General features: G+C 40.7%; 2 protein-coding genes and 2 pseudogenes across 2 annotated transcripts; 3 read left to right on the top strand and 1 right to left on the bottom strand.

Annotated features, from left to right (window-relative positions):
• The first annotated feature begins 26,833 nt into the window (after positions 1-26,833).
• On the top strand, positions 26,834-32,686 carry LOC101336967 (ETS domain-containing protein Elk-4 pseudogene; annotated as a pseudogene).
• A 1,620-nt stretch (positions 32,687-34,306) lies between these two features.
• Positions 34,307-46,136, top strand: LOC101335821 (uncharacterized). The gene is made up of 4 exons (XM_019930788.3): positions 34,307-34,458; positions 41,800-41,926; positions 42,132-42,192; positions 42,873-46,136. The coding sequence occupies exons 1-4, from the start codon at positions 34,456-34,458 to the stop codon at positions 44,347-44,349; spliced, it is 1,668 nt and encodes a 555-aa protein (XP_019786347.1). The 5' UTR covers positions 34,307-34,455; the 3' UTR covers positions 44,350-46,136.
• On the top strand, positions 42,132-114,666 carry LOC101336394 (uncharacterized). The gene is given in 11 exon segments (XM_073801965.1): positions 42,132-42,192; positions 67,137-67,190; positions 77,173-77,299; positions 77,676-77,736; positions 78,123-79,311; positions 90,507-90,643; positions 101,182-101,359; positions 111,927-112,053; positions 112,255-112,315; positions 112,700-114,004; positions 114,006-114,666. Coding segments are annotated over 10 exon segments (3,360 nt in total). The 5' UTR covers positions 42,132-42,192; positions 67,137-67,187; the 3' UTR covers positions 114,178-114,666.
• LOC101336679 (ETS domain-containing protein Elk-4 pseudogene) lies at positions 60,056-61,551 on the bottom strand (annotated as a pseudogene).
• Positions 114,667-119,824: the final 5,158 nt, after the last annotated feature.

Consider the following 119,824-nt stretch of genomic DNA (forward strand, 5'->3'; position numbering starts at 1 on the left):
ATTCTCCACGAAGGCATGACAATCATTCATGTGTACATGCATCACAACAGATGGGCAAAATATATGAGGCCAAAACTGATAGAATGCAAGAAAGTAAGTGAATCCACTACTAGTTGTAGACTTCAACACCTCCTTACCATGAATTATCAATTGCAGCAGGCAGAAAATTAGGAAGGACAGAACTGAAATCAATAACACCATGGAACAACTGGATTTAATTGTAATCCATGGAAATCATTCTTCTCAAGTTCATAAGGAACATTCACCAAGACAGAACACATTCTGGGACATAAAACATACTTTAACAAATTTGAAAGGACAACAGTCATTCAAAATATGCTCTCACACCACACAGGCACTAGCCTAGAAATCAGTAACATGAAGATAGTCAGAAACTCCCCAAAATACGTGAAGATTCAACAATACGCTTCTAAATAATACGTGGGATCAAAAAAGAAGTCCCAAGAGAAAAGATTATTTTGAAGTAAATGAAAATACAACTAATCAAGGGTTGTGGGATGCAGCAAAACAATGCTTAGAGGGAAATTTATGCCACTGAACAAATACACTAGAAAAAAAAGAAAAATCTATAATCAACAATGTACCTTCAGAAGGAAAAGAACAATTTAAACCCAAAGTAAGCAGAATAAAAGAAATAATAAAAGTTGGGGGAAAAATCAGTGGAGTATATTAAAAGAAAAAAAGCTGGTTCTTTGACAAGATCAATGAAACTGATAAACATCTTGTGATCATAACTAAGAAAAAGAGAGAAATTACAACACAAGACCATCAGGGGTGACCAGAAGGTATGGGAGGTGGGTGCTGAAGCCTCTTCACTATAGTGAAGGAGTCTCTGAGGACACTACCAGGTGTGCCTGTTGTATGGCAACAGTCTTGAGCCTTCTATGGTAGGGCTGTCTATTCAAGGTGGCCCAATTTCCAAGTAACCGCATAAATGGGCTCCGGTAAATTTATAAACAAGGGATATGTTGCCTCCCAAACATCACAAGAATCTAGACAATGTTGTGAGTGCTGAGACGGACTATTGGTATTTCTTCATGGTGCCAGGAAGGGGTGGGCTTCTGTTTATTAATTTTTTTTAATGTATTCATTAAAGGTATCCAGGCCTCATATGTTTGGAGCAATGCCCATCCACTTTTTACGAGCCCACCTTTTTCAATACTGTATGTCCTGAATATCAAATGAACTTCCTCAGAAGAGATGTCATTAATGTCGTATCTCTGCTCGTGGCACAAGGTGGATGCAGTTCAGATCCTGCCTGCAGAGACTGTGTGTTTTCACAGTGGTGTTGAGGTTCCCTGACGGTAACCAGTTAAAGGTGTATCATGTCCTTTCAGAGGTGAAGGCCAAGTGCAGCTGAGAGGCTGTTGAAACAGGAACTGAACAGAACAGACGTAGCCAAATCTGTGAGAGTAGAATGTTGAGCAGAATGTTTAGCAGTTGCTGAGTAGATGGAGTCAGTAATTTCCATAATGTTGGGGACTAGGAATAAGGGGTTTCTGTGATGGGACAACAGCCTCAAGGTTGTAGCATCCACTGTGAGGTGTTTTTCACTCTTTCCAGGTTTAATAACAGGTCAAATTAGGCTGTTCAAGGCAGAAGCCCTGGGGATAATCACTTCTTCCCAAAATAACAGGTTTCTTAAAGTTTTCAATCCTCATAGGCCCTGTTTAACTTATACTGGATCATATAACTAATTTAACTAAGGGGTAAGGACCATGGAGTCTCATTTTGTGAAGCCAATTTGGAAGTGGCAAGAACTTAATTTAACTTAATTTTAATTTATGATTTATTGGTTCAGAGCTTTCCTGCTCACTATGGGACATTTTGTGACAATGGGTGCTATGATCGTAAGGAGAGGCAAAGAGTTCTGATGGTTACAGTGAAGTATACCAATCTGCCCTCTATATTATATTCCGTACTTCCTCTAAGATCATGCAGTACACCTTGCTTAAATCTACTGAGATTCTGGGGATAACTAACTTGAGATCTCTCACTCAATAATTGTAGGAAGGTTTGTGAATTACGGCATTATAGGAGACTGTAACATTAATTCAAAACCTATGTTCTGAAGCGGTTCAAAAAGCAAGGACTTTTTGTCGAAAGCTTTCTCTGCATCTATTGAGATGATGAGATGATCATATGGTTTTTCTCCTTCAATTTGTTAATATGGTGTATCACGTTGATTGATTTGCATATATTGAAGAATCCTTGCATTTCTGGAATAAACCCCAATTGACCATGGTGTATGATCCTTTTAATGTGCTGTTGGATTCTGTTTGCTAGTATTTGTTGAGGATTTTTGCATCTATGTTCATCAGTGATATTGGCCTGTAGTTTTCTTTCTTTGTGACATCCTTGTCTGGTTTTGGTATCAAGGTGATGGTGGCCTCGTAGAATGAGTTTGGGAGTGTTCTTCCCTCTGCTATATTTTGGAAGAGTTTGAGAAGGATAGGTGTTAGCTCTTCTCTAAATGTTTGATAGAATTCACCTGTGAAGCCATCTGGTCCTGGACTTTTGTTTGTTGGAAGATTTTTAATCACAGTTTCAATTTCAGTGCTTGTGATTGGTCTGTTCATACTTTCTATTTCTTCCTGATTCAGTCCTGGTACGTTGTGCATTTCTAAGAATTTGTCCATTTCTTCCAGGTTGTCCATTTTATTGGCATAGAGTTGCTTGTAGTAATCTCTCATGATCTTTTGTATTTCTGCAGTGTCAGTTGTTACTTCTCCTTTTTCATTTCTAATTCTATTGATTTGAGTCTTCTCCCTTTTTTTCTTGATGAGTCTGGCTAATGGTTTATCAATTTTGTTTATCTTCTCAAAGAACCAGCTTTTAGTTTTATTGATCTTTGCTATCATTTCCTTCATTTCTTTTCCATTTATTTCTGATCTGATTTTTATGATTTCCTTCTGTCTGCTAACTTTGGGGTTTTTTTGTTCTTCTTTCTCTAATTGCTTTAGGTGCAAGGTTAGGTTGTTTATTCAAGATGTTTCCTGTTTCTTAAGGTAGGATTGTATTGCTATAAACTTCCCTCTTAGAACTGCTTTTGCTGCATCCCATAGGTTTTGGGTCGTCGTGTCTCCATTGTCATTTGTTTCTAGGTATTTTTTTATTTCCTCTTTGATTTCTTCAGTGATCACTTTGTTATTATGTAGTGTATTGTTTAGCCTCCATGTGTTTGTATTTTTTACAGATCTTTTCCTGTAATTGATATCTAGTCTCATAGCATTGTGGTCAAAAAAGATACTTGATACAAATTCAATTTTCTTAAATTTACCAAGGCTTGATTTGTGACCCACGATATGATCTATCCTGGAGAATGTTCCACGAGCACTTGAGAAAAATGTGTATCCTGTTGTTTTTGGATGGAATGTGCTATAAATATCAATTAAGTCCATCTTGTTTAATGTACCATTTAAAGCTTGTGTTTCCTTTTTATTTTCATTTTGGATGATCTGTCCATTGGTGAAAGTGGGGTGTTAAAGTCCCCTACTATGAATGTGTTACTGTCGATTTCCCCTTTTATGGCTGTTAGTATTTGCCTTATGTATTGAGGTGCTCCTATAGCTACAGTAATCAAGACAGTATGGTACTGGCACAAAAACAGAAAGACAGATCAATGGAACAGGATAGAAAGCCCAGAGATAAACCCATGCACATATGGTCACCTTATCTTTGATAAAGGAGGCAGCAATGTACAGTGGAGAAAGGACAGCCTCTTCAATAACTGGTGCTGGGAAAACTGGACAGGTATATGTAAAAGTATGAGATTAGATCACTCCCTAACACCATACACAAAAATAATCTCAAAATGGATTAAAGACCTAAACGTAAGGCCAGAAACTATCAAACTCTTAGAGGAAAACATAGGCAGAACACTCTATGACATAAATCACAGCAAGATCCTTTTTGACCCACCTCCTAGAGAAATGGAAATAAAAACAAAAATAAACAAATGGGACCTAATGAAACTTAAAAGGTTTTGCACAGCAACAGAAACCATAAACAAGACCAAAAGACAACCCTCAGAACGGGAGAAAATGTTTGCAAATGAAGCAACTGACAAAGGATTAATCTCCAAAATTTATAAGCAGCTCATGCAGCTCAATAACAAAAAAACAAACAACCCAATCCAAAAATGGGCTGAAGACCTAAATAGACATTTCTCCAAAGAAGATATACAGACTGCCAACAAACACATGAAAGAATGCTCAAGATCATTAATCATTAGAGAAATGCAACTCAAAACTACAATGAGATATCATCTCACACCAGTCAGAATGGCAATCATCAAAAAATCTAGAAATAATAAATGCTGGAGAGGGTGTGGAGAAAAGGGAACACTCTTGCACCGCTGGTGGGAATGTGAATTGGTTCAGCCACTATGGAGAACAGTATGGATGTTCCTTAAAAAACTACAAATAGAACTACCATATGACCCAACAATCCCACTACTGGGCATATACCCTGAGAAAACCATAATTCAAAAAGAGTCATGTTCATTGCAGCTCTATTTACAATAGCCCGAGATGGAAACAACCTAAGTGTCCATCATCGGATGAATGGATAAAGAAGATGTGGCACAAATATACAATGGAATATTACTCGCCATAAAAATAAATGAAATTGAGCTATTTGTAATGAGGTGGATGGACCTAGAGTCTGTCATACAGAGTGAAGTAAGTCAGAAAGAGAAAGACAAATACCGTATGCTAACACATATATATGGAATTTAAGAAAAAAAAATGTCATGAAGAACCTAGGGGTAAAACAGGAATAAAGACACAGACCTACTAGAGAATGGACTTGAGGATATGGGGAGGGGGAAAGGTAAGCTGGGACAAAGCGAGAGAGTGGCATGGACATATATACACTACCAAACGTAAAATAGATAGCTAGTGGGAAGCAGCCGCATAGCACAGGGAGAGCAGCTCACTGCTTTGTGACCGCCTGGAGGGGTGGGATAGAGAGGGTGGGAGGGAGGGAGATGCAAGAGGGAAGAGATATGGGAATATATGTATATGTATAACTGATTCACTTTGTTATAAAGCAGAAACTAACACACCATTGTAAAGCAATTATACTCAAATAAAGATGTAAAATAAAATAAACTACACTTTCTCATAATTCAAAAAAAAAGCAAGGACTGCCCTTTTTATCTTTTTGGTTATGTAAATTTTTTTAGTATATTTTGGATTTCCAACTGGAAAGTTGTGAGCCTTTTTTCTATACATTTTTCCTTTTGTTCCTTCTTTCCCGTCCTTCCCTATATTATATTTTAAGTCCCAGGATATACTTCGGAAACAAGGGTGTCCTGTCTACCCTGGCACTCATAAAATTTTTCCCCCAGGGGTGCACACTAGTGCCATCCGGATCAGAGGTCTCCTCCACGACTACCGGGTATTTTATAGAGTTTTTAGTTTAAGTTTGAACTAATCCCTTTGCCGTACCACAGTGAGGCTATGGGTGTTGTCCCCTGTAACTCAGAGGGTCAGGATCTTCGTTGCAGTAGAGGCAGGGGCAGCAGCAGCAGAGGTGAGCCCTCATATTAGGAGAGTGGACTCAGCTCACCACCTACTGGCTGCCTTTCCCAGTCTCCTTCTCTCTCTGAAATACCTGATCTTTAAGGAGTGGCCATCTCATGGGCTCACCTCATTCACAGGGTATACAATCAGCCTTTTACTCCCCAAAGACAAGGCAATCCCAGCCTCAGTTACAATTTTACTTAATGACACTGATAGGTTTCAGCCAACACATCGACTGAGGACCACTTTAACAAAGGAGCCTTTCTCATACTCCTGCTCAGAGAGGACAACGAATTACCAAAACTTCCAACTCGGTGTCCTCTGTATATAGAACCCAGGGTTGGTGGGGTCAGCAATGCCACACAGGGCAGCTCAGCGCAGAGAAGGAGCTCCTCAGCAAAGAGCAGCTCACAGGGCAGGAGTCTCCAGGCTTTCTTATCAGCCTGTCCAGGTAAGAACTAGGGGAAGAGGGAGGGGTGAGCTTAACTTTCAGTAGTCAAACATCATATATGTGGACCCCCAACAGCTCATTATAAGAACAAATCCAGAAAGCATTAGCACTGGTTTGTTCTTATACAAAGAAACACTAAGAAAATGATCAAGAAGTAATCAAAACTGGTTATTTCAGGGTGGCTGGAATAAGAGCAGAGAAGTAGAACAGGATATGTAAGTTAGTTTCCTATCTCAGGAATTTTTTTAAAAAATCAACCTTTCCATGCATTAGTTACTGAAAATAAGAAGAGAAATTTACATACACTGCCTTTTCCTATGATTAATCATTATTTTAAATTAGCTTTTGATTTTTAAAATTTAAACTTTTCTACATAAGAAACTACTTCAAAATTTAATCCTTTAAACACTAGCAGATATAAAACTGCAGACCATGAAAAATTTACAAATCCCTTTCCAACTAAAAAAACGGGATTTCTATCAACAGCCCTAACGTACAATGCTTCAACTTACAATTTTTCGACTTTCAACAGATACACTTACAACCATCCTGTGCCCATACAACCGTTCTATTTTTCACATTCAGTACAGTACTCAATAAAGTACATCAGACAGTCAACACTTTATTATAAAATAGGCCTCGTGTTAGATGATTCTACCCAAATGGAGGCTAATGTAAGTGTTCTGAGCATGCTTAAGGCAGACTAGGCTAAGCTATGATGTTCAGTAAGCAAGGTGTATTAAATGCATTTTCAACTATCAATATTTTAAATTTACGATGGGATTATTGGGATGTAAGCCCATCATAAATTGAGTAAGATCTGTAATAGTTCCTCCCTCCACTATATTTAACATAAAATATTTTATAGTATGAGTAGCATATTATAATACATTAGGGGTTTCAATTAAGCCCTGAAATGTACTAGAAATTTCAAAGATTTCCATAGGCTTTGAGGTGTTTTCCTCATATCAATGAAAAAAGAAATTCAACTGCTTTTTCCTCGCATGCGTTAAAATAGGAATTCATTTGCCTTAGGAATAGTATAGCCTCTTAAAAGTCAAAGTTCTCTAGAGACATGGACAAACACTGACCTAAAAAATGAAAGAAGCAGGGCTTCCCTGGTGGCACAGTGGTTGAGAGTCCGCCTGCCGATGCAGGGGACACGGGTTCGTGCCCCGGTCTGGGAAGATCCCACATGCCGCAGAGCGGCTAGGCCCGTGAGCCATGGCCACTGAGCCTGTGCGTCCGGAGCCTGTGCCCCGCAATGGGAGAGGCCACAACAGTGAGAGGCCCGTGTACCGCAAAAAAAAAAAAAAAAAAAAATGAAAGAAGCACCTGAGAACTTAAAAACACCCATATCTCACATCTTGAGGGTCTCCTGCCTAAATGGAACCAAAATTCTACCTGGTTCCACAATTTTCTTATCTTACACTGTATGTGTCAACCAACTTACATAGTATAACCCCGAATGCCAATGAGAACCAGAATCAACACAGATATGCAGCATGCTTCGCTACAATTCAGAAAACAAAAACACCACCATGTTCACAAAGTTGAACGTAATCGCAACTTGGGTTCTAAACACTCCTGGTTGAGATGTAACCCCCTACAGTGTGTCAGCCTCTGGTGAAGGAGGGTAGGGACACCTGAGCAGCCACAAGAAAGAACACTGGGAGCTCCATATGTCCTCCCCCCTGTAAGCATGGACGCTCTCCTTCCTCCAGGCTTCTACTCTCACAAGTGAGGAAACTCTCAGCCTGATTCTGTTTAAGGGTCTGACCCAAATGAACTCCCAAATTCATCAACCCTTTGTCCATGAGACAGAACACCTGACCTTCAGACTTTCTCGATGTGCACCAATTACATTCTGAATGCAAAACGTCAGCATAAGGCCTAAAAATGTCTAGACCTAAGGAACCACAACTACAAACTCAGAAATACCATCACGACACACCTCCCACCCCCGTGTGCACATGCATCCCCAGTGTTCCAGGGGCTTTTCTCAGTATAAAGGACTCCTTCTGTGGTGGGTGTGACCAGGAAGAACACCAGCAGAAGGTGGCTCTCCAGGAAGAATCCAACAGGTCTTTAAGTATTTCCCTTTGCAGACAAAATGGGAGCCATAGCTTGGGCCAGGCCGCTGCTCCACTCTGCAGTTGCTGTGGAACAACCGTTGATACTTTAGTTTTTTTTTTTTTTTTTGGTACGCGGGCCTCTCACTGCTGTGGCCCCCCCCCCGTTGCAGAGCACAGGCTCCGGACGCGCAAGCTCAGCAGCCGCTCCGCGGCATGTGGGATCTTCCTGGACTGGGGCACGAACCCGTGTCCCCTGCATCGGCAGGCGGACTCTCAACCACTGTGCCACCAGGGAAGCCCCCGTTGATACTTTAAATGACACAAAGCCAGTGTGTGAACAATCCCAAAAGTCACTCAAACCCAGCATTTACATAGAAAGGAGGGAAGAAAACTGTAAGGCACTTTGACGAGTTCAAATAGAAAACCCCAAATATCTATTCAGGGGTCAGGTAATTATTATTTCCAGGGAAAGAAACTGGTTTGTAAACAACTGATCATACTGGAACACTTCTACTCTGCAATTCTAAGCCCTGGAAATTTACTTGAAGACACCCAAAAGTAAAGAATAGACCTCAGGAACTGCCTATACATGCTCAGGGGAATAAAGAGTGAAAGAATCCTATACAAATGGAACGTGTAATACTGGAACATATTATTTTCTTCTAAAATTCACCTCTTTCTTGCCTGTTTAGAACTATTTTATACTCTCTTTGAAGTTCTATTGATTAAATACATTTTACCTCTATTGAAAAACTGAGACTTAAATAAGTGAAAAAAATCTTTCTGAGGTGACAAACCCAGAGAGGGGCTGTTCTGACAAAACACCCAGGAAAATTTCCAAAGAAGAACCTCCACCCAAAGCACTTCCCATAGGATGTGTGTGTGCAGGACAGATTAGGGGGAGAGGCAAGAGGATTTGATGCAACCTAGTTCTAAGTGGTTATTCTCGGCTTTCCTCTCACAAAAACAGCCACAGGCAAATATAAATCTTTTAAAAACAGCATTCCATGGCTCTGGAGAAAAAAGATAAAATATTGGATCTGTGTGACTTGCAGCCGGAAGACAAACAGTTAGCTGATTATAATGTGAATTAGAGAGGGGAAGTTGGCTCTGGGAAGGAGATGAGGGATCTGAACATTTAGGGATTTATTATCAGTCCTAGGAAGAGCTACGGCGGGGGGACGGGAGCATGGATTTGAGACTCCGCTTCCCAAGTATGTGGAAAACTCAGGAGAAAACAGGTGACCCCTGGGAGAAAGGGACCGGGAACACCGCAGACTACAGCTCCTCCCACGCACGAACCCCAGAGACCGAGGCCTGATTGTCACTAATGACCCTCCCCGTGGTTACCGCACAGTCTGGGGAGACGCGGGGACGTAGGCACAGCGCTGCCCAGCGAAGCTCTGGGGTCGGGCGCCGAGCTAAATAACGGGACAGGACGCCCGGCGTCCGGCTGCCGTCCCAGCGTCCACGCTGCGGGCGGGAGGGGACTGAGGACCGAGCCCCGCCACAGCCGGTTCCCACAAGACGCTCCGCCCCGACTCCACACTCAGGGGCAGCACACTCACCATTTCTAGGTTTCCTGGGTCTCCCTGAGTCCTTCCTACGGCTCCCACGACCAGTGCAGGTCACAGCGCAACACAGACCACGGCCCGCTCACCAGGAACCGTGAACCACAGGCTATACCCGATCTTCGGCAAGGCCGGCGCCAGTAGGGACGTCCACTCCGGTGCGGTACGTCGCCCCCACCCACCTGCTCCAGCGGCGCCCCTGATTGGATAGCTCGGAGGGCCACGCCCCTCAGCTTGAGCTACAACAGGAGGGAGGATGCGCTGCTCACCCGAACCACCTTCTGCCAGTGAGTGGGAAACTGACCCAGCCACGATCGTTTGCATGGAGAAAAAACTTTCTCCTGGCCTGGGGCTGCCGCTACAGTTTTTTTCTCCCAGCTCTTCGTGAACATGTGGTCACAATTTACAGGGAATTCTTGAGTTTTCGTGAAACAAGCACACAGCATGAGGGTGGGCCAGGCCACACTGGAACAAGAGGGTCTTCTGTCTCTAGGGATCAAGGGCTTGGCATAGGGCTGTCAGGCCACTCAGGGAACTGCAACCCTTGTTCAGAAACACAAGACACTAAATGTGACCTCACCACTGATAATAAAGAACCCGGCTGCATTTGATCTTTGATCCTTGCAAGGATTGAGCCTTCCACCCATCCCTTTCCCACCCCCACTTATTTGGCACTTAAGTGAAAGAAACCCAGGACACTTGGGTCTGTGGGAAGTTTGAACCCAACAACCCCAGCCTGGGCACAAGGACTCAGTCTAACCACAGGGTGTGAGATGTACTCATTAAACTATTAGGTCATGAAATAAAATTTCATATTCTAAGGCAAGTCAAGGAAAATTTAAACATAAAAAATTTTCTCTGCCCTTTGGCCTCCTCCTCCCCCTCTACTGTGCATTGTGTATCAGCATTATGCATCAACCAAACCTCCCCACGGGCAGAAATACCTGCTCAAGCATAAAGAGCAACATTCTCCCAGTATCAAGAAGATAACTCCTTAGGAGATAGCCTTCCTGCTTAATCTTGTAAGGGGCCACGAATACCCATGACCCACTATTCATACTTCCTTTGTACATGCAGCCCTGGATTGTGTAAACTGTCAGTAATACATCATTTAATGTGCAGCCCTCTGCCTCAAAATCTTATATAACTGTGCTTCGACATCTAGTGGGCAGAATAGTTCTTGGAGCTTTCTGAGGGTATATTTCCAGGTTATAATCCTCAATTTGGCTCGAATAAAATTTTCCATTTCTTTCTTAGATCGACTAATTAATTTTTTTGTCAACACAGGTTTCATTAAATTCACATTTTACATTGGAAGGAAATTTATTTTAGATCAGATTTTGCCAGTGTTTCTCGAGAACTTCAAAATGTAACTGACTATAATGTCCCTAAGGCAACTGATTCCGATTTTCACTGATAGAAGAAAAATAGTCTTTATCTAAACAGGAAAGTATCTGGAAATCTGCGCCCCGCCCCCACCAGCTTTACTGAGGTATGACTAATAAAACTGCCTGTATTTAAAGATTACAATGTGATGATTTAATATACGGTATCCCGGGGCTTCCCTGGTGGCGCAGTGGTTGGGAGTCCGCCTGCCGATGCGGGGGACACGGGTTCGTGCCCCGGTCCGGGAGGATCCCACATGCCGCGGAGCGGCTGGGCCCGTGAGCCATGGCCGCTGGGCCTGCGCGTCCGGAGCCTGGGCTCCGCGGCGGGAGAGGCCACTACAGTGAGAGGCCTGCGTACCGCAAAACAAACAAACAAACAAACAAAACAAAAAAAATATACGGTATCCTACATTGTATACTTGAAATCAGCCAAGGCAGTGGATTAAGTAATCTCACCACCCACACAAAAAGTAACCATGTGGGGTGATGGATGTGTTCATCAATCTGGAAACTCTTATATGCCTACAAGATTGAATTGCATAACTCTTAATGTATTTAATTTATATGAACACCTTTATTGAGACAATGTAGATACCATACAATGCATCACATTAAAGAGTACAATTCAAAGGCTTTCAGTATATTCCCAGATATATACAATCATTCCCACAGTTGATCTTTGAAGATATTCATCATCTCAAAAAGAAATTCCTCTTCACTTTTTCACTCCCAATATCCCATCTTCCTCCTCCAATATCCAGCCTTAGGAAACCTTAATCTACTATTTGTCTCTATAGATTTCCTTATTCAGGGCTCTCAAATGAATGGAATTATGTAATATATGGTTTCTGTGATTGACTTCATTCATTCGGCATAGCTTTTTCAAGGTACACTGGCATTGATCAATATTTCATTAATTTTTATGGCCAAATAATATTCCACTAGATGGATAAAATGTTTTGTTTACCCTTTCATCTGTTAATAGACATTCAGATTATTTCCACTTTTTGGCTACTATGAGTAACATTGCTATAAATTTCATGTACAAATTTTGTTTGACCACGTTTTCATTTTTCATAGGCATATAGCTGGGAAAGGAACTGGGGGGTCATATGATAATTATAGATTTAATTTTTGAGAAACTGCCTGACTGTTGATCAAATGGCTGCACCATTTGTGAATAAAATATTTCAAGTGTTGATAGAAAAAAAGGATCTAACTAGAATTCGTTGTTGAGCAAAATTATCCTTCAAAGGTAAGGGGGAAATAAAGACTTTGAGACAGGGCTTCCCTAGTGGCGCAGTGGTTGGTAATCCGCCTGCCAAAGCAGGGGTCCACCTACCAAAACAAGGGATGAAGTTTCGAGACCTGGTCCGGGAGGATCCCACATGCCGTGGAGCAACTGAGCCCGTGAGCCACAACTGCTGAGCCTGTGCTATGGAGGCCGCGAGCCACAACTACTGAGGCCCGTGCGCCTGGAGCCCGTGCTCTGCAACAGGAGAAGCCACCACAATGAAAAGTCCGTGCGCCGCAACGAGGAGTGGCGCCCGCTCACCGCAACTAGAGAAAGCCTGCGCACAGCAACGAAGACCCAACGCAGCCTAAAATAAATAAATTTATTTTAAAAAAGAATTTATAAAGACTTTGAGACAACATATTAGGGAATTTGTCACCAGTACGCCTGCTTTGCAAGAAATGTTAAAGGAAATTCTTCAAAAGGAAGGAAAGTGATAAAGGGAGAGCTTTTGAGAAAAAAATAAATGAAGGGAAAATATCACTTTAAAAAGTTCTTAATTAATCTGATAGATAACAATTATTGAAAATAATACCAGAAACAATTTATTTGGTAATTATAGCTTATGGATAAGCAAAATGAATGACAGCAATGTTGAAAGGGACAGGAAGAGAGGAACTGGGAATATGAGGAATTTATACAACCAGTGAAGTGGTTTAGTGATACTTGAAGGTCGACTTGGGTTAACTGTAAATGTATACTACAATTCAAGAGCCACCAGTAATAAAGTAAGTGAAGTATAATTGATATGCTAGGAGAAGAAAAAATAGAATCAAATAAAATGCTCAAAGCCAGAGAAGACAGAAAAAAGGCAGAAGACAAAAGGGAAAAAAAAAGAACAAGGGCAACAACTGGAAACCACAAAAATTATTGTAGATATTAATGCAACTGTATCAATAATCACTTTAAAATTCAATGGTCTAAATACAACAATCAAAAGACAGATACTGTCAGAATGGATAAAAAAACAACACCCAATTATGTATTGTCTGTAACAAACTGACATTAACATTAAAGACAGATGGAGTAAGACTAAGATATGTAAAGATGTATCATGTTAACAAAAGAAATAGTTGAGGGGACTTCCTTGGCAGTCCAGTGGTTAAGACTCTGATCCAGTGGTTAAGACTCCATGATTCCAATGTAGGGGGAGCAGGTTCAATCCCCGGTTGGGGAATTAAGATCCCACATGCTGCGCGGTATGGACAAAACATTAAAAAAAATTTTTTTTTAATAGTTGAAATATCTAATTTCAGATAAAGCACAGGGATAAAATGGGGCATTACATAATGATAAAGGGGTCAAGTCTCTAAGGAGACACAGCAATCCTTGTGCTTATGCACACAATAAAGTGGCAAAATACACCAGGGAAAAATGGATAGAACTGCAAGGAGAAATAGATGACTCCACTATTATTACTGGAGACTTCAACACTCCATTAATAATTATGAGAACCAGCAGCAACTGGATTTAACTGAAAACTGTGAAATAACTCCATCAAGCAACAGCAGAATATATATTCTTCTCAAGTGCATATGGAAAATTCATGAAGATAAAACACATTGTATAACATAAAACACACCTTAACAAATCTGAAAGAAGAGAAATCATATAAAATATGCTTTCAGACCACAAAGGCATTAATCTAGAAATCAATAACAGAAAGATATTGGGAACTCCTCAAATACTTGGAGATTAAACAACACACTTCTAAATAACTCATGGATCAAAGGAGACTCAAGAGCAATTAAAAATTATTTTGAATTAAACAAAAATGAAAGTACAATTGATTAAAATTGTGGGATCTAGCAAAAAAGTGCTTAAAGGAAATTTATAGCATTGAAGGCATACACTTGAAAAAAGAGATCTGTGTAATAAGTGATCTAAACCTCAACCTTACACAACTAGAAAAAGATAAGCAAATTAAACGAAAATTAAGCACGAGAAGATAAATAATAAAAGTTGGAGAAGAAATCAATGAAATTATGGGAAGCCAATGGAGAAAACCCAACAAAACCAAAAGCTGGCTCTTTGAGAATATTAATAAAATTAAGATACGTGTACACAAGCTGAGGAAAAAAAGAGGGAAAAAAGAAATTATTAGTATCAGGAACAAAAAGGGAGAAAATAAAACTGTAAAAGCGTTTGACAAAATACATGACAGCGAACAACAAATAGAAGGGAAGTTCCTCTTCCTGAGAAACACCATCTACAAGAAATCTGTGGTTAACATGATACTTATGGTGAGAAACCAGATGCTTTCCTGGTAAGATCAAGAAGGCAATGGACGGCCCCTCTCTCACCAGTCCTAGTCAACACTGTACCAGAAGTCTAAGCTAATCCAATGAAAGAAAATACAACGAAAGGAAATAAAAGGTATACAGAATGGGAAGTAGGAAATAAAACTGTCTTTTGTCACATATGACATGATTATGGAGAAAAACTCAAAGAATCAACAATAACAAAGAAAACCTCTTGAACTAAAATAAGAGAGTAGATTAAGGTTGAAGGATAAATGGTTATACAAAAGTCTACGCCTTCCTATAGATCATAAATGGTTAATATACAAAAGTCAGTGCTTTCCTATCGTTCCAAACAAATATAGTCAATTGATCTTTGACGAAGAGTCAAAAGCAATATAATGGGAAAAAACAGTCTTTTCAACACATAGTGCCAGGGAAACTAGATAGCCACCTGCCAAAAACAAAAACAACATCAAAAAATCCCTACCATGTAATCAATCAATGTACCTAGACACAAATCATAAACCTTCCATAGGAATTAACTGAAAATGGATTATAGATCTTACGTAAAATGCAAAACTACAAAACTCCTAGAAGATAACACTGGAGAAAATCTAGGTGATCTTGGCTTTGGTGATACATTTTTAGAAACAACACCAAAAGCAAGATCAATGAAAGAAAAAAATAGTAAGTTTGACTTCACTAAAATGAAAACTTGTTCTGTGAAATGCAGTGTTAGGAGATTAAAAACACAAGCTGAAGTCTGGGAGAAAATCTTTGTAAAACACTTCTCTTGTAAAGGACTGGTATTCAACATGTCCATTTATAAGAACTCTTATAAATCAATATATCAAACAATTAAAAATGGACAAAATATCGGAACACATACCTCACCAAAGAAGATATATGAATGGTAAATAAGCATAAGAAAAGATGCTCAACATCATATGTCAACAGGAGTTGCAAATAAAAGAAGAATGAGATACTACTAGACACTATTATGGCTCAAATCAAAACATCAAGAACAAACACCAAATGATGGAGAAGATGTGCAGCAACATGAACCCTCACTCACTGCTGGTGGTAATGTGAAATGATATGCCTACTTTGGCAGTTTCTTAAAACTAAACCTATTCTTACCAGGTTCCTCCTAGCAAGCAGGTTCCTTCCCATTTCCCCAAATGAGTTGAAACTTTCGTTCATAAAAAAACCTACATACAAATTTTTATAAGAGCTTTATTCATGATTGCCAAGACATACAGGTAACCAAGATATCCTCCAATAAATAACAGAAAAAATAACCATGGGAACATCCATTCGATTAAATATTATTAAATATTTTTAATATTAAGATATTAATATTTAATATTATTAAAGGATATGAGGTGGAACTTCGCTGGTGCTCCAGTGGTTAAGACTCTGTGCTTCCACTGAAAGGGGTGCGGGTTTGATCCCTGGTCCGGGATCCCACATGCCACACGGTGCAGCAACAACAACAAAAAAAACAACCTCATGAAAGTGATAAGATATAAACTTAGTATTAAAAATAAAATAAAGATTATTTTTAAAAAAGGATATGAGGTATCAGGCTAAAAAGATATGGAGAAACCTTAAAATAAGACTGCTAAGTGATTGTATAGTTCTGGAAAGGCCAAAACTATGAGAAAGTGAAAGATCTTTGGTTGCCAGTGATTTTGGGGTGGGAGGGAGGAATAAAGAGGTGGAGCACAAGAGATTTTTAGAGCAGTAAAAGTACATGATACAGAAACGATAGACACATGTCATTTCACGATGTCAAAGCCCAGAGATTGTATAACACAGAATCAAAGCAATCTTACATGTAGACTTTAATGCATCAATATTGGTTCATCGAATGTAACAAATACACCACAGTAATACAAAATATTAAAAATAGGACAAACTACGTGAAGGCACAGGGGTTATGTGGGAACTCCTTACTTTCTGATCAAGTTTTCTGTTAACCAAAAACTGCTGTAAATAAAAGTTTGTTAGGAAAAAAAAAGATAAAGACAGATACATTAACATTCATCTCAGATGACTGATAACTGAAAAGGGCCATCTTTCATTCAACTGATTTGAATTTATTTCAATGAGCCATTATGATGCTCTTATGAGGCCTGGACCCTGAGACTTGGAAGAGAGGTTAAAACTACATTGAATGCTGTGTTCCACAGCCCAGGCCTGGATATTCTGAGAAGTGAAATGAGTGCCTTGGTTACTATCAGTAGTGCCTGGGACTCTGACGTGGATAAGAGTGTCCTGGCGAGGCCTTAGTATATATACAGACAAGTGTTACCTTGATTTATATTGTGCCTGTTAGGCAAGAGATTCCCAGAATTCTTTTACCACAAACTCTTAGACAACCATCCAGGGGTCTATAAACACATGCTGATGAAGCCAGTTGCTGGTCAGTGCTAAGATGACAGCCTGATGTTTCGTCAGTTGTGCACCCTTGAGTCCCATCCTTCATCACAATGTCCCAAATAAGGGATGAAAAGCAGCAACTCTGCCTGAGCTGGATCATGTATGAATGTGGTGATGCTGTCTCTAATGCCTAAAACTCCCACTGCTTTTCACTCAGAGAATCCTAAGGAGCTCCCCAAGGAGCCTAGGGGTCTGGGAAGGGGGTGACCTTCTTCAGAAAGGGACTGAAGAGAGGGTAGGCCACCCCTCCTGCAGGTAGGTTATGGCAAGGGGCCCAGGTTTAGCTGTATCTTGCCTGAAGGGGGTCTCCATAGCTGAGCTGAGCTCTTGGGGTGCTGTTCACAGGTCCCAAATCACAATGGGAATCTGGGTGAAGGGTCACATGCTCAGGGCTATCTGTGTTTAGCACAGCTCTGTCAGAAGGGATAACTGCAGCTCGAATGGCATATAGCGTGGAGCCTAGGGCAGTTACTGATGGCAACTCCAGGGGCAGGAGACGAGGTCACTGAAGCCTCTACTGTGAATCAGTGTCTGATGGCGCTAAGGGAAGTAAGTGCCTGTCATCTGGCAGTTTGACCTGAGTTCAGAGCCTTTTTGTTTTTTTTTTGTAGAGGGAATATTCAAGGTGGGCCGATGTACAAGTAATAGTATAAATGGGCTCAAGTAAAATTCATAAACAAGGAATAACATGCCTCCAGAACACCAGAAGAATCTAGACAAGGTTGTGGGTCCAGAGAGGGACAACAGTTATTTCTTCACTGTGTCAGGGAGAGCGGGCCCCAGGTTACCAAATAATTTTTTTTTTTTTTTTTTGCGGTACGCGGGCCTCTCACTGCTGCCGCCTCCCCCGCCGCGGAGCCCAGGCTCCAGACGTGCAGGCCCAGCGGCCATGGCCCACGGGCGCAGCCGCTCCGCGGCACGCGGGATTCTCCCGTACCGGGGCACGAACCCGTGTCCCCTGCATCGGCAGGCGGACTCCCAACCACTGCGCCACCAGGGAAGCCCTTTGTCAGTATTTTTATGTTCTGATGTCCTCAGAAAAGGATGTCATTGGTGTAATGTCACACCTGTGCTTCTGGAGCAAGGTGGCTACAGTTCAGATCCTGCCTGCAGAGACTGTGTGTGTTCACAGTGGTGTTGAGGTTCCCTGAGGGTAACCAGGTAAAGGTGTATCATATCCTTTCAGAGGTGAAGGCAACTGCACCAGGTGAAGGTGTATCATATCCTTTCAGAAGTGAAGGCAACTGCAGCTGAGAGGCTGTTCAAATAGAGAACAGAACAGACCTAGCCAAATCTGGGAGAGCAGGATACTTACATTGCTGAATGGGTAGAGCCAGTAATTTCCATAATCCTGGGGACAGGGAGTAGGGTTTTTTTGTGTGTAACCACAGCCTCACAGTTACAGTAATCCAGTGTGAAGTGTCATTCATTCTTTCCAGATTTAAGAACAGGTTAAGGGAATTCCCTGGAAGTCCAATGGTTAGAACTCAGCGCTTTCCCCTGCCAGGGCCCAGGTTTGATCCCTGGTCAGGGAACTAAGATCCCACAAGCTAAAAAAAAAAAAAAAAGAACAGGTTAAATGAGGCTGTTAAAAGAAGAAGCAGAAGGAATAATCACTTCTTCATTAAAAGGTGTTACACAATGGTTTTCAATCCTTCAAGGCCCAATATAAGGTTTAATTTATAGTGGGACAGACTAAGTAATTTAACTGGGAGGTAAGGCCTGTGGTGTTCCATTTTCCCTATATAATTTGAAAGTGTCAAAGACTAAATTAAAATTTCATTTATAACTCAATGGTTCAGACCTTCCTCTGCTCAGTGTGGGATATCTTAAGACAATGGGTGCTATGACCAAGAGGAATTTAGTCCTCATGGTCAAGGTGAAACATATCCATTTGTCCTCTCTATGATAGTTAACTCCCCTAAAATTATCCAGGATACCCTGCTTAAATTTTGTGGGATTCCCAGGTATCCCACATTTGAGCCCTAGTATTGATTATTTGCATGAAGGTTTGTGAATGAGTGCATTACAATAAAAGGTAAAATTAATTCAGAACCTGTGATGTAGAGGCCCAAAAGCAGAATAGTGTCCTTTCATATCTTTTTTCTTTAAAAAAAAATTTTTTTTATTTGTCTTTCCTTTCAATCTTTTTGTTATGTAAATTCTTTTAGGATATTTTGAATTTCCAATTGGGTCAAAGTGTAGACATTTGTTTCCGTATTCGTCTTCCTTTGTTCTCTTCCTCCTATCTTTCCAGGGTTTTTTTGGTCACTGGATATACTACCGGGGAGGTGGTATGCTCTCTACCCTGGTATTTGTAAATTTTTTCATCTAGAGAGCCACAAAAAAGTGCCAATCCCCCATGACAACTGTTCCCTTGTAAATGTTAAAAACAAGATAACACACTCAAAATGAGATCACTTATACTAAGCAGCATGTCACCAAACCAAGTTAATTATAGTTTCAGCTGTCCCCAAAATGGAATCTTAAACCATCAATCAGGAATTACCCGTTCAGCACTAGTTAAGTAATCTGCCACAGAGACCGCTACTATCCCCTAAAGGAATAGTATTGATACCTTGCCAGACTAATCCACTTTTCCATAGTATTAAAGTTCTTTGTCCCCACTCCCTTCTGCCTACCTGAGCCTTCCATTTTGTGCAGCTCTTCGAAGTTCCTTTCTGCTAGATGAGATGCTGACTGATGCATGAATCACTGAATAAAGCCAATAAGATATTTTTAATTTATCAATTGAATTTTGTTTAGTATAAAGCTTAAGGATTGCTTAAGCTTTGCTGTGCCACAGTGAGGCCATGGTTGTTGTCCCCCATAAACCTGATGGTGGGGATCTTTGTTACCACAGAGGCAGCAGCAGCAGAGGTACTAAAGCGTCCTGGGAAGTCCTCTGGTATTAGGAGTGTGGATTCAGCCCACCATCTAAATGGCTGCCTTTCCCCCATGTTTTCTTTCTTTCTTTCTTTTTTTAAATAGTTGTTCTTTCAGAGCAATTATCCAATGTGCTCATCTCTTGCACAGGGTATAGTTTCCCTCTCTCATCAATGATATGATGGGTTAGGGCCAACCTATTCTCTGTCACAAATTCACTCTAACACACTGATAATTCGGGCAAAGAAACTGATTTAGGATTAACTTAAGGATGACTAAATCCCATACTCCTGCTCCCAGATGCCTAGGAATTCTCGACTGTCAATTCTGGTCCACTTAACCTAGAACTGAGGCTTGGTATGGTCAATAATGCAACACAGGGCAGTGCAGCTCACAACTCGAGCTCCCCAGCAAGAAGCAGCCCACAATACCAGCCCCCATCAAGCAGCAGAGCAGGTTAGAGAGTCAGAGCAGGAGAAGACAGACCCACGGGTGGTGGTCATGTCTGGACATGCTGCTGCTCACTGCACCAACTGTATGGTCACCTGCAGAGGGGTGGTTCGCATGTTGAGTGATGCCAGTGTGGCATAAATACACACACACACACACACACACACACACACACACACGGAGGGTAGGAAAAGGCTTATGAATCACAGAATTGAAGTTTCAGGTGAGGGCAGGGCAGGTCTCTGAAGCAGCACAGGGTGGGGTTCGGGGGGGTGTTGGGGAATGAGGCTTAAGCTGAGAGCAGTCAAATATCAAAAAGTGTGGGCTCATTACAAGTACAAAGATGGGTAAGAAAAATATGCATTCGCAAATGCTTCTTTTTAGATAAAGAAACACAGGATACTCAAGAAATGATCACCACTAGTTTTTTCGGGGTGGCTGAAGCAACAAAACTGGAGGAAAACAAAATGTTCAGACACTGAGTCTAATTTAGACCTTCTTATCTTATAGAATTTTGCTAACTGTTGCACGATTATTTAAAATAAGCGGAGTAATTTATATAAACCATATTTGTCTATTCAATAGACTTTATTTTTAATTAACTTGCTTTTGCTTTTTAAAACAATTTTTAATTCATTTAATTTTTACTTTTCTATAAGGACACCATTCTAAGATTTAATCCTTTAAACACTAACTCTTATAAAAGTTTTAACCATAAAAAAGAGAAAAATTTCAAATCTCTTTCTAACTAAGAAGCACTATAAACTACAAACTCTATAAACATTATAAACCATAAGAAGCTTTATAGTTTCTCCTTATATCTTACTCTGGGGGATTATTATTATGCATTATTATTATGAGTAATATAATGCACTAAGGATTGAGACAGGCTGGGACCTGGGACCCTTTGCTGCAGTGCTTGCATCTGCACAAACCTCTAGCAACAAAATACAAACTGTAAGGGACAAGCAACAAAATACAGAGAAACTTAAGGAACTAACATAAATGCATGTATGTGAAGTTGGGGCAAATTCTGAACAATAAGATACAAAAAGACCAAAACCCACACAGTACCACCAAAGGAGAAGGCAGACCACCTAAGCCACCCATCCAGAACGACCCCATATAAGGTACCAGCTGCCCACTCCCCCAACCCCCAGGGAGCGAGCAAGGGAGTCTGTTACTTGTTTTTGCTCCCTCCTGCTACAGCAGAGGCCCCAATAAAGCCTTGCCTGGATTTCCTGTCTGGCCTCTTATCAATTTCTATTGGTTAAGGAGGCTAAGAACCCTGGTTGGTAACAGGATTTGGGACTAATCCATAAAATGTATTAGACCTCTCAAAGATTTATATAAGTTTTAAGTAGTTTTTCTCATAGCAATTAAAATAAAAATAAAATTCTGTTTGGTTCCAGAATTTCTTGCCTTACCTCCATTGTATCTCTCAGTCAGCCTACATTTTCAAAGCCCAACGAAGAAAAATCTCATACATTCACAGGAAATAATATCACAAATTACCAAAGGAAAACAAAGTTAAGAGCTGCAATATTCAATATATAAAGGTATACAAGGAAAGAAATGCAAATGTTTGAATCAGGTGTTTCCCTATAGTTCAGAAGAAAACCCAGATTCCCAAGCTTGCAGTCCAGTCTCTGCCTGCTGGAATACAACCCCTAGAGTCAATCCCTGGTGATGGAGGATGGGGGGACACCTGACCAACCACAGGAAAGAACCCTGGGAGCTCTGCACACCCTCTTCTCAGGGCATAATGAAAATACTCCCTCTCTAAGGCTTCAGTTCTCACAAGTGAGAAAACTCTTGGCTGGATTCAATTTAATGTTGTGATTCAAATGAACTCCCCACCTCATAAACCCTTTGTCTAGAAGACAGAACTCCTGACCTTCACAGACTTTCTCAATGTACTCAGATTACTAAATGCACCTACACTGTGGATGCAAAGCTCAAGCCTACCTCTACAGCCACAGTTAGAACCTCAGAAAGGGCATCACCTCCCCATCCCCCTACCCACTATCCCATGCTCATCCCCAGCTTTCCAGGTCTCTGTAGCTTCTCTCGGTAGAAAAGTTCCTTCTGTGCTGAGTGTGAGCAGGTAGGACACGTGCAGAGGGGGGCTCCCCAGGAAGAAACTGGGCCTTCAAGTACTTCCCTTTGCAGGCTCAAGGGGGCCTTAGCTTAGAGAAACTGACCTTGGGCTTCTCTTCGCACATAGTTGATCTGGACCACCACTGATACTTTAAATACAGAAACCCAGGGTTTGAACAATACAGAAAAATCATTCAATCCAGTGTTTATGTGTAAAGCATGGAAGGAAATTTTTAGGCAATTTTCTAGTTCAAAAACACCCCACAAATATCTATTCCTTTCAGAAAGTAAATGTCAGTTAATAATTATTTCTATGATAAGAAGTTGTTTGGAAACATTGTATGATTTCACTTATATGTGGGATGTAAAAAACAAAACAAACAAAACAGAAACAGATCCATGGATACAGAGAGCAAACTAGTGGTTGCCAGAGGGGAAGGGGGTGGGAAATGAGTGAAGTAGGTGAGGGAGATGAAGAGGTACAAACTTACAGTTATAAAATAAATAAGTCACGGGAATGTAATGTACAGCAGAGGGAATATAGTCGATAATGCTAGAATGACTCTATATGATGACAGATGGTAATTAGACTTACCCTAATCATTTTGTAATGTATAAAAGTATCAAATCTCGGGGCTTTCCTGGTGGCGCAGTGGTTGAGAGTCCACCTGCCGATGCAGGGGACACGGGTTCGTGCCCCGCTCCGGGAAGATCCCACATGCCGCGGAGCGGCTAGGCCCGTGAGCCATGGCTGCTGAGCCTGCGCGTCCGGAGCCTGTGCTCCGCAACGGGAGAGGCCACAACAGTGAGAGGCCCGCGTACCGCAAAAAAGAAAAAAAAAAAGCATCAAATCTCTATGTTGTAAACCTGAAACCAATATAACATTGTAAGTCAATTATACTTCAATTAGAAAAAGAAAAAGGTGAAAAAAAGAAATTGTTCGGAAAACAATCACATTGAACACACTTCTAGGTGTTGCAAGCCTAAGCCCTGATACTGTAATTTGAAATCACCCAAAAGAAATGGGCAGAATTCAGAATGTTCCTACACTGCTAAAGGGGGGGGGGGGGGGGGGGGGAAGAAACAAAGGTGTAAACAAATGGAATGTAATAATAAAATATTTATTTTTTCTTATCTTCACGACTCTCTTGCTTCTTTGGAAATATTTTATATTTTCTATCAAGATCTATGATTAAATGTTTAAATGTTTACTTCAAAACAGAGTTTAAAAAGTGAATAAGGGGCAAACTCACGCAGGGGCAGTTCTGACCTGGAACAGTGAGGAAAGGACAGATCACCCAGGAAAGTCACCAAAGAGGAAACTCGACCCAAAGGATTCCCATAGAATGTCTGTGCCCAGGGAGATTCTGGGGACATAGACACTAGGCTTTTAAGCAACATAGTTCCAGGTGGTTAATCTCTGATTTCCTCTCATGTAAAAACATCCACAGGCAAAAAATATATCTTTAAAAAGAACCATCCACGGCTCTGTGGAGGAATGATAAACAATACTGCGTACTTCAAAATGCACCACGGAGGACAAATATTGGTAATGAAGCTATGAACTGAAGAGGGGAAGATGGCGTTTGGGAACGTGGGGAAAGATCTGGAAATTTAGGCATTTACTGCCTGCTCTGGGAAGAGCTGGGGTGCAAGAACAGGGTCGTGGATTTGTGACCCTGTTCCTCAAACATTCGGAAAAGTGAGGGGAAGAAGAGTCCCCACCCCCGCCAGGGAGAAAGGAGGGACTAAGGACCCCACAGATCACAGCTCCACCTATGCATGAAGCCCTGACACCGAGTCCCCGGTTGTCCAGTGATCACCCTCCCTGTGGACACCACACAGTCTGGAGTAGACACGGTCGCAGCAGTGAGCGGAGAGGCCGCCCTGGGTCCCGACTGCCGGCCGCGCCCCGGGTGGACTCTGGTCTGCAGACTCCGGAGTTGACCGTGGGGAGGCCCGGGTCCCACCACGGCCAGTTCCAACTGGTCCTTCCGCCCCCGTCTTCCAACACCCGTCTTCCCAACTCACCATTTCCCAGTTTCTCTGGTTCTGCGCTGTCCACCTCACGACTCTCGTGGCAAGTGCAGGTCACAGCAACAGAGGCTGCCGCTGAGCCACTTGAGGACTTTAAGGGCAGAAATCACGCACCCAGGTCGAGGCCCGACTGAAGAGCAACAGAGCACGCAGACCACTCGCCCTACGTAGTCATTGGAGCGTCGCCCACACGTCTGTAACCAGTGACTCCCCTGATTGGACAGTTTGCAAGGCCCCGCCCTCCCGTGCCTGAGTGACAGCAAGCAGGAGGTCAGGTCTCAGAGCGGAGCTGGTACTGGCCGTGGGCGGGAACTGTCCCCTCCACAGACACTGCATTGAACCATGAGGCCAAGAGGCCCTCACGGAACTGTGCCACTTCTTCACAAACACGGACACTTACAAGTGATCTCCCCATATGTAATAATGAGTCTGGCTCCATTTTGAGCTTTGATCATTTCCTGTGGGACCTCAGGGGCACTTGGTACTGGTGGGAGGATGAACCCCACAGTCTAGACCAGGCCCCTGGGCCTCTCAGATGCTAGGTAACATCATAGTGAACGGCGAAGAGACCTCTTCCAGAACTGTGGCATCTAGAAAGGGACTGAGGGGGAGGGTGCCCCCTCCTGCAGGTACGCTATGCCAGAGGGCTCAGGTTGCACTCTGCCATCATGTCTCAAATCTCAGTAGACATGCTGAGCTCATGGGGGGCTGTTTCCAGGACCCAAGCCACAACGAGCAGCTGCGTGGAGGGTCAGATGGTCACGTCCTAGGACAGCTTATATTTCCAGGAGAGCCTAGTACCTGGTGGAAATTACAGCTTCAATGGCATAAAGTGTGAGCTAAGACGGGGCAGTTTCTTGAATAGAAACAAAATTGGTAAACAAGGAATGTGTTGCCTTCAAACATCATAACAACCTAGGAGATGCTGTGGGTGCTGAGAAGGACGATCTTTCTTCATGGTGTCAGGGAGGGAATTTACCAAATAATTTTTAGAAACTTAACCATGGTGTCAGGGCCTCACAGTATGTGTAAGCTAATGGCCCATCCACTTTTCATGAGTTCCCTTTTTCAATATCTGTATGTCCCGAATGAATGTTAAATAAACTTCCTCAAAGAGATGTCATTAATGTAATGTTATACCTCTGCTCATGGAGCCTGGTGGAGGCAGGTCAGACTATACCTGCAGAGACTGTGTGCAGTAGCAATGGTACTGAGGTTACTGGAGGGTAACCAGTAAAGGTGTTCATGTCCCTTTAGAGGTGAAGGCTATCTGCAGCTGACAGGCTGTGGAAACAGGCACTGAACAGAAAAGACTTAGCCAACTCCATCCAATCCTATGACAGCAGGATATTTACCACTTGCTGATTGGATGGAGTTAGTACTTTCCATAATGTTGGAAACTAAAAAATAGGTGCGTATTTGATGTAACCACAGCCTCAAGTTTGCAGTGATCCATTGTGAGGTGTCATTCATTTTTCCAGGTTTAAGAATAGGTGAAATTGGCTGTTAAAAGGAGAAGTACCTTTACTTCTCCTTTTAAGAGGGGATAATCACCTCTTCACTAAATAACTTTTGTATAATGTTTTCCAATCCTTCAAGGCTCTGTTTAATTACCCTTGGGCCATGTTACATAATTTACTTGGAGGATAAGGTCTGTGGGGTCCCATTCTGTGAAGCCAATTTGGAAGTGGCAAAGATTTAATTTAATTTTAATTTTTGAATCATTGGTTCAGAGTTTTCCTGTATTTTAGGACAATGCTTGCTATGACCATGAGGAATTTAGGCAAGAGAAGAGCTGGCTGATAGTTAAGGTGAGACATGCCTATTTGTTTCCTATCTTATATTCAGTAATTCCCGTAAGATTACCGGGGGTACCTTCCTTAAATTTAGTAGGATCCCAATATGACTGTAATTTGAGAACTGATATTGATTAGTTGCATGAAGGTTTGTGAATTAGTGCATTACAGCAGATGGCAAAATTAATTCAGAACCTATGTTGTAGAGGCCCCAGAAACCAAACAGTACCCCTTTATCTCTTTTGTAGTATAAATTCTTTTAGTATATTTTGGATTTCCAATGGGTCAAATTGCAGGCCTTTCCTTTTTTTTTTTTTTTTTTTTGGATTCCCTCTCTCTTGTTTGTTTTTTGTGTCACTGGATATACCTTGGGGGAGGGGTGTCCTCTCTACCCTGGTATTTATATATTTTTCTCCTCTAGAGGGCCTCATATCAACACCACCGGGATTAGAAGCTTTCCCCATGACAACTGGTTGCTTTATAGAATTTAAGGACCCCAGGCTTAAGTCAGGTTTGAACTAATCCCTTTGCTGTTCCACAGGGGTGCCATGAGTGTTGTCCCCAATATAACTTGGACTGTCAGGATCTTAGCTGCAGTAGAGGCAGGGGCAGTAGCAACAGAAGAACTTGGTCCTGGTGAGAAGGGTCCTGGTGAGTCTCTGTATAAGGAGTATGGACTTGGCCTGCCATCTAATGGCTGCCGTTCCCCTCCCTTCTCTTTCTCATTTATTATTTTTTTAAATTTATTTATTTTATTTATTTTTGGCTGTGTTGGGTCTTCATTGCTGTGCACGGGCTTTCTCTAGCTGCAGCAAGCAGGGGCTACTCTTCGTTGCAGTGCGCAGGCTTCTCATTGCAGTGGTTTCTCTTGTTGTGGAGCATGGGCTCTAGGCGCTCGGGCTTCAGTAGTTGTGGCGCGCGGGCTCAGTAGTTGTGGCTCTCAGGCTCTAGAGCGCAGGCTCAGTAGTTGTGGTACACGGGCTTAGTTGCTCCGCGGCACGTGGGATCTTCCTAGACCAGAGCTCAAACCCGTGTCCCCTGCATTGGCAGGCAGATTCTTAGCCACTGCACCACCAGGGAAGCCCCTCTTTCTCATTTTAAATGACAGCTGTTTCGGGAACAAGGACCTGATGGGCTCACCTCTTGCACAGGGTATAGTCCCTCTCTCCCACCACCTCCAGGGTACGCTGGGACTAACCCAGCCTCTGTCACAGTTTCTCTCTAACACACAGATATACACTGGCACAGACATCAACCCAGGATTCCTTCAAGAGCCCCAACCCCATATTCCTGCTCCCAAAGGCTTAGGAATTCTTGAAACTTTCAACACTGGTCAGCTGATCATAGAACTGAGTCCTGGTGGGGTTAACAATGGAACAGGGCAGCACAGCTCACAGCACAAGCTCCCCAGCACCCAGCAGCCCACAGTGCCGGCCGCCATCAGACAGCAGAGCAGGTGAGCGAGTCACAGCAAGAGAAGACAGACAGACCCATGAGTGGTGGTCTTGTCTGAACGTGCTGCTTACAGCACCAACTGTTATGGTTATCTGCAGAGGTGTGGTTCCCATGTTGAGACTGATGCTGGTATATCATACACATACACACATACACACACACACACACACACACACACACACACACACACAGGGTAGGATGAAGCTTATGACACAATTGGAGTCTCAGAAGAGAGCAGGAACCGCCTCTCAAGCAGCTCTGAAATGGCTTCAGCAAGCAAGGAAAGGATCCTGGCCTGGGTTTTTATCATGGCTAGGGGGTGTTAAAGAAAAGATATTCAGTGACACTTGTCAAAGAGGGTAAAGCAAATTTTACCCAGAACCACTGTGACAGGTATAGAGACCACTGCAATGGGATTTCACAGGGGGTGAAAAATGAGTTTGGGCTCAACACTGAATACAGTATGGGCGAGTGGGAATTCATGGCCAGAGGTCAAGGTGGGGATGGAATATTAAAAGAAATAGTCAGGAGTTAGGGGGTTCTGACTAAACGGACCTAACAGGATTGTACTGAAGACAGGCCAGGGTGATCACACATCACTTGAGGGGTGATGAAAGTGGGGAAATGCGATCAGATATGGGGGGTAGGGGGATTCTGGTTCAACTGACAAAGCAGGGTTCTTACTAAAAATGGATTTACAAAGAACTACACAAATAGGCCTAGGAGGTTCAGGAGCCTGTTAATCAGGCTCAAACTTTAATAGTTTGAGCAAGGAAAAAATCTTTGAGGGGGGGCGAGGGCAGGGAAAGAGTTCTGCTTGTGCAGTTGGTATCTGAAGCCAGTGCCAGAGGAGGGAGCCCCAGGACTTTCTTAACAGCTTGTCCAGGTGGGGACACAAGGGGAAGAGGGAGAGACGGGTGGCGGGGGTGAGGGGGATTGGGGTGGTAAGCTGTCAGCAAACATCAACTCTGCAGATTCCAACTACTCATTACAAAGACAAAGGTGGGCAACAAATATATGCATTCCCAATTGCCTGTTCTTATATAAAAAAACACAGGAAGCTCAATAAATAATCAAGTGTATGTTCGGGGTGGCTGGAGTAACAGTGCTGAAGGAAACCAGGGTATGTTGGTGGTGAGTTACAATTTAGAAATAGAATTTCCTATCTTACAGAGTTACTTTGAAATAAACAGAAAAATTTATATATACAATGATTTACTATTTACTAATATTTCTCACCCTTTGTATATAAAAAACATTCAAAGATTTAATTCCTTTAAACACAATTACTAAAGTATAAACCATAAATTTTTCAAGAAAGGAAAAATTTCAAATCTCTGCTAACTAAAACAACAAGGTACATCCTGGCTTATCCTTCCACTCTATCTTTCATGGGGGTTATTTTCAGGAATAAGTAGAATATTATAATGCAGTAGAGGCTTGGCTTTAGCTCCTTAAACGTAGCAGGATTTTCAAAGATTTACATAAGCTTTGAATAGTTTTCCTCACATCAATTAAAAAAGGAAATCAATTGCTTTAGGCTTTTAAATTTCAATGTTCTCTAGGGACATGCATATACAAACATTGATCTGAAAATCAAACGTACCTGAAAACTTAAACATTCATCTCACATCTTGAGGTTCTCTTGCCTAAAAGGAACAAAAATTCTATTTAGTTCCACAATTTTCTTGCCTTGCTGACATCATTTCTCTCAATCAACCTAGATTTTTAAGCCCCCTCCCAAACCAAAAATGTTATTTCTCACAGGGGAATTAATTATATAGTATTAAGGGAAACTAGAGCCAAATGGCTGCACTATTCAATGGATAAAAGAATCCAAAGAAGGAAACACAAATATTGGAATCAGTACAGATAAGTAGCCAGCAACCCACAGGACAAAAGGAGCCACGTTCAGAAAGTTTAACACACGCTAGGCTCTCCTGGTTGAGACAGAACTGCTGGACCAGGTCAGTCCCTGGTGGAGGAGGGTAGGGGCCAGCTGAGCAGCCACAGGAATAAACTCTCTCCCTCCTCTCTCTGGGTAATAATGGAACCACTCCCTTTCTCAGAATTCCATTCCCACAGTGAGAAAACTCATCAGGACTCAGTTTAAGGCTGTGACTAAAATAAGCTCCCAAATGCATAAGCTCTAACCCAGGACACAGTACTTGGAGACACTGACCTCAGGCCTCTGCTCCCAGGCACACTGCTACTGACCACCACTGATTTTTTAAAAAATTTATTATTATTATTTATTTATTTATTTATTTTGCGGTACGCGGGCCTCTCACTGTTGTGGTCTCTCCTGCTGCGGAGCACAGGCTCCAGGCGCGCAGGCTCAGCAGCCATGGCTCACGGGCCCAGCCGCTCCGCGGCATGTGGGATCTTCCCGGACTGGGGCATGAACCCGTGTCCCCTGCATCAGCAGGCGGACTCTCAACCACTGCGCCACCAGGGAAGCCCCTGTTTTGTTTTTTTAAACTAGATTCTTTACATTTATCTGAATAGAAGATAGCCAATCTGGAAGTAGAAATAATTTTACATCTTCCTAACCAATCTTTAGGTGTTTTATTGCCTTTTCTTGTATAACGGTTTTGGCTAAAATCTCCAGTACGTTCTCAAGTAGAAGTGGCAAGACCAGATATCCTTGTTGTGTTCCTTATCTTAAGGTGAAAGCATCCAACCTTCCATCATTAAAAATATTAGCTTTAGGGACTTGCCTGGTGGCGCAGTGGTTAAGAATCTTCCTGCCAATGCAGGGGACACGGGTTCGAGCCCTGGTCTGGGAAGATCCCACATGCTGCAGAGTAACTAAGCCCATGTGCCACAACTACTGAGCCTGTGCTCTAGAGCCCGCACGCCACAACTACTGAAGTCCGCGCGCCTAACAACAAGAGAAGCCACAGCAACAAGAAGCCCGCAACCAAGAGTAGTCCCCACTGGCTTCAACTAGAGAAAACCCGTGCACATCAACGAAGACCCAATGCAGCCAAAAATAAATAAATTAAATAAATAAATTTAAAAAAAGAAAACATGCTCATTAGCACTATTGACAGAATAAGGTGTTTCCTATGCAATTAAGACTTATGTGAATATAAAGTAGAAGAGAATCGGAGAATATTCCCAAGCAGTAAAGTCTGAATAGTTTCCTGTTGGACACAAAAGGCCTTACAAAAAAATCTAAATCCCAATGGATTGTTCATATGGATCTTATAAAGACATCAGTGGAAAGCTACACCTCTATGAAAATGGAGTCAAATAAATCATTGGTGGATTTGAGAATACTCTTTTTTTTTTTTTTGGCGGTACGCAGGCCTCTCACTGCTGTGGCCTCTCCTGTTACGGAGCACGGGCTCCAGACACGCAGGCTCAGCGGCCATGGCTCACGGGCCCAGCCGCTCCGCGGCATGTGGGATCCTCCCAGACCGGGGCACGAACCTGTGTCCCCTGCATCGGCAGGCGGACTCTCAACCACGTGCCACCAGGTAAGCCCCTGAGAATACTCTTAATTAGGAAAGCAAAGAATCTGAAAAATAAGCTGGAAGATGGTGTCCTTGACTCCGATGTATCTGTCTCTATCTGTATGATGGCTCAGAAATCTGACTAACGCCTTCTTCACATCAGCTTTCCAAATCTCATGCAAAAGAGGCTATTGGTGAATTCTACCATGGAACCACAAAAGGGATGAATTCTGGAATACCTAGTTCCTGATTTAACCTTCAGGGAGGATATCTCCAACTCTACATTTTATGGTCCTATCACATCCCTCTTCTTAGATCAAAGTCTGCCTCAGTAAATGAAGATGTCACTATTGATCACTTGTATTTCCACCACATAATACACCTTAAACATTGTTTCAGGATCTGCTTTCTTGTGTAAGTAAATAGAAGGTAGCAATATAGAAAGTCCTGCTTTCCTTGATTATCAGTAAAGATTCACCATAAAGATAAAATATGGATATGGTTCATCTTCAGTTTTGTAACCATTACAAATTTTATATATATATATATATATATATATATATATATATATATATATATATATATATGATGTGGGCTTGAGTATTGACATTGTTAACTGAGATTGAGACTTCCAACTGATATGGCCTACAAATATTTGTGATGCTGCTTTTTTGTGTGTTTAATGTCATTTAAGAGGATGTTCATTTTCTTAAATAAATTAAAGTCTTATATCTGGCTCCACCACGGGGGTGTCAGTGGCTGCCTCACTGTCCTTGAGTTCTCAATGTTAGGAGGTGGCCGGTGGAGAGAAGCATGATGTTTGAGGCAGAGACCCTGAGGCAGCCTCGCAAGTGGCCTCCTTCATTGCTGTTAACAATGCCATCACCCTGTGGCAGTTCCTCCTTCAGCTCCTAAAGGAGCCTCAGAACGATCACATGATCTGCTGGACTTCTAATGACGGGGAGTTCAAGCATTTGCAGGCAGAAGAGGTGGCTCGTCTCTGAGGGATTCAAAAGAACAAGCCTAACATGAATTATGACAAACACAGCCGATCCCTCAGATACTATTATATGAAGAATATCATTGAAAACGTGAGGGGTCAGAAGTTTGTGTACAAGTTTGTCTCGCACCCAGAGATTTTGAATACGGTTCCTATGCCAGTGGGCAGGCTTGAGGGAGACTGAAGCTTTACACATCAGTGAAGTCAGCAGCGAGAGATCCATAGATGAGGAGAATGGAGGGAAAAAGAAGCCACCGCAGCCTGGTGCCAAGACCCCTAGCTGCAGTGACTACAGACACTCTGGCTTATATTCTTCACTTACCCTCAAATCTTTGAACTCCTCCAATAGGAAGCTTTTCAAATCTATAAAGGTTGAGAATCCAGCTGAGAAATTTGCAGAGAAAAAAAATCCCCTCTGTTATCAAATTTGTAACACCTTCCAAAAAACCACCAGCAGAAACTCTTGCTGCCGTCAATTCAACTGATCCAAGTATTTCTCCATCTTCCAAGGAAACTATCCAAGCGTTGGAGAGTTTATATTCCCCCAAACTGCCTTCCCTAGAAACACCAACTTCTGCATCCAGCACAACTGCTGCTTTTACCACCACATCTCCTATTTCGTCCGTTTGCCCTTTTCAGGAACCTCCTAGAACACCTTCACTACCGCTGAGTTCCAACCCAGACATGGACCCAGACATGGACGCAGACGTGGACGCAGACAGGGAATTAGTGGCTTCTCAGCCAATGGAAATTCCAGATAACTTGTCACCGGAGCCTCAAGACCAGGATTCAGCTTTGCCAGAAAAGGACAAAATAATTCATCAAGGTCCAAGAAACCCAAAGGGTTAGAGCTGGCACCAACCCTCATGATCACAAGTAGTGATCCAAGCCCACCGATAATATTAAGCCCATCTCTCCCTAGAGCTTTTCTTAGGCCAGCACTATTTTCACAGACACCCATCTTACTGTCTTGGAGTCCCTCGCTCTCCAGTATCTACTTTTGGAGTATTCTCAGCCCTGTTGCTCCCCTAAGTCCAGCCAGACTTCAAGGTGCTAAAACACTTTTCAAGTTTCCTTCTGTGCTGAACAGTCATGGTCTGTTCACTGTCTAGCCTGGATGGACCTTCCACCCCTGGCCCATTTTCCCCAGATCTACAGAAAAAATAACCTATGCACTTGTGGAATGAGAGAACCAAGGAATAAAGAAACAGACAGACATCGAACAAGAATACTTTTAAAGTGCGCAATTGATACTTCCACAATGATAATAGTCTATTGTGATTTCTGCCATTTCCCATTAAAATGCTTATTTAGGAGTCCCTCAAAAAAATAAAAAGATTCACTCTCTTCCTACATTTCAATTATACTATACAGTATAAGTGTATCAGATCATCATGTTGTCATCTTTAAATGCAGTTTTATTAGTCAGTTATCCCTCAGTACAGCTGCGGGTGGGGGGCAGGAAGAGTTTCCAGGTACACTCCAATGTTAAGTACAACTTACTGTTTTTCTTCTATCAGTGAAAATGGGAATACAATTGCCTTATATATATTATAGCTGTTGACATTTCAAAGTTTTATAGGCACACAGGGAACACTAATCTAAAATAAATTTCCTTCTAGTGTAAAATGTACAGCTGAGAAGTTAATGCACACACCTCACAGCTTGTGGTTTGACTGAGATTTGTCCTGGCACCCAGCTAGGACTGAGTGATTCAGACCTCCTACCAAAGCCAAGTGCTCTGGGATTCTTCAGCTTAAGTACCTAATGAGTGGGGATGGGGAGGGATGGGTGGAAGGCTCAGCGCTGTCAAGGCGCAGAGATGAAACTGGAGCCAGCCTCTTTATTACAAACGGTGAGTTCACATCTAAGTGTCTGCCTTTCTTAACAAGAAGCACGGTTCCATGCCAGGGAATCCCAGGCCAGGGAAAAGTTCTGTTACAAACTTTAAGTGCCAGGCGAGGACAGATTCAATCCCAGCGGCGCTAAGTGATTCAACTGAGTCAGGCTGCCTCCCGCAGGTTGTCACTCAGGCACGAGGGGGCGGGGTATTGGAAATCTGTCCAACCGGGAGGCTGCTGAGGCAGGTGGGTGGGGCGATGCTCTGCACTGGCGTGGACGTCATTTCTTTCTCCAATTGCGCCTAGAGCCGCTGGCTGTGTGCGGTTCACTACCCCTGGAGAGCCCTCCATGTCACGTATCTGCACGGGTCTTTGGAGTCGTTAGGAAGGACTCAGACTCAGGAAAGCTCGAAATGGTGAGTGTGGTGCCCCAGGCTGCGGCCGCCGCGGAGGGACTGGTCGAAATCGGCCGAAGCCGGCCATCTTTTTGACACGGCCTCCTAGCGCTCCACGCCGGAGTCTACGGATACGCGGGGCCTGCGGCGCCGCTCGTACCTCTGTCCCCTCCGGCTCGCAGCGTGGGGATTGGCCCGGCAGCCGGGACCCCAGGCGTCCTGTTCTGTCACTTCGTGCAGGAACTTCCGCCCCGGCGTCTCTCTGCGCGGCTCTGCGCCCGCAGCCCCTCTTCTCTCCCGGATTGTGCTGTGAACTCGGGCGCCGTCTTCAGGTGACAATCGTGACTCGTTCTCCAGGATTCGGTCCTGGGATTATCTGTTCCCTGACGGGTCCCAGCCCCTCCTAGCTGCCCAGGGGACACCCGTTTTCCTCTGAGTTTTCCAAATGTTTGGGAAGCAAAGTCTCAAATCAAAGGCCCCCGAGCAGAGTAGCTCTTTGTAGGGCTTGTAGTAAATCATTACATTTCCATGTTATTCCCCGTCTTCACAACGTCAGTTTCCCCTCTCCGATTCACATCGTCTGTCAACTGTTCATCTTCCGTGGTCCATTTCACACAAACCCAATATTTTAATTGTTTTTACTATTTGCGCAGAGTCGTGGATTGCATTGGGAAGGGGGGCGGTCGGTGTATGTTTTACAGGAGCGGGAAGCCAAGAATAACTACTTGGAAGTAGGTGTATGAAATTCTTTCTCCTCCCCGTTTTTTTTTCTGGGAAGAGACATCCTATGGGAAGTCCTTTTGTCGAGGTTTTTTATGAAACTTTTCTGGACGATCTGTGCTGTGACCACTGCCCGTCCCTGGGTTAGTCCCCTTCAAAAGATTTATTCACTTATTTAAGTTTTTCTTTTCAATAGTGTAAAATGTATTTAATTAATAGCGCTTGAAAGACCATGTAAAATATTTCCAAAGAGGTAAGAGAGTTGAATTTCAGAGGGAAAAAATTTTCAGTATTACATTCCAGTTGTTAAGAATTTTTGTTTCACTTTTTTAATTCCCTGAGTAAGGTGAGTTCTTTTGGAGTCTCCTTTACTGTTGGTTGATTTCAAATGAAATGTCAGGATTTAGACTTGGAGACAAAAAGTATTCAAGTGTGATTACTTACGTACTAATTAAACTTGCCTTGGAAATAATAAATGACTGACATATTTTTCCTGAAAGTAATAGATCACTTGGGGTTTTCTGGGTGAATTAATAAAAGTGGCTGAGAATTTTCTTCTCTCATTTCCACATACACACTGGGTTTGAGTGATTTTGCTGAATTGTCCAAACAGGGTTTCTGTATTTAAATGATCACTGGTGCTTACCGTATTTAAAGACTTGTTCTACTGTCACCACACTAATTTTAAGACATTTCCATCACTCCCAAAATGAACCTCATGTCCATTAGCAGTAACTCTCCCTTCTCATCCCGAGGCCTAGGAAATCACTAATCTATTTTCTGATTCTATATATTTGCCTTTCTGGGTATCTTACATAAAATATCAGTAGTGGTTGAGAGCGCCTGTAGTGGGGAGCAGAGCCTGAAGTCAGTATCTTCAAACTAAGGCCCCCTTTGAGCCTGCACAGGGAAGTGGATCTTCCTGGACATCCTCCTCCTGCCCAATCCTACCTGCTCACACCCACCAATGGTAGTCCTTATACTGTGAGAAGCTGCAGAGCCCTGAAATCTGGGGGTGCAAGTTCACAAGGGTGTAGGGATGTTGCCCTTTCAGGGTGGTACTTGTGATTTCCTTTAGCCTAGGCATTTTTTTTTTTTTTTTTTTTTTTTTGCGGTACTCGGGCCTCTCACTGTTGTGGCCTCTCTCGTTGCGGAGCACAGGCTCCGGATGCGCAGGCTTAGCGGCCATGGCTCACGGGCCCAGATGCTCTGCAGCATGTGGCATCTTCCTGGACCGGGGCATGAACCCGTGTCCCCTGCATCGGCAGGCGGACTCTCAACCACTGCGCCACCAGGAAAGCCCTAGCCTAGGCATTTTAAATGTTATATTTGAGTGGTCCCTCCATGATAATAGGTGCACTCAGAGTGTAATTTGTGCCCATTGAGAAGTCTGTGAGGATGAGGTGTTCTGTCTCGTGGACAAAGGGTTTATGAATATGGGAGTCCATTTGGATCAGAACCTTAACCTGAATCAGGCTTAGAGTTTCCTGACTTGTGATAATGGAAGCCTGGGGTAGGGAGAGCTTCCCTGCTTACAGGACTGGGGAGGGTTTGTGGAGCTCCCAGAGTTTATTCCTGTGGCTGCCCAGGTGTCCCTGCCCTCATTGAGGGACTGACCGTTTACAGGAGTTTTATCTCAACCGGGCTTATCTAGACTCTCAAGTCTGTAAAGATGTTCAACTTTCTGAATATGGGCTTCCGAATTGTACGGACACAGTCTGCTTGTATGTTTTGATTCCAATATTTGTGTTTCTTTTCTTGGATTCCTTTATCCATTCAAGATTACAGCCCTTTGATTCTATTTTCCATTAACACTTGGGCTTTTAAAATCTATGTTGATTAACAGATACCATCTAAGGCAAGAAAGTTGTGAGGTCAAGTAGAATTTTTGTTTCATTTAGACAAGAGAACCTCAAGACGTGAAATGGGTGCATTTAAGTTCTCAGGTGCTTTTCCATTTTTAGGTCAGTGTTTGTAAGTGCCTGTCCCTAGAGAACTTTAACAATTAAAAGTCCTCTAGTATTCCTAAAGCAAATGAATTTCTATTTTAATGGATGTGGGAGAAAAGAAGAAACAAATTCTATTTCAGTTGATATGAGGAAAACACCTCAAAGTTTATGTCAATCTTTCAAATTCCTAGTCCATTTAAGGCTTAATTGCAAACCTAAAATACAGTGTAATATGCCACTTATTTCTGAAAATATCTCCAACGTTTACTGTAATGGAGAGAAAACCTATAATACCCTGTGTGCCTTTAGTTAGAAAGGGAGTTTTCTTTTTTTTGTGGTTTACACTTTTATATCCATTACTGTTTAAAGGATCAAATCTTGCAGTGGTTTTCTATATAGAATGGTTAAAATTAAATTCCTAAGGGAAGAAATTAAGACTCCCTGCCCACATGTTGCCGCACTTCTCTGCTCTTAATGCCAGCCACCCTCAGATAACCAGTTTTGATTAAGCCTTCATCATCTTTTTAGTGTTTTTTTATATAAAACAATCCAGTGCAAATGCCTGTTTTTCTTAAAGTTTTTATTCTAGTAATGATTATTTGGGACCCACATATTTGTTGTTTCACTACTGAAAGTTAAGCCTCACCCCCTACCTTTCCCCTCGTACCTCTTACTTGGACAGGCTGATAAGAAAGTGTGGAGGCTCCTGCTCTGTGAGCTGCTGTTTGCTGGGGAGATTTTCCTGTGCCCTGTGCTGCCCTGTGTTGCACTGCTGACCCCACCAAGCCTGGGCTGTATACAGGGAGGATACTGAGTTGAAAGTTTCTGTCAGTTTTTTGTACTTTGGGAACAGGAATATGACAATGGGGCCCTCCTTCCTGTGGTCCTGGGTTGATGTCTGAGATGGAACCTATCTGTGTTTAGAGCGAAGGTGTGACTGAGGCTGGGTTTGCCCAGACATTAGTGTTGAGGGTAGGACTGGGGGAGTAGGAGGATGATTATACCCTGTGAATGAGGTGAGCCCAAAAGACAGTCACTACTTTCAAAAGAGCTGTTATTTCAGCGAAAGTGAAAGAGAAGAGACAGGGGAAGGCAGCCTGTAAGTGGTGAGATTCCAGAAGGCTCACCAAAACTTTTAAGTAACTCTGAGGCTGTTGCCCCTGCATCTGTTGCAACAAAGATCCTTAGCCTCTCGGTTACGGTCGACAACACTCACCGTCTCAGCTTGGCACAGCAAAGGGATTTGTTCAAACCCAACTTGAACTCGGGTTTCTTAAGCTCTGTAAAGCAATCAGTGTCATGAGGAGGCCTCTAGCCCTGCGAGCAGTGATGGGAGGCTCTCTGAGGAGGGCCTTAAGTTGGCCATAGGCTTCTGATGCAAGGCACTGTCCTAGGTCTCACATTAATATGCCATTAAAGCTGCAATTATCCCCCCATACTGGGATCTCTTACAAAGAGAGGACTCCACTCAGGTGCCTATTATGGCTTTGGTACTGGAAACAGCACCCCAGGAGCTCAGCTCGGCCACTGACACCTACTTGTGATACGATGGAGCCAAACCTTGGCCGTTGGGCTTATGCTCCCTTGGAGAGATGACATTTCTTTCTTCAGTCCTTTGAAAGATGCTGTGGTGCTGTTGGAGCCACCCTCTCCAACTCCTTGGTTCCCTGGGTAGCTGCCTGGGATTCACTGAATGCACAGCTCTGGGGAGTGAATAGACTAAAGATGACAGTACACCCTGGAACATGATGGAGCTCAGTGGAGAGTTGCTCCCCTTCATCCCTTAGTTGAGACAGCCTTGATGAAGGACCAAAACCAACTGTCGCCACACCTAACCAAACATCAAGCAGTCATCAGGATGAGTTGTAATGAGTCAGTGCTCTTTTTTTAAAATAGACTTCAGCTTTTTTTAGGTTTACTAGGAAGCTGATCAGAAATTACAGAGTTCCCAAATAACGCCTCGGCATCCACACAGTAGTCATTATTCTTTAAATCTTGTATGACTGGTCCATTTGTTACAATTACTGAACCAATACTGATGCATTAAAGTGGGCAGGTGACATTAGCGTTGACTTTTTGTGTTGCATAATGTATGGATTTTGCAAATGTAAAATAACATGTATTAATCATTTCTGCACATATAGTGTAATTTTACTTTCCTAAACTTCCTCTCTGCTTCAGAGATTGATTCATCTCTTCCTCTAATCCCGAAATCCTCCAGAACCAAAGATCATTTTCCTGTCTCATGCTTTTGTCTTTTCCAGAATGTCATATACTTGGAATCATGTAGTATATAGCTTTGTCAGATTGGATTCTTTCACTTAGCACTATACTTTTATGCTTCCTCCTTGTGTTTTCATAGTTCTACCTCATTTCTTTTCATCAGTGAACAGTATTTCATTGTATGGCTATACTGCTCATTATTTATTTGACTCTTGAAGGATATTTTGCTTACCTCTGACTTATGCCAGTTATGAATAAAGCCCCTACAGGTATTCGTGTATGGGTTTCATGTGAACCTAAGAGCTATAAGAGTTGAAGTCATTTGGACAGATAGCAAGGAGTGTGATTGCTGGATCTTACTCAGTATGTAGTATTTTGAAAGGAAGCTCCTGTCTTCCACTGTAGGGCTACCAAATTCCATTTCCCCCAGCAATGAATGAGGATTTTCTTCACCTTTTCACCAATATTTGTTGTTCTGAGTGTTTTGCATTTTAGCCATTAAATAAGTGTGTAGTGATATCTCATTGTTTCATTTGCAATTTCCCATTGACATTTGACGTTGAGCACATTTTCATATTTCCTGTTTCCCTTCTGTATGTCTTCTTTGGGAAGCTGTTTGTTAGATATTCGGCCAGTTTTTCATTGGTGGTTTGTCTTCTTACTTTGACAATAATACTTTAGGTATTTTGAATGCCAGTCATTTATCATGCATGTGTTTTGTAAGGATTTTCTCCTATTTTGTGATTTTCACTCTCTTTACACTTTCTCTTGAAAGAGGCATTTTTCATTTTAATGAAGTGAAATTATACTTTTTTTCCTTTTATAAATCTTGTGATTGTTGTTATATTTGATAATTTGTTACCAAACCCAAGGTGACCTAGATTTTGTTCTGTGATATTTTCCAAGAGTTTATTACTTTTGCATTTTACATTTTTCTCTCTAGCTTCTTACAGTGTATTCTCTTCGTTTTTTCCCTAGTTTGAATATGATATACTTTGATCTCCATTTCTGTGTTTTCATGTTTTCTGTTCACTGAGCTTCATGAACCTATAGGTATTGTCTATCATTAATTTTAGAAAACTCTTAGTTGTTACTTACATGTTCTATTTCTTTCTTTCTTTTCCTTTAGTTAATTTCATTATGTGTATCTTAAGTTTTGTGTTAAAGAAGGTCATGCCAGGCTTTATAAATATTGTGTTGTATCTTTTAGTTCTTTTTGGTCTTTTTGTTAGACTCTGGTGAAACAGATTCTTTTGGGTATAGGCGTTAAGAACTGAATATTTGGGTCATATTTTAAAAACATCTTTTCTTTTTTCCAGTTTTAGGACATTGGTCTGCCCTTTGAAGTCAGTGCTCTTATGTCTCTAGCAGGACTTGTTTATTTCAAGCTTTTAAATTCTCTTCTTGTGAGATTAAGAATCACAGCTTCTAAATTCATAAATCCCAAAACTAGATTTTCACCTGGCAGTAGCCAGTGTGGCTGCATGCCCAACACTTGTAGCTGAAATTGCAGAATGGAGACTTTATGTTGTGTTGGAGAAAACCACTGATGAAACCTATACATATTTTCTAATCATGGGAAAATTCACCATCACACTATTATGGACCTCAGTGAACCCCCTTGCAAACTGTAGCTCTTAAACTGTTCCTTAAGGACAGTAAGGCCCAGGGTATACTGTTAGGGTGTGATGAGAAGAGTTTTTCTGGCATGTAATTGCACTGTGTGTTCTAAAATTTGGCTGGAAGCAGCCCTGAGGCACATGAGTATAGGGATTTTGTGGTCTAATATAATATTGCTTCTTCCTCGTGAGTGAGCTCTAAGTTTCAAATTTTCTAGCTGCATCAAATTATATAGAGAGAGAAAGGAAAAATAGAGTCTTTGATAATTGTTACACAAGTAGAAGGCAATGGATCCCCAGAAGAATATATTCAGGCGTCTGCATCTGATTTCTTTAAAGGCCTGGAGGACTTTGGGAGAATGTGGCCAGCTGGGATTTGTTAAAAGTTCGATTTCTCCAGGCACCTGGACTCTGATGTTAGATGATGGGACTAGGAAAAAGCTTCCAGTTCTTGACAGTGTTTCTATTCATTGAAGCCTCATGAGTCTTGATCCTCTGCCTTATGAAATGCTGTAAATGGAGCATCATAGGAAGAAGATGAAAGAATTTTTTTCACAAGAAATTGATGTTCTTAAAATGATATTTGTTTTATTTGTACAGTATTTCTGTCATTTCCCTGCATTCTCTGGGCTCTGCCATTGTGATATAAGTGATAATGTGTAAATAATTTTCATTTCTTCATGATGCTGCTAAATTATTGAGGAAGTGTGGAGAGTAAGTTTCTCATGATCAAGTCATAGAATAACTTTGTAAATAACAGAATCGTACGTAAACTTCCTATAAATGAAGTGTGGATGTCTAGTTCTGTCAATCTCATGCGTCTTGGTGTACACATATTTTCGGTATTTTAGGACTCAGTGACCATAGAGGATGTGGCTGTGGACTTCACACTGGAGGAGTGGGCTTTATTGGGTCCTTCACAGAGGAAACTCTACAGAGATGTGATGCAGGAAACCTTAAGGAATCTGGCTGCAGTCGGTAAGAATGAAAAAATTCCCTAACTTTGTCAATTAGAGAAGAAGTATTTCTTACCTGTCAATATTGTTCCAAGATGTGGAACGTGGAAAGGGAAGACATTGGTAAAGAAACTAGAAATGGTCAGAGCTCATCCTGGACCTAGAATCTAATAATTTTTCTATAATTTATAGTACTTTGGGATCATTTTTCTGGGTCTGCATTTCAGGAGCAAAACGGGAATATCATGCCATTGAAGATCAGTACAAAAACCAGGGGAGAAAATTAAGGTGAGTCACACTTAAAATACAAAGCACTGTCTCGTGCGAATTGCAATAATATTATGAAAAATTTAAAAGAAGCAACATAATAAATAACCCCGCCTTCAAATTGAGATTTGTTTGTTTTTTTAAATTTATTTTTGGCTGTGTTGGATCTTCATTGCTATGTGCAGACTTTCTCTAGTTGCAGCGAATAGGGGCTGCTCTTGGTTGCTCTGCGCGGGCTTCTCACTGTGGTGGCTTCTCTTGTTGCAGAGCACGGGCTCTAGGCTCACGGGCTTCAGTAGTTGTGGAACCTGGGCTTAGTTGCTGCACGGCGTGTGGGATCTTCCCAGGCTAGCGCTTGAACCTGTGTCCCCTGCATTGGGAGGTGGATTCTTAACCACTGCACCACCAGGGAAGCCCCAAATTGAGTTATTCTTAGAAAATGTTTCCCAAAAATATTTTCTTAAATGGGATATAAATATTTAGTGTTTGCAAAATAGTTCACTTGCAGTCATTAACAATAAAACCTATACTTGAATATCACTTTTTAATAGAAAGTGTGAAGTCCCATTGAGAACATTCAGTATATTCAATTTCTAACAGTTCACACATGATAGAAAACCAGTTCCTATAATTCATAATAAATATAATAAATGTAAAATGATTAAAGAAGAAGTCATTAATAATATTCTCATTTATTACAGAACTTTTATGGTAGAGAGATTCTGTAAAAGTAAAGACATTAGTTTATGTGGAGAAAATTTCAACCTTATTCCAACTATCAATCTGAACAAGAAAACTCCTGGATTAAAACCATGTGAATGCAGTGCATGTGGAACAGTCTTCATGGATCATTCATCCCTTAATAGACACATGAGATGTCACATTGAACACAAAACACGAGGGTATCAAAAATATGGTGTAAAGCCATATAAATGTAAAGAATGTGGGAAAGCATTCATTTATCCTGGTTCTCTTCGAATGCATGAAAGGAGTCACACTGGAGAGAAACCCTATGAATGTAAGCAATGTGGAAAAGCATTTCCATATCAGAAATCCTTCCGAACACATAAAAGAATTCACAGTGGAGAGAAACCCTATGAATGCAAGCAATGTGGTAAAAGATTCAGTGCTCAAAAACGTTTCCAAATACATGAAAGTAATCACACTGGGAAAAAACCATATGAATGTAAGGAATGTGGGAAGGCCTTCACGTGGGAAACAAGCTTTCGACAACACATGGTAACACACACTGGAGATGGATTTTATAAATGTAAGAAATGTGAGAAAGCATTCATTTATCCCAGTTGTCTTCGAATGCATGAAAGGAGTCACAACGGAGAGAAACCCTATCAATGTAAACAATGTGGAAAAGCCTTTAAAAGTCCTGAAACTATTCAAATACATGAAAGAATTCACAGAGGAGAGAAACCCTATGAATGTAAGCAGTGTGGCAAAGCCTTTAATTATTTCAGTTCCTTCCAAATACACAAAAGAAATCACACAGGAGAGACACTGTATGTATGTAAAACATGTTCTAAAGTACTGAGTACTGCCAGTTCTCTTCGAAATCATGAAAGAATCCACACTGGAGAAAAGCCCTATAAGTGTAAAGAATGTGGAAAAGCCTTCACATGGCAAAAAACCTTTCGAAAACATATGATAACACACACTAGAGATGGACCTTATAAATGTAAAAAATGTGAGAGAGTATTCATTAATCCCAGTTCTCTTAAAATACATGAAAGGATTCACAGTGGAGAGAAACCGTATCAATGTAAACAATGTGGCAAAGCCTTTAGTTACTACTGTTCCTTACGAGTACACAGAAGAACTCACACTGGAGAGAAACCCTATGTATGTAAACAATGTGGAAAAGCCTTTAGTTGTAATGAAAGCCTTCAAACACATGAAAGAATTCACACAGGAGAGAAACCGTATCAATGTAAACACTGTGAGAAAGCCTACAGATACCACAGTTCTCTTCGAACCCATGAAAGGAGTCACACTGGAGAGAAACCTTATCAATGTAAACAATGTGGTAAATGTTTTAGTTCAAAAAAAGGTTTCAAAGTTCATGAAAGAACCCATACTGGAGAAAAACCCTATGAATGTAAAATATGTGGGAAAACCTTCCGTTCCACTTATGTTCAACTGCATGAAAGAATTCACACTGGATAGAAAACATATCAATGTCAGGAATGTGGGAAGGCCTTCATTTATCTCTCAATCATTTGAAGACACATGAGACTGCACACTGCATAGAAAACATATAAAGTGTGGAGAATGGGAAAGGCTTCTCTGATCTCAGTAGTTTAAAAGGATGAAAGGATTCCCTAGATAAAACTGCATTTGTAAACAGCCTGGGTAACAACTTCAGTTGGCCAACATCATGTATGAGAATTCCCATGAAGAAGAAGTATAAATGTAAATAACATGAAATAACTTAATGGAAAGTACTCCATGCCTAATGTTCCAGAAAACCTTCAATATGAAAGAGTTTTTTTTAAAGTTCTATAAATATGTTGTTTAGTAAGGATCTTTCTTCAAGTGTATCCTTGAACAGTAGATCTCTCCTAATTTTAGAAATGAATATTAATGTGAGGTAATTGTGTACATTGTCTTTCAACAATAGTACATAAGATTTAAAGGTAGTGATTTTTCCTTTAATCAGATAATGATTATTTTTCTTTCCATTTTAACCCTGTTGGATCCATGGGTGAACTTAAGTGTATTTCTTTTTTTTCCTTTTTTTTTTTTTTGGCTGTGCCATGCGTCATGTGGGATCTTAGTCCCTTTACCAGTGATCAAACCTGCACCCCCTGCAGTGGGAGCACAGAGTCTTAACCACTGGATTGCCAGGGAAGTCCGCAAGTGCATTTCTAATATGCAGTTAGTCTTAAATTTTTATAATGTTCTATTCATTCTCAGTTAATGAGCCATTGCAAAATGGCAGTTTGGTATTTGTTGGGTTATGCCTAGTAGCTTTGTGTGGCAGTTCCTGGATATTCATAATCTATTATATATAGTACCCTTTTCACTGAGAAAGATACTTTTTGGTGGTGGTGAGTATAGGAACCTTTTTTCATTTTCCATTATACTAAACACTTGGAATACATTTTATGTATGGGAAAGATGTCAAAAAGTATAGTTTCATGTAAATTATGCTTTGTATTTCCTTCTGACTGGTATTTGGTGAATAAACTATGAGACTTGTGATAATACAAAAAATCTATAGAGTTGGAGATATCTTGCCTGTGAGTAATATTAAGATCTAGACTTTCCATAATCCATCCCCTTTTTCGTTCCATATCAGCATTCACCAATAGCTCACCTGTGTGAGATTTAAAAGCAGGTACAAAGAAGATATTTTTCAGATACTGGAATCCCCACACTGGTAGAGAGGCAGATTCATAGGAGCTTCAATGACACCATCTTCCAGCTTATTTTCCAGACTCTGTCCTTATAGTCAAGAGTATTGTTAACACCACCAACAAATGTTTGATTTCCATTTTTATGGATATATAGTATCCCCTGCTGTCTTCATACCTTCCACATCAGAGATGCATCAGAGTTTGAATTTTTTCTGTAAGGCCTCTTGTGTCCACTGTCAAAGTATTCCAGTGTTTTATGGTTGGGAATATTCTCTGATTCCACTCTTCTCTGGATTATATCTTCATAATGTCTAATTTGTGTAGGAAACACTTTGTGCTGTTAATAGTGCTAGTGAGTATGTGTTCCTGACTCACCATAGCATTCACAATGGTGCCACCAAAAAGAATGACATGGGAGTTTGTTTCTCTGCTGCGTTGTACAGTGGCTTCCTTGACCCATTGTTTACATGTGAGAATAAGCACCTTCCGTCAGGAAGATGGTGGGTTTTTCCTGTTAATTGTAGCTGAATATAACCCCTCAATGTGTTTTTTATTTTATTTTATATAATTAAAACTGAATTTTTTTGTAAAACACTTTTTGTAGTCGTTTCAAATATTTTACCAATTCTTTTATGCTTTCGTTAGCTAACACATGTTGTTTTTCATTTCCTCAAAGAATATATTGAAGTACCCATTTTATAAATATTCAGAAAAACTTGCAGTTTTCTTCATTTGATCATTATACAATATGAGTCTGTGAATTTTTATCCTGTGAATAGAAGGTCAACTACTTTATCCTCAGGCCATTTCTTATTTTTAGTTACAGTTTTGTCCTGGATCTAATTTCTTACTCATCTGCAAAAGTTTAATCTTGGGTTTTTTTCAGTGCTGTCTTGCCAGTGACCACAAGATCATACCTCTAGTCAAATACTGGGGCAAAATGATTTCAATTAAGAATTATTACAGGCAGGCTTCCCTGGTGGGGCAGTGGTTAAGAATCCGCCTGCCAATTCAGGGAACATGGGTTCGAGCCCTGGCCTGGGAAGATCCAACATCCTGTGGAGCACCTAAGCCTGTGCACCACAACTACTAAGCCTGCGCCCTAGAGCCCATGAGCCACAACTACTGAGCCTACGCGCCTAGAGCCCTGCTCAGCAACAAGAGAAGCCCGCACACCACAATGAAGAGTAGCCCTGCTTGCTGCAACTAGAGAAAGACTGCATGCAGCAAGGAAGACCCAACGCAGCCAAAAATAAAAAAAAAAGAATCTGTACATATATAACTGAATCACTTTGCTGTACAGCAGAAATTAACACAATATTGTAAATCAACTATACAATAAAATTATAAAAGAGACTGATTACAAATCCTATAAGACTGTGGTGTGTAACAGTAATGGTGTTCAAAAGGACTTCTTATAGGAATTTTACTTGTGTTAGAGGATTTGATTGCTGTTCAAGGTAGCAAGAAGTATTGAATGCTTTTAGGCGGTTAACTTTATTTTATCATTGGTGATCATAAATCATTTTCTTGAAAGCAAGAACATTCTCGTGGAGCTAAACTTAATTGCTAAGAAACTTTATTCAATTATGTTAGAAGAGGGGGCTGTTGGTCATTTTTATGATTTTTTATTTTATCTTTTATCACTATTAGAGACAGGTTATAAAATACATAGATTCACTTCTTAGTATGCTAGGTAATATTTTTATAATCTCTTTTGTGACATAACCAAGGCCTATAAATTTAGGCAAATTGTGAGACAATAAAAAGCTAGCAAGAGAGAAAGATAGGACTGCTATGCCAGTGAACCCTTCTGAAGGACTATACTCTTTTCTTTAAACATTAATTTTATTGAACTACAGTTGATTTACAATGTTGTATTAACTTCTGTTGTACAGCAAAGTGATTCAGTTATATATACATATATATTTATTTATTTATATTTATATTTTTTTCAGTTTATTACAGTTTATAATAGGATGTTGAATACAGTACCCTGTGCTATAAAGTAAGACCTTGTTGTTTATCTGTTCTATGTATAATACTTTGCATCTGCTAATTCCAAACTCCCAGTTCATCCCTCCACCGTTTCCTCTCCCCCTTGGCAACCACAAGTCTATTCTCTATGTGTGTGAGTCTGTTTCTGTTCCATAGATAAGTTCATTTGTGTCATATTTTAGATTCCACATGTAAGTGATAGCATTTGGTATTTGTCTTTCTCTCCCTGACTTAACTTCACTTAGTGTGATAATCTCTAGGTTCATCCATGTTGTGCAAATGGCATTATTTCATTCTTTTTTATGGCCAAGTAGTAGTCCATTGTATATATTAACCACATCTTCTTTATCCATTCACCTGTCGATGGACGTTTAAGCTGATTCCATCTCTTGGCTATTGTGAATACTGCTGCTGTGAGCATAGGGATGGATGTATCTTTTTAATTTATTTATTTTTGGCTGCATTGGGTCTTTGTTGCTGCATGCAGGCTTTCTCTAGTTGTGGCGAGTGGGGGCTACTCTTCATGGTGATGCACAGGCTTCTCATCGCAGTGGCTTCTCTTGTTGCGGAGCACGGGCTCTAGGTGCACAGGCTTCAGTAGTTGTGGCACGTGGGCTCAGTAGTTGTGGCTCACGGGCTTAGTTGCTCTGCAGCATGTGGGATCTTCCCAGACCAGGGCTTGAACCCATGTCCCCTGCATTGGCAGGCGGATTCTTAACCACTGTGCCACCAGGGAATCCCCAGATGTATCTTTTAGAATCGTAGTTTTCTCCAGATATTAGCCTAGGAGTGAGATTGCAGGATCATATAATCTGCATGTTCTTTTTTTTTTAATATATTTATTTATTTGGTTGTGCCAGGTCTTAGTTGCGGCAGGCGGGCTCCTTAGTTGCGGCTCACAGACTCCTTAGTTGTGGCATGCATGTGGGATATATTTCCCTGACCAGGGATCGAACCTGGGCCCCCTGCATTGGGAGCATGGAGTCTTTATCCACTGCGCCATCAGGGAAGTCACTCATCTACATATTCTTAATTCAATACACCAGCTCTGGCTTCTCACTACAGGGGGAACAGGTTTTATTAAACTAATGCAAGCACTTGAGATTTCCCTGGTGGCACAGTGGTTGGGACTCTGCACTTCCAATTCAAGGGGCCTGAGTCCAATCCCTGGTCAGGGAACTAGATCCCACGTGCATGCTGCAACTAAGAGTTCGCATGCCACAACTAAGGATCCCATGAGCTGCAACTAAGGAGCCCGCCTGCCACAACTAAGAGCCAGCACAACCAAATAAATAAATATTGAAAAAATAAATAAAATAATGCAGGCACTCACTGAACAAATAAGCACATAACAATAAAAATCTCCAGAAGGAATGGGTCCAGTTCCCAAAGTTGCTACATTATATTTCCTAAACTATCTAGTTTATATCAAAAATATGAGACATGTAAACAAACAGGAAGGTAAACCATACAGTGAGAATAAAGAGCAATTGAAAAGTGACCCAACTCTTACAAGGAGACTGCAGTAAAATTGCCAGGTGATGTCTCAGCAGAAAACAGGGAAGCCAGAAGGCAGAGGGAAACATTCAAAGTGCGCTAGGAAAAAAGGCTGTCAACCAACAATCCTATATTCAAAACTACCTTCTGAAAAAGGTAGTTTTTGGCAAAATAAGGACTCTCTCAGATCAACAAAAAGTGAAAGAATATATTGATAGCCAATTGCCTCACGGGAATTACTGGAGTTCTTCAGGCTGATAGCAAGGGACTACAGAAGATAATTCATATCAACATAAAGAAACAAAAACACCTGTACAGGTAATTCTGTAACCAGAAAAGGCAGAATCAATACATATTTTCTCTTTTAGCAGATGTCAAAAGTACTGTGTAAAATCCTATGTATGTAATGTGTTACTAGGTCATTATATATAGCAGTGTAATATCTATGTAGTATGTTTGCCATTAAAAAGCACAAAGGTGGGAGTAACTGTACTAGGCTAAGGAGATGACCACAGATTGTACATAAGTGTGAGAAAATATTTCCGGGTTATATCATAAGTTGATATAATCTGCATAACAGTAATAACAAAAATGGCAAAAGGGAATAGAGCTTTATATGAGTAATGTTTCCATATATCACTGGAATTATGCTAGCATAAATCTGAGTCTCATTTTTTTAATTAATACATATATGTTAAATGAGCAACCTCTAAAAATATTTTAAATGTATAATGGAGATGTCATTTAAAAATGAAAGTGGATGGGCTTTCCTGGTGGCGCAGTGGTTGAGAGTCCGCCTGCTGATGCAGGGGACACGGGTTCATGCCCCCGTCCGGGAAGATCCCACATGCCGCGGAGCGCCTGGGCCCATGAGCCATGGCCGCTGAGCCTGCGCGTCTGGAGCCTGTGCTCCACAATGGGAGAGGCCACAACAGTGAGAGGCCCGCGTACCACAATTAAAAAAAAAAAAAAGAAAGTGGAAACTTGAAAATATTCACTTAATGTAAAAGAAGGCCTTAAGAACCAAAAACAACATGAGAATTGTAGGATACAGAAAGTAAAATGGCAGTTGTAATTGCCACTATGTATTAATACTAAATGTGAGTGGTTTACATAGCCCAAACAGGAGGAAGAGATTGTCATCTCAGATCAAACAAAGAAACCATGATCTAAATATGTGCTATGTAGAGGAAGCACACTTTAGATTCAAAGACACCAACAAATTGAAAATAAAAGCCTGTGATAGATATATCTGTGAACAACACCAACATGAAGACTGGAGAGATTATGCAAATATTAGGCAAAATTGACTTGAATACAAAAGATATCATTAGGCATATTGAGGGACATTACATCATTCCAACATGGTCGAACTTTATGGCTTGTATCTAAAACAGAACCTTGAAAAAATTTATAGCCATTAATAGCTCTACTAACAGAGAAGGAAGACCTCAAATCAGTACCCTGTATGTACTTCAAGAGACTGTAAAGATGAGGTCTTAAACACAAGGAGAAAAGGAATTAATACAAATTAAAGTAGAAATGAGTGAAACAGGGAATAGTAAAACTGTAGAGAAAACCAATGAAACCAAAAGTGAGTTTGTTACCCAAAAGCTGGGTTTGCCTCTTGGTGGGTGTTCGGCAAAAGACACATCCAAGCCAAAGGTGTGGAGAGGAAAGGATTTATTTGCAGCAAGTAAGGAGAACACAGGGATCTTTCCCAAAGCAGTGTCACTCAGAACAGCAAAACTGGAGAACTTCTAAGCTATGGGTACATGCATATTCTGAAGGGGCTTGAGAAGAGGAGAATTCAGCCAGGAATTTGGGCAAAGGTTCACAGAGTCCAAGCTATAGTTGACTGAAGTCAGGAGGGTCAACACCATCATTCCATCCTTCACTTGGGGGCCTTAGGTCCTGCAGAACTCAAAGACATGTATCAGATTTTTATGTGTACCCTTGAGGAACTAGGACGCTGTTTTATCCCTGACCTATGGTTACTTGATCCTTTTCTTTTGTTCTTACATTCCCTTATTTTGGTTAATTACTGAGATCTATTCAAGAGCAAGCATTCCGGCCAAGCTTAGATCACAAAATGGCTTAGGCCAGAAATGGCTTCTTGTCTGTCAAGAAAGTCATGCCTGGTTCTCTTTCTCTAGGGACCCCCTTACCCTGTCTTCTTACAAGTTCTTACAAATTGACAAATCTTTAGCTAGATAGATCTAGAGAGAAAGAGGGTATATTCACATTCATAGAATCACAAAGAATGAGGGATATGACTATGGACATTACAGAAATAAAAAGGATTATAAAGGAATTCAATGAACAACTGTATGCCAAAATATAAGATAACTTAGAAGAAATGCATAAATTCCTCAGGAGAAACAAGCAACTGAGACTAACTCAAGACAAAAAGCAAAATCAGAATAGAACTATAGCGTGAAGTGGTTGAGTTGGTAAACAAAAAACACCCATAAAATAAATCTAGGCTCTACTTTTGTGTAAGTGGCTTCAACACTAAGTTCTCCAAAAATTTTAAAGAAGATTTGTTACTGCATTAGACTGGAGACTCCCCTCCTGGGCCCCTAGCTGAACCAACACCCCCCTGCCCCCGAACCCTCACTGGGTCAGGGAGTTCTTTCCTGCTCAGGTTTGAGCTGCCAATAAGGAAACTGAGTTTGGTGCAAGCAAGACAGGCTTTTATTCAATGGCCAGAGAAAGAGAAGGGGGAGCTAATGCTCTAAAGACACCTTCTCTCTGATTACAAGTGAGGACAAACTTTTTATAGAAGTGGGTGGTGACTTCCCTGGCAGGCCAGTGGTTAAGACTTCACCTCCAAGATAGGGGATGTGGGTTCAGTCCCTGATCCAGGAGCTGAGATCCCACATGCCTCACAGCCAAAAACCAAAACATAAAACAGAAGCAATACTGTAACAAATTCAATAAAGACTTTAAAAATGGTCCACATCAAAAAAAAAAAAAAAAAAAAAGAAATGGGTGAATGTGCTTATATGAGGCAGGAGTCTTTTGTCTTCCTGATTCATGGAAATGGGTGGAGATTTCCCAGGATGCAATTCGTGCCTCTATTCTGACAGTCTGTGGTGCAGGGGGAGGGTGATATTATTATTACAATGATACGGTAAAGAGCTGTAAAGTGATATTTGTCCCAATTTTGAAGTCCAGTCAGATTATTCTGGATTCTCATCATTAATGTTTCCTGGGTCTGAGTCCCTACTAACGACTCCATGACCAGCACAGATCACAGGGCGACAGATGATATGTGACAGTCTCCAGAGCAAGTGAACCATACACAGCGTTCGACCTCTGCCAGGCCTTGGGAGAAAAAAAGGACATTCACGTGGGTGCGGAGCAACGCCCCACCAACCTGCCTCAGGGGACTCCGGGTTGGACAGATCGCAATACCCCGCCCCCTTGTCCTGAGTGACAACCTGCGAGAGGAAGCCTGACCCGGCAAAACCACGCTTAGGCGCTGGGATTGAACCTACACTCGCCTGGCACAATGTGGGGAAGAAGAGGGGCTACGGGTGCAGAGCTGCGGGGAGAGGCTCCAGGGTGGAAATTCCTATGAGAAGTAACGGGACAGGACGCCCGGGGTCCTGGCTTTGGGGGCCAACCCCCTTCCCACAGCTGGAGGGGACTGAGGTCCGAGCGGTACCCCAAACCCACAAGTATCCACTGATTCCAACGGTGACCATGAAGAGGCCAGTTCAAAAGATGTCCAGTTCCGACCAGCCCCTCTCTGCGTCTCGGCACCCCAGGGCACCACACTCACCATTTCGAGGTTTCCTGGGTCAGAGTCCCTTCTAACGACTCCAATGACTAGTGCGTATATGTGAGGGTCTCCAGAGCCTGGGAAGCTTACACAGCGTGCTACCTTATGTGTGGTGGGAGAAAGGACTTCTAAGCTGGTCTGAGGGTCGCCCCACCCACCTGCCTGAGAGGCCTCCTGGTTGGACAGATTCCAATACTGAATTAAGGATATGCAGATTACGACCTGCTGAATAAGGTGGCACACCCCGTTATTGACCTTAAAAATAAAATGGTCATTTATTTTACCAGTAAAAATGGGTTTATGGGGAAATAGAAAAGGACTGCAGCTCCTGAGTTGCAAGCAAGCTACAACAGAAGCCATAGTCAAGACCAACAAACAAAGCAGAGGAACATTATTTCACTGAGAAAAAGAAGGAAGTTGGGAAGGGTTATTTTAATGGAAACTCCATTGGAGAAAAACAAGAGTTCAGGGTGATGACAGTTGCTCACTGGGTGAGTAGTTGAAGGGGTCGATTTATTGTAGGAGATATAATGTGCATTCTTTTTCTATGTGGCCTATAATGGGTCATTCTTTTGTGATGCAGATTTTATTGCTGGGGTGTGTAATTAAACTGACAATTCCTCCTGTAACTGAGGTGGAGAAGATCTGGGTTAGAGCTCCCCTGATTAACAGATTGAAGAATAAAAACCACATGATCATCTCAATAGATGTAGGAAAAGATTTTGAAAACATTCAACATCCGTCTATGATAAAAACTTTTCAAAATGGGTGTGCACAGGGAACGTACATCAACATAATACAGACCATACATGACAAACTCACAGCTAATATACTCAATGGTGAAAAGCTGAAAGCATATCCTCTAAGACCAGGAAAAATACAAGGATGCCCACTCTCATCACATTTATTCAAAATAGCATTGGGAGTTGTAGCCACAGCAATCAGACACAAAAAAGAAATAAAAAGAATCCAAACAGAAAAGGAAGAAGTAAAAATGTTGCTGCTTTCAGATGACATGATACTATACATACCAAATCTAAAGATGCCACCTAAACACTACCAGAGCTCAACAATGAATTCAGTAAAGTTGCAGTATAAAAAAATAATATACAGAAATCTGTTGCATTTCTGTACAGCAAAAACAAACTATCAGAAAGAGAAATGTAGGAAACAATCCAATTTACCATCCCATGAAAAAGAATAAAATACCTAGGAATAAACCTATGTTGTAGGTAAGAAGACCTGTACTTGGAAAACTGTAAGACACTGATGAAAGAAACTGAAGACAACACAAACAGATGTTAAGATATACTGTGTTCATGGACTGGAAGAATTAATACTGTTAAAATGACCATAACACACAAGGCAATCTACAGATTCAATGCAATTTCTTTCAAAATATCAATGACATTTATCACAGAACAGGAACAAATAATTCTAAAATTTGTTTGGAAACTCTGAATAGCTGAAACAATCTTGAGAAAGAAGAACAGAGCTGGAGGAATCATGCTTCATGACTTCAGACCAAACTACAAATGTACCGTAATCAAACATTATAGCATTGGCACCAACACATCCACAAAGATCAATGGAAGAGAATAAGAGTCCAGAAAAAAATCCACCCAATTATGGTCAGTTAATCTACAAAAAGGAACAAGAATATACAATGGAGAAAAGAAACTCTCTTCAATAAGTGGTGCTGGGAAAACTGGACAGCTACATGTAAAACAATGAAATTAGAACATTCTCTAACACCATGTACAAAAATAAACTCAAACTGGATTAAAGATCTAAATATAGTGCTTCCCTGGTTGCACAGTGGTTAAGAATCTGCCCACCAATGCAGGGGACACGGGTTCAAGCCCTGGTCCTGGAAGATCCCACATGCCATGGAGCAACTACACTACTGAGCCTGCGCTCTAGATCCCGCCAGCCACAACTACTGAGCCCGTATGCCACAACTACTGAATCCCGTGTGCCTAGAGCCCATGCTCCACAAAAGAAGCCACCGCAATGAAAAGCCTGCGCACTACAATGAAGAGTAGCCCCCGCTTACCGCGACTAGAGAAAGCTGGCATGCAGCAATGAAGACCCAAAAGCAGCCAAGAATAAAATTAATTAATTAATTTTAAAAATAAATAAATATAAGACAAGAAACCAGAAATCTTCTAGAGGAAAAGACTTGCACCTAAATCATAGCAATATTTTTTTGGATATGTCTTTGAAATCAAAGGAAATAAAAGCAAAAATAAACAAATTGAACCAAATTAAACTTAAAAGCTGTGACACAGCAAAGGAAACCATGGACAAAACACAAAGAACACCTACTGAATAGGAGAAAATATTTCCAAATCGTGTGACTGATAAGGGGTTAATGATATCCAAAACACGTAAAAAGTTCACACGACTGGACAATCGATTTAAAACTAGACAAAAGACCTGAATAGACATTTTTCCAAAGAGAGCATTCAGATGGCCAACAGGCACATGAGAAGTTGCTCAATGTCATTAATCATCAGAGAAATGCAAATTAAAACCACAATTAGATGTCACCTCACATCTTTCAGGATGGTTATCACCAAAAAGAAAACAAATAACAAATGTTGGTGAGGAAGTGGAGAAAGTGAACCCTCCTACACTGTTGGTGGAAATGTAAAGTGTTGCAGGCACTCTGAAAAACAGTATGGAGAGTTCTCAGAAAACTAAGAATAGAACTGCCATATGACCCAGCAATTCCACTCCTGGGTATGTATATCCAGAAAAAACTGGAAACACTAATTCAAAAACATACATGCACCCCAATGTTCACAGCAGCATTATTTACAACTGCCAAGATATGGAAGCAACCTAAGTGTCCGTTAACAGGAGAATGGACAAAGAAGATGGGGTATATATATGCAATGAAATACTACTCAGCCATAAAAAAGAATGTATTTTGTGATTTGAAACAACATAGATGGACTTAGAGGGTATTAAGCTAAGTGAAATAAGTCACACAGAGAAAGACAAATACTGTATGATATCACTTATATGTGGAATCTAAAAAAAAAAAAAAAACCAAGAGGATATAACAAAAAAGACAAAGACTCATAGATACAGAAAGCAAACTAGTGCATACTTGTAGGGACAGGGTAAGGGGGAGAGGCAAGACAGGGGTAGGGAATTAAGAGGTACAAACTATTATGTATAAGATAAATAAGCTACAAGCATATATTGTCCAACATAGGGAATATATTCAGTATTTTATGACTATAAAATTGTGAATCACTATGTTGTACACCTGTAACTTACATAATACTATATATCAACTATACTTCAGTAAAATAAACTTCAAGTAAATAAATAAAAATAATGTCAAACACCACCCAGTTCTACAAAAAGTAAGCCATTAGTTGATACAGTTGCTGACTTCCCACACACTATGAAATGAATTCAGGGATGAGATCAGGAATGAGGCACCCTGTGCTCTGGGAAAAGTGGAAAAACAGGACTTTAGATAGTTAGATATTGTCAGTAAAAACTTTATGAACCCCAATTTTGCATTTTCCTATACTTAGAAAAGCGCTAAAATCATCAATGAAGATATCTCTTCCTCATGACTAAAAGTAACCTTCTATTACAAAAATGTGTGCTTGAGTGCACATACCCCTTCTCTAAATCACTGGTATATGGAACTTCAAACTTACTGTTTGGAGCAGTTCCTCAAAGCTACCTGAGAAGCTGTCTCCTGCTACAGTCCTCAGTAAGTCCATAAATAAAACAAAGTCACAGATCTCACATCATGTGTTTTTCTTTCAGTTAACACGTGTAATCTCCAATCTGTCATGGATCTAAGAAGAGATATTGCTCTTCTCGTTGTTCAGTTTTTTCCCAGTTGTGAGGATGAGAATAATCACTCAGAGCTGTTTACGTACTGGAAGAAAAACCATCCATTCGGGTTTTTTTTTTTTTTCTATTTTTCCTTTCTAAGACTATACCACTTTCAATTATTGATTCTACTGCTAGTGCCCATGGAGTTGGTTTCAGAGTTTTTCTTTTGTGACCAATGTGCCTAAATACATCATACTGGGATTTCTACTTTTGAATTTCTTATCCTCATCTTCTAAAAATTTCCTATGCTGAATACCTGTCCAATACCTAAAAGGTATTTTCCATGGGTTATCTTCCATTTTATCATTGCCCTTTGAAGACAGGATTAACACCCAACCTAAAATAAATATGATCATATGTTAAGACTGTTGTTGACACATGCATTAAGTTAATAGAAGTAGTATTATTCCACAAAAATACTTTTGAAGGAGAGTAGGGCAAGGTTAAGTGGGTTAAGCTGGCTTGTCAAAAGTTAATGTGTTGCCCCTTTAAGGTGTATAGGAGTAGAGCCTACAGGTTTTAAAGGTTTGACCCTCTTACACACTGGCACAGAAAAAGGAACATGAGTAAACCTTCCTAACTTGTTTCTCCATTGTGGGCCAGGAAGGGTGACTAGGTATGTAAATCCAATTAAAAGTCAAATATCAAACTCCCATGTAATTCTTTTTGGCTGCACTATTGTAAATATCATGGTGAATCAGGAAAACATACTCCCTAGCACTGTGAACAGCATCAAGTGCTTCCCACACAAATTAGACATTATAAAGGTATAATCTAGAGAACAGTGGAATCAGAAAATACTCCCAATCGTAAAACTCTGAAATACTTTCTCGGTGGAGACATGAAGCCTTCCAGAAAAAAATCAGACTCTCATAGATCTTCATGTGGGACACCAGGGGAAAATCACTTCTATGAAAATGAAAATCAAAAAGTTGATGGTGGTTTGGGGGATGCTCTTGACTACAAGGGCACTGAATCTGGAAAATAAGCTGGAAGATGGTGTCCTTGAAGCTTCTATGTATCTGTCTGTCTCCCAGTGTGGTGGCTCCAAAATCGGAAGAATGCCTTCTCTGCATCTGCTTTAAAATCACACACAGATGAGCTGTTGGTAAATTCTAACAAGGAACCACAAAGAGGATTGATTCTGGAAAATCTAGGCCCTAACGTTACTCACAGGCAAGGTATCTCCAACTCTAGATTTTTCTTGTCCTATCGCAAGTCTCTCTTCTTAATTCAAATTCTATTCAACAAATACCAGTCAGAAGGAAAGACAAAAAGCAAACAGGAAAATCATAATTTACATAAAAGTGTAGTCTTTGACAACCTTGCCATGCATTAAAATTTATTCCAAGTGTTTAATAGAATGGAAAACTGAAAAAAGCTCCTGTATCCACAAGCCCCCCAAAAGGACATTTCTCAATATTTATTTATTTATTTATTATTTATTTATTTATTTTGGCTGCGTTGGGTCTTCGTGGCTGCGCGCGGGCTTTCTCTAGTTGCGGCGAGTGGGGGCTACTCTTCGTTGCAGTGCGCAGCCTTCTTATTTTGGTGGCTTCTCTTGCTGCAGAGCCCAGGCTCTAGGTGTGCAGGCTTCAGTAGTTGTGGCACGAGGGCTCAGTAGTTGTGCTCGTGGGCTCTAGAGCACAGGCTCAGTAGTCATGGTGCACGGGCTTCGTTGCCCCGCGGCATGTGGGATTTTCCTAGACCAGGACTTGAACCCATGTCCCCTGCATTGGCAGATGGATTCTTAACCACTGTGCCACCACGGAAGCCTGTGAAATAAAAATTCTTAAATACTGGAATGTAACACTGGATTTTTTTTCCCCCCTGAAATTTACCCTTCTTGCCTCTTTGAAAATATTTTATACGGTCTTTCAAGCTGTATTAATTAAGTACATTTTACACTATTGAAAAAAGAAATTTAAATAAGTGAGTAAATCTTCTGAAGGGCACTAACCCAGAGATGGGCAGTGGTCACAGGTTAGCTCGTCCAGAAAAGTTTGAAAAAAAAAACCCTCCACAAAATGATTTCCCATAGGATGTCTCTTCCAAGAAAAAAAAATTGGGAGGAGAAGGGATTTCATACACCTACTTCCAAGTGGTTATTCTCGGCTTTCCCCTCGTGTAAAACATCCACAGACCGCCCCCCTCCCCAGTGCAATCCACGACTCTGCGCAAATAGGATAAACAATTAAAATACTGGGTGTGTTTAAAATACACCACGGGAGAAGAATAGTTGATAGATGATGTGAATCGGAGAGGGGAAACTGACTTTGGGAAGGCGGGGAGCGCTCTGGAAATTTCATGAGTTCTTGCCAGCCCTACTAAGAGCTATTCTGCAGGTCGGTTCCATGCCTGGCCACACAGCCTTACACCAAGCCCTTGATCCCTGGAGGACATAAGACCCTCTTCTTCCAGGCAGGACTGGCCTGGGCCATCCTCTTATCACAGGCAATCCCAGGCCAGGGAAAAGTTCTGTCTAGGCGCAATTGGAGAAAAAAAGGACATCCACGCCTGTGCAGAGCATCGCCCCACCCACCTGCCCCAGCGGCCTCCCGCTTGGACAGATTCCCAATACCCCGCCCCCAAGTACCTGAGTGACAACCTGCGAGAGGAAGCCTGACTCAGCAGAATCACTTAGCGCCGCTGGGATTGAATCTGTCCCCGCCTGGCACTTAAGGTTTGAAAGAGAACTTTTCCCTGGCCTGGGATTGCCCGGCATGGAACTGTGCTTCTTGTTAAGAAAGGCAGACACTTAGATGTGAACTCACCGTTTGTAATAAAGAGGCTGGCTCCAGTTTCATCTTTGCGCCTTGACAACGCTGAACCTTCCACCCATCCCTCCCCATCCCCACTCATTAGGTACTTAAGCTAAAGAATCCCAGAGCACTTGGCTTCGGTAGGAGGTCTGAATCACTCAGTCCTAGCTGGGTGCCAGGACAAATCTCAGTCAAACCACAAGCTGTGAGGTGTGTGCATTAACTTCTCAGCTGTACATTTTACACTGGAAGGAAATTTATTTTAGATCAGTGTTCCCTGTGTGCCTAGAAAACCTCGAAATGTCAACAAGGCAATTGTATTCCTATTTCCACTGATAGAAGAAAAACTGTAAGTTGTACTGAAAATTGGAAAATACCTTAAAAGTCTTCCTGCCTCCCCTCAGGTTTATTGAAGTATAACTAACTAATAAAACTGCATTTAAAGATTAAAACATGATGATCTGATACACTTATACTGTATTGTATAATTGAAATTGATGAAGAGTGGATCTTTTTTTTTAAGGGAACCCTAAAAAATGCATTTTAATGGGGAATGGCAGAAATCACAATAGACTATTATCATCATTGTGGAAGTATTAATCGCACACTTTAAATATATTCATGTTCAATGTCTCTCTGTTTATTCGTTGTTTCTCCCATTCCACAAGTGCATAGGTTGTTTTCTGTAGATCTGTGGAAAATGGGCCAGGGGTGGAAGGTCCATACAGGCTAGACAGAGTGAAGAGCCCATGACTGTTCAGCACAGAAGGAAACTGGAAAAGTGTGTTAGTACCTTGCAGTCTGGCTGGACTTAGGGGAACAACAGGGCTGAGGGTACTCCAAAAGTGGATACTGGAGACCAAGGCACTCAGAGTCGAGAAGGGTGTCTGTGAAAATAATCCTAGCGTAATAATCAGTGGGCTTGGATCACTGCCTGTGATCATGATGGTTGGTACTAGTTCTAACCCTTTGGGTTTCTTGGACCTTGATGAATTACTTGTTTTGTCTTTTTCTGGCAAAGCTGAATCCTGGTCTTGAGGCTCCATGTCTGCGTCCATGTCTGGGTCCATCTCTGGGTTGGAACTCAGCGGTAGTGAAGGTGTTCTAGGAGGTTCCTGAAAAGGGCAAATGGACGAAATAGGAGGTGTGGTAAAAGTGGCAGTTGCACTGGATGCAGAAGTTGGTGCTTCTAGCGAAGGCAGTTTGGGGGAAGACAAAGTCTCCAGCGCTTGGGCAGTTTCTTTGGAAGATGGAGAAATACTTGGGTCAGTTGAACTGGTGGCAGCGAGAAGTTCAACTGGTGGCTTTTTAGAAGGTGTTACAAATTTGGTAACAGATGGTGTTGGCTCCTGAGGGGATTTTTTTCTCTGCCAATTTCTCAGCTGGATTCTCAACCTTTATAGATTTGAAAAGCTTCCTATTGGAGGAGTTCAAAGATCTGAGGGTAAATGGAGAATATAAGCCAGAGTGTCTGTAGTCACTGCAGCTAGGGGTCTTGGCACCAGGCTGCGGTGGCTTCTTTTTCCCTCCATTCTCTTCATCTATGGAGCTCTCGCTGCTGACTTCACTGATGCGTAAAGCTTCAGTCTCCCTCAAGCCTGCCCGCTGGCATAGGAACCGTATTCAAAATCTCTGGGTGCGAGACAAACTTGTACACAAACTTCTGACCCCTCACGTTTTCAATGATATTCTTCATATAATAGTATCTGAGGGGTCGGCTGTGTTTGTCATAATTCATGTTAGGCTTGTTCTTTTGAATCCCTCGGAGACGAGCCACCTCTTCTGCCTGCAAATCCTTGAACTCCCCGTCATTAGAGGTCCAGCAGATCATGTGATCGTTCTGAGGCTCCTTTAGGAGCTGAAGGAGGAACTGCCACAGGGTGATGGCATTGTTAACAGCAATGAAGGAGGCCACTTGCGAGGCTGCCTCAGGGTCTCTGCCTCAAACATGATGCCTCTCTCCACCGGCCACCTCCTCACGCTGGAAACTCGAGGACAGCACCGCGGCCACTGTGACCCCTGTGGCGGAGCTGGAGAAGGCGGCGGCAGCCAAGCCATTCGTTGCAGCAGCCAGGCCTGCCAGTTGCTCCATGCCTGCTAAGAGAGTGGATCTTAAGCATTCCGACCACACAAACAAAAATAAAGATAGTTAGGACTTCCCTGGTGGTCCAGTGGTAAAACTCCGCACTCCCAACGCAGGGGCCCGGCTTCCGTCCCTGGTCAGGGAAATAGATACCACATGCCGCAACTAAGAGTTTGCATGCTGGAACTAAAAGAGCCCGCATGCTGCAAGGAAGATGGAAGATCCCGCATGCTGCAACTAAGACCCAGCACAGCGAAATAAAAAAAACAAAATGATAACTAAGTGAAGTGATGGATATTAATTAACCTGGAAATTCTTATACTCCCAGGAGACTTAATTGCAAAACTCTTACATTGCAAAACACTTCATGCATTGACTTATTTGAACAACTTTATTGAAATGTATGGCACATACTGTGGAAGGCACCCATTAAGTATACATTTTCATGCTTTTAGTATATTTGTAGATACATGCATTTATCACTACAGTCAATTTTTGAAGATTTTCTCACTTCAAAAAGAAACTCTTCTACTCTTTAGCTGTCACCGCTAATCTTCCCATCTTCCTCCTCCAATCCCCGGCCTTAGAAAACCACTAATCTGCTTTCTTTTTCTCCATCCTGGTCTTTCATATGAAAAGAATTCTATAGTATATGGTCTTTTGATTGACTCAGCATGATTTTTTTCAAGGGAAAATTATAAATCAATATTTCCTTCATTTTACATCAGAATAACATTTTATTGATTGGGTAAAACACATTGTTTACCTATTCATCTATTAATGGAACTTTAGATGTTTCTACCTTTTGGCTACTATGAATCACATTACTCTAAAATTCATGTATAAGTTTTGGCCAAATAAGTATTTTCATATTCTTGGGCATATACCGAGGAGTGGGATTGATGGGCCATATGATAACTCTAGGTTTAATATTTGAGGAACTCCCAGAACTTTTTCCAGAGTGGCTTTGCTATTTTGTCTTCATTCCAACCTGTATGAGAGTTCAAATTTCTCCATCTATCCTGGATAAAACTTATTACCTCACTTTTTGATTTTAGCCATCCTAGTTTTTGTGACATGGAATCTCATTGTGGTTTTGATTTGCATCTCCTTGATGACTAATAATGGCCAGAATCTTTTCATATGCCCTTGATCATTTGTATATTTTACTTGGAAAAATGTGACTTCAGATGCTTGTCACATTTAATATTGAGTTAATTGACTTTTTATAACTAACTTATAAGAAGTCTCTAGATATTTTCAATATAAGTTCTGTTTTAAATATATGATTTGCAAAATTTTCTTCCGTTCTAAGGGTTGTATTCACTGTCTTGCCTTAAAAGTTTAATTTTTATAATATACACATACCATAAAATTTACATTTTCATCATTTTAAGTGTATAGTTCAGTAGTACAAAATACATTGACATTGGGAAACCAATCTGCAGAACTATTTTCATCTTTCAAAACCAAACTCTATACCCATGTTGACATAAACAAATAGGATGCCAATTATTTTTCCAGCAAAATATGTGTTTATCCAGGATTAGCAAAGAATTGTAATTTGGGGTCAGCAACCTTGGCATGCAAGTTCCCCTGCAGCAAGGAGAGTATTCTTTTAAAGAAGGGAAAAGGAAGTTGGGAGGTCTATAGTAAGCAAAGAGTTTTGCACAGCAAAGAAACCACAAACAAAACAAAAAGACAATCCACAGAATGGGAGGAAATATTTGCAAATGATGTGACTGAAAAGGAATTAATCTCCAAAAGCTACAAAGAGCTCATGCAGCTCAATATTAAAAAAACAAACAACCCAATCAAAAAATGGGCAGAAGACCTAGATAGACAATTCTCCAAAGAAGACATACAGATGGCCAAGAGACATGTGAAAAAATGCTTAACATTGCTAATTATTAGAGAAATGAAAATCAAAACTACAGTGAGATATCACCTCACACCAGTCAGAATGGCCACCATCAGAAAGTCTACAGACAATAAATGATGGATGACAGATGAATGGATAAAAAGAAGTGGTACATATGTACAATGGAATATTACTCAGCCATTAAAAAGAATGAAATAATGCCATTTGTAGCAACATGGATGGACCTAGATGTCATACTGAGTGAACTAAGTCAGAGAAAGACAAATATCGTATGATATCACTTATATGTGGAATCTAAAAAAAAAAAAAGATACAATAAACTTATTTACAAAACAGAAACAGAATCACAAACTTAGAGAACAAACTTATGGTTACCAGAGGGGCAAGGGGGAGGGATACTTAGGGAGTTTGGGATTTACATGTACACTACTATATTTAGAATAGATAACCAGGGACTTCCCTGGTGGTCCAGTGGCTAAGACTCCACACTCCCAGTGCAAGAAGCCTGGGTTTGATCCCTGGTCAGGGAACTAGATCCCACATGCTGCAACTAAGAGTTCCCACGCCGCACCTAAAAGTTCTGCACACCAGAACTGAAGATCCCGCATGCCACAACTAAGACCGGGCATAGACAAATAAATAAATAAATATTTGAAAAATAAATAAATAAAATGGATTAACAACAAGGACCTACTGTATAGCACAGGGAACTCTGCTCAATATTATGTAACAACCTAAATGGGAAAAGAATTTGGAAAAAAAAATAAATAAAATAAATAATTCACAAGGTGCTTTAAGCTCTCCCTTTTGAGAGTATTCCATCATTAGAGAAAAAAACAAACAAAAAAACAATAAATGATGGAGAGGGTGGGGAGAAAAGGGGTTGTTGGTGGGAATGTAAATTGCTGTACCCGTTATGGAAAACAGTATGTATGGAGGTTCCTTAAAAAACTAAAAACATAGCTACAATATGGTCCAGCAATCACACTCCTGGGCATATATCCAGAGAAAACCATGGTTTGAAAGGATACATGCACCCCAATGGTCACTGAAGTGCTGTTTACAATAGCCATGACATGGAAGCAACCTAAAAGCCCATCGACTGGTGAATGGATACAGAAGATGTGGTACATATATACAATGGAGAAAACCATTCTACTTTTTGTCTCTAGGAATTTAGCTACTGTAGGTACCTCCTACCCATGGAATCATACAGTGTTTGACCTTTTTTGTCAGGCTAATTTCAGCTAGCATAATGTCCTAAGGTTCATCTATGTTGTAGCAAGAGTAAAATTTGCTTTCTTTTTAAAGCTAAATAATACTCTGATGTATGTATGCACCGTGTTTTTTTTGTCTATTCAACTGTTGATGGACACTTGAGTTGCTTCCACCTATGGCTACTATGAATAATGTGAAATGAACATATATATCTGTTTTGACATATCTGTTCGAGTCACTGCTTTCAATTCTACTTCAGAAGTCGGATTGCTAGATCAGATAGTGACTCAGTTTGCAATTTTTTGAGGAATTGCCTTTTTCTTTTCATACCATCAATACAATTTTATATTCCAAGCAATATCACACAAGAATTCCAAAGGATATTTCCACTTTCTTGATAGTTTCCTTTGAAGCACAAAATTATTAATTGTCCAAATTACCTAAAAGAATGAAATTAGAACACTCCCTAGCACCATACATAAAAATAAACTCAGAATGGATTAAAGACCTAAAGGTAAGGCCGGATACTATAAAACTCATAGGCAGAACACTTTTTGACACAAATCCCAGCAAGATCTCTTTTGATCCACCTCCTAGAGTAATGAAAATAAAAACAAAAATAAACAAATGGGATCTAGTTAAACTTAAAAGTTTTGCACAGCAAAGGAAACCATAAACAAACACAAAATATAACCCTCAGAATGGGAGAAAAGATTAGCAAATGAAGCAACCGACAAGGGATTAATCTCCCAAATATACAAACAGCACATACAGCTCAATATCAAAAAAACAAACAACTCAATCAAAAAATGGGAGGAAGATCTAAATAGACATTTCTCCAAAGAAGACATACAGTTGGCCAAAAAGCACATGAAAAGATGCTCAACATCACTAATTATTAGAGAAATGCAAATTAAAACTACGAGGAGGTATCACCTCACATGGGTCAGAATGCCCATCATCAAAAAATCTACAAACAGTAAATGCTGGAGAGGGTGTGGAGAGAAGGGAACACCCCCTACACTGTTGGTGAGAATGTAAATTGATACAGCCACTATGGAGAACAGTATGGAAGTTCCTTAAAAATCTAAAAACAGAACTACCATATGACCCAGCGATTCCACTCCTAGGCATATATCCAGAGAAAACCATAATTTGAAAGGATACATGCACCCCAATGTTCATTGCAGCATTATTTACATTTATAATAGCCAGGACTTGGAAGAAACCTAAATGTCCATCAACAGAGGAATGGATAAAGAAGATATGGTACATAAATACAGTGGAATATTACTCAGCCATACAAAAGAACAAAATGATGCCATTTGCAGCGACATGGATGGACTTGGAGATTGTTGTGCTTAGTGCTGTGGGTCAGACAGAGAAGGTTGGATGTCATGTGATGTTGCTTATATATGGAGTTTAGAAAGGGGGTGCAAATGAACTTGTTTGTAGGGCAGAGGTAGAGTCGAGGGTGTAGAAAGCAAACTTATGGTTACCAGGGGATAAATAGGGAGGGATAAATTGAGAGGTTGGGATTGACGTGTACACACTACTATATGTAGAACGGATAACTGATGGGGGCCTGCTGTGTAGCGCAGGGAACTCTACTCAGTCCTCTGTCATGGCCTATATAGGAGGGGAATCTAAGAAAAGAGCTGGTGTATGTATATGTGTGGCTGATTCACCTTGCTGTGCACCTGAGGCTACTACAGCATTGTGGATCAGCTATAGTCCAACAAAAATTAGTAATTAATTAATTTATTTATAAAATTTCCTACCAGTGTAAAACGTACACCTGAGAAGTTAATGAACACATATCATAGCCTGTGGTTTAACTGAGATTTGTCCTGGCACCCAGCTAGGCTGACTGATTCAAATTTCCTACCAGAGCCAAGTGCTCTGGGATTCTTTAGCTTAAGTACCTAATAAGTGGGAATGGGGCAGGGATTGGTGGAAGGCTCAGCGCTGTCAAGGACGAAAGATGAAAATGGAGTCAACCCCTTTATTATAGATGGTGAATTCACATTTAAGTGTCTGCGTTTCTTAACAAGAAGCACAGTTCCGTGCCTGGCCACACAGACTTACACCAAGCCCTTGACCCCTGGAGGACATAAGACCCTCTTGTTCCAGGCAGGACTGACCTGGGCCATCCTCTTATCTGTACTTGCTGCATCTTGAAACAGAATCAGGAATCCCAGTGCAGGAGGAGCTGCGGAAGACAACTGAGACAATCCCAGGCCAGGAAATGTTGTTTTACCAAGCAAACGTGCCAGGCGGGGACAGGTCCCATCCCACCTCCCACAGGTGGGAGGCATTAGGGGGCGGGGTATTGAGATCTGTCCAACCAGGCGGCCGCTGAGGCAGGTGGGCGGAGCGGTCCCCCACTCAGGCGTGGACTTCCTTACCTTCTACAGCGGAGGGATCGCGCGTCTGTTCCGGGTTCACTAACCTGTTAACTTTCACGTACCTTCTGTTGCCCTGTGTTCTGCAGTAGTCCTTGGAGTCGTTAGGAGGGACTCAGACAGACCCAGGAAACCTCGAAATGGTGAGTGTGCTGAGCCGGACTGTGGACGCTGCGAAGGGACTGGTCGCAACCGGCCGAAACCGGCCATCTTTTTTGACCCGGTCACTTCGCGGTCAACTCCGGAGTCTGCGGATACGCGGGGGTCTGGGGCGCTGCTCGGACCTCAGTCCCCTCCGGGTCTCAGTGGCGGGGTTGGCCCGGCAGCTCGGACCCCGGGCGTCCTGTTCGGTCACTTCGCTGCAGGAACTTTGGCCCCGGAGCCTCACCCGGCTGCTCTGCAGCCCCTCTTCTCCCCCCAGATTGTGTGGTGACCTCAGGCACGGCCTTCAGGTGACAACTGGGACTCGTTCTCCAGGGTTCGGTCGTGGGATTAGCTGTGGTCTGAGGGGTCTCAGCCTTTCCTTTCTGCCCCAGGGGGCACCCGTTTTGATAGGGATAGAATAGGATAGTTACACTGGTAGTTGTAGAAGTCCCAGTAGGGGATTGTAAATAGCGAGGGAAACCTAGGGAACTTTGGGAGACCACTGTAACTTATTGATCGCTCAAGAAAGCTATCGAAAATGTTGTGGAACCAATCAGGGCTCCTTAAGTATAAAGCCATAAATAAAAGCATGAGATATGCCCCAGATCATTAAGTGAAAGAAAAAATGAGACCTGCATTCTGCTGGTCGAGTTCAGCAAGGTAATGATCCTTAACACCAAGGACAGGAATTTTAAGAGAAATGTGACATTCCAAAGTAGGAGACCCTCATTATATGGAGACTTGAGATGAAACAACATACTTTAGTGTATGTTACCACCTTTCTCCTGATTTGAATAAGCTCTACGACAGTCCTAGTTTGACCTCATAGGGTCAGACACTCTCCTATGCCATAGGAAGGAGGAGCTAGTGACCTAAGCCTGACATCTACTCGAAGAATGAGGAAGAAGGCAGTCTTTTTCCCCTTCCCCACTTTCCTTTGACTATAAAAATATAGCCCACTTAATCCTCAGGGCAGAGCCCCCCTGCCTGCTTGCGTCTCTTGCAAGCGTCCTATATTAATAAATCTACATCTTGCCTATCTCTTCGCCTCTTGCTGAATTCCTTCTGCACTGTGACACAAAGAACCCGAGCCTCAGTAAGTCCAACACCAGGTGAGTGATTCTAATTAAAAGACCATAGGTTCAAGTCCCAATCTGGGTTTAGGCAGGGTTCGAGTCCCGGCACGTGGGTTCAAGTCCCATCTGACTTACACGGTTTCATTTTTTTCTCTGAGTTTTCCAAATGTTTGGGAAGCAGAATTTCAAAGACCTTAGCCCCCCAGAGGAGCTCTTTGTAGGGCTGGCAATAAATCATTAAATTTCCAGATCGCTTCCCTCATTCCCAAAGTCGGTTTCGCCTCTCCGATTCAAATTACCTATCACCTATTCGTCTCCGCAGTGCATTTCAAACAAATATTTTAATTGTTTATCCTAGTTCCGTAGTGAGGTGGATGGTATTATTTTGGGGGCGGGGGGTGGTCTGTGGATATTTTACAAGAGCAGAAGCCGACAATGACCACTTGGAAGTGGGTTGTATGAAGTCCTTTCTTCTGATTTTTTACTGGAAACAGATATCCTATAGGAAGTCCTTTCGTGGAGGTTTTTTTTGAACTTTTATGGACGATCTACCCTGCCCATCCCTAGGTTAGTCCCCTTCAAAAGATTTACTCGCTTATTTAAGTTTCTTTCTTCAATAGTGTAAAATAGAGCTTCAAAGTCCATATAAAATATTTCCAAAGAGGTAAGAGAGGTGAATTTCAGGGGGAAAAAAATTCCAGTATTACATTCCATTTGTTAAGAATTTTTTGCTTTTATTCAATCCCTGAGGAAGTGTGGTTAAATTTTTGTGGCCTCTCCTTTACTTTTGGTGGATTTCAAATAAAGTTCCAAGATTTAGACTTGTAGAGGAGAAGTATTCAAGCGTGATTAATTATGTAGTAAATGAAATTGCCTTGGAAGTAATTGACTGACATTTTTTTCTGAAAAGGAATAGATATTTGGGGTTTCCTGGTGAACTAGTAGAAGTGGCTTATAATTTTCTTCTCTCATTTCCACATAAACACTGGATTTGAGTGATTTTGCTGAATTGTTCAAACAGGGTTTGTGTATTTAAAGTATCAGTGGTGGTGGAGAGCACCTGTAGTTGGGAGCAGAGCCTGAGGTCAGTGTCTTCAGGCCAAGGCCCCGTTTGAGCCTGCGAGGGGAAGTACTTGAAGGCCCTCCTATACTTGGAATCATATAGTATATAGCTCTGCCAGATTGGCTTCTTTCTGGTAGCAATATACTTTTGAGCTTTGCTTCATGTGTTTTCATAGCTTGATACTTTATTCCTTTTTATTAGTGAACACTGTTTCATCATATGGATATACCACTGATTATTTGACTCTTGCAAGATATCTTGCTTACCTGTTGACTCATGCCAGTTATGAATAAAGCTCCTACAGGTATTTGTGTATGAGTTTTGTGTGAATATAAGAGTTGATCTCATTTGGACAAATAACAAGGAGTGTGATTGCTGGGTCTTAATATACATACTAAGAGTATATTTTGTTTTGAAAGAGAGCTCCTGTCTTCCTTTGTAGGGGTACCAAGTTCCATTCCCCCCAGCAATGAATGAGGATTACCTTCACATCTATTTGGTGTTTTGCATTTTAGTTATTAAATAGGTGTGTAGTGATAGCTCGTTTTATTTGCAATTTCCTACTGACATTTGACATTGAGCATGTTTTCATATTTCCTGTTTCCCTTCTATATATCTTTTTTTGGGAGCTGTTTGTTCAGATCTTTTGCCCATTTTCAATTGGATTATTTATCTTCTTACTGTTGAGTTTTAATAGTTCCTGGATATTTTGAATACCAGTTATTTATCACATAAGTGTTTTGCAAATATTAGTATTTTTTCATATCCTGTGACTCAGCTTTTCATTCCCTTAACACTGCCTTTCTGAGAGGAGACGTTTTTTATTTTAATGAAGTGAAATTATCCTTTTTTTCTTTTACAGACCTTGTGTTTGTTGTTATATTTGAAAATTCATCACCAAACCCAAAGTGACCTAGATTTCCTTCCATGATATTTTGGAGGAGTTTATTACTTTTGCATTTTACATTTAGATCTGTGATGTGTTTTGAGGCTTTTTTTGTAAAACGTGTAAGTCCTATGTTTACATTTGCTTTGTTTGTGTGTGTGTTTGTTTGTGAATATCCATTATTTACAGCACTATTTGTTTAAAAGATTTTCCTTTCATTTGAATTGCCTTTCCTTCTTTGTCCAAGTTCAGTGTGGGTCTACAGGAAAACAGTTGATTATCTTTCAATCTTGAGATATGTCTTCTATTTTTTTAATAAATTTATTTATGTTATTTATTTGGCTGCTTTGGGTTTTCGTTGCTGCGCGTGGGCTTCTCCCTAGTTGTGGCGAGCGGGGGCTACTCTTCGTTGCGGTGCGTGGTCTTCTCATTGCGGTGACTTCTCTTGTTGTGGAGCACGGGCTCTAGATGTGCAGGTTTCAGTAGTTGTGGCATGTTGGCTCAGTAGTTGTGGCTCACAGGCTCTAGAGTGCAGGCTCAGTAGTTGTGGCACACGGGCTTAGCTGCTCCACGAAATGTGGGATCTTCCCAGACCTGGGCTCAAACCCGTGTCCCCTGCATTGGCAGGTACCTTCTTAACCACTGCGCCACCAGGGAAGCCCAGGATATGCCCTCTTAATTCCAAGAGTTATCTGTTGTTGGAGGATCTTTAAGATGTTTCACAGAGATAATTATGTCCTAGAGACCAAATATTTGAATTTACCTACAGGATACATGAATATATTCTTTTTCAGGAAGTAGAAGTTCCCTCTATTACTTGTTTGTGATTAAAAATGGATGCTGTATTTTACCAAATCCTTTGAAATTTTCATTTCCCCCTTTGTTCTTTTCTGATATTTCCTTTTACCCTCTGTCTTCCCTTATAGGCATATTGATTAGATGTTTATCAGTGTTATTAATCTTGTCAAAGAACTAGCTTAAAAGTTTTTTTCTCCTTCAATTACCCACAATTACATTAATTTCCTTTCTGATTTTTATAACTTTATTTTGTGATTATATCGTCTTCTCTTTATTGTTTCTTTTTTTTGTGGTACGCGGGCCTCTCACTGTTGTGGCCTCTCACTGTTGTGGCCTCTCCCATTGTGGAGCACAGGCTCTGGACGCGCAGGCTCAGTGGCCACGGCTCACGGGCCCAGCCACTCCACGGCATGTGGGATCTTCCCGGACCGGGGCACGAACCCATGTCCCCTGCATCGGCAGGCGGACTCTCAACCACTGCGCCACCAGGGAAGCCCTCTTTATTGTTTCTTAAGGTAGATGCTTGTGTTGTTGTTTACAGACCTTTGTTTTTTCCCAGTTGATGATGACATAAGTTTCTCGGTAGGCACTGCTTTTGCTACATGCCACAATTTAGCTCAAAACAAATCTTAATTTCTCTTGAGACTTCTTCTTTGATCCCATGTATTACTTAGAAATATGTTGTTGAACCTCTGTGTGTTAGGGGTTTTTCCAAATCTCTTGCTTGTATTGATTGCTAGATGAATGCCTTTGAGTTCTAGGAGCATGGTTTGTATGATTTTTCTTCTTTCAGATTTGTTAAGGTATGCTTTATGTCCCAGAAAGTGTTCGGTCTGGTTGAATGTTTCATATGAATTTTAGAAGAATGTGTATTCAGCTCTTGTTGCATGAAGTGTTCTTTAGATTACAATTACATTTAGTTATTTCATAGTATTCCTCAAAGCAAGTCTGTCCTTCCTGATTTTCTGCCTGCTGTTATATACAGCTTATGATAAGGGGGTGTTGATGTATGACTATAATAATGGATTTATGTATTCCTCCCTTCATTCTTCATGTCTTGCCTTATGTATTTTGCCGCTTTGTTGCTATGTATGTACACATGAAGGATTGTTATGGCCTCTTGCAGAATGGACCTTTTTGTCATTATGTAAAGTCCTTTCTACCCCTGAGATTTCCTTGGTCTGAAATCTGCATTCTCTAAAGTTCATATATGAGTGCCAGCATTCTTTTGGTTAGTTTTGGCATGGTGTATTTATCTCCATTGCTTTATTTCTCATCTGCCAGTGCCTTCATATTTAAAATGAGTTTTTGGTAGACTACATATAATTGTAATTTTAAAAATCACATATTATGATATCAGAAAGGGAAAGTAAAAAAAAACAGTATGCACCGAAAAAAATAAAATACTTTGGAACAAACCTGACCAAGGAGGTGAAAGAGATATGTTGAGCACCATAAAACATTGATAAAGGAAATTGAACTGAATCAAAAAATGGAAAGCTGGGCTTCCCTGGTGGCACAATGGTTAAGAATCCGTCTGCCGATATGGGTTCGAGCCCTGGTCCGGGAAGATCCCACATGCCGTGGAGCAACTTAGTCCATGTGCCACAACTACTAAGCCTGCACTCTAGAGCCTGCACGCCTAGAGCCCGTGCTCCACAACAAGAGAAGCAACTGCACTGAGAAGCCTGCACACCACAAGAAAGAGTAGCCCCCACTCGACACAACTAAAGAAAGCTCGCGTGCAGCAGTGAAGACCCAATACAGCCAAAAATAAATAAATAAGTTTATTTTTAAAAAAATGGAAAGCTAACCCATACTCTTGGATTGGAGGAATTATTTTTGTTAAAATGGCCATAGTACCCAAAGTAATCTACAGATTTAATGTGATCCCTATCAAATTACTCATAACATTTTTCACAGAACTAGAACAAATAATCCTAAAAGATATATGGAACTGTAAAAGACCCAGAATTGCCAAAGCAGTTCTGAGGAAAAAAGAAAAAAGCTAAAGGCATAACCCTCCCAGATTTCAGACAATAATACAAAGTTAAAGTTGTCAAAACAGTGTGATACTGCCACAAAACCAGAAATATAGACTCAATGGAACAGAATAGAGAGGCCAGAAATAGACCCACACACCAATGCTCAATTAATCTTTGACAAAATAGACAAGAATATACAATGGGGAAAAGACGGTCTCTTCAGCAAGTGGTGTTGGGAAAGTTGGACCGCCTCATGTAAATCAATGAAGTTAGAACACACCCTCACACCATATACAAAAATATACTCGAAATGGCTTAAAGACTTAAATGTAAGACATGACATCATAAAATTCATAGAAGAGAACATAGACAAAACATTCTCTGATATAAATTATACCAATGTTTTCTCAGGTTGGTCTCTCAAGACAATAGAAATAAAAGTAAAAATAAACAAATGGGTCCCAAACAACGTATAAGCTTTTGTACAACAAAGGAAACCATAAACAAAATGAAAACACAACCTTCGTACTAGGAGAAAATATTTGTCAATGATGCCACCAACAGGGGCTTAATTTCTAAAATATACAAATAGCACATACTATCCAATAACAAAAACCAGACAACCCAATAAAAAATGGGCAGAAGACCTAAATAGACATATCTCCAAAGAAGACATACATATGGCCAATAGGCACATGAAAAGATGTTCAGCATTGCTAATTGTTAGAGAAATGCAAATCAAAACTGCAGTGAGGTGCCCACCTCACATTGGTCAGAATGGCCATCATTAAAAGTCTGCAAATAACAAATGCTAGAGAGGGTGTGGAGAAAACGGAGCCCTTTTGTACTGTTGGAAGCAATGTAGATTGGTGCATCTACTTTGGAAAACAGTATGGAGGTTCCCCAAAACACTAGAGTTGCCATATCATCGAGAAATCCCAGTCCTGGGTATATATCCAGAGAAAACTCTAATTCAAAATGATACAGGCACCCAAATGTTCATAGCAGCACTATTTACAGCAACCAAGACATGGAAACAACCTACATGTCCATTGGCAGATGAATGGATAAAGATGTAGTATATATATTCAGTGGAATACTACTCAGCCATTAAAGGTGAAATAATGCCATTTGCAGCAACATGGATAGATGTACAGATTATCATACTACATGAAGTAAATCAGATGGAGAAAGAGAAATACCATATGATATCACTTATATGTGATATCTAAAATATGTCACAAATGAACTTATTTTCAAAACAAAAACAGACAGACATCAAAATGAAAGTTACGGTTACCAAAGGGGAAAGGGGGTGGGGGGAGATAAATTAGGAGTTTGGAATTAGCAGAAACAAGCTATTATATATAAAATAGATAAACAACAAGGTCCTATTGTATAGCACAAGGTACTGTAAAATCCTGTAGAAAACCTTAATGGAAAAGAATATGAAAAAGAATATATATATATGAATATATATATATATAGATAGATAGATATATATGTATATATATATCTGAATCACTTTTCTGTACACCAGAACCTAACACAACTTTGTAAATCATCTATACTTCAATAAAAGTGAATAAGTAAATCTGATATTACTGTAATTTTCTTTCATTTGTATTGAGACCATTGTTGATTGAAATGGTGACTAATATGGTTGGATTAATATCTAACACTTTTTACTCTTTCTATTTGTTGCCCTTATTTTTTCATTTGTCTTTTCTCTTTTTTCTACCTTCTCTGGATTTAACTGAGCATTTTGTCTGATTCTTCCTTTTTTCCATTCTTAACCTATACCTTTGTAAAGAACTTTTTTAGTGGTTGCCCTTGAGTTTTCAGTATACATTTAGAACTAACCCACATCAGTCTGCAACTTAACGCAGTACCTCTTCAGTGGTTGTTCAGGTACCTCATACCACACTATTCCCATTTCCCCTCCTCTGTCCCTATTGATATGGCTGTCATTTATTTCACTTATCCACAAGGTTATCATTATCAATGTCATTCTTGCTAATATGATTTTAGACAAAGTATCATCTATTATAAAAGAAATATAAAAGATGTTTACCTTTATTTATTCCTCTTTTAATTCTCCTACATAATTTACGTTCTTTCTGATGAATTTTAATGTCTTTCAAAGTTGGCATACTAATGACAAGTTCCATCAAATTTTGTCTCAAAATGGCCTTCTATTTTTTAAGGATAATTGTGCTTCCTAACAGAATTCTAGGACACTGTTTGTTTTTTTTTTAATTTCAAAACTTTAAATGTTTCAATCCACTTAGTTCTTTTATATATACGTATGTATATAATTATTATTATTGTTTTTTTTTCCTGAAAAGAAGTCCAGTTTGATTCTAATCTTTATTTCTCTGTACCTAAAGTATACCTCTGGCTTCTTACAATATATATTCTCTTTGCCTTTGTTTTTCTCTCTACTTTAAATATAATATACTTTGGTCTCCATTTTAGGTGTTTTCATTTTTATTGTTCACTGAGCCTCATGGATCTATGGGTGTTGTCTATCATTAATATTAGGAACATCTCAGTGGTCGTTACTTATTTCTGTCTCTCTTTTCCTTCAATTATTTTCATTATATGTGTCTTAAATCTTCTGTTAAAGAAGGTCATGCCAGAGTTCATGGATACTGTGTTCTATCTTTTTTGATCCTTTTTGTCTTTGTGTTAGACTACAGTGAAACAGTTTTTTTGGGTACCAGCCTTAAGAACAGAATCTTTGGGGCATATTTAAAAAATGTCTTTCTGGGCTTCCCTGGTGGCACAGTGGTTGAGAGTCCGCCTGCCGATGCAGGGGACGTGGGTTTGTGCCCTGGTCCGGGAGGATCCCTCATGCTGCGGAGCGGCTGGGCCCGTGAGCCATGGATGCTGAGCCTGCGCGTCTGGAGCCTGTGCTCCGCAACAGGAGAGGCCACAACAGTGAGAGGCCCGCATACTGCAAAAAAAAAAAAAGTCTTTCTTTTCTCTTTCCCAGTTTTAGGGCACCAGTTTACCCTTTGAAGTCAGTGCTCTCATGGCTCTGGGAGGACTTGTTTATTTCAAAATTTTTCATTCTCTTCTCGTGAGATGGAGAATCACAACTTCTAATTTCATAAATCCCAGACTAGATTTTCACTTAGCAGTTGCAATACTGGCTGCTTGGGAAACTCCTGTTCCTGAAATAGCAGGATGGAGACTTTATGTTCTTTTGGAGGAAGCCAATGATGAAACCCTTACATAATTTATAATCATGGGAAAATTCACCATCAAAGTGTTATGGACTTTGGTGAGCTCCCTTGTAAACTGTAGCTCTTAACATGTTCCCTGAGGGCAGTAAGACCCAGAGTATACTGTTATGGTGTGAAGAGAAAGAGTTTTTTGGGCATGTAATTGCACTGTGTGTTCTAGAATTTGGCTGGAAGCGCCTTGAGGCACCTGAGTACAGGGATTTTGTGATCTAACATATTAATGCTTCTTCCCCATGTCTGAGCTCTAAATTTGAAGTAACTTTCTACCTGCATCAAATTATATGTAGAGAGGAAGGAAAAACAGAGTCTATGCTAATCATTATACAACTTAAAAGCAGTGCATCTGCAGAAGAATATTTATATTCAGGCAACTGTGTGTGATTGTGATTTCTTCTAAAGGCCTGGAGGACTTTGGGACAGTGTGGCCAGCTGGGCTTTGTTAAAAGTTTGATTTCTACAGGTCACCTGGCCTCTGATGATAGGTGATAGGATTAGAAAAAAGCTTCCAGTTCTTCACTGTATGCCTATTTATTAAAACCTCATGCAATCTTGATCCTCTGCCTCATGGAGTACTGTAACTTGTGGATCATAAGAAGAAGATGAAAGAATTTTTTCAGCAGAAATCATTGTTCTTAAAATGACGTTTCTTTCATTTGTAAAGTATTTCTCATTCTCTGGGCTCTGCCATTATTGTGACATAAGCGATACTGTGACCACAAAAGTTATGTGTAAATAATTTCCATTTGTTCATGATGCTGTTAAATTATTGAGGAAGTATGGAGAATAAGTTTATCATGATCAAGTCATAGAATAACTCTTTGTAAACAACAGAATTGTATGTAACCTTCCTATAAATCGAGTGTGCGTGTCTAGTTCTGTCAGTCTCATGCATCTCAGTGTGCTCCTATTTTGGGTGTTTTAGGACTCATTGGCCTTTGAGGATGTGGCTGTGAATTTCACCCTGGAGGAGTGGGTTTTACTGGATTCCTCACAGAGGAAACTCTACAGAGATGTGATGCGGGAAAACTTCCAGAACCTGGTCTCAGTAGGTAAGAATGAAAAATTCCCTCCCTTTGTCAATTAGAGAACAAGTGTTTCTTACCTGTCAATATTGTTCAAAGTTGTGGAATGTGGAAAGGGAAAACTTTGGTAAAGAAACTAGGGGAGGTGGGGATCAAAGGGAAATCCCCAGCGGTGCAGTGGTTAGGACTCGGCACTTTCACCACTGCTGTGGCCTCAGTTCAGTCTCTAGTCAGGAAACTAAGATCCTGTAGGCCATACTGCACAGCACCCGCCCCCCCAAAATAAAGAGAAGAAGAAAGAAAGGAAACTAGACATAGTCAGAGCTCATCATGGGCCTAAAGTCCAATAATTTTTCTGTCATTTCTAGTACTTTGGGATCATTTTTCTGGTTCTGCATTTCAGAAACAAAACAGGAAGATCATGACATTGAAGATCAGTACAAAAACCAGGGGAGAAAATTAAGGTGAGTCACACCCGCAATTCAAAGCATTGTCTTGTGAGAATCATGGTATATTCTGAAAATTTTAAAGAAGTCAACAAAAACAAATAGCCCAGTCTTCAAATTTAGTTATTCTATTCTCAGAAAATGTCTCCGAAAAAGTATTTTCTTAAATGTGATATAAATGTTCTGTGTTTCCAATATAGTTCATGTGCAGTCAATAAACCCTATATTTGAATATCACTTTTTAATAGAAGAGGTGAAGTCCTGTTGCAGAGCATTCAGTTTATTCAACTTCTAACAATTCACACAAGATAGAAAACCTCACTGTTCCCATAAATCATAATAAATACAATAAATAAATGATTTCTTAATAAAGAAATCATTGATAATCTTCTCATTGTTTACAGAAGTTCTATGGTAGAGAGACTCTCTGAAAGTAAAGGCAGTAGTTTCTGTGGAGAAAACTTCACCCTTATTCCAACTCTCAATCTGAAGAAGAAAACTCCTGGTTTAAAACCATGGGAATGCAGTGCATGTGCAAAGGTCTTCATGCATCATTCATCCTTTAATAGACACATGAAATGTCACATTGAAAACAAACGAAGAGAGTATCAAAAGTACCATGAGAAGGTATATAAATGTAAAGAATGTGGGAAAGCATTCATTTCTCCTAGTTCTCTTAGAACACATGAAAGGAGTCACACTGGAGAGAAGCCCTATGAATGTGAACAATGTGGAAAAGTCTTTCGATATCAAAAATCCTTCCGACTACACAAAAGAACTCACACAGGAGAGAAACCCTATGAATGTAAGGAATGTGGGAAAGCCTTCATGTGGGAAACAACTTTTCGAAAACACATGGTAACTCACGCTGGGGATTTACCTTACAAATGTCAGAAATGTGAGAAAGCATTCATTTATCCCAGTTGTCTTCGAATGCATGAAAGCAGTCACAACGGAGAGAAACCCTATCAATGTAAACAATGTGGAAAAGCCTTTAAAAGTCCTGAAACTATTCAAATCCATGAAAGAATTCACAGGGGAGAGAAACTCTATGAATGTAAGCAGTGTGGAAAAGGCTTCAATCATTTCAGTTCCTTACAGCTACACAAAAGACATCACACAGGAGAGACACCATATGTGTGTAAAACATGTTCTAAAGTATTGAATACTGCCCGGTCTCTTCGAAATCATGAAAGAATCCACACTGGAGAAAAACCCTATGAATGTAAGGAATGTGGGAAAGCCTTCACATGGAAAATAACCCTTCAGAAACACATGATAACACACACTGGGGATGGACCTTATAAATGTAAAGAATGTGAGAGAATATTCATTAATCCCAGTTCTCTTAAAACACATGAAAGGAGTCACACTGGAGAGAAACCATATCAATGTGAACAATGTGGTAAAAGTTATAGATATCTAGCAGTTTTGAAAATACATCGAAGGACCCATACTTGAGAAAAACCCTATGAATGTAAAAATGAAGGGAAAACCTTCACTTCTGCATATGTTCAAGTGCATGAAAGAATTCACACTGGACAGAAACCCTATCAATGACAGGAATGTGGGAAATCCTTCATTTGCCTCTCAGTCGTTCAAAGACCTGAGACTGCACACTGGACAGAAATCATATAAAATATGACGAATGTGGGAATAGCTTTTCTGATCTTTGTAGTTTATGAAACCATAAAAGGGTTTACTAGATAAAACCTTATTTGTAAACAGCCTGGGTTGTTGGTCGATATCATTACATGTAAAAACTCCCATGGAAAAGAAGTATAAATGTAAGTAACATGAGATAACTTGATGGAAAGTAATCTATGCCTAATGTTCCAAAAAACCTTCAATATGAAAGAGTTTTTAAAAATTTTATTTATTATTATTTTTTTTTGGCCAGGCTGTGCAGCATGTGGGGCATCTTAGTTCCCCAATCAGGGATCAAACCTGTGCCCCGTGCAATGGAAGTGCGGAGTCTTAACCACTAGACTGCCAGTGAAGTCCAGAAAGAGTTGTTTTAAAAGTTTATAGGACTTTCCTGGTGGTGCAGTGGTTAAGAATCTGCCTGCCAATACAGGGTACATGGGTTCGAGCCCTAGTCCTGGAAGATGCCACAGAGCAACTAAGCCCATGTGCCACAACTACTGAGCCTGGGCTCTAGAGCCCATGAGCCACAACTACTGAGCCCACGTGCCACAACTACTGAAGCCTGTGCACCTAGAGCCCATTCTCCACAACAAGGGAAGCCGCCACAATGAGAAGCCCGTGCACTGCAACGAAAAGCAGCCCCCGCTCGCCACAACTAGAGAAAGCCCATGTACAGCAGCAAAGACCCAATGCAGCCAAACAAACAAACAAACAAAAATTTATAAATATGTTGTGTTTACTCAGGATCTTTCTTCAAGTGTATCCTTCAATGGTGGATTTCTACTAATTTCACGAACGAATATTAATGTGAATTCATTCTGTAATTCGTCTTTCAACAATAGTACATAACGTTTAAAGGTAGTGATTTTTCCTTTACTTGGATAGTTACTTTGTTCTATTTACTTCTGAAGCCTGTTGGATTCATGGATGAATTTAAGTGTATTTCTAGTATGCAGTGAGACTTAAATTTTTATAATGTTCTATTCATCCTCTGTTAATGGGCCATTGAAAAATGACAGTTTGGTATTTGTTGGGATTTCCTAGTAGTTTTGTGTGGCAGTTCCTAGGTATATAATATATTGTATATATTGTATCCTTTTTACTGAGAAAGATCGTTTCTGGTGGTGGTGTGTATAGGAGCCTTTTCCCATTTTCCATTCTATTAAACACTTGGAATAAATTTTATGTATGACTAATATGTCAAAGAGTATACTGTTATGTAAATTATGATTTTTCCTATTTGCTTTTTGTGTTTCCTTCTGACTGGTATTTGTTGAATAGACTGTGAGACTTGTGATAATACAGAAAATCTGGAGTTGGAGATATCTTGCCTATGAGTCATATTAGGACCTAGACTAATAGGTCCTAGGGATAGACCAGAATCTATCCCTTTTGTGGTTCCATGTTAGCATTCACCGACAGCTCACCTGTGTGCGATTTTAAAGCAGATGCAGAGAAGACGTTCTTCAGATAGTGGATTCCCCACACTGGGAGAGAGGCAGATATGTAGGAGCTTCAAGGACACCATCTCCCAGCTTATTTTCCAGATTCTGTGCCCTTGTAGTCAAGAGTGTCCTCAACACCATCAAAAAATGCTTGATTTCCATTTTTATAGACATGTAGGTTCCCCTGATATCTTCACAGCTTACACATCAAAGATCCATCAGAGTTTGAATTTTTTCTGTAAGGCCTCTTGTGTCCACTTTGAAAGTTATTTCAGTATTTTATGGTTGGTAATAGTCTCTGATTACACTCCTCTCTGGATTATATCTTTATAGTGTCTAATATGTGTAGGAAACACTTTATGTAGTTAATAATACTAGTAATACTAGTATGTGTTCCTGACTCACCACAACATTCACAAAGGTGCCACCAAAACGAATGACATGGGAGTTTGTTTCTCTACTGCATTGCACAGGGACATTGGTGACCCATTGTTTCCATGTGAGAATAAGCACCTCCTTCTGTCAAGATGGCTATGGGTGTTTCCTGTTACTTGTAGCTGAATATAATCCCCCAACATGTTTTTTATTGTCTTTTATTTTACATGATTGAAACTGTTTGAATTTTTTGTGAAACAGTAGTTTTTGTAGTCTTTTCAAATATTTTACCAACTCTTTTCGAAGCTTTCATTAGCTAACAATGTTACTTTTCATTTCCTCAAAGAATATATTAAAGTATCCTTTTTATGTATGAATATTCAGAAAAACCTTGTAGCTTTCTTCATTTAATCATTATGCAATGTGAGTAAGTTTTTTAAAAATATTATGTTGGCCAAAAGGTTTGTTCATTTTTTTCTGTAAGATGGTCTAGCAGAGCTTCCCTGGTGGCACAGTGGGTAAGAATCTGCCTGCCAACGCAGGGGACAAGGGTTCAATCCCTGGTCTGGGAAGATCTCACATGCCGTGGAGCAACTAAGCCCATGTGCCACAACTACTGAGCTTGTGCTCTAGAGCCTGCAAGCCACAACTACTGAGCCCACATGCCTAGAGCTTGTGCTCTGCAACAAAAGAGGCCACTGCAATGAGAAGACCACGCACCACAACGAAGAGTAACCCCTGCTGGCTGCAACTAGAGAAAGCCTGCATGCAGCAACAAATACCTAATGCAACCAAAAATAAATAAATTTAAAAAAAAATTTTTTAATTAAAAAAAATGGTCTAGTAGCACTAAGTTGTCTTTAACTTCATTTGAAACAATTTTGTTAGATTGTATTGTGGCAGTTCTCATATCAGTAAGCATTTAAAAAAAATCAAAATTGGTGAATTTTTGTGTAGCCATTTTAATATTGGTGATGTAAGGGAAAAAGTAACATTTTCGGCATATTATGCTTTATTATTTCAAGAAAGGCAAAAACGCAACTGAAAAGCAAAAAACAATTGTGCAGTTTATGGAGAAGGTGCTGTGACTGACCAAACGTGTCAAAATTCATTTACCAAGTTTCATGCTAGAGATTTCTTGCTGGACGATGCTCCACATTGGGGTAGACCAGTTGAAGTTGATAGTGATCAAATGGAGACATTAATTGAGAGCAATCGACATTATACCACGTGGGAGATAGCCTACATACTCAAAATATCCAAATCAAGTGCTGAAAATCATTTGCACCAGCTTGGTTATGTCAATCGCTTTGATGTTTGAGTTCCACATAAGTTAAGCAAAAAAAAACCTTCTTGATCGTACTTCTGCGTGCGATTCTCTACTGAAATGTAATGAAAACGTTCCATTTTTAAAACAAATTGGGACGGGTGATGAAAAGTGGATGCTGTACAATAATGTGGAACAGAAAAAATCGTGGGGCAAGTGAAACAAGCCACCACAAACCACACCAAAGGCTGGTCTTCATCCAAAAAAGGTGATGTTGTGTATATGGGGGGATTGGAAGGGAGTCCTCTATTATGAGCTCCTTCTGGAAAACAAAACGATCAATTCCAACAAGTACTGCTCACAGTTAGACCAACTGAAAGCAGCACTCAACATAAAGCATCCAGAATTAGTCAACAGAAAATGCGTAATCTTCCATCAGGATGACGCAAGACCACATATTTCTCTGATGACCAGGCAAAAACTGTTACAGCTTGGCTGGGAAGTTCTGATTCATCTGCCGTATTCACCAGACATTGCACCTTCGGATTTCCATTTATTTTGGTCTTTACAAAATTCTCTTACTGGAAAAAATTTCAATTCCCTGGAAGACTGTAAAAGGCACCTTGAACAGTTCTTTACTCAAAAAGATAAAAAGTTTTGGAAAGATGGAATTATGAAGTTGCCAGAAAAATGGCAGAAGGTAATGGAACAAAATGGTGAATATGCTGTTCAATAAAGTTTTTGGTGAAAATGAAAAATGTGTCTTTCGTTTTTACTTAAAAACCGAAGGAAGTTTTTGGCCAACCCAATATTTATTTATTTATTTTGCTGTGCTGGGTCTTAGTTGTGGCATGCAGGATCTTCAATCTTCATTGAGGCATGCTGGATCTTTGGTTGCAGTATGCGAACTCGTAGTTGCCACATCTCATAGTTCCCTGACCAGACAGAGAGAATGGACTTGAGGACACGGGGAGGGGGAAGGGTAAGCTGAGACGAAGTGAGAGAGTGACATTGACATATATACACTACCAAATATAAAATAAATAGCTAGTGGGAAGCAGCCGCATAGTACAGGGAGGTCAGCTTGGTGCTCTGTGACCATTTAGAGGTGTGGGATACAAAGGGTGGGAGGGAGACGCAAGAGGGAGGGGATATGGAGATATATGTATATGTATAGCTGATTCACATTGTTATATAGCAGCAACTAACACAAAATGTAAAGCAATTATACCTCAATAAATATGTTAATTTAAAAAAAACCTGAGAAACACTTTGACCCATATCATTACATGTGAAAACTCCCATGGAAAAGAAGTATAAATAGTAGTAACATGAGATAAGTAGATAGAAAGTACTCCGTGCCTAATGTTCCAGAAAACCTTCAATATGAAAGAGTTGTTTTAAAAGTTTATAAATATTTTGTTTTTACTAAGGGTATTTCTTCATGTGTATCCTTGAATGATGGATTTATACTAATTTCAGAAATGAATATTAATGTGAGTTAATTCCATAAGTTGTCTTTCAACAATAATCATAAGTTTCAAAGGTACTTATTTTTCCTTTAATCAGACAATGATTTTTTTCTCTTTACATTTGAAGCCTGTTGGATCCATGGGTGAATTTACGTGTATTTCTAATATGCAATTAGGCTTAAATTTTTATAATGTTCTATTCATTCTCTGTTAATGGGACATTGAAAAATGGCAGTTTGGTATTTGTTGGAATTTTCCTAGTAGTATTGTGTGGCAGTTCCTGGATATTCATAATCCATTATATATGTTTCACCCTTTTTAGAAATATTTATTTATTTATTTTTGGCTGCGTTGGGTCTTTGTTGCTGCACGTGGGCTTTCTCTAGTTGTGGCGAGTGGGGGCTACTCTTCATTGAGGTGTGCAGGCTTCTCGTTGCAGTGGCTTCTCTTTGTTGCAGAGCATGGGCTCTAGGCACGTGGGCTTCAGTAGTTGTGGCTCGCAGGCTCTAGAGCGCAGGCTCAGTAGTTGTGGCACACGGGCTTAGTTGCTCTGCGGCTTGTGGGATCTTGCCAGACCAGGGCTCAAACCTGTGCTCCCTGCTTTGGCAGGCGGATTCTTAACCGCTGCACCAGCTGCACCACCAGGGAAATCCCTATTTCACCCTTTTTACTGAGAAAGATCCTTTTTTGTGGTGGTGCGTATAGGAGCCTTTTTCCATTCCATTCTATTGAACACTTGGAATAAATTTTATGTATGGCTAGGATGTCAAAGAGCATACTGTTATGTAAATTATGATTTTTCCTATTTGCTTTTTGTGTTTTCTTCTCACTCGTATTAGTTGAATAGACTATGAGGCTTGTGATAATACAAAAAATCTGGAGTTGGAGATATCTTGCCTGTGAGTAATATTAAGACCTAGACTTTCCAGAATCCATCCTTTTTTTGGTTCCATATCAGCATTCACCAATAATTCACCTGTGTGATTTTAAAGCAGGTGCAAAGAAGACATTCTTTAGATATTGGAGTCCCCAGACTGGGAGAGAGGCAGACACATAGGAGCTTCAATGACACCATCTTCCAGCTTATTTTCCAGATTCTGTGTCTTTATAGTCAAGAGTATTGTCAACACCACCAACAAGTGTTTGATTACCATTTTTATAGATGTGTAGTTTCCCCTGATGTCTTCACACCTTCCACATAAAAGATCCATCAGAGTTTGAATTTTTTCTGTAAGTCTTCTTATATCCACCATGAAAGTATTTCAGTGTTTTATGGTTGGGAATATTCTCTGATTCCACTCTTCTCTGAATTATATCTTTATAATGTCTAATTTGTGTTGAAAACAGTTTATGCTGTTAACAGTGCTAGTGAGTATGTGTTCCTGACTCACCACGGCATTCACAATGGTGCCGCCAGAAAGAATGACATGGGAGTTTGTTTCTCTGCTTCATTGTGCAGTGGCTTCCTTGACTCATTGTTTCCATGTGAGAATAAGCACCTTCCTTCTGTCAGGATGGCTATGCATGTTTCGTATTACTTTTAGCTCAATATAATCCCTCAGTGTGTTTATTTTATTGTATGTGATTAAAACTATTCTATTCAGAATGATTATAGACAAACAACAAGGTCCCAGTGTATAGCACAGGGAACTGTATTCAGTATCCTTTAATAAACTATAATGGAAAAAATACTAAAAGGAATATCTATGTGTATAACTGAATCACTTTGCTGTACAGCAGAAGTTAACACAAAATTGTAAAGCAACTATACTTCAATTAAAAAAATGATTACAAACCCTATACGACTGTGGTGTATAATAGTAACAGTGTGCTTGAGAGGACTTCTTACAGCATTTTCACTTGTGTTAGAGGATTTGATTGCTATACAAGATAGCAAGACATTTTTCTTTATTGAATGCTTTCAGGCAGTTTATTTTATCGTTGGTGTTCATAATCATTTTCCTGAAGGCAAAAACAGTGTTGTGGAGATAAACTTAATTAGTAAGAAGCTTCGTTCAATTATATTAGTAAGAAGAGGGGACTATTGGTCATTTTTATGGTTTTGCATTTTATCTTTTATCATTGTTAGAGATAGGGTTATAAAATACATAAATTCACTTCTTAGTATACTAGGTAATATTTTTGAAATCATTTTAGTGACTTAACTGAGGTCTATAAATTTAGGTAAATTGTGAGGCAATACAAAGCTGGCAAGGGAGAAAGATAGGACTACTTTGCCAGTGATCCCTTTCTGAAACACTATACTCTTTTTTTTTTTTATGTTTATCTTATTGAAGTATAGTTGATTTACAATGTTGTGTTAATTTCTGCTGTGCAGCAGGGTGGTTCAGTTATACATATACACATTCTTTTTCATATTGTTTTCCATTATTGTTTATCACAGATATTGAATATAGTTCCCTTTGCTATACAGTAAGACCTTGTTGTTTATTCTATGTATAATAGTTGGCCTCCACTAATCCCAATCTCCCAATCCATCCCTCCCCCCACCCCCTCTCCCCCTTGGCAACCACAAGTCTGTTCTCTATGTCTGTAAGTCTATTTCTGTTTCCTAAATACATTCAGTTGTGTCATTTTTTTTACACCTTCTCCATTCCTTTAATGTGCATAGAGTAACCAGTGTATATAAATAGGCATAGCACCTTGGCCCCTATTCCTGTTTTTTTTTTAATTTTTAAAAAATTTTATTGAAGAATAGTTTATTTACAATGTTTTGTTAATTTCTGCCATATAGCAAAGTGACACAGTTATATATATGTATATATTCTTTTCCATATTGTTTTCCATTATGGTTTATCACAGGATATTGAATATAGTTCCCTGTGCTATACAGTAGGACCATTTTTTTATCCATCCTATATATATAATATTTTGTAGATATGTTGATTTGTGTGATATTTTAGATTTCACATATAAGTGATATCATATAGTATTTGTCTCTCTCTTTCTGACTTACTCCACTTAGTGTGATAATCTCTAGGTCCATCCATGTTGCTGAAAATGGCATTATTTCCTTCTTTTTTCTGGCTGAGTAGTATTCCCTTGTTTATATGTACCACATTTTCTTTGTCCATTCATCTGTCGATGGACATTTAGGTTGTTTCCATGTCTTGGCTATTGTAAATAGCACTGCTCTGAATATAGAGATGCATGTATCTATTGAATTATAGTTTTGTCTGGATATACGCCCAGGAGTGGAATTGCTGGATCATATGGCAACTTTATTTTTAGTTTTTTGAGGAACCTCCATACTGTGTTCCAAAGTGGATGCACCAATTTACATTCCTACCAACAATGTAGGAAGGTTCCCTTTTCTCCACACCTTCTCCAGCATTTGTTATTTGTAGACTTTTTAATGATGGACAGTCTGACTGCTGTGAGGTGGTACCTTATTGCAGTTTTGATTTGCATTTCCCTGATAATTAGCAATTTTTTTTTTGGGTTTCTTCCTGATTAAATCTTGGGTGTTTGTACATTTCTAAGAATTTGTTCATTTCTTCCAAGTTGTCCATTTTATGGGCATGTAATTGTTCATACTAGTATCTTATGTTATTTTGTATTTCTGTGGTATTGGTTGTAACTTTTCTTTCTTCCATTCTGACTTTATTGATTTAGGCCCTCTTTTTTTCTTGATGAGTCTGGCTAAAGGTTTATCGAAGAGCCAGCTCTTAGTTTCATTGATCTTTTCTGTTTTTTTAGTCCCTATTTCACTTATTTATGCTCTGATTTTTTTTTTTTTTTTTTTTTTTTGGCTGCATTGGGTCTTTGTTGCTGTGAGCGGGCCTTCTATGGTTGTGGCAAGCAGGGGCTACTCTTCTTTTTTTTTTTTTGTGGTACACGGGCCTCTCACTGTTGTGACCTCTCCCGTTGCAGAGCACAGGCTCCAGACACGCAGGCTCAGCGACCATGGCTCATGGGCCTAGCCGCTCCACAGCATGTGGGATCTTCCCAGACTGGGGCACGAATCCATGTCCCCTGCATCGGCAGGCAGACTCTCAACCACTGCGCCACCAGGGAAGCCCAAAGGGGTTACTCTTCATTGCTGTGTGCAGACTTCTCATTGTGGTGGCTTCTCTTGTCGTGGAGCATGGGCTCTAGGCACGCGGGCTTCAGTAGTTGTGGCACGCGGGCTCAGTAGTTGTCGCTCATGGGCTCTAGAGTGCAGGCTCAGTAGTTGTGGTGCACAGGCTTAGTTACTCTGCCACATGTGGGATCTTCCCGGACCAGGGCTCGAACCCGTGTCCCCTGCATTGGCAGGCGGATTCTTAACCACTGCACCACCAGGGAAGCCCCTGTAGTTCTTAACAGAACAAAAACTGATCTTCCCTGAACCAGAAGTATTCTGCCACTAGACTGCGTTTGGACTTCAACTACAATTCTTCCCTTAGGTTTCCAACGTGCCCATTTAGATTGATTTTTTTTTTTTTTTTTTTTTTTTTGGCTGTGCCACATGGCTTGTGGGAACTTAGTTCCCTGACCAGTGTTTGAACCTGGGCCCTCAACAGTGAAAGCGCAGAGTCCTAATCACTGGACTTCCAGGGAATTCCCTCGATTGCATATTTTTTATTTAGCCAATCCTCCATAAGAACATGAGCCACTTTCTTAAAGAGGAAAAAAAAGGAAAAGGAAAATTAATATATGTGTATAAACACATACACTTACACGCATCATGATGGTTCTGTTTATGTGAAGGATCATGACTAACATTGTATTTTAATTTTTATCTATTAGAAATCAAATTGTGCCTTATAATTGAGGAGTCATTTTTTCTGTGTAATCTCCTAAACAGTAAATTTTGTGAAGTGTTCAGTATCGTTTTGGAAATCATAAAAAACAAAATTTCTCAATTTTGATCACATATAAAATGACAAGTGATTTTAGAGCTATCACTTTCATTCTCTGTTGACTGGAATGGGCTTCATACTAAATGTATTAGGATGTCCTTACAGTGTGAGGAGGTCTTCAGACTCACTCCTCAATAAAACTGGTGAAAATTATTTTAATAACAAATATTTCAAGCTGCCAGAAATAGTCTTAAAGGCAAACAACAGATGAAGAACATTTGTTCAAGTAAATCTAGGAAGAGTCAATAACCATGTAGTATCTTTGTAAGGTGGCATATTGTAACTAGATTTATCACAGTGATCATTTTGAAATGTATAGAAATATTGAATCACAGTGTTGTGTAAGAGGAACTAACATAGTGTTGTAGGTCAATTATATTTCAAAAGCAAACAAACTCATAGGAATAGAGAGCAGATTTGTGGTTACCAGAGGTGGGGGAGGGGAATTCAATAAATGCAGTCAAAAGGTCAAAACTTCCAGTTCAAAGATAAATAAGTACTAAGGATGTAATGTACAACATGGCAAATATAATTTGCACTGCTGTATGTGGTATATGAAAGTAGCTGAGAGAATAAATTCTAAGAGTTCTCACCACAAGGAAAAACTTTATTTTCTATTTCTTATTTTTGTATCTATAGGAGATGATGGATGCTCATTAAATTTAGTGTGATAAGTTTGCATTGCATTGATGTATGTGGGTCAAATTATTATGTGGTACACCTTCAGTGATGTATGCAATTATATCTCAATAAAACTTGAAGAAGAGAAAAACTCATAAAGATTTGTATGAAATATGAGTCTGTGTTATTTGAACCAAGAGCACTCCCTGTGAATGAAAAATTAATCCGTCAATCTAAGAAAGAATTGGAAAATTTTATTTGAGCCAAATTTGAGGATTGTAACCTGGGAAGAGCATCTCAGAAAGCTCTGAGAACTGTTTCGCTCGTTAGAAGTCATGGCACAGGCCGGAGGGCTGTGAGGATGCACGGTGCCCAGACCAAGTATCTGAAAGACCTGGTTGAAGAGGAAGCCGAGGAGGCTGGGGTGGCCCTGAAAAGCACCCAGACCACACTGCAAGCAGGTCTGGCTGCAGATGCCTGAGCGGCCCCGATCTCCACCCAAATCTACAAGAAACACCTGGAACGCAGGCCCGGGCCATGCCCACCAGAGCTGGGCCTGGCCCTGGGCCATCTGGCTTGCTGCTGCCTGCACCACCGGGCCAAGAGGAGACCGCCCCCACCCCCCCTCCCACGAACCAGGTGTACCAGAGGCTGGAGAAGCTGCAGGCAGCAGTGGCAGGGCCGTCTCTGGAGCCAGAGGCCGCCAGCCGCCAACCCTTTTCCCGCAAGAGAACTCCTACGTGTCCACCACCAGCAGTGCCCTGAGCGGTGCCCGCCCATGGCAGCCCCTGGCAGCGCCCTCGGGAGGCCTGGCCCAGGCTCCAGAGAGGCCGCAGAAAGGTGCCAGCCAGCCCGTGGATAGAGACAAGAGCATGTCCGGCCTATCTGCTGCCCTGCATTGCTGACCCCAAGCTGCCCCCTGGGCCCAGCCCAGCCAGGCAGCTCTGGCCCAGGGGCCGCCGTTTGTGCACCAGCACCCCTCAGGCAGGCTGGCTGCACTCAAGGGGGTACCACCCGAGAGTTGAGCTGGGGGAGCGGCCCGGGGCTCCAGCCCACAGCTATGGAAGAATCACTCCTGGACGGCTCGATGTCACAGCCCCCGCAGAACGTCATCACGCCAGCACAACAGAAGATGCTGCAGAAGCTGGCCTTGCACGAGGATGGGGTCCTAGACAGCCTGCAGCTGCTGTCGTCCAGCTCCTTCCCAGACTTGGGCCTGGAACAACAGAACAGGCAGGGCCCCAAAGAGAGTGATGAGTTTCAGAGCTGAACTGTCCATCTGGTCAGATCCCTAAACCTGGAGGTCAAAATTCTCATGGTTGGAAGTTCTCACAGCTTGCGAACCCTCTGCAGTCTGTGGGCAGGGGGGTGGGGGCTCCGTCCTCACGGAGGAGGGCAGGTGGTGGCCTTGCTGCTCTTGGGGTGTGGGCACAGGCAGGGCTCAGAGCCCTCCGGGCTGACTGCTGCTGGCTGTCAGTAGGGCAGGACTTCTCAACAGCCTGCCTTGAGGCCAGCATTCACGGGAGAGGAAAGCCGATGTCGTTGGAGGGGCCGGTGGCGGGGAGGAGGGCAGGTCTGAAGGCTGCTGGCTACACAGGCCAAGGAGGAGAGGTGAGTGGTCCAGTGGGACTAGCGGGGTGCCAGTTCCCCTGAGAGCTGGGCGGGGCCTCTGCAGCCCAGGCCTACAGCAGCAGCCCTTAGCCCTTCTTTTCGGACTTTGCTGAAGCCCTGGGGAAAAGCAGCCACTCTGATGACAGAGCTGATGAGGCCAGGGGCCCTCCCAGCTGCTTGTAATTGGGAAAAGGAAAAGTGAGGTGTGGCTGTCCCGTGGTTCGGTCCACTAACTAGAAGTGGGAGTTCTGAGAGGCCCCAGGGAGTGCAGTAGCGCCTCCCATCAGGCCAGTGTCCGCAGGCTTCCCCAGGGAGCTGGGAACTAGCCTAACAGGCCACCCCTTGGTGCTGCACCAAGCTAGTTGGGCTCCAGAGGCCACAGGCTCAGCCTCAGGCCCGGGCACTGCTTGTGACAGAGGGGTCTCACTACCCCAGGTTTGGCTAGGCCCAAGCTTTGTTACCCAGACAGTGAGAAGTCCCAAGAAGGCGGGAAGTAGGGAGCAAGGCAGAGAGGAAGGAAAATGAAAATGGGACTCACATTTTTAGAAGCAAGTCACGGTTCGTGTAACTGAATGTCTTTGAAAGTAGCCCAGAGCTGTAACACAGGCTGTGTCTGCAATCATGAGTCACACTACATGCCCCACGAAGGTAGGCATTGGTGAAGTCCAAGCTGTGCTGGAGTAGTAAAAGCTTACACTTCGGAAAAAAAAAAAAAAAAGAAATCAAGGCACAGTTATATAAGGTTTTTGAGGTAGAGGGCTGTACATCAAATGACATATTATTGACAGTTTACATAATCCAGATCTAAGCAGGATCATGGTGGGTCATGTGACCCCTTACAAGATCAAGAAGAAATGTTATCTTTTAAGGAGTTGTCTTGTTGATGCTAGAAAAATGTTACTCTTTATGGTTGAGCAGACATTCCTGCTGATGGGGGAGGTCCAGCTGATGCATAATGCAGATACACAATGCACAGTGGGAGGAGAGAGGAAGCCAAGGGCAGAGAAGAATTTGTTTAAATTTTTCTTGACTTGCCATAAAACACGCATTTTATTTCACTCCCTCTCTAGCTCCTCTCAGCTTAGGTTGCTGAAGATTCCACTTTAGACTACTGTGACCTAGAAAACATGGCACAATGTTACCGCAGCTCCCACTCAAGAGGACTGTTTTCCTAGAAAGAACAGACTTCAGCTTTTCAAACCGGCCCCCACTGCCTGTTGCTGGGGGTTAATACTTGCTGGATGACTTCTTACAAACTTGGGACACGATTCTTTTATTCCCTACACATGGAACAGAGGTGATGCCTTTGTGTGCACTGACAGTACAGGGTGTTGATTGCCCTCCTCCCAGCAGGTGAGGTGGCTGTATCATAAGTCATTCCTGAGGTGCCTGAAGATAAAACCAAGAGGACCACTGGCTGCTGTCTCCCCTCCATTGAGCACTCGGCTCTTAGGATGGGATTGTCGTTCAGAGAGGCTTCCTATTACCCCCAAACAGCTCCAGGATTGGCACAGAGGTTTTTTCCTGAGTATGGGGTGGTGGGGTGTAGGTGGGTGGGTGGGAAGCGAGCTCTGACTACCTTTCCAAAGAATTAAAGTGCCTGGCAAAAGATTATGAAAAGTGGACGTCAAAGGACCCTAGCAAAAAAGTGGAAAATGAGGTGAAAATCAGTTAGGAGTAGATTCTGTATTTAATGAAAGTAGCCTACCTGTACACTGCCTAGTTTTCTGAGTAGAGTTGGGAACTTAGAGTGCTGAGAGGAGGATTCCAAGGGTTAAACAAATATCACGTACTGATTTTGGGAGATATTTCTACAAAGGAACCATAATTGCATTGAATAAATTGGAGAGTAAATTATGCCCTTTCCTGCTCTCCTCCCCCTTTCTGCTCCGTGTCGGTGAAAACAGTCAAGCCATCAGCCACAGATTGATTTAATTTCACCACTGGGTGAGGTCTGTGAAAGAGCAAGAGAGCCTCACCAATGGTCCTGTCATCCCAGGATATAGCGGGTTTACCCAAAGCTGCGCCCAATCTGAGGACCTGTGTTAGAGGTTTCACTATGTCTGGGGTGTGGTGAGAAAAACCACTTTTCAAAAAACTGCTTTTGTCTTTCCTAGTCACTGCCTAGGCATTTTACAGTATGATAACCCTGCTCACACCCAGAATCTGGACACTTAGATAAAGACTTGAGTTTAGGATTCCATTCTTAGTTCCTGCTAAGGTTTTCTCAGGACATTTATTAAAATAACCACTTAGGGGAACTTCCCTGGCGGTCCAGTGGCTGAGACTCCGTGCTTCCAATGCAGGGGGCGCAGGTTCCATTCCTGGTTGTGAAAGTAAGATCCCACGTGCTGCCAGGCGTGGCCAAAAACAAGCAAACGACAACAAAAACAAACAATAAAACCACTTAAGAGTTATGCTTGTGAAAAGTTAGTGACCTTTGCACTGTGGATGAAGACTGTTATCTGCCGTATCAGTAAACAAAGGATGTTGGGGCCATCTAGCCAGCAAGTGCTGCTGCCACCCCCAAGGGTGCTCCCTGAGGGGATTCAGGTTGGAGAAGAGCAGGATACTGGTCCTAGATAGTAAGGACCATCAAGGATAGTAAGTTAAGGTGCATATCAAAGGAACGATTTCAGTGAGCCCAGATTATTGCATCTTCCTGTACATGGAAAAGTGCTAAATTCGTTAACCTGAGATATCTGGTTTTCTTTAATTAACCAGACTACCTGATTTTCATGTTCCAACTACCTGGTTTTTATTGTAAAAATTCCTATGTATTCTGTCTCCTCCCTAACCTCTTCAGAGCAGTCCCTCAGAGTTATCTGAGAGGCTGTCTCCAGGGCTTGAGTCCTCAGAAGTTCTGCCAAATAAAACATATTTCTCGGGCTTCCCTGGTGGTGCAGTGGTTAAGAATCCGCCTGCCAATGCAGGGGACATAGGTTCGAACACTGGTCTGGGAAGATCCCACATGCCACGGAGCAACTAAGCCCGTTCGCCACAACTACCGAGCCTGTGCTCTAGAGCCCGCAAGCCACAACTACTGAAGCCCATGCGCCTAGAGCCCATGCTCCACAACAAGAGAAGCCACCACAATGAGAAGCCCACGTACTGCAACGAAGAGTAACCCCCACTCGCCACAACTAGAGAAAGCCTGTGCGCAGCAACGAAGACCCAATGCAGCCAAAAATATAATTAATTAATTAATTTAAAAAACATATTTGTCAACTTTTAGGTTGTGCACTGTTGTTTTACTTGACAGCGCCATCCGTCTTATAATTGGTAGGTGCCTACTCTCTCTCCTGCTTGCTCCTGACCTGGGACTGAGGACTGCCCTTTTCCCAGGGTCATTGTAACCGCCCCCCTCAGCCCCCAACTTCTGGGATGTGTAAGTAATAGATCTCCTGGCTGTACTTGCTTTCTCTGGGTTTATTGAAACTGCACCTTCAATCAAAACAACCCCATGGGTTTCACTTACCCAAAGTGGGAACTCATTTGCTGAGGGAGATACCTGCCCACCCCATGTGGATGGTTATGAGAATTTATAAAAGAGAACCTCACTAAAATGGAGTTGGGAGCCTATGATGGGGACCTGTAGCCCAGTACCTCTCCACATCAGTTGTAGGAGGAATTGTCATTTACACACCTCAACAGTAGAATCTTCATCAGGAAAGAATCATCCTTTATAGGTCACAAAGAGAAGAATGTACATTGCATTTCCTACAAAAAATTGAGTTGCCCAGCAGCTCAGCCAATGAGAAACTGTCATCACCCTGAACTCTCACTTTTCTCCAGTGGACTTTCCATCAAAGCAACTTCTCCCGACTTCCCTGGTGGTCCAGTGGTTAAGACTCTGTGCTTCCAATGCAGGGGGTGCAGGTTTGATCCCTGGTCAGGGAACTGGGATCCTGCATGCTGTGCGGCACAGCCAAAAAAAAAAAAAAAAAAGCTCCTCCCACCTTCCTCCTTTATCTCAATAAGACAACATTCCTCTCCTTTCTTTGTTGGTCTTGACTTAGGCTTTTGTTATAGCTTGCTTGTCCAGAGTCACAATCCTTTGCTGTTTCTGCATAAACTCATTTTTACTGGTAAAATAACTTCTATTTTTAAGGTCAAGAACAGGATGTGCCCGTTATTCAGCAGGTCATAATCTGCATATTCTTAATTCAATACACCAGCTCTGGCTTCTCAGTACAGTGGGAACGGGCTGCATTAAAATAATCCAGGCAGTCACTGAACAAATAAATAGGCACATAACCATAATAATCCCCAGAAGGAATGGGTCCAGAACCCAGAGTTGCTGCCATATATTACCTAAAATGTCTAGTTTACAACAAAATATGAGACATGCAAAGAAATAGGAAGGTAGGAACCAGATGGTGGGAATAAAGAGCAATTGAAAAATGACCCAACTCTTACAAGGAGACCCCAGTAAAACCAGGTGATGTCTCAGCAAAAACCAGGGAGGCCAGAGGCAGAGGGAAACATTCAAAGCGCACTAGGAAAAAAACCTGTCAACCAACAATCCTATATTCACCAAAACTGCCTTCTGAAAAAAATGAAGGCTGCCCTTCATTTTTCAGATCAACAAAAGCTAGAAGAATATATTGACTGTCAATTGCCCCACAGGAATTACTGGAGGAGTTCTTCAGGCTGTAAGCAAGGGACTCCAGAAGGTAGTTCATATCAACATAAAGAAACAAAAACACTCATACAGGTAATTCTGTAATTAGAAAAGGCAGAATCAATACATATTTTCTCTTTTCTTCTTTCAACTGACGTCAAAGGAACTGTATAAATCCTATGTATGTAATGTGTTACTAGACTGTGTGTCGTAACACACAGTCTAGTAACTGTAACAGTAACAGTCTAATGCGCAACATAGAATATCTGTGTAGTGAGTGCATTTGCCATTAAAGAGCACAAAGGTGGGAGTAAAGCTGTACTGGGCTAAGGAGATGACTACAGATGGTAGATAAGTGTAAGAAAATACTTTGGGGGTTATTTCATAAGTTGAAGTAATCTGCATAACAATAATAACACAAAAATGGCAAAAGGGAATAGAGCTTTATATGAGTAACGTTTCCATGTATCACTGGAATTAAGCTAGTATAAATCTGAGTCTCATTTTAGTAATTTAATACATCTATGTTAAAACGGCAACCTCTGAAATGTTTTAAATATATAATGGAGAAGTCATTTGAAAATGAAAGTGTTACACTTGAAAATATTCACTTAATGCAAAAGAAACTTGTAAAGGAGGACTAAGAACTAAAAACAACATGAGAATTGTAGAAAACAAAAAGTAAAATGGCAGGTATAATTGCAACTATGTCAAAAATACTAAATGTAAATGGATTACATGATCCAAACAGGAGGAAGAGATTGTCGCCCCAGATTAAACAAACAAATGATGATCTAAATTTATATTCTGTGTAGAGGTGATCTCAGAGAGACAACAGCAAGTGGTCTTGAAGCTAGGTTTTAGTTTCCTGCCCAGGAATTGAACCTGGGTAGCCTGGATGAAAACCCAGGAATCCTAGCTGCTAGACCACCAGGCTAGAAGCAAATTTCCCCTGGCTCTTGCCCCATTTGAAAAATGGATTTCTCAAAGAGGCAAAAACTGTAAAAACAGGTACAGAGTTTATTATCAGAGACACAGCATATCATGTGGGAGAGCACACAGAGAAACAGTTTGTTTAAGACAGAAGCAAGGCAGAAATACACACCTGGAGAGAAGGGGTGTGGGGTCCTCCCTAATGAGGAGCACAGTAAAGAGGTGGTTACATCATTTATACAGGGCAGTTCTTCTGGATCTTTGTTTACGTTTGGCCAGTTATCTCGTTTGTTTTCCACACTTGACCTGTCCTAGAGCTCTCCCCAATATGCGTGCGCAACTTTTTGCCAAAATGGATTCCAACACAGAGGACTTCAGGAGTATGTCCACACTTTTTGTGGGGTGGTGCCCCCTCCCTTTTTGACCTCCAAGGAGCCTTCCTGCACATGTGCAGATAGGGAGGTTTCCTTGACCTCAGGATTGATAGATGTGGTCCTCTTATCTCGTTACTCCAGCAGAGCTCAGCTCCTGCCATTAACTTTGTCCTTGGTGTGTCTAAGGAAAACAAAGCTCCAATCTACTCTGCTTGACACACTCCCAGCTGCTCAGCCCAGGGACCCAACTACCTTCTACCTGAGAGGAAGCACACGTTAGATGCAAAGACACCAACAGATTGAAAGTAAAAGCGTATGATAGGTACACCAACATGAAAACTGGAGAGATTATATAAATACCAGGCAAAATAGACTAGAAAACAAAACATATTAGTAGAGAATTAGCAGATGCAAACTATTATATATAGAATGGATAAACAATAAGGTCCTACTGTATAGCACAGGGAACTAGATTCAATATCATGTGATAAATCATAAAGGAAAAGAATATGAAAAAGAATGTATATGTATAACTGAATCACTTTGCTGTACAGCAGAAACTAACACAACAGTGTAAATCAGCTATATTTCAATAATAAGTTTAAAAACTACATATTAGTAAAAAGAAAAAAACAACAGAAAAAGAAAAAAAACCCAGAAAATCAGAATAGAACTATAAAAAGTGAAGTGGTTGAGTTAGTAAACAAAATCCACCCGTAAAATAAACCTAGACTCTACCTTTGCGTAGATGGCTTCTACACAAAGTTCTCCAAAAATTTTAAAGAAGATTTGTTACTGAATTAGACTGGAGACTCCCCTCCTGGCCCCTAGCTGAACCAAAGACCCCCTGGCTGGGTCAAGGAGTTCTTTCCTGCTCAGGTTTGAGCTGCCAATAAGGAAACTGAGTTTGGTGCAAGGACGACAGGCTTTTCTTCAATGGCCAGAGAAAGAGAAGGGGAGCTAATGCTCTAAAGACACCTTCTCTCTGATTACAAGCAGGGATGAGCTTTTTATAGAAAATGGTGAAGGAGGTTACAGGGGACGAGTGTCTTTTGTCATCCTGACTCGTGGAAATGGATGGAGGTTTCCTGGAATGCAATTCAGTTCTCTTTTCTGCTGCTGTGTGGTGGCCCTTCTGGGTCTGGGTCAGAAGCAGGTAGAACCAATATGGCAGGGGGGTGAGGGGTGGAGATTTTATTATTACGATGAGATGGCAATCGGCTGTAGAGTGACCTTTGTCCCACTTTTGAAGTTCAGTCAGATTATCCTGGATTCTTATGGTTAAGCCCTCTTTTTGCTGTCATGTAAACACAACTAGTAGATACAGTTAGTTCTGGTTTTCTGCAAGTTTGCCAGGAGGGAGGTTTTTACTAGAATGGGAGGATGGGGCGGTTGGCTTCCTTGCCTCCTTGCCTAAGACAGGTGTACTTGTTTTTAGAGACAATTTAGGCATGGTGGGTTAGGGGCCGTCGGGTTTCTCCCCTGGGTGTCAGGTTTATTACTGATTTTCACAAAGTCTTGTAAGTAATAGAATGAAGACAATACTTCACACTCATTTTGTGTGGCCAGAACTACTCTAATACCAAAGCCAACACATGAAGTACCAAAAAAAAAAAGACACACCTATTTCTTTTGTGAATATGGATGGAAAAACACCCAACAAATACTAGCAAACTCAATTCAGCCACAGATAAAAAGAATTATACATCATGACCAAGTGGGATTTGTTCTTGGGATGAAAGTTTGGATTAACATCTCAAAATCATTAATGTAATGAGTGAGGTCAATAGATGCAAGGTCTTCTAAATAGATTCAAAGAAATAATTGACAAAAGAAATAATACCCCTTCATGATTAAAACACTCACCAAAAATAGGAGGGCTTCCCTGGTGGCGCAGTGGTTAAGAATCTGCCTGCCAACGCAGGGGACACATGTTCGAGCCCTGGTCCGGGAAGATCCCACATGCTGCAGAGCAGCTAAGTCCACACACCACAACTACTGAGCCTGTGCTCTAGAGCCTGCGAGCCACAACTACTGAGCCCACATACCATAACTACTGAAGCCCGGGTGCCTAGAGCCCGTGCTCCACAACAAGAGAAGCCACGGCAATGAGAAGCCTGTGCACTGCAACGAAGAGTAGCCCCTGCTCACGGCAACTGGAGAAAGCCCTCGCACAGCAATGAAGACCCAACGCAGCCAAAAATAAAAAAATAAAATAAAATGGAAGGAAATGTCCTAACCTCATATTGAGCATCTATGGAAAACCCACAGCTAATATTATATTTAATGGTGAAACAGTGAATGCTTACCCCCAGCCATAACTAACAAAAGATGTCTACTCTTGTCACTTCTGTTTGACAGTTTATTGGAGATTTTAGCCAAGAACTCATTAGGCAAGAAAAGGATTAATATGCGTGCATATTGGTTAGAAAGATGTAAAACTGTCTCTACTTCCAGTCAGGTATCTTATATATAATAGACTCTAGGGTCTGCTAAAAAAAAACTACAGGAACTAGTAATTGAATTTAACAAGGTTGTATGATACAAGATCAAAATAAAAACAACTGCATTTTTATACAGTTGCAATGAACATTCTGATAATGAAGTTCAGAAAAGAAATGTATTTACAATAGAATCAAAGGCAATAAAACAGAATAAATATAACAAAGGAAGTATAAAACAAATACTCTGAAAACTACAAACATGTTTGAAAGAAATTAATTAATGTATAAACAAATGGGAAAACATCCCAGTTTCATGGATCAGAAGACTTAACATTGTTGAAATGGCCCTTCTCTGCAAAATGATCTAAGATTCAATAATCATAATCTGAACAGTAATTTGATTGGCAATCTCTTTCATAAATTTATAGGGAATTGTAAGGAAACCAGAATAGCCACACCATTCTTGAAAAAGAAAAAAAAAATTGTAGGATTAACATTTCTTGATTTCAAAACTTTGTACTAAACAAAGGTAATCAAGATGTGGTAGTAACAGAAGGATAGACAATTTTGTTAGTCAATGATACCTCAAGAAAGCTGTGGGGGAAGAGTTTCCAGATGAATCCCAAGTTTACAGGATGATTTATTGTTTTTCTTGTAACAGAAATAATAGGAATCAATTGCCTTAGGGATGTCATAGTCGTTTACATTTCAAAGTTCACTAGGGTTTGCAGCAAAAACTGATGTAAAATAAATTTCCTTTCAGTGTAAATGCAGACATGAGAACTTAATGAACACCTCTCACAGGCCTATGGTTAGACTGAGCAGAGTCCTTGCACCCACCTAGGACTGCGGGCTTCAAATTTCTCACCAGGGCCAAGTGTTCTGGGATTCTTTACCTTAAGTACCAAAAGAGTGGGGGCGGAAAAGGGATGAGGGAAATCTCAGTGCTCGCTAAGATCAAAGACTAAAATGGACCAAGTGTGTTTCTTATGAAAAGAACTGTGTCAGGAACGAGTAAGATGTGACCAAAGGACCCCCATCTTTCTTCCCGCGTTGGAATTTTGCTGAGCTCTCTAAATAAAATGGCTGAATAATTGCTGAGTTGCCAAATAATGATGATGATAACTGGACTTATTCTGGACTAAAGAAAACACACCTTTCCCTAGAAACGGATGAGATGTGTTCCGTAACCCAATGGTATGTATAGACGAATTTTACCCTCCAATCCAAATTCTTGGTAAAGAAGTTTTTAAGCCTGAATGAACAACCACCTTTCTCCTAGAAAAACTTTTACCCATTTTCCTCGGGTCGGACGCCATTCTGGGTCTCTCCAGAATCTGTGACCCCTTGAATTGCAATTCTAAGATCCCTCAATAGACTGCCATTTTGCCTCTTTATAATTGGTGGTCCTTATGGTTGACATTCTAAATAAGGGTCATAGTTCCATGAGTGGTTCGCCGCAGCCTTACGCCAAGCTCTTGACCTGCAGAGGACAGATGGCCCATTTGTTACAAGCAGACCTGGCCTGGGCCATCCTCTTGCTCTGTATTTCTCCAACCTGAGACTGAATCGGGAATTCCCGGCGCACATCTGAGCCCACACTTTCACAAAAAGCTGGGTGAAAACACCATAGGCAGCCTCAGGCCAGGAAAACTTTCTGTTTAAATGCAAATGGAGCTGGCTGGTGAGGTTACCACCTAGAGAAGATGTTTGGGCGGAGCCCAGCCCTCCTGCTCTGCAGTCACTCAGGCACGAAGTGGCGGGACTTTCGAACTGTCCAATCAGGGGGGCCGCTGGTGGAGGTGGGCGGAGCGACGCACAGCACCCGCAAGAAAGTCGCCACGGACTCCGATGTCCCAGGGACGATATCTGGCGTTCCCCGCCCTTAATGGTCCCAGTCGTTTCTGCAGTGGTCGTGGGAGGCGTAGGAGGGACTCGGGGAGACCCGGAAAAGCTGGATATGGTGAGTGTGCCTCCCCGGCGTGTGGAGACGGAGCGGAGAAATTGGTAGGAACCGGCGGGAACAGGCCGAGGCGGTACCCGGGCCTCCCTGCGTTCAACTCCGGAGTCTGCGAACCCGTGTCCACTTGGACAGCCACTGGGACCTCATTCCCTCCGGCTCGCAGCGTGGGGGCGGGGCCTGCAGTCGGGACCCCGGGCGTCCTGTCCCGTCACTGCGCGCCACGACTTCGGCCCCGCCTCCTAGCCTCTCTGGGCAGCTCCGCGCCCGCAGCCCGCGTCTTCCCCAGGGTGTGCAGTGACCACGAGGAGGATCATCAGGGAACAATACTGACTCGGTCCCCGGGGTACCTGTGTATGAGGAGCTGTGTGGTCCCTCCTTTCTCCCCAGGGCGGGACCCGTTTTCTCCTGAGTTTTCCAAATGGTTGGGGAGCAGGGTCTCAAATCCACGACCCTGTCCCTCTAGCCTAGCTCTTCCTAGAGTGGCAATAAATGCCTCAATTTCCAGATTCCTTCCCGAATTCTAAAACTCCAGCTTCTCCTCTTCGATTCACAGCATCATTATCAACTATTTGTCTTTCGTGGTACATTTCAAGCAGACCCAATTTTTTTTTTGTTTTAATTTTTTTCCCCACAGAGTTATGGATGACTCCTTTTTATAGATTTATATTCGTTGTGGATATTTGACATGAGAGGACAGCCATGAATAACTACGTGGAACTACTGTTTGAATCCTCATGCCTCTCCCTCAGGATCTTTTCTGGGCACAGACATCCTATCCGAAATCCTGCCAGTGGTGGTCCTCTTTGGAAGATTTCCTGGTTGATCTGTCAGCCTTGCGCCTCTCTGGCTTTGTCATAGGACATTTTTCTTCATCCTTTTAACATTCGTCTGTCTGTGTCTTTAGGTTTAAAGTGAATTTCTTGTGGACAACATACGATTAAGTGTGATTTTAAAAATCTGTCATTACTGTATTTGTCTTTCAGTTGTATTGGGACCTTGATTAAAGTGGTGGCTAATACAGTTGGATTAATACCTACCACACCTTTTATTGTTTTTATTTGTTACCCTTGTACTTTGTTTCTTTTTGTCTCCCCACTTTTTCTGCCGTCTCTGGCTTTAACTGAGCATTTTACCTGATTGTTTTTCTTAATCCTCTGTTAGTATATCAATTACACATATTTTTTCACTTTTTTAGTGCTTGCCCTTGAGTTTTCAGTATACATTTACAACTAAGCCACATTTGTCAAGTGCCACGATACCACTTCATTGGGCATGCAAGTACCTCATATGAAGTTATTCCCATTTCCCCCATTCCTCTGCCTGACAATGGCAGAGGAAGGAAGGACACCTCTACAGTGGCTGGTCACAGAGGACTTCCTTCTGATTAGAGGATGGTGATTTTATGTTCTTTGGGAGGAAAACACTGTGAACAGATTTATTTATTTTATAATCATGGGAATATCCACCATGAAAACATCATGGACTTCAGTGAGCTCCCTTACAATCTGCAGCTCTTAAATTTTATTTTTCAATTTATAAATTCCTTATACTATACGCAAATCCTTGTTGTTTATCTATTTAATATGTAGTAAACTGCATGTGTTAATCCCATACTCCCCATTTATCCCTTTTCCCCCCTTCCCTTTTGGTAACCATAAGTTTGCTTTCTATGTCTGTGAGCCTGTCTGTTTTGTAAATAAGTTCATTTGTACTCTTTTTTAGATTCCACATATAGGAGATATTATATATTTGTCTATCAATGTCTGATTTACTTAGTCTAATAATCCCTAGGTCCATCCATGTTGCTGCAAATGGCATTATTTCCTTCTTTTTTATGGCCGAGTAATAATACATTGCATATATAAAACACATCTTTGGAATCCGTTCATTTGTTGATGGACACATAGGTTGTTTCCATGTCTTGGCTATTGTAAATTGTGCCGCTGTGAACATTGGGATGCATGTATCTTTTCAAATTAGAGCTTTCCTGTTTTCTTGATAAAAGCCCAGGAGTGGGATTGCTGGATCATATGGTAACTCTTTTTAGTTTTTTAAGGAACCTGCATAGTGTACCAATTTACATTCCTACCAACAATGTAGGAGGGTTCCCTTTTCTCCACATCTTTTCCAGCATTTATTATTTGTAGACTGATGATGCCCATTCTGACTGGTGTGAGGTGTTACCTCAATGTAGTTTTGATTTGTGATGTTGAGCATCTTTTCATGTGCCTATTGGTCATCTGTATGTCTTCTTTGGAGGAATGTCTATTTAGGTCCCTTTTAAAAAAATAATTAATTAATTAATTAATTAATTTATGGCTGCGTTGGGTCTTTGTTGCTGTGCGTGGGCTTTTTTCTAGTTGCGGTGAGCAGGGGCTACTCTTCATTGCAGTGCGCGGGCTTATTGCGGTGGCTTCTCTTTGTTGCAGAGCACGGGCTCTACGTGCACGGGCTTCAGTAGTTGTGGCACACGGGCTCAGTAATTGTGGCTTGCCGGCTCTAGAGCGCAGGCTCAGTAGTTGTGGCCCACAGACTTAATTGCTCCATGGCATGTGGGATCTTCCTGGACCAGGGCTTGAACCTGTGTCCCCTGCATTGTCAGGCAGATTCTTAACCACTGCGCCACCAGGGAAGCCCTGTTTGTATATTTTAGAAATTAAGCCCTTGTCACTCACATCCTTTGCAGATATTTTCTCCCAGTCCATAGGTTGTCATCTTGTTTTGTGTATGGTTTCCTTTGCTGTGCAAAAGCTCATAAGTTTGATTAGGTCCCATTTGTTTATTTTTGCTTTTATTTCTATTGCCTCGGTAGGTTGACCTGAGAAAACACTGCTACAATTTATGCAAAAGAATGTTTTGCCTATATTTTCTTCTAGGGGTTTTACGGTATTAGGTGTTATATTTAAGTCTTTAAGCCATTTTGAGTTTATTTTTGTGTATAGTGTGTGGGAATGTTCTAACTTCATTGATTTACATGCGGCTGTCCTGTTTTCCCAACACCACTTGCTGAGGAGAATATCTTTTCTCCATTGTTTATTCTTGCCTCCTTTGTCAAAGATTAATTGATCATAGGTGTGTGGGTTTATTTCTGGGATCTCTATTCTGTTGCACTGATCTCTATGTCTGTTTTTGTTCAGTACCACACTGTTTTAATTACTGTAGCTTTGTAATATTGTCCGAAGGCTGGGAGGGTTATTCCTCCAACTTTGTTCTTTTTCCTCAGAATTGCTTTGACAATTCTGGGTCTTTTACGGTTCCATATAAATTTTAGGATTATTTGTTCTAGTTCTTTGAAAAATGTCATGAGTAATTTGATGGGGATTGCATTAAATCTGTAGATTGCTTTGGGTAGTGTGGCCATTTTAACAATATAATTCTTTCAATCCTAGAACACAGAATATCTTTCCATTTCCTTGAATCATCTTTGGTTTCCTTTATCAATATTTTATAGTTCTCAGCATACAAGTCTTTCACCTCCTTGGTTAGGCATATTGCTAGGTATTTCATTTTTTGATGTGATTTTATTTTATTTATTTTTTAAATTAATTAATTAATTTTTGGCTGCATTGGGTCTTTGTTGCTGTGCACGGGCTTTCTCTAGTTGCGGTGAGCAGGGGCTACTCTTCGTTGCAGTGCATGGACTTCTCATTGCGGTGGCTTCTCTTGTTGCGGAGCACAGGCTCTAGGCAAGCGGGCTTCAGTATTTGTGGCAAGCGGGCTTCAGTAGTTGTGGCTTGTAGGCTCTAGAGTGCAGGCTTAGTAGTTCTGGTGCACGGACTTAGTTGCTCTGTGGCATGTGAGGTCTTCCCAGGCCAGGGATCGAACCCATGTCCCCTGCATTGACAGGTGGATTCTTAACCACAGCACCACCAAGGAAGTCCTGATGTAATTTTTTTTAATAAATTTATATATTTATTATTTATTTTTGGCTGCATTGGGTCTTCATTGCTGCACAGGCTTTCTCTAGTTGTGGCGAGTGAGGGCTGCTCTTCGTTGCAATGTGTGGGCTTCTCATTGCGGTGGCTTCTCTTGTTGTGGAGCCCAGGCTCTATGCACGTGGGCTTCAGTAGTTGTGGCATGTGGGCTCAGTAGTTGTGGCTTGCAGGCTCTAGAGTGCAGGCTCAGTAGTTGTGGCACACAGGCTTAGTTGCTCTGCAGCATGTGGGATCTTCCTGGACCAGAGTTTGAACATGTGTGCCCTGCGTTGGCAGACGGATTCTTAACCACTGCACCACCAGGGAAGTCCCTGATGTGATTTTAAATGGGATTGTCTTTTTACTTTCTCTTTTTTATATTTCTTTCTTGGTGTAAAGAAATGCAACAGATTTCTGTATGTTTATCTCATATTCTGCTGCCTTGCTGAATTCATTTGTCAGTTCTAGTAGTTTTTGTGTGGAGTCTTTAGGGTTTTTATATAGAGTATCATGTCATCTTCATATAATGACAATTTTACCTTTTCCCTTCTGATTTGGATTTCATTTCTTTTTCTTCTGTGATTCCTGTGGCTAGGACTTCCAATACTCTGTTGAGTAGAAGTAGTGGAAGTGGGCATCCTTGTCTCATTCCAGAATTTACTGGGAATGCTTTCAGCTTTTCACCATTGAGTGTTATGTTGGCTGTGGGTTTGCCAAAAATGGCTTTTATTATGTTGAGATATGTCCTTTCTATAGCCACTTTGGTGAGAGTTTTTATCATGAATGTGTGTTAAATTTTATCAGATACTTTGTCTTCACCTGTTGAGATGATCATGTGGTTTTTGTCTTTTCTTTTGTTGATGTCATGTATCACATTGATTGATTTGTGTGTGTTGAACCATCCTTGTGAGCCTGGGATGAATCCAACTTGATCATGTTGTATCGTGCTTTTTGTGTATAGTTGGATTTGATTTGATCACATTTTGTTGAGAATTTTTTTTTTTTTTTTTTTTTTGTGGTATGCGGGCCTCTCACCGTTGTGGCCTCTCCCGTTGTGGAGCACAGGCTCCGGACGCGCAGGCTCAGTGGCCATGGCTAACGGGCCCAGCCACTCTGCAGCATGTGGGATCTTCCCGGACCAGGGCACCAACCCGTGTCCCCTGCATCGGCAGGCGGACTTTCAACCACTGCGCCACCAGGGAAGCCCTTTGTTGAGAATTTTTGCATCTGTATTCATCAAAGGTATTGGCCAGTAATTTTCTTGTTTATGTAGTGTCTTTGGTTTTGGCATCAGGGTGATGGTTGCTTCATAGAATGACTTTGGGAGTGTACCCGCCTCTTCAGTCTTTTGGAATAGTTTGATAAGGATCAGTATAAGTTCTTCTTTGTATGTTTGGTAGAATTCCCCAGGGAAGCTCTCTGGTCCTGGACTTCTGTTTGCAGGGAGTTTTTTGTTTTTGTTTTTATATTGCAGCTTCAATTTTTTAAACTTAAATTAATTTATTTATTTTTGGCCGCACCACATGGCTCGTGGGATCTTAGTTCCCTGACCAGAGGTTGAACCCAGGCCACAGCAGTGAAATTGTTGAGCCCTAACCACTGGACCACCAGGGGATTCGCACAGTTTCCATTTAACTCCTAGTGCTTGGTCTGTTCAAATTATCTCTTTCTTCTTGACTCAATTTGGGTAGGCTGTATATTTCTAGGAACTTGTACATTTCTTCTAGGTTGTCCATTTTGTGGGCATATACTTGTTTATAGTATTCTCTTATGATTTTTTTGTATTGCTGTGGTATTGGTTGTTGTTTTTCCCCTTTCATTTCTCATTTTGTTTCTTTGGGTCCTCTCTCTTTTCTTTTTGGTGAGCTTGGCTAGAGGTTTGTTGATTTTTTTTTTTTTTTTATCTTTTCAAAAAACCAGGTCTCAGTTTTATTGTTCTTTGCTATTTTTTTTTTTAAATCTCTATTTACTTCCTCTCTGATCTTTATTATTTTCCTCTTTCTGTGACTTTAGGTTTTGTTTGTTCTTTTTCTAATCTTTGTAATGGTAGGTTAGGTTATTTATTTGGGATTTGTTGTTTTTATTTAAAGAAGCCCTGTATCACTATGAAATTCCCTCACAACTGCTTTTGCTGCATCTCATAGATTATGTATGGCTGTGTTTTCATTTTCATTTTTCTTGAGGTATTCTTTAATTTCCTCTTGGATTTCATTGTTGACCCATTGGTTTTTTTAGGGACATGTTTTTAGTCTCCATGTAATCATTTTTTTCTCATTTTTCTTTCTGTGCTTCATTTTTGGTTTCATGCTGTTGTGGTCAGAAAAGATGCTTGAAATAATTTCTGTCCTCTTAAATTTGTTGAGCCTTGTTTTTTGTTCTACTATGTGGTTTATCCTAGAGAATGTTCCATGTGCGCTTGAAAAGAATGTGTATTCTGGTTTCTTTGGATGTAGTGTCCTATATATAGCTATTAAGTCTAACTATTGTGTCATTCAGAATCTCTGTTGCCTTACTGATTTTCTGTCTGGAAGATCTGTCCATTGATGCCACTGGGGTGTTAAACTCTCCTACTATTACTGTATTCCCATCAATTTCTCCTTTTATGTCTGCTCATATTTGTTTTATGTATTTAGATGCTCCTACATTGGGTGCATGTATGTTAATGAGTGCAATATCCTCTTCTTGTATTGATCCTTTTATCATTATCTAGTGTCCTTCTTTGTCTTTCTTTATTGCCTTTGTTTTAAAGTCTATTTTGTCTGATATGAGTATTGCTACCCCTACTTTCTTGTAATTTCCATTTGTATGAAATATCTTTTTCCATTCCCTTACTTTCAATGTTTATGTTTCTTTTGCCGTAAATCGGGTCTCTTGTAGGCAGCATATTGAAGTTCTTGTTTTATTGTCCAATTTACCACTCTGTCTTTTGATCGGAGCATTTATTCCATTGACATATAAAGTAGTTATTGATAAGTATGTATTTATTGACATTTAACACCTTGTTTTCCAGTTGATTTTATATTTCTTTTTTTTTCTTTTTTGATTTTATATTTCTTATTTGTTCCTTTCTTCTTTTTGTTTTTCCCTTTGTAGTTTGATGGTTTTCTTTGTATTATGCTTGAGTTTCTTTCATTTTGGGTTTTGTGAATCTATTGTATGTTTTTGGTTTGTGGTTAGCCTGATTTTCAAGTTTGTTAACCTTTATGTACTTGCTTTAGACTGGTAGTCATATAAGCTCAAACACATTGTAAAAGATCTACATTCTTACTCCCCTCCCACACGTTTTGTGATTTTGATGTCTTATTTTACATCTTCATGTTTATTACCCTTTTGCTGTTCCTTATAGTTATAATTGCTTTCACAGTATTCTTTTGATTCTTTTTTAATCTATGTACTGGTTTATTTAAGTGATCTTCAGTCCTCTTATATATTTACCTTTACTATTTTGATTTTCCCATTCATATAGATTCTTGCTTTTCCATTTAGAGGGGACCTTTCTATATTTCTCATAAGATAGGCTTAGTACTGCTGTATTCTTTTAGTTTTTGCTTTTCTGAGAAATTCTATATCTCTCCTTCTAGTTTAAATGATAATCTTGCTGGGTGGAGTATCCTAGGTTGCAGGTTTTTCCCTTTCAGGACTTTCAGTGTATCTTGCCACTCCTTCTGCCCTGCAAAGCTTCTGTAGAGAAATCAGCTGATAGCCTTATGTGGATTCCCTTGTGATTGACTCTTTGGTTTTCTCTTGTTGCCTTTAGAATCCTCTCTTTATCTTTACTTCTTCCCATTTTAATTATGATATATCTTAGAGCAGGTCTGTTTGGGTTCATCTTGTTTGGGACCCTCTGTGCTTCCTGTACCTGGATCTCTGTTTCCTTCTTTAGGTTTGGGGTGTTTTCAGCCATAATTTATTCAATACTTTTTCAATCCCCTTTTCTCTTTCTTCTCCTTCTTGGATTCTATTATGTGTAAATTGGCATGCTTTATATTGTTCCATACATCTGATATGTTACTTTCATATTTTTCATTTGTTTTTCTGTCTGCTGTTCTGATTGGGTGATTTCCATTATTCTTTCTTCCAGGTCACTTGTTCATTGTTCTGCATTATTAAGTTTGCTATTTATTATGTTTGACTCAGTATTCATATTGGCAATGGAGTTGTCTAATGTTGATTGGCTCATCTTTATAGTTTCTAGCTCCTTGTTGCAGTGGTCCACATTTTTATTGGTAGCCTTTCTTAATACCTTCAGCATTTTTATTACCTCCTTTTTGAACTTGGGGTTTGGTAGACTGGAGAGGTCTGTTTCATTGTTTGTTCTTTAAGGGGATTTCTCTTGTTCTTTTAATTGGGAGTAGTTCCTCTGCTATTGCATTTTTCTTATATTTCTCTGACTCTGTCAGTTTAGGAGAAACAGTTATCTACTGTGGTCTTGCAGTGCTGATGTTTTGTGGGAGTGTCACTGTGTAGACTGCTTGAGTCCAATATTCATGGTGCAAGGGCTGTTTTTAGTATGTATGCTTGCCATGTGTCTCATCAGGTTCTGCTGGCCCTTGTTGGTGTGTTTGGCCTTGTGGTGACCAGAGACTGCACTGGATGTTTGGCCGGGCCTCCTCTTTGCTCTGTGGTTGTCACAGGTCTGTTGGGGGCAGGGTCTGCTCTCTAGTTGTTGGAATAGAAGCTCCTAGATCCGGTTCTAAGCTGTGGTGTGAGGTAGGTGACACTGGAGGCCTCCCACTGGGAGAGGAGCTGCTTCATCTTCATCCCCAGGAGATGTCTGTGGGGTGTGTGATTCTGTGATGCTACTTGCCACCTGGTGTGCGTACCCACAAAGATCACTGCTACTGGCACTGCCCTTGATGGCCACCTTCCCTTGGGGGCTCTGGTAATCAGGTTAGAGATTCCTTAGGCGTGTATGTGTGCCCACAGGGCCACCAGTGTTTAAACCCACAGAGTCATGTCCCCTTGAGCCAGCAGATAGTTGGCTCAGGTGGCTCTCAGGCAAGCACAAGCAGTCCCGGTCCCAAAATCTGTTGGAACAAGAACCCGCTGGAGCTGCATCCCAGCACCCGCAGTAGGACTGCCTGCAATTGGCTCAGATTTCAGCCCTGCCTCTGCTTGTGCAGGCCCACAAAGTTCAAAGAACCCACTGCAGCTAGATCCCTTCTATGAGCATGCTGACAATGAGGCTGCTGTGGCAGACCTGTACCCCTCCTGCCTGTGTTGACAATGGGGCTCCTATGGCAGACCTACTCTCCGTCCTGCTCATGCCCTCAGTTGCGACCCAGGCCACAGTCCAGGCCCTGTGGGCTGTCTCTGTGCAGGCAAACTGAGTCCTCTCCCTGGGTCTGTCCGTTGAAGCCACGTTTCTGCACCCAGTCATTGCACACACCAGCAGGCACATGTCTTGGGCTGAGAAGTGTGGGCACGTTACCAGGACCTTCAGTTCGGATCTCCCTCTACCCTGCCAGGCTACAGGCCAGCTGCCACACTCTCCTTTTCAGCCTTTGAAGCTCCCTATCCTGGTGGACCTCCCAGCTGGTGAAGAAGTTTCCCTGGCTTAGGGGACCTTTCCTTTTTTTACAGCTCCCTCCCAGGGGCACAGGTCTCATCTCAGTTCCTCTTCTCTCTTCTCCCTTCATCCTACCCAGTTATGTGGGGATCTTTCTTGCAGCTTTGGTTATATGAGATCTTCTGCAAGCTTTAAATAGGTATTCTAAAAAATTTGTTCCACATGTAGATGTACTGGCGGGAGGAGGTGAGTTCCATGTCCCTCCACTCCTCCATCTTGTTCTCCTCTCCTTAAATTGTTTTTTAATGTCAGCAGGGATGAGGATCGACTGTCATGGTGTGCCACATGGGCTCTTCTGACATTATTATCTCAGTGTGTATGCCTGTGTGTTCCCAGAATTGGCAGGAAGCTGCCCTGAGGTGCAGGAGTGTAGGGATTTTGTGGTTTAAGTTGTCATGTCTTCTTTGTCATGTCCGAATTCTGTTCCAAATAACTTTCTAGTCCATTAAATTGGACAGAGAGACAAAGGAGGTACTGAATCTGTAATACATATGACACAGGGCAAAAGCAGTGCTTCTCCCCAAGAATATTTTCATTCAGCCAGTTGTATCTTGTCACTTTTAATGTCCTAGAGGACTGTAGGATCTGTAACTAGCTGGACCTTTTTAAATGTTACATGCCAGAGGCCTCCTGGACTCTCATGCCTGGTAATGGGAAGAGAAGAAAAAGCTTGTAGTTATTCACAGTGGTTTATGCATTGAAACCTCACACAGATTTGACCCCTTGTCTCTTGGAGTGCTGGAATTGGTGGGTAATAAGGAAGGAAATGAAATAATTTTTCTCATAAGGAATTGATGGTCTTAAAATGATAATATTGGTTTCATTTGTATAGCATTTCTGTCATTTCCCAGTATTCTCTGAGCCCTGCCATTAGAGAGAAATAAAATGTAATGTGATCACAGTAAAAATGTGTAAATAATTTTCATGTCTTTATGGTACTGATAAATTAATGAGGAAGAAGGTATGGACAGAGGGTGAGTAAATGTTTGTAAAGGACAGAATCATACATAACCTTCCCATAAATGGAATATAGGTGTCCAGTGCTGTCACTCATCCTACTGTACACATACTTGGGATGTTTTAGGACTCAGTGACCTGTGAGGATGTGGCTGTGAACTTCACCCTGGAGGAGTGGGCTCTACTGAATCCTACACAGAAGAAACTCTACAGAGATGTGATGCAGGAAACCTTTAGGAATCTGGCCTCAGTAGGTAAGGATGGGGACTTTCCATCAATTACTCAGGTAGAGATCAAATGCTTCTTGCTCATTGATGTTCTAAGTTGTGTAATGTGAGAAGGGAGGATGTTGGTATATAAACCAGGCATGGTCACAGCTAACAATGTACATAGAGTCAAATAATATTTCTTTAATTTCCAATCTTTGGAATCATTTTACTGGGTCTGCATTTTAGGAACAAAATGGGATGATGATGACATTGAAGAGCAGTACAAAAACCAGGGGGGAAAACCAAGGTAAGTCACACTGACAATAGAAAGCTTTGACTCACGTGAGAATCCTGGTATATTACGAAATTTTAAAAATGTGCAAACGAAACAAATAGCCCTTTCTTCTAATTTAATTATTCTTAGAAAGTTTCTTTCAAAAATATTTTCTTAAATGTTATATAAATGTCCAGTATTTGCAAAATAATTCACTTGCAAGCAATATTAATAAACCCTGTATTTGAATATTACTTTTCAATAGAAAGGGTGCAGTCCGTTGCGGAGCATTCAGTATATTCAATTCCTAACAATTCACACAAATTAGAAAACCACACTATTCCTATCAATTGTAATAAATGCAATACATATAAAATGATTAATAAATCATTAATAATGTGCTTCTCACATTTTCAGAAATCATACGGTAGTGAGATTCTCTGAGCGTAAAGACCGTAATCCATGTGGAGGAAATTTCAGCCTTATTCCACCTCTTGATCAGAACAAGAAAACTCCTGGATTAAAACCATGTGAATGCAGTGTATGTGGACAAGTCTTCATGCATCATTCATCTCTTAATAGGCACATGAAATGTCACATTGAACACAAACCTCAAGATTTTAAAAAATATGATCAGGGACTGTATAATACATATAAATGTAAGGAATGTGGGAAAGTTTACAAATATTACAGTTCCTTACAGAGGCACAAAAGAACTCACACAGGAGAGAAACTGTATGAATTCCAGCAATGTGGAAAAAGTTTCAGTAATCATCAAGGTTTCCAAACACATGAAAGAATTCACTCTGGAGAGAAGGCCTATGAATGTAAGCAATGGGGTAAAGGTTTACGTTCTCAAAAAGGTTTCCAAAAACATGGAAGAGATCACACTGGAGAAAAACCCTGTGAATGTAAGGCATGTGAGGAAGCATTGGTTAACCCCAGTTCTCTTCAAATACATGAAAGGAGTCACAGTGGAGAGAAACCATATGTGTGTAAAACATGTTGTAAAGCATTTAGTATTCCCAGATACCTTCGAGAACATGAAAGAACCCATACTGGAGAAAAACCCTATGAATGTAAAGTATGTGGGAAATCCTTTGCTTCCACTTACGTTCAAGTGCATGAAAGAGCTCACACTGGACAGAAACCCTATCAATGTCAGGAATGTGGGAAAGCCTTCGTTTGTCCCTCAGGCATTCGAAGGCACATGAGACTGCACACTGGCGAGAAATATAAATGTGAAGAATGTGGGAAAGCATTCAATAATCCCAGTTCTCTTCACATACACAAAAGGACTCACACTGGAGAGAAACCATATATGTGTAAAACATGTTCTAAAGCATTTAGTATTCCCAGATATCTTCGAAAACATGAGAAAACCCATACTGGAGAAAAACCCTATGAATGTAAAATATGTGGGAAAACCTTCAGTTCCACCTATGTTCAAGTGCATGAAAGAATTCACACTGGAGAGAGACCCTATAAATGTAAGGAATGTGGGAAAGCCTACATATCTCTCTCAGGCATTCAAAGACACATGAGCCTGCACACTGGAGAGAAACCATATAAATGTGTAGAATGTGGGAAAGCATTTATTATTCCCAGTTTTCTTCAAACACATGAAAGGACTCACACTGGCGAGAAACCGTGTGTGTGTAAAATATGTTCTAAAGCATTTCGTTTTTCCAGTTCTCTTCAAAAACATGAAAGAACTCATACTAGAAAAACCCTATGACTGTAAAATATGTGGGAAAACTTCGCTTCCACTAATGTTCAAGTGCATGAAAGAACTCACCCTGGAGAGAAGCCTTATGAACGTAGGAATGTGGGAAAGCCTACATTTCTGTCTTAGGCATTCAGAGACGCATGCATACTACAGAGAAACCATGTAAATATGAAGAATATGGGAAAACCTTTTCTGATCTCTCTACTTTGCAAAAGCATGAAAGGGTTCACTAGATAAAAAATATAGTTTTTAAAGAGCCTAGGAAAGACTTCAGTGGGCCCACATACTTATATGTGAAAACTCCCATGAGAAACAAATATAAATGTCAGTAACATGAGGTAACTTGTTGGAAAGTAATCCAAGAATAATGTTTCAGAAAATTTTCAATATAAAAGACTTGTTATAAAAATTTATGAATATATGTGTTTACTAAGGATCTTTATGAACGTGCCTTTCTTGATGTTGGATTTGTACAAGTTACCCTCAGAAATGAATATTTCGGTGAGGTAATTCTGGAAGTCATCTTTTAATAATAATTCATAAGGTTACAAGGTAGTGATTTTTCCTTTAATCAGGTAATGATATTTTCTTTTTCCATTTTTAAGTCTGTTGGACCTATGGTGATTAAAGTGTAGTTTGTTTTTTTTTTAACATCTTTATTGGAGTATAATTGCTTTACAATGGTGTGTTAGTTTCCGCTTTATAACAAAGTGAATCAGCTATATGTATACATATACCCCATAAGGTGTAGTTCTAATAGGCAATTAGGCTTGGTATTTGTTGAGATTTTCCTACTGGCCTTGGGTGGCAGTTCTTGGATATCCTTAATCTGTTATATATACTGTACCTTTCTTACAAGAAGATCTTTTCTGGGTGGTGGTGAGTATAGGAGCCTTTTTCCATTTTCCATACTGTTAAACACTTGGAATAATTTTTTCTGTATGGCAAGGTTGTCAAAGGGTGTACATTCACGTAAATTATGTTTTTCCATTTGCTTCTTCATTCCTTCTGACTGGTATTTGGTGAATAGACTTTGAAGAAGAGAGACTTGTGATAGGATAAAAAAATCTAGAGTTGGAGATATCCTGCCTGTGAGTAATATTAGGACCTAGATTTTCCACAATCTATCCCCTTTGTGGTTCAATGTTAGAATTAACCAATAGCATCACCTGTGTACAATTTAAAGGCAGATGAGAAGAAGGCATACTTCAGATTTTGGAGCCACCACGCTGGGAGAGAGACAGATACCTAGGAGGTTTGAGGACACCACCTTTCATCCTATTTTCCAGATTCTGTGCCTTTGTATTCAAGAGTATCCTCAAAACCACCACCAACTGTTTGATTTCTATTATCAGAAGTGTAGTTTTCCTCTGATGTCTTCACAATTCTACATCAAAATCTGTTATAGTTTGAATTTTTCTGTGAAGCCTTCTGTGTCCACTTGGAATATAATTCAGAATTTCATGGTTTGGAGTATTGTTTGATTACCCTCTTCTGTAGATTATAGCTTCATCATGTCTAACTTGTGTAGGAAACACCTTATGCTGTTAACATTGCTGGTGAGTATGTTTTCCTGATTCACCATGACATTCACAATGGTGCAGCGATGAACAATGACATGGGAGTTTGCTGCATTGTGCAGTGGCTGCCTTGACCCCACTCCTTCTATATGAGAATAAGCCCCTTCCTCATATCAAGAAAAATATGGGTGTTTTCTGTTACTTGTAGCTGAATATAATCCCTCTTTGTTTTCAGTTATGTTTGATTGTACATGATTAAAAGTATGTTCATTTTTTGGTGAAAGAAATGATTCTATAGTTGTTTCGGATAGATATTTTATCAACTCTTTCCTAAGCTTTCGTATGCTAACAAATACTGTGGTTTATCTTTTCTCAGAATATATTTTAAAATACCCATTATAACTATGGATATTCAGATAAATTTGCATTTTTCTTCATTTAATCATTATATTTTTGCATTAGTATTATCATGTTCAAGTATTTTTTTCTCAGAAAAATTTTACTTTTTTGTAGTTAAAATTTTTGATTTGAAATTCATTTCTCATTCACTCTTAATACCAAAAATGTAAAAATTTTTCAGTGCCCTCTGCCACTGACCCATAGGATCACACCTGTAGTCAAAGAGGGGAGTAGAGGGGGCTTCCCTTGTGGCGCAATGGTTGAGAGTCCGCCTGCCAATGCAGGGGACACGGGTTCGTGCCCCGGTCCGGGAAGATCCCACATGCCGTGGAGCGTCTGGGCCCATGAGCCATGGCCGCTGAGCCTGCGTGTCCGGAACCTGTGCTCTGCAACGGGAGAGGCCACAGCAGTGAGAGGCCCACGTACCACCAAAAAAAAAAAAAAAAGGGGGGAGTATAATGAATTTTAATAAGAATGAACACAGACCGCAAAGGGCTGTGAAGTATAATAGCAACAGGATGCTGAAATGGACTTCTTATAGGATTTTGACTCTTGTTAGAGGATATGATTGCTATTTAACCAAGCAAGATGTTTTTCTGTATTGAATGGTGTGAGGAGGTAAACTTTTCTCTCATTGGTGATCATAATTGTTGTTTTCTAGAAGGTAAAAACGAGAATTAGAGTGAAAGTTTTTTCATAAGACATTCCAGTCAGTCACATTAGGAAGAAAAGGAAAGTACTGGTCATTTTTATGATTTGGAGTTTTATCTTTTACCATTTTTAGAGATAGTGTTACAAAATATCCATATAAATGTCTTTGTCCTTCATGGCCACTGAGTGCCTTGATGAAGGAGGTGTGTGACATTTTTCTTTTCAACAGGAAAAGACTTGGCCTTACAAAGAATACAGGCCAGTTCCTGGTCCTTTGGAACAGCTTTTGCATTTCCTACTTTTTATCTAAACACTGATGTATTTCCTGAGGTACCAAGCAGTACCTCAGTTATAATATATAAATTTACTGTTTAGTATACTATGTAATATTTTTAATATCTCCTTTATGACTCAAGTGAGGCCTATAAGTTTTGGTGATTTGTGTCATTTCATGTAATATCATAATTGAGTATAAAAGGAGATATGGGAAATTTTTAATGTTTTTTCCTTTAAGCAGGACGCCTCTCGTTTTGATGATCCACAAAGCCCACAGCACATTTTGCTATTCACAGGTTTCGTTTCCATATGCTTAGACTTCCAGCACATTTTCTGGAAACCTAGAAAATAAAAGTAACAACTTCAATTTTTATTAAAGAGCAGAAGAAATTTAATATTTTCCATGGTGTTTAGTATTAAGTAAAAACCAGGAGAGAAATATACAAGGACAGTTGTATGCAGCATAAGGAGTAGTAAAAGGGAAGGTTGTAGTGATATACACCTATGATATACACCATGATTAAAACACTCAGAATAGAAAGAAATTTCTTACCCTCATAATGAACATCTGTGGAAAACCCAAAGCTAATATTTTTAATGATGAAAGATTGGATGCTTTCATCTGAAGATATGGAACAAAACAAGGATATCTGGTCTTGTCACTTCTATTTGAGAATGTACTAGAGATTTTAGCCAAAACTATTATACAAGAAAAGGCAATAAAATGCTTAAAGATTGGTTAGGAAGATGAAAAACTATTTCCATTTCCAGATGAGATATCGTCTATTCAGAAAAGACTAAAGAATTTTTTTAAAGTATTAGAGCTCATTATTGAGTTCAGCAGAGTGATAATATACAAGATCAAAATATAATAATTATTTTTAGTGTATTTCTATACACTTGGAATGATATAATGAAGCTAAGACATGCACTTCTAATAAGATGAAAAGGAATAAAATAATTAGGAATAAATTTAGCAAAAGGAATACAAAATGAATACTCAGAAAACTACAAAGCATGGTCAACATAAATAAATGAATGTAAGATAAATGTGAAAACATCCTAATTTCTTGGATCAGAAAATTTAACACTGTTGAAATGGCACTGTGTGGTTTCATTGGTATGAGGTACCTAGAGTTGTTGAATTCCTAGAGACAAAAAGTAGAATAGTTTTTGCCAGGGGCTGGGCAATGGGAGAATGAGGACTTGTTGTCTTACGGATGTAAAAAATTAATAAACAGAAACCTAAATTAAATAGGAGACCAGAAGGGAAGCTATCACACCCTATGAGGATAGCTGAGCCCAACAGAAAGAAGGAGGGCTTTCTCTTCTTGCCTCAAGATCTTGGCCAGTGAGAAACTGTCATAACTCAGCCAATGAAAAGCCACTGTACTTTGAACCCTCAGTTGCTCAGATCATTCTTTGTTTATGATAGCCCTCCCAACATCCTTTTCCCTTCTTTAAAAGAGTCATCTCCTTGCTCCAGGGATCTCGCATGCCAAGGTTGCAGATCCCAAATTACAATTCTTTGCTCGTCCTGGATAAACCCATATTTTGCTGGAGAAATAACTGGCAGTCTATTTGTTTATCTCAACATGTTTGTGGAAGATGAAAATTGTCTGGAGATTGGTTTCACAATGGCAGTGTATTACATAGTACTGAACTATAGACTTAAAAGTGGTGAACATGTACATTTTATGGTATGTGTATATTACTACAAATATAAGTAAAATTTTTAGAGCAAGAGAGTGAAAACACAACCCACAGAGTGGAAGAAAATTTTGCCAATCTTATATCTGAAAAGGAACTTGTAATGAAAATATCTAGACATAACAATTTATAAAAATCAAATAATTCAATTTAAATATGACAAAGGATCTGAATACACATTTTTCCAAGTAAACTACACAAATGTTCAAGGGCATATGAAAAGATTCTGGATATCATTAGTCATCAAGGACATGCAAATCAAAACCACAGTGAGATTCCACTTGACAACAATTAGGATGGCTAAAATTAAAAAGTGAGGCAATAAGTTTTATCGAGGATACATGGAGAAATTTGAACTCTCATATGGGGTGGAATGAAGATAAAATGGCGAAGCTGCTCTGGATAAAGGTCTGGGAGATCCTTAAATATTAAACCTAGAATTATCATATGACCCATCAATCCCACCTAGGTACATGCTCAAGAAAATGAAAACACATATTTGATCAAAACTTATATATGAATTTTGTAGTAATGTGATTCATAGTGACCAAAAGGGAGAAACATCCAAATGTCAATTAACAGGTGAATAGATAAACACAACATGTTTTATCCAATCAGTAGAATATTATTCTGACATAAAACGAAGGCAATATTCACACATAGTTGTCTCTTGAAGAAATTATGCTGAGTGAATGAAGTCCTTCAAAAGGCCATACATAATTCTTTTAATATGAAAGAGCAGAATATGGAAATAGAAAGTAGAGTAGTGGTTTTCTAGGCTGGGGGATTGGAATAGGAGAATAAGAAGATTAGCAGTGATAGCTAAAGGGCAGAAGAGTTTCTTTTTGAAGTAACAAAAATCCTCAAAAATTGTGATAATTGTGTGTATCTGCAAATATACGGAAACCATTAAAATGTACACTTAATAGATGCCTTCTAAAGTATGTGCATTATGTCTCCATAAAGCTGTTCAAAGAAATCAATGCATGAAGTATTTTGCAATGTAAAGCAGTTTGCATTTCAATCTCTTGGGAATATAAGACTTTCCAGGTTAAACACATCCATCACCTCAGTTAGTCACCTTTATTTTTGTTTGCATGGTAAGTATGCTTAAGATCCACTTTCTCAGCAAATATCTATTATACAATACAGTGTAAGTATCAGAATCATTATGTTTTAATCTTTAGATGCAATTTTATTAGTCAGTTATATTTCAATAAAGATGGGGGCAGGAAGAGTTTCTAGGTGCATTCCAAT

This window comes from Tursiops truncatus, chromosome 3, assembly GCF_011762595.2.
Source record: "Tursiops truncatus isolate mTurTru1 chromosome 3, mTurTru1.mat.Y, whole genome shotgun sequence".
Taxonomy (NCBI): domain Eukaryota; kingdom Metazoa; phylum Chordata; class Mammalia; order Artiodactyla; family Delphinidae; genus Tursiops; species Tursiops truncatus.

Coding starts and splice junctions, on each gene's coding strand:
- LOC101335821 (XM_019930788.3), top strand. Junction 41,927..42,131: donor AAGGAATCTGGCTGCAGTCG/GTAAGAATGAAA, acceptor TCTGCATTTCAG/GAGCAAAACGGGAATATCAT. Junction 42,193..42,872: donor AACCAGGGGAGAAAATTAAG/GTGAGTCACACT, acceptor CATTTATTACAG/AACTTTTATGGTAGAGAGAT.